This window comes from Martes martes (genome assembly GCF_963455335.1).
Source record: "Martes martes genome assembly, chromosome: 1".
Taxonomy (NCBI): Eukaryota; Metazoa; Chordata; class Mammalia; order Carnivora; family Mustelidae; genus Martes; species Martes martes.
This window is the reverse complement of record NC_137888.1, coordinates 211,971,809-212,111,177: the sequence shown is the minus strand read 5'-3', so window position 1 is coordinate 212,111,177 and position 139,369 is coordinate 211,971,809. Positions and strand designations below refer to the sequence as shown.

Below are 139,369 nucleotides of genomic sequence, written 5' to 3'. Positions count from 1 at the left end.
CCCCGACCCCCCCACCCCGGGGGGAGGGCCATCCCAGTCTCCAGAGCTGGCCCCAGGGCCACCAGTCCAGCCGCCCCCAGCCAAATCCCCAGCCATGGGGCACTGGGGGCGGCCCTCAGGGCCGGGCCTCGGCGAGCTATGTGGCCGGCGCGTGCCCGTTGGCCAGCCGCCCAGGCAGCCGGCTCCGAGGGCCGTCGGTCGGGGCCTCCACGGGCCTGGCAGCCGCGCCGTTCTTCAGCGGCCCGTGCTCCGGGCCCGCCTCCCCGTCGCTCGAATCGGACTCCTCCACGTCGCTGCGCACATCCTTCTCCATCTGGTGGGGGGGGGGGCGGGGCATGAGGCCTGGGCCGGGGGCTGCAGGGAGGCACCCACAAGCCGCTCCCGGCCCCCCGACCCTGCCCTACCCCGGCCCTACCCGGCCTTTCTTCATGAAGCTGTAGATCATGCGGAGGATGAGGCAGGACCAGAACACGTGCAGCAGCTGCAGCATGAGCAGGAGGCCGTTGAAGAAGTAGTAGCCGAAGAACGGGCCCCACTTGGCAATGGACTCGAAGTAGGTGGTATAGAGGATCCTACAGCAGGAGAGCGGGCGAGACGGGCTTCAGCCGCCACCGCGGCCCCCAGTCCTTGGGACCTCTAACTTGTGTGACCCTCCTTGCTCCACAACCTTCCATGGCTCCCTCTGCTGCCGCCCCACCCCCCACCCCCGCTCCGGCCCCCGAGAGATAGCGATGTTCTTTAGCTGCGCATTTAAGTGCCCATCTTGTCTGGTCATATTAAATTGTCAGAACGCACGTGAACCCCAAGGGGATGCTTAGTGGTCCAGCTGCTCCCCCCCACCCCGGTCCCCCAGGCAGTGAGCTTCTGCCCTGCCCTGCACCCTGGCTTGGCTGTGGGGTCACCATGAGCCAGCCTGGCTCAGGCAGCTGGCCCTCCCTTTCTGGCCTTCAGGGACCCGCGCTCCTCTGTTTCCTCCACAGGCTCCCCCGACCTGCAAATATCGGGGGCTCCAGGTCACCCAGTGACCTCCTCCAGTCTTGTGGCTACAAACTCTGGACATGTACATCTCTGTCCAGAACCCCAGGCTGGTGTGCTCATGCCTCCTCCATGACATTTCTAAGTCCCCCCACAGACCCTGCAAACCAGCACATTCAGAGCTGCGCACCTGTTCCTCAAGCAGCAACTCCGACCTCATACCCGTTTCATGAGCCTTGAGTGACTCTGACTGTACCTACTTCTGTCACCTGCACTGGTCCAGCCCCACCATGGCTCACCTGGGCCAGCACAATCCTCTCCACTGGACCTCCCTGGGCCCCCCCAGTTCCTGCTCAGGCCTCTCATCAGCTGTTCCCCAGCAGCCACCAGAGGGCGCCTGTGAGCCCGTGGGTATGTCCCTCCTCTGCCCACAAATCTCCAGGGCTCCCTCCTCATTGGGGTAAAAGCCTAAGTCCTCCCTGAGACCCCCAAAGCCCCAAATGACCTGCCCCATCCCCTCCTCCCTCTCTCCTCCTCACTCACTCTGCTCCACCCACAGGGGCCTCCTTGCCATACCTCCATACCAGGCCCAGTTCTGCCTCAGGGCCTTTGCACATGCTGTGCCTGCTGCTTGGACCACTCTTCCCATACGATCGGTCTTCAGTTCTCTCCCTCCGGTCTTTCCGTATGAATGCTGCCTCTTCCCTGACCAGCCTAATTCCAACTACCAACACACTCCCTGTGCCCTTCTCAACCTCATTTTCTCTTTAGCACGTCATTCTCTCATGCTTTAGATTCTACTTGTTTGCCTCATTTACTATAGTCCCCCCACCCCATCCCACCCCACCCCACATCAGCCCCACCTGAGCAGGTATCTTCACCTTGCTCCCTCATCAGCAAACAGACTGGGCAGACTTGAGTGAGTGGGTACCCAACCCTGCCTCCTCCTCCCTGTTCCAGGCACAGTGCGGAATGACTGAGTCCAGACTTCCGTCTCTCCTACCACGGGGTCTTTGCATATGCTGTGCCCAATTCCAGGAACACCTGTCCTTGCCTTCTCCTGGAAGCCACCCAGCCAACACCCCCAAGTCCATGGGTCAGGAAACCCAGAGGGAGGCAGGCCTGGATCTCAGACATGCCCTCCCTCCCTGCTCCCCCAACGGCGTGCTCACTGCGTAGGGAAGAGCACGAGGCGAGTATAGAAGAAGACCAAGGAGAAGATGATGAAGAGGGTGTCGCACACTTTCCGCCAGTGCGTGTAATTGAACATCTTGCCAGCCTGGGGAGGGCAACAGAGAGAACCGGCCTCAGGCCAATGGTGGGGACAGGGAAGTAGGTGAGAAGTAGGGCACTGGGAAAGGGCAGTGCCTCCTCTCCAGGAACTGTGTAGAAAGGTGTAGTGTGGCTCTCCAGGAGGGTGAGAACCTTCATTTCCACAGCCCACAAAGCCACAAGGGGGCGTGGCCTCATGGCCAGGGGTGTGGCCTCACGAAGGGCTAGGATGTCGGGGGGGGGGGGGGAGGGTGTTGGTGGGGGGAGGAGGGTCGGGCTGGGCCAGGCCCACCTCCAGGAGGTAGTCAGAGGCATCGTGCAGCAGCAGCACGAGAGAGCCGATACGTAGCAGGTTAGAACTGTAGGAGAACGAGATCAGCAGGATGGTCACGAAGTGGTGTGTCACCTGCTCCTTGAAATCCTGCGGGAGACAGTGGGTCACAGCAGGCATGAAGCTGGGTGGTGGTGGTGGGGGACACCCCACTAGGCTGGGTGTAGGCCCTCGCAGGGAGCTGGTTGGCTGGCGTCTGTACTTTTATTTATTTATTTGACAGAGAAAGGCACAGCGAGAGAGGGAGCACAAGCAGGGGGAGCGGGAGGGGGAGAAGCAAGCCTCCCGCCGAGCAGGAAGCCTGATGCAGGGCTCGATCTCAGGATCCTGGAATCATGACCTGAGCCACAGACAGACGTGTAAAGACTGAGCCACCCAGGCGCCCCTGCGTCTGTACCTTGTGGACTCTGGGTCTCCCACCTGAGGCACGAGGGGGTCTCCGGGGAGGCAGTGAGGCCATCCCACCCTATGCAAGACTGGGTCCATTTCCCTTCCCCGCATCACTTCCCAGCCAGGCCTCACCTTGCGTCTGACATCAAAGGGCAGCGTGATCAGCAGTGAGACGTAGAAACTCAGCTCCAGGAGGTACCAATAGTACAGGGCCGGTTGCAGGGGCTGCAGGGGTGTCGGCCAAGGTTAGCTGTCCCAGGGGGAGGCTCCCCAGGGGCAGGGAGGCTCCCCAGGGCCCTCCTCGATTGCTCAGAACCAGGACCCTTGAATCCCAATGAGTGAAGAAGGAGTAAGATCCCCGTCCCCAGAGGCAGGCAAGGGCAGTGGTTTTGCAGCAGCTCCTGCTCCCCGTTTCCCGGAGTCTGGCCCCTATCCATTCCACGGGGGAGGCAAAAATACAGAACAGAACCCAGAGGGGAGTCGTGTCATGTCTGGGTTTGGCTCTCCCGGCTGCGGCCGAAGGAACTCTGACCACCCCAAGCCCCCACCAACCTCCAGGCTCTCCCTGCCACTCACCTGATTTGGGTAATTGTCCCAGCACATGACCGGTGCCCACAGCCATGACTCCTGCAGGGACACGGAGGCTGAGGCTGCCCAGAGGTCAGAGGTTGCCCAGCCCTCTACCCCCCTCCCTGGGGTGGGTGGGGGGGGGGTTTCCCCAGGGCCGCTCTCATTCTGGACCCCCAGTTCCCGGGCAGGGCGTGTCCTCCCGGGCACGTGGATGTCCGCCACGCCCACTCCCAGTGCTCTCCCCTCCCTGTGCTTTGGCACGGGCTCCCCCCTCCGCCCGGGCCCAGCGCATCGGCGCACTCACGTGGTAGAGGACGGACAAGCCTCCGAAGAAGGAGCAGAAGTAGAAGCTAAACCTCCAGCTGCAGGTGGGGAGGGGGCCCGTGAGGCGGCCACCGGAGGCGCCCGCTCCCCCCCCCCCGCACCCCCGGCGGCCCCCCGCTTCCCCCCAGCCCCAGGCTCACCTGGCCTCGCAGAACTTCTTGGTCAGGCAGGGCCGGTCCTGGTTCCGGCGCCTCCGGAACCAGCGCTGGACCTGTGGCAGCGTGAGGCCACACTGGACCGCGAGGACGGCCATCTGGTGCTGGGGAGGGGTGGTTGGGGGAGGTCACAGAGGTGGCATCCTTCCTGTCCCTGTCCCAGGACAGATGAGACCCGGCTGTGTTCCCCCTTCCCCTGCGACCTTGCCTGTGGGATTGTCTGCCTGTAGACATGGAGGGGGCCCCCCAAACAGGCCGTATGCAAGCCAGCCCTGCTCACGGGAGGGACAGGTGGCTGACAGGGACCGGGACTAAGAAAGGGGGCGGCAGGTTTTCCTCTACTCTTCCAGAAAAGTCCTGTCTTACCCCCACCCCAGGCAGGCAGTTGAGACCTCGCCTCCCACCCCTACCTGCAGAGAGAGGGGTGACCAGGGAGGGAGGAAGGTCCTGCATAGAGACAGCCAGAGCACAGTACAGATGGGAATGGGGAGGTGTCACAGGCCTGCTGGGGTCTCCCCCCAACCCCATCAGTCAGGTCTTCCTCTCCTCACCAGCTCAGGAGAAACCGGCCCCCCCCACCGCCCCCAGCCCCCCAACCCCCCTGTCGCAGGATCTGCCCACTGAGACGGGGGTGCTGGCTGGTGGCCTGGGGGGGTTGGAGCACTGTGGGTGTGCAGAGGCCGCCCTGGACTTCCCTGTTCCTGGCAATAGGGCCACGTCCCATTCCCCAGGCCCCACCCACAAGGGGGCCTGTGCTGGCCAAAGGGGATGGAGGGGGGCAAAGGGGGGCTCTCACCTCCTTGGGTTTCCACCCTTCTGTGAGGAAGTACTTCTCCAGAGTGGCATTGGGCTTCGCTGGCCTCCTGGTCTGATCACGCACACCGAGCAGCCGGCCCAGGGGCAGGCCCACAAATCTGGGTGCAGGGGAGACAGAGCCTGTCAATCCAGGTGGGGAAACTGAGGCTCAGAGGGGCCGGGTCACATGCTGGGAGCCCGGAGGGATAGCCCGGCCTCTGCACTGGGACCAAACCTAAGAAAAGGCAGTTGGGTGGCCGGTCTTCAGGGTGGGGGTGTGAAGGTTAACTTGCGGGTCTCAGGTAGCTTCACACAGTCCCCATCAGGAAGAAGGGCCTCCTCACTGCCTGTCTCGTGATCTGGGTCCCTGTCTGTCCCCTGCCAGGCTCAGGGGTCCCCACAGGCAGGAATGGTGTAGACAGAGCGAGGGGCCTGGTCCCTGGCCCATCACCACACTTCCCACAAGCAGGGGTCCCCCCGGCACTTCATACCCACCAACCATCACCCTGCATTTGGGGAAACTGAGGCTCAGGGCAGCTCAGCAAGGAACTCCTTCCAGACGCAACCGTGACAGGACGTGGGGGGGGGGCTGTCATGCCTTGAGTCCGAGCACGGGTACAAATCTGCATCAGCTGCGGGTTCGTCTGACTCTACTGTCAGAGTCCCCACTGTCCTGATGGGCAAACGGGGGCTCAGACAGGTCAGAGCGATGCCCACGGCTACCCGGCGAGGGAGAAGCAGATGTGCCCAGCATTTACTTTAAAAATGGCGAAAACCTCTGCCTTCGACCTTGGAAAAGCTGATGAGGGGACAGAAGGCTGGCTGAGGACAGAGCAGAAGCTGTCACCCTGCGACCTCCCCCCACCCCCAGTCCTGGGTGGGACGAGTGTGTATCATTCTTCCAAGAATCTCCCAACTATCTTAACGTTAAAGCCTTGCTGGGGGGGGGGGGGGGAACGCCCTGAACCTGACAATGGCAAGGCCTCTGGTATCTCGAAGGTCCTCTTTAGCATAGGTAAGCTCTTTCAAAACCTGCCTGTTCCTTACCTCCCCAACCCCTGGTTCGGAATCCCTCACAACCCCAGTGCAGCCGCTTTCCACCCACGGCGCCTGTCCCTGGCACTTTAATAAACCACCATTTTGCACCAAAGAGGTCTCAAGAATTCTTTCTTGGTCGTCGGCTCCCGACCCCACCCCCACTGAACCTGCCCTATATTCCAAACTTCACCAAAGCTATCCCATCCCCATGGCCCTTTAAAAGGACACCTCTGGGATGTGAACACACCCCCCACCTGCGTCTGATGAGGCCAGCAGTTAAATACACAACCGCTCACTCCAGGCTCCAGTAGTGAATCGGGGCAGGTCTCCTGTCATCCCTGCCCTGCAGGAAAGGTGGGGAGCCCTGCTGACTTGACTTGAGACTCTTAGAACCCCTTAGGCGAAGCCTCAGTCCCAGATGACTCTCCCTCTGGGTGACCACAGGCTGGTCCCTCGACCTCTGTGCCTCCATTTCCTATTCTGTAAAATGGGGATAGCAATAGTGCCGCCTCACAGGACTGCGCTAAGGGCTCCCTTAGGATGCATAAGCTGCTCAGAGCAGTGGTGGGCACACAGTAGGCGCTCAGAGGGTACCCGTTACATAAATACAACCTCTGTGAGTATTCCCTGGGTCTCCCGGGGTCCAGCCTGTATCCAGGAAGCCTGGACTGGAGAGACAAGGCAAGAGGTAGAATGCTCCCGAGTCCCTATCATCAGGGGAGGGCAAAGCCAGGGACCCAAAGTGGCGGGGGGGGGGTTTGGGGGGTGGGATGGGGCTCAAGGGGGATAAGGGCTCTGGAGGGTGGGGGGAGGGATGGCGGAGGGGCCTGGTGGGCATTTCTGCAACCCAGCTTTGAAGGGACTGCAGAGGAGTGAGTGCAAAGGCCGGGTGGCCACATAGGAAGTGGTGTACCTGCAGAGGGCAGGGCATGGGGAGGGAGGCCAGAGAGGGCATCTTGGGGAGGCAGCTGATCATGGGGGGGGCGTTGGATCATGGGGGTGCCGGCAGCAAAGGGGCCTGGCAGAACAGGTCTGAAAACTGTGACTACAGAGTTGGTGGGAAGGGTGGGGCTACCTGGGACCCAGGAAAGGGACCCCAGAGAGATGCCCACACCCGGGAGACCAACAGCCAGGGAAAGAGGAAGAGACTCGGTTTGAAGCAGTGTCTGCGTCCATGAGAAATGACTGAAAATCCACAGAGTTTGCGAACCAGGTTGCTGGGAACCTGTGGGGTGGGGGTGGGGGGGTGGCAAACACTCAGGGGCGTGGGCACCAGCAGGCTGCAAGAGACTGGGGGTGGGGACGGATGGGGGTGGGGTGGGGTGGTTTAGGGCACAAAAAGGGAAGCCAGTGCTTTTTGCTCCTTCCTTTGCTACAAAGGGAGGAGGGAAGCCTTAGGAGCCAGGAGGGAGGGGTTGAGGGTCACCCTGCCCATAGGAGAGAGGCAGGAGGGAGTGGGCAAGAGGCAAGTCTGGGTGGCTCAGCTGGGTAAGCAGTTAAGCATCTGCCTTCAGCTCAGATCATGATCTCAGGGTCCTGGAATGGTGCTGCCCCCCTCCCCCAACTGCATCAGGCTTCCTGCTCAGTGGGGAGTCTCTGCTTCTCCCTCTACCCTACCCGCACCCCGGCTGCCCCCCTCCCCCGCCTTGTGCCCTCTTTCTCTCAAATAAATGAATAAAATCTTTAAAAAAAAAAAAGTTTCTTTGCTCACTGACTGGCCTCTGCAGACCCTTCCGTGGTCAGCAAAGCAAGAATGCGCCCCCCAGGTTTGCCAAAGATGCAGGCACGTGCAGCAGCAGCCATGGTGACAGGGAACCAGCCCTCAGAAGCTGGCAGAGTGTGGGTGGTAGCAGCTAGGGGCAAGGGGGGTGCCAGGAAAGGCACGCCAGCTCCAAGCCAGGCTCTACCCAGGACACATGAGGACGAAACAACACAGGACAGTTGGCCAGGGTGAGCACTGTGCACAGGGGAGGACAACAGGGACAGGCACCACCGTGAGGCATAAACTCACCTCTCGAAGGCCAAGCGCATGACCACCAGGGCCAGCGCCACGGGCAGGGCTGCCAGCAAGTCCCGGGCGTGAGGATAGACCAGGCCATCCCGGTCCTCTAGGACAGCCCACGTGTTGTTGGGTGGCAGCCACAGCCTCTCCTGCCAAAACCATTCGCTGAGGCTGGACAACATCCTGTGGGCACAGGGTCCCGTTAATGGGAGCTCAGCATGCGGGAGGGCCCACCGCCCCATCCTCACCCCCTCGCGCCCCAAAGCCCCGCAACCTTGACTTTATGACAGCCTGTGTGAGGGAGGGACTTGTGCTGTGTGCCCTCAGGCAAGTGCCCTGCCAGTTCTGAATCTCAAGTTCATTTGTCACACAGGGACAGCAGCCCACCCGGGAGCCCAGCTCGCTAACACAAAGGGTCTCCCCGCCTGCTGATCCCGGAAACACGCCTCATGAAAAGAGTTACTTCCCTGCACTTCACAGGTGCAAAAAAAAGGTGGCCAGAAGCCAAGGGCCTGGCTGACTGGGGTCATAAACTCGAGTTCTCCAATGTCAAGGGAGGTGTCCCGCCATTGTGGGAAGGAGCCTCCAAGGCAGCCCAAAGGTGACAAGCGGAGGAAATCCGCAATTCCCTTCCTGAGCATCCTTCCGGGTGTGAATGTGGGCAGCCCCGCTGGCTGTGAGGCTGGGCTGCAGCTGGGCAGGAGTACCCGGTGCGTGACGGTGCTTGCCTGATCACCGGAGCGGCAATTAAGTGAGCTTTCCTTCCACCGAGAAGGCTTTCCGACACCCATCTTGAGGCGCCCAAGCAGCTTTGCCCTTTCCCGAGATCTTAAGACAAGTGCCCGGACCCCCACACTGGTCCCCACTTGGGATGTTTGTTCATCCTCATGTCTGTCCATCCCATCCATCCATCCATCCAACCATCCACCTTACCTGCTGATCTACCTGTCTGTCCAATCACCTGTCCCTCCATCCATCTACCTACCAACCAACCCACCCACCATCCATCTATCCAACCATCCAGTTGTATGTTCATCCATCCACCTGCCTGCCCATCTGTCTATCTACCCATCTGTCCGTCTGTCCATCCATCCCTCTGCCTGCCCGACTGTCCATCTGTCTGTCCATCCACAAGGTGTTCTCTGATTGACTTGTTCATGCCAGCGTGCGGCTAGGTGTTAAGGACACATCAGGAAAAAAAACAGACATATTCCTGTCCCCATATGGGGGGCAGCCAACACACGAGTATACAGATTCATAGATGAGATAGGACCGTGTGATGAGGCCTGGTAGAAAATGAGCAGGGTACCATGATTTTAAACGAGGTGACCAATGAAAGTCTAAGGAGACGCCATCTAGGCAGAGACCCAGAGATGAGAAGGGCCTGGGTTTACGCAGAGGAGAGTAGTGGTGGTAGGGAGGGACTTTCAGAGAAAGCAGCAGCAGGTGCAAAGGCCCTGAGGCAGGACTGAGCTCAGAGTGTTAGGGAAGAGCAAGAGGCCCCTGGAGCGGAACGAGCAAGGGGGAAGAGGGACGGGGGGGGAATGGAGGGAAGGGGACAGGGGCAGGTCATTCAGGGCCTGTGGGCTTCAGGGAGGAGTTGGGATGACTTCCCCCAACATTCGTGGTGAAAAATTTCAAACCTACAGAAAAGTTGTTAGAATTTACAGGGAACTCCTACACCCCAGCACTAGATTCTGCCGCCCACAGTTTGCTCTATCTGCTCTATCGGATATCTGTGAGTGCATCCATCCCCCCTCCCCCCTCGTCCCCCCTTCCCCCGCCCCAGATCAGGCCATCTTATTTTTCTGGATGCATTTTAAAACAAGCAGCAGACATCAAGCTGCATCACCCCTAAATATTTCAGCACGCAGATCATTAGCTAGGCTTCAATATTTGTTAATGGGTTTTTTTCTTTCAAGGTAAAATCTGCTAGAGCGAAATGCATAAATCCTTCACCGTACAGTTGCCGAGTTCGAACAAATACAGGCAGCCGCGTGACGCAGCCTCCAACCACGGACATTCCCCTCCTCCCTCCACAAAGCTCTCGGTGCCCCTCTCTGGTCAACCTCCCTCTCCTCCGTCTAAAGGTACCCTCACTCCTGACTTTTGTTCCCACCATGCATTCATCCTGTCTGCGCGAGAACTTCCTATAAACGGAATCACACGCTTCATCTTCGCGTCTGGCTTCTTTCGCTCTGGGGAACCGTTTTGAGATTCGTGTGTCATAGTATCTACTGGTAGCTCCCCCCCCCCACCGCCCCCAAATCGTGGATATGTACCATCTGCTTGTTGATGGCAACTGGAATGCTTCCCATTTGGGGTGATTAGGAACCCAGCGATTTCGAGCAGACACATCTCCCCGGTCAGCCCGGAGGGCTGGGACGGCTGGATCGCAGGGAAGCCGCCCATCTGAATTCAAAAGCAGCGGCCAAACTGTTTTCTGGGGGGGCTGTACCATTTTCCACTCCCACCCGTGATGTCTGGGGGTTCTGTGGCCCTTCGTTTTATTTTCGATAAGGACACAAGCCATGGGGTGTTGGCAGCCTCATGGGAAGTGGCCTTTCCGAGGCCAGAAGGAGGTGCTGTCCACCGGAAGGGGGTGGAGAGGAGGGACGGGTTTCCAGAGACTTCTTTGTTTGTTTGTTTGTTTAGTTAAGATTTTACTTATTTATTTGACAGAGAGAGAGAGAGAGATCACCAGTAGGCAGAGAGGCAGGCAGAGAGAGAGGGGGAAGCAGGCTCCTGACTGAGCAGAGAGCCCGATGCGGGGCAGAGATGCACACACAGAATTCCATTTTTATCAAGTTCAAGAGCAGGCAAAACCACCCGAGGATGGCGGCGTCCATGTCCCGCGGCCACTGCCGCAGGTTACCACTAACGCAGTGGCAGATGTGTTCTCTCACGGTTCTGGGGCTCAGGAGTCTAAAATGGGGTCTTGCTGGGCTGAGCGCAAGGTTGGGCAGGGCTGGGCTCCTTTGGAGCTCCAGGGGAGAATCCGTTCCTGCCTTTTCTGGCTTCTAGAAGCCACTTGGACTCCCTGGATGGAGGTCCTGTCTTTGTCTTCCAAGCCAACAACTCTCTCTCTGACCCTCCTGCCTCCCTCTTATAAAGACGGCTGGGATGACACTGAGTCACCGGGGAATCCGAGGTCAGCCCCAACGCCAAGCTCAGCTCATCAGCCACCTCTAGCCCCCTTCGTCGCACGAGGCTCCAGGATCAGAATGTGGGCGTCTTTAGGGAGCATCATTCCGTGACCACACTGCTGGGCATCAGGACAGGCAGCTGCCCTGGGGACAGGCAGTGACCAGAGGGGCCCTGTGGGGTTGCCTAAGGCTGGCACGATCCGTCTCCTGATCTGAGCCAGCGCTCTTCTGGTTGAAGAAATTCACTGAGTCATCCATCTCCGATGCGGGCCCTTTTCTCCTGCTAATGGAAATGCCTGCATTTTAAAAGTCCACCATTCTGATTCCAATGCCAGTGTGCGGGCCTGTCCAGGGGACTCAACTCAGTTCTGACACTGGGCCTGGAGACGGTGTCAGATCCCACGGGGTAAGGGGCTCAGTCCTACAGAGACTGTCCCCCCACTTCAGCCGCCAAGCGTGTCTAAATGAAATCGTCACCTGTGCTTCTGGCCAACTGGCTGTAAACCAGAGAACCCCCGACCCCCTCCTGGGGGTTTTGAGGAACTCACTAGAGTGGCTCACAGAACTCGGAGAGACATTTTACTCACTAGGTCACCGGTTCATTAGACAAGGACACTACTCAGGAACAGCCCGATGGAAGAGACGCAGACAGCGAGGTGGAGGGGAGGGGCCCCCCACCTCCACGTGCATCACTCCCCAAATTTTCATGCACGCACCAACCAAGAAGCTCTCTGAACCTCGCCCTTTGGGTTTCTGGGGAGGCTTCATTGAATGCTCGATGAAATCATTGCTCCCTCCCGAATGAGTCAGCCCGCAGCCCCTCTCCCCTCCCCGGAGGTGGGGGGGGGGCCGCACTAAATTTCTACTCTCTCTTCACTGTCTGCCTCCCCTGCTCCAGGGGCTTTCCCAAAGTCGCCACGTCAACCTAACAGAGGACACCTAGATCACCCCCATCACTGGAAATTCCAAGGGTTTTAGGAGCTCAGTGTGAAAGCGGAGACAAAGACCAAATGTTTATTTCTTACTATAAATCATAACATCACAAGTCAAATGCAGAAAAAAAGAAAAATTCTGAGAGTCTGGGTCTCAGAACCAGCATGTGGCTGGCGTTCAAGTCCATGGGGAGGGATGGACCAGCCCAGGGAGGGATGGAGATGAAGGGGCAGTCTGCAGTCCCCATGGTGGGGGGGGGGACATCTGGCAGTCAGTGAGGTGATGAGCAGTGGCAGCAGCCTGACAAATGGTCAAGGGTAGGTGACAGTGGCTAGTCTAGACCCAGCAGGCTCAGATGGCCCAGACAGAAGGGACAGATGGGCACAGAGACTTCTGCCTGGGTGGTTGACTGCTCTACAAGAAACTAGCTTCACTGACAGGCAAGGTTGGCTTGATCTGGTGCACCGCCCCCCCCAACCCCCCACCCCACACCCCCTCCTGAGGGCGCATGCCCAGCCTGGCATTCCCACCTCCCAACTGGAGCCACATCCACCGCATGGCATCTCTAGCCTCCTCCCACTCTCTCAGCAGACCTCCCTCCCTCTGCTGCCCAGTGCAGATGCAAATAGGCAAGGAGTCCCAGGAAAGCCCCCAGTCAGCCAGAGCTGAAGCAGATACCCGGGAGTCCCGGCCCCCCACCCCATATTCTTCCCCCACTCGAGGATGCCTAGATGAAGACCCACCACCTCTGTGCCACCTGCAAGTCATGATGAGCTTCAGAGACAAGGGGGAACACACAAGACCAAGGGCTTCTTCCAATCTCAGGCCTCCACTGATGTCCTGGGCTTCTCAAGCCCCCCATTCACTGCCTGACACTTTCGGCTCCCACCACACCATAGGATTTCGCACAGCCCCTTTTACAAGTGCTGCCCTCTGCCTAGAATGCCCATGGAATATTTATTGCCCTATGCTGGGTGCTGAGAATACGAAACGGTCTCCACAGGGCTTATACACCTTCCCTGTCTGTCCGGCAAACTCCTAGGCATCCCTCAAAACCCAGTTCATTTGTTGCTTCCTCCTGGAGGTAGCTCCTGATTGGATTTAGTTGAAGCACACTCCCCCAGTCCCGCTTCACTCACTGTGAGGTTGGGAGCTCGTCACGGAGGCTCTCCGGAGACAGCACGGGGTGGAGAAGGAAGCAAGCGTGACCAGCTTGGAGTCCCAGTCCCCTCAGCTGAAGCAAGCCTGGCCCTTCCCGGCGTCCACGTCAGACTGACCCACCTTGACTGCAGAGGCCTCAGCCCTGGAAGCCCTACCCCTTCTCCAACCTGTCTGTCTGTCTGTCTGTCCCCTCCTAGCACACAGGAGGGACTCATGTGCGGCTGTTACTAAACATTCACAGCCAGCAAGGCCCAGACTTCTCTTCCTCCTCCACCCAACCCTCAACAGACCCCTCCTTCCCAGAGGACAGGAAGGAATGAGGCTCGGGGGTCACTCCTCCTCGATTTTCCTTTTTCTCCTTTGGGTCCCAGCTCCTCTGCTCATTTCCTGTGACTCTGCCACACTGGGACCAGCTGCCCCATCTGAAAAATGGGTACAGCCAGACTGCCTGTTTTCCAGGCTGTTGTGTGGGCCCAGGGGGCTGTACCACACCGAGGTGACTCCTGCCTCACCCATTCACCAGGCAAGCAACCTCAGGCAGGCAAGCAGGCTGTTCTGTGCCTCCGTTTCCTCATCTGTAAAGTGGGCTAATAAGAACCCTTTCCACATGGGGCAGTGGGGTGAGAGCTAAGTAGGACTGACCTGCATGTTATTAGCAGCAGAGAGGGGCGGTGGGATGAGGGGCAGTCTGGAGAGGTGGGGTGCTGGCCTGCAGCAGATTCTGGAAGGTTCTTCCCAGAACCTCCCCAACCTCTGCAGCTTTCCCTTAAAGCTGTAGCTCATGAACTCAGGCTGGGCTTAGCCAGGGCCACTGAGGGATCATCTGGAGACTCACCGAGTGAGGGAGTGGCTGGTCAGCCCAACCAGCCTGAGCCTACATCCCCCAACACCCCTGCCCTGCTCGCATCACCCCTGCCCTGCCCCCAGTCTCCCAGCAAGGCCGCTGTGTCTTGAAGCCTCTTTGGCCTCACTCCCAGCCCTGCCCCTGCCACCTGGGAGTCAGACTCTGATAATCCTTCTGAGTGGCTAAAAATATATCCTCAGACCCAGGGAAAGAGAAAGAGATTAGGGCTTTGAGCTGATACGGGGAGGGGAGGATGAGCGGAGGATCCCTGTCCCCTCTCAGGGGTCTGAGCGAGCCTTCATCCTTCTTGCTCCCCAAAGTCCCGAGCGCCACCCGGCATGGCCAGCAGAGCAGGGCTGTGCACAGAAGGTTTGTTTTATTTTAAACCTAGCTGGAAATGCACGACTTGCCCGGGGTTGTGAAAAAGGAAATCAATTCAGACTCCAGATGTCTGGGCTGCCCAGGGACGACGGACACACACACACACACACACACACACACACACACACGCCCCTCCGGGCTCCTGCAGCCTGGCCTGCTGCCGGGGGTCACCTGACTCCCGTGGCTGGAGGCCCAGGCAGGGAACACATGATGTGCAAAGTGGGGGTGGTGTGGAGACAGCCACAGCCTCCCCTGCCCTGGGCCCTGGCTGTCCCCTGTGGCTGGCCTTGGCTCCTCCACCGTGGACCTCTCTGAGCAGAATCCCTATGGGTGGTGCTCCCTGCCCAGCTCCAGGTCCAGGACTCTGCCTCCTACCCAACCCCTCAGATTTAGACACACTGTTGAGGGCACCTGGGTGGCTCAGTCAGTTGAGTGTCCGACTCTTGATTTCCACCCTGGTAATGATCTTAGGGTTGTGAGATCAAGCCCTGTATCAGGCTCTGTGCTGGGTGTGGGACCTGCTTAAGAGTCTCTCTTTCCGGGGCACCTGGGTGGCTCAGTGGGTTAAAGCCTCTGCCTTCAGCTCAGGTCATGATCCCAGGGTCCTGGGATCGAGCCCCACATCGGGCTCTCTGCTCAGCGGGGAGACTGCTTCTCCCCCTCTCTCTGCCTGCCTCTCTGCCTACTTGTGATCTCTGTCTGTCAAATAAATAAATAAAATTAAAAAAAAAGAGTCTCTCTTTCCCTCTTCTTTCTCTAAATATATTTTAAATAATTTTTAAAAATAAGAAAAAAAAAAGACACACTTCTGCCCTCCATAGTCTGGTTGTCTTGATACACCCTCCCACACCCCACCAACTCAACTGTTTGCAATGGCTGCTTGCTGGCCTTCTAATTCACCAAGCTCATTCCTACCCCAGGACCTTTACATATACATACCCAGCTCACCAAGCTCATTCCTGCCCCAGGACCTTTGCATGTGCTATGTTCAATTCACCAAGCTCATTCTTAACCATGGGCCTTTGCACATGCTGTTCCCCTACACATCCCTGTGTCTAGCGCTCATTATTCACATCTCAGCTCAGAGAAACCTTCTCAGATCACTACCAAAGAAGCCTGTGTATTATTCCATCTCCTCACCCTGTTTTGTTCCTTCAGCCCTCTTGTCCTACTTGATCTATTATTTGTTTTTCTGTCTCACCCCAAGATGTAAGACTCCTGAAGGCTAGAATGTTGTTTTAGGCACTGCAGTATCCTAAACTAGTGCCTCGCACAACATCGGGTGCCAACTAAGTGCTAAGTGGACGAATGAATGGGTAGTGCAGATACATGGACAGGTGGGTGGATGTGAGGACTTCAGTGCAGGTGGTGAGATCTTCTAGAAAAAAAAAAAAAAGTAAAAAAGAAAAACCACCCCACCAGGTCTCCTGGTTGGCTCAGGTGGTGGAGTGGGTGACTCTTGATCTCAGGGCTGTGAGTTCAAGCCCCACACTGGGTGTGGAGCCTACTTAACAAGAAACCACCTGTTTTAACAGGCAAGGTCAGCTCGATCCCAGTAAAAGAGATTCCCTGTTGCCCCATTTCAGAACTGGGAAGCCTGAGGCTTAAAGCAAGAAGCTACCGGCCATTCAGCCAGCAAGGGAGAGAGCTGGAACCGGAAGCTCACCAGGGTGGCGAGGGGGCTGCCCTGTACCACCAGTGGGCTCAGGGCTCATGGGACTCTGTGCAGCTGCCCCAGGCCTGCTTCTGCCTGTCAAGCTTTCTCCAGGATCAAGCCCCTCCCCCACCCTGTGTTTTCAGCGAACCAGTTGCTCAGCATATAATTTCTTTTTTCAAAGATTTTACTTATTTATTTACTTGAGAGAGATAGAGAGTGAGTGAGAGACAGCATGTAAGGGGAGAAAGTCAGAGGGTGAAGAGACTCCCCGCGGAGCTGGAAGCCTGATGTGGGACTTGATCCCGGATGACTTGAGCCAAAAGCAGTGGCTTAACCAACTGAGCCACCCAGGCGCCCCTCTTTTCTTTTCTTTCTTTCTTTCTTTTTTTTTTTTTTTTAAAGATTTTATTTATTTATTTGAGAGAGAGAGAGAACGAGCACATGTGGGGGAAAGATCAAGGGAGGAGGACAAGCAGACACCGTGCTGAGTGTGACGCGCCGTTTGATCCCACAACCCTGAGATCACAACCCGGCCCAAAATCAAGAGTCAGAGGCTTAACCCACTTCGCCACCCAGGCGCCCCTCAGCACATGATTTCTTAACTGCTACACCCCTTGGCAGGCCCAGGGGGCTTAGGTGAGCTGCACCCCTGCTGGCCACCCTCTTGGCAATGCCCCCATCCCCCAGAGAAGACAGCCACCAGCTGGGCATGAGGATCACTGCAGCTGCCTTGGGCTGGCTGTGGGCCACTCTGATGGCCTCAGCTCCCTCCTAGGGCCCCGCCCAGCAGCTGGGACACCCATGAGCTTCCCCCCAGCCGCCAGCGTCCAGGACCTAGCATCCGCCCTCGGCCTTCTGCCCTAAATGCCTGCCCCTGCTTCAGTGGGCCGGTTCCCACTAGCCTTTCAAGACCTGGGTCAGATTCTATTTCCTCCTTAAGAGGCCTGCTCTGCCTTCCCCACACTCAGCAGAGCCCCCTCTCTACAGCCTTGCCTGTCCCACTGCGCCCTATCCCTGGGCCTTTCTTCGGAGCTTTCTTTAGCCCTGGAGCTTAGAGAGCTTGCAGGCTCTGGGTGTCCCCCTGGGCAGTGAGAGCCCGGGAGAGACCTCTGGGGCCCACAGCATCACCTAGTGTATTGGGGGGTAGTCAGGGAGGTTTCAAGGACCAAGAAAGGAGAGAGGATCAGGTCTCTTGGAATTTGAGGGGGAAGGGAGCAGTCCTCAGCCCCAAAAGCAAGTGGGGATGGGGGGGTGGAATGGGTGGCAGGAGCTGACTGTTATCTGCACAGGGACTGATGAAGCTTACAGGTGGGGGATAAGGGTAGCCCACTTGGGCCATTACAACAAAAACAAAAATACAGCTTTTTTGAAGTATCCTTGACACACAAAAGTGCGCATTTAAAGTGCGTGATCTGATGTGTTCTGAACTATGTATGTACGTGTGAAATCGTCACCCTCAACCGAGATAACAAGCATATCCATCACTCCCTGAATTTCCCGGTGCCCTTATGGAGTCCATCCCTCTCTCCCCTCCAGGGAAAAATTGCAATCTGGATGTCTAACAGTTGGGGACTGGAAACCTCAGGGCTCCATGCGAAGAAATCTTACATTACAGTCCAAAAGGCAGAGGAAAATACATCATGGATGGACCTTGAGGACGTCCTTTGAGGAAGCTAGTCACAGCAAGATAGACACTGTAGGATTCCGCTCACAGGAGGTCCCTAAAGAGATCCATCTGTACAGACAGGAAGTGGATGGTGGGTGCCAGGGGTGGGGGGAAGGGATGGGGAGACAAAATCTCAGACTGGGGAGATGAGAAAGTTCTGGAGAGGGACGCACAACAATGTGAATATATCAATACTAAACTGTGCACTCAAAAATGGTCAAGATGGTAAGTTTTATGTCATGTGTATTTTACAACACTTAAATTTTTTTGAAAGGGGAAGAGGGAGAGAGAGAATCCTAGGTAGGCTCCATGCCCTGCACAAAACTCAACGGGGGGCTCAATCTCATGGCCCTGAGATTGTGACCTGAGCTGAAATCAAGAGTCAGATGCTTAACCAACTATGCCACTCAGGTGCCCCCAATTATTAATTTTAAAAAACGACCAAAGGAGGGGCACCCAGATAGTGCAGTTAAGCAACTGACTCTTGGTTTCAGGTCAGGTAATGCTCTTGATATCGTGAAATCCAGCCCCATGTACAGCTCCGTGCCTTGGAGTCCGCTTGGGATTCTCTCACCCTCTCCCCATCCTGCTCATGTCTTCTCTCTCTGAAATAAATAAATATATCTTTTTAAAAAATCACCAAAGGGGAAACAAGAGGAGGAACATTATGCTCATTGACTTGAGTGAGTGGGAGGGGGGGCTCAGGGAGTTAAAAAAATAAAATAAAAACAAAATGCGGGGAGCCACTAATGGCCCCATACGTCATTTAGGCAATGGAAAAGCACCAGGAGAGCTCGGATTCCACTTAAGTCAGAGTCAGCTGCTTCAGACCAGCCCCATTGGAGACAACCAGAAACCCTGGCCGACACACAAAAACAGACTACTTGAAAGCCCGGGTGCTGTGATGTCCCCACATGGTAGCTATCAGCAGCATGGGACTATTTGAATTGCAATGAACTGAAATGAAACACAATTTCAAACTCAATTCCTCAGTTGCACACAGCAAAATTTCTCTGCTCAAGAGCCACACGTGGCTTGTGGCCACCAGATTTGTGCAGGTATGGAACATTTCCATCCTTGTAGAAAGTTCTACCAGGCGGGACTGCTCTAGAGTGACCCCAAAGAGGTAGTAGTTGGAGGGGAGTCTATACCTGGCATATGGGAGGTGGGTTTCACATTTGTACTGCTCTTTGCTGGAAATAGAAACTGGCTTGAAAAATGAGAAGAGCCCAGAGAGATCACAATTGCTTAACAACAGGCTGGAACATGAAGAAAGGGAGCGAGTCCGAAAAAGGAAGTTCCAAATTCTACACAAAAGGTCTGTGCACGTCTCCTGCTAAGCCCTGAACCATGCGTGTGCAGGGCAGACTCCAACCAGGCCAGCTAAGGCTAAGAGAAAGGGAGAGAGATTTCACCTGCCACCCACCATGAGGACAACAGACTTTGGAGCCTGAGTCCAGACAGGTTAACTGCCTGATTAAAAAAAAAATATATATATATATTCAGTGCTCTCCAGAGGAACATAACAGAATCCAGAGTCTCCACGATAACATCTTGATGATGTCCAGAATACAACCCCAAATTACTTGATCTTTGGAGAAACAAGACAACACGAACCATACTCAAGACAGAAGGAAATTAACAGGGACTAATATCTGAGGCGACCAAGATGTTGGAAGGAGCAGATACAGATTTTGAAGCAGCTATTATAATCTATTCAAGGATGGGAAGGAAAAAAATAGCTCCTAATGAACGAACAAATAAGAAACTTCAGTGGAGGGGTGCCTGGGTGGCTCAGTGGGTTAAAGCCTCTGCCTTCGGCTCAGGTCGTGATCTCAGGGTCCTGGGATCGAGCCCCGCATCAGGCTCTCTGCTTAGCGAGAAGCCTGCTTCCTCCTCTCTCTCTCTGCCTGCCTCTCTGCCTACTTGTGATCTCTATCTGTCAAATAAATAAATAAAATCTTAAAAAAAAAAAAAGAAACCTCAGTGGAAAGGTAAAAAAAATGAACCAAATGTAAATTCTAAAACTGCAAAAATGCAATACTTGCAATTACAAAATCACACATGGGCTTGATAGCAATCAGAGATGATTGAAGAGTTAACAAATCTGGAGCTAGGTAATAGCAAACATTCAAACTGAAGAACAGAGAAGAAAAAACAAAGATGGAATAGAAATGTGTCATCTGGTGGGGCGCCTGGGTGGCTCAGTGGGTTAAGCCTCTGCCTTCGGCTCAGGTCATGATCTCAGGGTCCTGGGATCAAGCCCCACATTGGGCTTCCTGCTCGGAGGGGAGCCTGCTTCCCCCTCTCTCTCTCTGCCTGTCTCTCTGGCTACTTGTGATCTCTGTCAAGTAAATAAATAAAATCTTAAAAAAAAAAAAAAAGGAAGAAAAAAAAGAAATGTGTCATCTGGGAGATGCCAGGCTGGGCTGGCTCACAAATTAGAGCATGCAACTCTTGGTCTTGGGGTCGTTGAGTTTGAACCCCATGATAGATGCAGAGATTTTAAAAAGAAAATTAAATAAGTAAATCAACGTTGGGGTGTCTAGCTGGCTTTGCTGGTAGAGCCTGTGAGTCCTGATGTCAGGGTTGTAAATTTTAGCCCCAGGTTGGGTGTAGAGATTATTTAAAAGCAAAATCTTAAAAAAAAAACAAGCGCCATCTGGAAATAGGGGTGCCATCAGCACAATGCTGTGAAGGGACTTAGGGCTACTAAGTAGCACACTTAAAAATGAATAAAATGGTAAATTTTTTAAAATGGTAAATTTTATCTTTTGTATGTTTTACCACAATTGGGGAAAAAAAAAAAAGTACACAGTCTCAGTGACCTTTGGGACTATCAGAAGATCTAACAGGCCCAACAAGAGAAAGGAAGAAGAATGTGGGCAGGAAAAAATATTTAAAGCATTGAAGGCTCTGTATTTTTTCCCACAGCTACATATATGTACATGAACTCACGGAAATAGGCCATAAGGATGTAGTCTATGCTCAGAGTTATTGCGTCAGGAAGTCAGGGAAGGGAGGAGCTGGTCTGCTTGTTTTGTGATTCACTGATTTTTACAAGGAATGTCACAGCAACGTAAATTTTTATTGTTTTATTATTTTTTAAAATTGTATTTATTTGAGAGGTAAAGAGAGAGAGAGAGAGAGAACAAGTGAGAACACAAGACTGGGGGAGGGAGAAGCAGAGTCCCTGCTGAGCAGGGAGCCTGATGCGGGGCTCGATCCCAGGATGCAAGGATCATGTCCTGCGCCAAAGGCAACCGCTTAACCAACTGAGCCACCGGGTGTTCTAATTTTTAAATTGTGGTCAAATACAAATAACATAAAAATATACCATCTTAACTATTCCTATGTGTACAGATTGGTGGTCTTAAGTATGGTCATATCACTGGGCGACCATCACCACCATCCGTCTCCAGAACTCTTTGCATCTTGTAAAACTGATACTCTGTCACTAACCTCCCACTCCTCCACCCCTGACCCTTGGTCACCTCCACTCTGCTTTCTGTTTCTATGGATTTGACGACTCTAGGTGCCTCCTGTAAGCGGAATCATACAGTGTGTCCTTCTGTGTCTGGTGTCCCTCACTGAGCATAATGTCCTCAAGGTTCATTCATGTTGTAGCAGGTGTTTTTGTTTTTTTTTTTTAAAGATTTTATTTATTTATTTGACAGAGAGAGATCACAAGTAGGCAGAGAGGCAGGCAGAGAGAGAGGAGGAAGCAGGCTCCCCGCTGAGCAGAGAGCCCAATGCAGGGCTCTGGGATCATGAGATCATGATCCTGAGACCCTGAGATCGTGACCTGAGCCGAAGGCAGAGGCTTTAACCCACTGAGCCACCCAGGCGCCCCCCCCCTTTTTTTAAGATTTTATTCACTTGACAGAGAGAGAGAGAGAGATCACAAGTAGGCAAAGCAGCAGGTGGGGCGGGGGGCAGGTGGGGGATGCAGGCTCCCCGCTGAGCAGAGGGCCCGATTCGGGGCTCGATCCCAGGACCCTGAGACCATGACCTGAGCCAAAGGCAGAGGCTTAATCCACTGAGCCACCCAGGTGTCCCCGGAATGTCCTTCCTTTTAAGGTTGAATAAGAGTTTAGGGAGTGTAAACATTAAAGGTGACTTTTTAAACAGAAAATCGTATTAGTACAAAAGGAAAATAAAGGTTTCTGCTGAAGGGGTGGTTGGCGGAGGAGATATGGGCTCAGAGGTGACGTTTCTAGCTGTCAACCAGCTCCCCACCCCAGCTCGTCATTACGAAACCGATTCCCAATCACAATCATCCCCTCCAGCAATGCCACTACCCACCTTCCAGGGCGGAGACAACTGTGGGTTCCAGGTCGCACTCTGATGGCACCTTCTCCACCCAACCTGGTCTAACACCTGCCCTACTCTTTCCCACCAGCTGCCCACTGGGCCCCGCTGCCACTTCCTGGTGACGGCATAGAGGCAGGTTCAGGTAGGGCCAAGGAGCCCCAAAAGCCAGGCTGCTTTCTGGGACAGCAGCCCTTGCCCACACCTGTAGCAGGGATTGCCCAACGTACCTGGGGCGCTGGTACTATGCCAGGTGCCACCCAGAGAGGTTTACCCACGACAGGCCCTGTGCCAAGTGCCCTGCCTTCCTACCTCGGAAATGTTGTTAGACATGCCCTGAGGAAGATGCTGTCAGCATCCATATTTCCTTTTTCCTTTAGAGAGAGAGAATGCGTGTGCGGTGGGGAGGCGGGGGAGAAGAGGAGGGGCAGACGGAGAGGGAGAGCATCTTCACGAAGCGTCATGCCCAGCAGAGCCCCACGCTGGGCTTGATCTCATGACCCTGAGATCATGACTTGAGCTGAAATGAACAGACACTCAACCCACTGAGCCACCCAGGTGCCCCAGCGTCCCTATTTCATGGGTGAACGGAGTCTCAGGGACCCTGAGTCATCTACCCGGGTCACACAGCTGCATCTGAACTCCGCTCTACACCACTAGGCCTTCCCGGTGGACCCAGGCTCACGGAACCTCAGCTCCTCCGGCATTCTTGGAAAGCAGAGCCTGCCCGTAAGCCCGGGCTCCACTCCATCTCCACCTGTCTGCTTTGCACTCTGCCTAGTTCCCTGGGGACACACGCCCCCCGCCCTTCCATGACCAATCGCCGTGGCCAATTCTTTGTCTATGTATTCATGACCCCCTATCGCATATGGGACCCGTTGTCCACCACTCCTTCCAAGAACTGTAGCGTCCTGGTTCCCCTCTCTGCGGTTCTGTCTCTAGTCCACGCTGGTTTTCCTCCCCTTTGGCCCCCAATCCAGTCCTGGACCCCCACTGCCATCTGCTGTGCCTGGAAATCGCACGCGCCTGGGAGCTGCCATGGGCGCCCGTGCATGTGGGTTTCCGATTCCCGGAGCTCCCAGGTGTCCCCCCCCCCCAACAAACCTGCTAAGCCGGGAGCACCTGACTGCTCCTTGCCCAGACACACCACGATCAAGATCAAGTCACCCTGCACCAGAGTGTGCGCTCTTCCTCCCCGGGCTTCTTGGCCAAGATCCCACCTTCCACCCAGCCTTTGCGGACAGGAATCCGGGAGTTGTCCCGGAGTCCACTGCGCACAGCCAGGCCGCTCGGCCCCTCCTCGCCTGCTGCAACGGCGTCCGCCTGCCACGTGACCACCGAGCGGGTCCCTTCCCACTCATGGCCCACAGCGACCCCCTCCCCTCTCATGTCACTAACTGGGGCTTCCTCCCTGGGCTCCCAGCCTCTGGGTTTTGCCCGGGCTGCCCTTCTAACCTAACAATCACAGCCTTGGCTTGAAATCCTGCAAACGTTCCTGCCCCCCACAGCGCTGTGCCCGGGCTGTTCCCCTACCAGTCACGCCCTTTCTGCCTGCCAAATGCCTTCTGATTCTTCAAGACTCCGTTCTCACCCTTGTTGGCCAGGAAGCCCTGCTCAGTGTCCCCGGGCCGGATTAGGGGCCCTCCCCTCCATCCCTCCCCTCCAACTCTCCCACAGCCCGGTCACTCGTCGGCCCCAGCCTCTCCCATCTGTGCACTATGCACCCACCAATCTCCTCCAAAAGGCTCGCTTTGTTTTTAAGCATGTTTATTTTCAGAAGAAACTTTCCCTCCCTCTCCTAAAGAGAAAGTCAATGTCACTGCCCGACAGTGGCCGTAAGACAGATACAATGAAAACAAGATGACATTTAGTCCTGCCAGTCCAGTCGGTCAGAGTTCTCCTTGTTTGAGGGGGAGGGTGGCAAGTGCCTGTCACCTAGGCCTTAAGATACAGTGGGGGCGTGGGCGGCTCCGGCTGCGAGGTCACCAGAAGGGAGCCAATTCTGTGACTCCTCCTTGAGCGTGGGCTGTCCTTGGGTTTCAAAGGTGACGGAAATGTTGCCCCAAGAGCTCCTCAGTGGCTGAGACAGGGCTGGGTAGGGACAGCTTCAAGGGCAGGGGGGTCGAGGATGTTGGGGTGGGCAACTGATCTGGGAGCTCCCTGCCTGGACAGGAATTTGGGGACATGCAGCCTGGCGGTGGGTGGGGCCAAGAAGAGCCCTTGTGGGCGAATTCCAGATGTGGGACTCCGAGAAGGTGCCTTCTGAATGCAAAAAGGGGTGATGATGGGGAAGGGCAGGGCCTCGAGGGCTCTGGAGCCCCAGCACCCCCAGGCACTGCCTCCTTGCCCCCGCTGCCATGCTTCTGAACGTGGGCCCATGCCCTTGTCCAGGTTCCGGATCACACAGCTGCCAACCGTGAACTTCAGGTCCACACACCTGGGCAGATCTGCTCCTGGGGGGTGGTCTCTGGCCAGCAGCTCCTTCTGTGAAACTCTCACCATCCTGTCTGCCTGCCCAGAAAGGGGATGGAGCCTGTGCAGGGCGCCTGTGAGCGCTGGTTGCCCTCTGGAGGCCCAGGCTGGGGTCCCAAACCTCTTGGGGTGAGCAGAGAAGGGCACCCCCTGCCAGAATGCCAGGCTGTCCGTGGGCCCTTTAAGGACCAGAGGTGTTTGCGTAACTAGAGGCCAAGCTGCACTTCCTCTCCGATGATGACCATGATGACCATGACCGACCGTTGAGGGCAGCCCCTCCTCTCAGATGGGAAGCACACAGATGCGGCTGGGGGGGTGCAGGCAGGCTGAGCGCTCGTCCCCACCCTCAGCAGCACACAGCTCAAAGGACAAGCCTCCCTTCCCCACACCCCCACCCCCGACCTGGTCCCCCAGGGACCTCCTGCAGACACCACCCACCCACATCCATGGTTCTCAGCCAGGGTCCGTGGCCAGATTCCAGGGGTCCGGTCAGATTTCAGGAACATCACCCTAATGCAATCCCCGGATATCTCCTCGGCCTGAGTCACTATTCGCCATTTCTCCAACCCTTCAAAGTAAGTAGCCTGCCTGTTGCTGCTTCTAGGAAGCCTTCCGAGACTTCTGGGCTGCCCCATGGGCTCTCCATTCGGTCTGCTTTATTCTGCCTTGTAACGATGTATCTCTATCTATCTTCCCAAAGAACGGGGCGGGGGGCTCTGGGAGGGCAGTCAATGGGGTCTGATTCCTGGTTGTGTCCACTGTCAGCTCCAACTCAGGCCTCGGTTCCAGCAAGACCTCCTCAGAAGACAAGACCCGGGTTACATCAGCACAGGTAAGGCAATGAAGAATGCCTCCGCCGGCTACAAAGAAGATGCTACTGAAATGTACAAAGGGCAGTGCTTCCAGAATGTTTCAGGAATAATAGAGACATCCAGTCTGTGTGTCCCGGGCAAGAATGAGCTACTCCAGATGAAAACCAGTGGCTTCAAATGTCCACATAGTAATGGTTTCTAAATGTTCTCCACCCAATCTCTAGGCAGTATTTGAGCAACGCTGTGCAAGTGACTTATGTACCGGTTGGATTTCCCAAGGTCCCAAGGCACGACCTCTTCACCTATTTCCAGAAGTTTAATCGGTGTGTTCACTCAGTCCTACCTCTACCGCCCAAGGTTGAAACAGGTTGAAACAGGTAAGCAGCTCCTGCCCTCTGGCTTGGTCCTGTCTCAATCCAGAAGTTACTGCAAGCATCTTTGACATGTCATCAATGCCAAAGCCAAGGCTCTGAAGGGTACCCACGGCCCCACCCTCCCTGGAAAGTGCTCTGAAAATCTGCAGCCCCAACAGCCAGCTTCACCGAACGGGGGACCAACCACTCGGGCATGTAAGCGAGAGACCTCGTTCCCTGAGCCCGACCCACAGGCTCTTGGATTTAACGAGCAATCCCTATTCCCTGCATCGCAATATTTCTCGGGAGTTACATAAGTTTCAGGGCGTAAAAAAAGGCTACAAGCTTCAAAATTCACCACCAGCCCTTTGCCAGGAAGAACGACCCTAGAGGAAGCACGGGCATGGGTATAACCTGGCACCCACCCCCCCCCTCAGAACCGCCTCAGTCTGCAGACCCAAGGGACCTCTCAACTCTCAGTGGAGGAGAAACCGGATGTCGGTGTTAGAAATGAAGCACCCTAAAGGGTCATGGCATTCGCCCGGCGTTCATGGTCTATCAAAACAATTTCCTTCTTACTCAAAAGTGAAAGCTTTGAAATCTATGAAGAGGGGAAAACACAGGACCTCCTTAGAAAGGCTCTGCCCCCCTCCCCCCACTCTCGATACGTTTGTGGAAAATTCTAGGACTCTGTGGGGGAAAGTTCTAAGTGTCCTGCCTCGGGGTCTAAATTGCCACCAACTGCTTCTGTCATCCCCATGTTGCAGCTGTGTAAACTGAGGCACAGATTCACCCAAGGGCCCAAAGGAGGAGGCAGGGGGCTGGGATGCAAAGGTTACCCCACCTGTCTGCAAAGGCTGCCTCCTTGTCATTGCTGTACCCGGTGCGCCCGGAGCTGAGGTCCAGGACAGGGTGAGGGTTAGGGGTGGCAAATACTATACGTTTTATTAATTGATTTCATTATGCCCCGTAGTGGAAAGAAAAACAGGATAGGGAAAAGAGATCAGGAATTGGGCAGTGGGGGCTGTGATTTTAAATGGGAAGGTCAGGCTGGTCTCCTTAAGAAGGTGATGCTTGGGGCACCTGGGTGGCTCAGTGGGTTAAGGCCTCTGCCTTCGGCTCAGGTCATGATCCCAGGGTCCTGGGATCGAGCCCCGCATTGGGCTCTCTGCTCAGCAGGGAGCCTGCTTCTGCCTCTCTCTCTCTCTCTCTCTCTCTCTCTGCCTGCCTCTCTGCCTACTCTCTGCTTGGGGCACCTGGGTGGCTCAGTGGGTTAAGGCCTCTGCCTTCGGCTCAGGTCATGATCCCAGGGTCCTGGGATCGAGCCCCGCATTGGGCTCTCTGCTCAGCAGGGAGCCTGCTTCTGCCTCTCTCTCTCTCTCTCTCTCTCTGCCTGCCTCTCTGCCTACTTGTGATCTCTGTCAAATAAATAAATAAAATCTTTAAAAAAAATAAAAATTAAAAAAGAAGGTGATGCTTGAGGGGGCTCGGTCGGTAAAGCATCTGTCTTGGGCTCAGGTCATGATCCCTGGGTCCTGGGATAGAGCCCCCGCATCGGGCTCCCTGCTCAGTGGGGAGCCTGCTCTGCACCCCCAGCTGTTTCCCCAGCGTGTGCTCTCTGGCTCTCTCTCTGTCAGATAAATAATAAAATCTTAAAAAAAAAAAAAAAAAGGTGATGCTTGAGAAAAGAGATGAGGAAGCCATGGGCATAGACCACTCTAGCCAAAGGGAACAGGCTATACAAAGGCCCTCAGGCTGGGCCACGGGCAGTAGCTTCAAGTGATCCAGACGAAGCTCACAGGGCTGGAACAGAGGGGCATGTGGGAAGACGTGAGGGCAGGGAGGTGACAGCCGTATATTAAGGCCCACCCCAGTCAACATCACCGATGGAAAAATGAGATCCAGAGGCCGGAGTCTGGCCTACTCTCCCCTTCTGTCTCTGTCCTTGTCCCCTGAATCTAAGAGGGGAGTCAGTCTCCCTCCCTCCAGCTGTAGCTCCATGGTGCCTGCCAGGATCATTGTCATAGCTGAGCCGGGGCCAAAGGGAGCTGCCCTTAGGCGCACCCATCCCCAGTTTGGAGAGGGGTGGGGTGGGGAGGACAGGGGCAGCCACAGAGTCCTGGCTCAGCGGGACCACCGATCTCCGTTCCGGAGTCCAAGTGTCCGAATCCTCTCATTAAAGCATCTGAAGCTGCTAAGGTTTGGGGACACGCCTGGGTCAGTGGTGAGGGTGAGAAGGGGGACCAGACCCAGGCAACCAGGCCCTCGCCCACAGGCATGCAGGGAGTGGGGGGCTGGGTCCTTTCTCCTCCACCTGGAAAGGGAATGTTGGCAGGCTGATGGCGGGACCATCCTCGATATACAGTTGCATTGGTTTTTGCCACCTGCCATCTCCGTCCCCCTCCCTGAGAGCATCCTGTTCCATATTGAGCTCTGTGCCCTGCCTGGCCTGCCCACCGGGTCACTGTTGCTGCCCACCCCCTCGCCCCGCCGTCCCCTCCCTGCCTCCGTACCCTCTACCTGTGCCCTCTCCCTCTCCCTGGCTGCTTCACTTCCTCGGGGAAGTCTTCAAGGTCAGCGGAGCTCCCATCACGCGAAGGGGTAGACTTGCCCACCGGGAAAAGGGGTGGATTCTCTTTCTCCCTCCTACCAGCCTCCTGGGCCACCAGGGTTCCAGGAATGACCCCCACACTTAGGGGACAAAGCACCCCGCAAACTGCAAAGCAATGGGGCTCCACAACCTCTTACCCTTCAAGCCAGGACCCTCCCAGGGTCTGCTGTCATTGGACTGGGGCCCCCTGAGACCTTCGCTCTCTTCATCTGCCCCTCTGCCCACGTTCCCCCTTGCTCCCTCCGATCCAGCCACGCTGTCCTCCTTGTTATACCTCCAACATGCCAGACCAGGTCCTGCCTGAGGACCTTTGCACATGCCGGTGCCTCTGCTTGGACTGCCCTTCCTCCAGATGTCCACCTGGCTCTTCCTCATCCTTCAGGTTTCACACCCATAGGTGCGGCATGTATAAATGACAGACACGGGGGCAGACAGAGGTGGGGGCAGGGAAGGGGGGACAAGCACAGGCTAGAGGGGCTCTCTCCAGGGTGTGGATGGCAGGGGCTTGGCCCCTCCTCAGATTCACAGTCATGGGATCCTGGAGCAAAAGATGGGATTGGGAGCCCAAGATGGGGTAGGGAGAGAGTTAAGCTCCTGCCCATTCATTGTGGGGAACCGGTGGGACCGTCTCATATTAACAAAGGTATGAAGTCGAGATCGAAGGAGGAGAAAGACCTCCTCTATGCCACTCTGGTCTGAGCCCATTCAACGTGTGGCAAAGAAGGGCCCATTCTCAATGGCTTGGGGTGGGGTGGGCAAGACAGCCAAGTAAGGAAGACCCCTCTCACTGAATTACTCAAGCAGAGGATTCAGAAATGCAGCTGAGCTGACCATTTCCTCCTTTTTGAAGCCCTTGCTCCCTGGCTCCTGGCTTGCCACCTACTGTTTCCCTGCACCCTCTCTCTGCCCATTTCCCTCCAGGTGGGGATGTCTCCCAAGCTCCAAGCTTGCTTCTTCAAAGCCCACCTTGCACCTCGCATCCGCCTGGGTGTTTAGCAACATCACAATTTTCAGACGCACCTGAACCTGCTATAAACCACCTGCTCCCCAGTCAGCCGCTGCTCCACCACCCCCACTTCCGATCTCTCCAGGATCCCGGCACTTCTTCATCCCCGCCTCCATCTGGACCAGCGAGGTTGCTTCCAGGCTGGTCTCTTAGCTCCTCCACATCTCTGTACGCTGGTCTCTCCACCCTGTTCACTCTGAGTCATCCTTAGTAACCCACCAATGATCACCTCCTCCAAGAAGCCTACCCTGGGGAGGCTCACCCCGGGATGAACCAGCCACACTCCTCCGGGCTCCCTCCCCCCAGACATCCAGGCATCTGGATGCTTATTAGCATTCAGGTGCTTATTAGCAGCCTGGTGCTGTGCTCACCTCCGCGGTGATGACTGCTATTAGTCCCATTTTACAGAAGCAGCTGAAGCAAGAAGGAGGTGAAGTCACTAGCCTGCGGGCACCGAACTCAAGCGGGCAGGACAAGGTCAGAGGCAGCCTCCAGACAGCGGGAGAGAGGACAGCCTGTGGTGCCCAGATAAGAGGAGACTGTCCCCGGGCGCCTGCTTTCCTGTGGGCATCCCGAGGGTGGTGGGAGGCCCATTCCTGTTCCCCCCTCACCTCCTGGCCAACTAGCCCAGGGACTCCTGTGCCGAGTGATCACTCCAAGCCAGGCGCTGGGCCAGCCAAACACTTTACACGCCTGACTCACTCCATCTGCAGAAGGCCCTGGTCTGGAGGTGGGCACAGTTACACAGCGCCCCCATTTCTCAGAGCAGGAAATGGGGGCTCATTACGCTGCGAACTCCTGCTGGCTCTGGTGCCCTCCCCCAGTCCCTCGAGGCCAGAGGCCACCACTGGGATCAGCCAAGCCCTTTCCTAGCCAAGGTTTCCTTGGATCAGAACAACACTCCCAGGGATAGGTTCTACCGACCCATTTTACAGACTGGGCAAACTGAAAGCTTGGAAAACTTTCCCTGGGCTCACGAGGCCAGGTCCACCACCAAGTGTCCCAGCTCATTTCTACCGCCTCTTCGCTCCCCTCTCAAGACACCTCCACTGGGAGCAGGTGAGCTGGGAAGGCAGGCAAGGAAGGTCCCAGTGTGGCCTGTGGGCACTCAGGTGTGCTGAGTGAGTCTCCTGGCACCCGTGCCCCAGCCACGTTTCTTCACGGCAGCTGCTCTTGGAACGGGCCTGAGTAGAGCCTGGGGACCCTGGGACCTTCAAAGGCAACCCCACACTCCAGAATGTCTTTCTCGGGCAGCCTCCCTAAAAGAGATTCAGGTCACTAGACTGGAGCCGGCTTGACCCCTGCACTGGGCCTCCGGAGACCTTGCCTGGGTGTGGAGTCCGTCTCCAGGAGCCTCCCCGGTCAGGTGGCATTTCACAGGTTTTGCAAGTCAGACTCAGCCACGACGGCCCCACCCCACCTGCGTCTCCCTCAGTTTCCCCATCTCAGCAAGGAAAGGCCCGTGCATACTCCCAGCTGCCAGCTCCAGAAATCTCCGCTCGGGTTCCTTCACGCCCCACTTCTGAGCAGGCGGGGAACGCAGAGGGTGTTCTTCTGCCAAAACGCACCCCTCCTCCCCGCGTCACCCCCTTTCCACCACCCCTTCCGGTGGGGGCCAAACCAGCAGCCTCCTGCCGGGTTTCCTCCCATCCCTCCCGCCCACAGCAGGGGCTCTTCCTAAGACACAGCAGGACCGGGTTACTCACTTTGCTCTGCGCCGCCCCCCGTGACCCCCCCAGACTTGAGAATGGAATCCACTCACTCCCCGCCATCTTCGAGGCGCGGGCCAACCTCTTCCCACCTCCAAGCCTCCCTCCCGGAGCTCCAGCCAAGCTGGCCTCTTTTCTGCCCTGCAAACACACCACGCTGGGCCCTGCCTCAAAATCTTGCCGCTTCTGGGCCTCAAAAGCCCTCGCGGGCTGGTCCACTCAGGCCCGGATGACACCCTCTCGGAGAATCGCTCCCTGACCCTTACTCCCTCTCCCCGAGGGGTTGTCCTCCCCGCACTCGGCGCGGGCTGGAGTGATCGCAGCCTGTTTACACGGGGGCTAGCCGTCTACGCAGCCGGGCTGCGAGGTCAGGGCCCCGGCTGCATCCCCGGCGCGGGCACGTCGGTGGCGCCCAGCAGGTACTCCGCATGGTTTCCCCGGTGCCCGACCCACACTCGCGGCGCGCCGCTCGCATTCACACGCCCGGACTCCCCCGCGTCGCCGCGCCGGCTCGCCCCGATTCCCTCCGGCCCGTGTCGCAGCCTCGTCTCCGCGCTCGCGGCGCGCCGACCCTCGGGGAAGCGGGTCTCTCTAGGGGCGGCGGCCCGGGCCTGGGACCGGATGGGAAGCCCCGAGAGGCCGCCCCGGGCGGGGTGATGATGGGGGCCGGGGCCGCCATGGCCGCGGAGGCGGGGCCGGGGCTCGCCGCGAGGGTGGCGTTCCCGGCGGCGTTCGGGGCGCGGAGCGCTCGCTTACCTGGGGGCACGGCAGGGGCGGGCGGCGGACGCGGAGAGGAAGGAGCGCGCGCACCCCGCACGCGGCCGCCGGACTCTGCTCCCAGCGCGGCCTCTGCCGTGGGGCCCGGCGGTAGGCTGGGGTGGGGGGACCGGGGCGGGGCCTGGAGGGGCGGGGCCCGGAGGGGCGGGGCAGGGGCGGGCCCCGGCGGGACGCGGGGTCCTGGCGGGGCTCGGCCCTCTCCGCCAACGAGACCGCTTCCTGGACCCCCGCCCCGCGCCGCCGGCCGGGCCTAGCTCCGCCCCCCCGGCCCGCCCCCGCCCCACCCCCGGCCCGCCCCCGAGGCCCGCCGGGAGGCGCGCTTGGCGGAGATCCAGCCGCAGGTCTTTTTGCCGGCGCCTTATCTCTCGCCTTTGAACCCCGCGCGGCCCGCGCTCAGTCTGGCCCACGGTTCTGTTCCGTTCGCGGCACGTCCGCCCGACCCCCTCCCGGGTCCCCTCTTCTGGCCTGGCTCTGACCCGCCCATCCGCATACACACGACGCGCGCCCTGATCCGCGGGATCTCGCCGCGGGGCGTTGCTGGCGGACGCCCGCAGTCCGTCTCAGGCCTCAGAGGCCCCCGCGGGTTCCCCAAGCCTGGAGACGTCTCCCAGCTCGCAGGCCATGACGCCCCAGTTCGTGGTTGGGGAGGCCGAAGCGTGCGCGGGAGCCAACTGCCCGGTTGGGAGGTTGGGAGTAGAGGAGGTCAGCCAGGCAGACCCTGGTGGGGCGCGGGGGTCAGGAGGTAGAGCTGTGGACAGGGGCAGCGTGGGGGGTGGCGGAGCGTAGCCCGGGGCCCTCTCTTGTCAGGTGCAAGCGAAGTGGCCCAGGATCAGCAGCGCCCCGGAGCGGGGAGCCTGGGCCAGCCTCGAAGGGGAGACAATGCTGGACGAGGCGCAGGTGGTCTGTGAACCCCTGTGTCCCACCTGGGGGGCTCATGGTCCAGCTGCTCCGGGCTGAAGGGAAGGGGTTCCAGAGCGGCTAGGCCACCGTCTCCTCATCTGGAAAAGCGGCTTCACCTTTGGACAACAAGCTTCTCCTTGAAGCAGATCCAGGGCAGGTGGGGGAAGGCCCCGCCTTCTTGGCTGTGGGGCCCCAAGCAAGTTGCTTCACATCGCTGAGGTCTGATTTCTACACGTGGGAGAGTGAACCTGCGCCTCCCGACCCAGCTTCGCGTCTTTCGCACCTGCTGTTTCCTCCACCAGACTGTGATTTCCCTTTTCGAATGTGTGCAGCCTTCTCCCTCAGGCCCCAGGGCCCTCTGCAGAGCACCCCACGCTGCTACCCCCAAGAGCTCCTTTGTGCATCGGGGAGAGGAAGGGCCATAAAGCTGCTTTATGGCGTTGAAGGCGACAACGCCTTGCGACGGTGGGTGCTCGGAGCCCGGCAGCTGTTTCTATTCATAGTAAGGGGAGACATAGTGGAATGGGGGAGTCCAGGCCCCAGGAGAGAAGCAGCAGATCCCTGGAGAAGTGAAGGGGGAGGCCCCTGAGAGAGATGTGGGCTGAGGTCAGAGAGAGATTCAGGCGGGAGGTGGGGTGGCTGGAGGGTAGGGTCAGCTGGCAGGAAGAGATGCTGGCTGAGCTTTCTGCCTTTGGGCTGCTGCTTGGCTGCCTTATGCCCTCCTTCCCCTACCCCCACGCCATGGGTGAGCATGGAGTATTCAGGATGGGCTTCCTAGAGGAGGTGACCTCTGAACCTGCCCGGTGAATGGAGTGGGGCATTAAGCCCAGTTAGGGTCCGGAGGTGAGTGAAGAAGAGGGGACAGCCACCAAAGGCCCTCCAGGGCTCTCCCATGTGTGGCACAGTCAGACTTCATTTTTGACTCTGCGGTGGGTGCTTCTGGGGCCCGATGTGGTGGGGGGGGTGTGCAGACAGGAGAGAAAGGAGGGACTCCAGAGGGATGTAGTGGTAAACTGGCCAGGGCTCTGGGCATCAGGGGAGGCCGGGACCTGGTTGGCAGGAGCGGTGAGATGGCAAGGCCATTGTGGGGTGTCTGGGGAGGGGCAGCGGGGACCCTAGGGAGGCCCAAAGCTGGGACCTGAGGGAGAGAGGGGGAGCCCCTTGCCTCCTCCTCTCCTCCAGGTGTTCACACCTTTTGTGCTTGAATGGGGGACAGGAGGGTAGGACTGGGGCAGCAGAAGCCTGGATCCAGGTGGAAGAGGCTAGACTGTTGATTCAGACGATGCAGAAGGGGACCATGAGCCAAGCAAAGGGGGTGCCCCTAGAAGCCAGAAACGCGTTCTCCCCAAGAGCTTCTAGAAGGAACGTAGCCCTGCACACACCCTGACTTTAGCACAGGAGACCCTTTTGGACTTCTGAGCTCCAGAACTATGAGATAAATGTGTGTTGGTTGGTTTTTTGTTTTTAATGTGTGTTGTTTTAAGCCACCAAATGTGTCATCATTCATCACTGTTGAAGAGGAACCTCACACAGAACCCCATCCTCCCACCCAGAGACCTACCTGATTGCGCTCTCAGGAACCCCTCCCCCAACACACCCATCTGGACTCCCTTTCCAAATCAGCAGCCTGGGGCCCCACCCAGGTCAGACCCCCAACCCCCCCCCATGTGCCCCTGCATCACCCACCCCCTCCAGACCTCTGGTCCCCTCTGGTGGTCTCCTGGGCTGCGGCATCCTTGTCCCAGCAGGGTGAGGACTGAAATCCCAGCTGTCCGTTTGTCACTGCCTCTCTGTGCCCAGCTCACGCCAGGCCTGTTGCCCCAGGCCTGCGGCTGACTGTCCTCCCCGGCCCAGCCTTTGCCAACCAAGACTTCCGTTCACAATGGCGGGGGGGGGTGTGGGGGGGCGCATTTCCCACAGACCTGGGCCCATGTTTGCGCTGTGTGACCTCGGCTGGGTGATGCAGCCCCTCTGAGCCCTGTGGTGTCCTCATCTGTGGGATGGAGGATAACCAGACCATCCGGGGGGCAGATACCCGGAGGGACCTCTGTCTCCACGCTTCTCCATCCAAATGGCCTGAGCCAGGGCTGGGGAGGGTTGAGACAGGTGGGATGGGGCGTGGAGAAGACTTCGCGCTGGCTGTTCCTTCTGCCCGGAACAGCATTGCTGCGAGTCCTCCCTCCAACTCTTGGGTCTTTAGTGAAAGTTTCACCCTGCACGACCCATCCCACCGTCTCCTTGCCGTCCCCCTCCCCAGCTCTCTCCTCAGCCCTCCTCCCTCTTGGTTTTTTTTTTTTTTTTTTAAGATTTATTTATTTATTTATTTATTTGACAGACAGAGACTACAAGTAGGCAGAGAAGCAGGCAGAGAGAGAGGAGAAAGCAGGCTCCCTGCTGAGCAGAGAGCCTGATGCGGGGCTTGATCCCAGGACCCTGGGATCATGACCTGAGCCGAAGGCAGAGGCTTAACCCACTGAGCCACCCAGGTGCCCCTCCCTCTTGGTTTTTATATCCTGTGCCTGATGGCCTCCCCCCAGAAAATGTTCACCCCTCAAGGCTGGGGGGTTCCATTTTGATCCCCTGGTGACCGTAACACCAGGAAGGGGGCCTGGTACACAGTGTCTCACAGATGGTCTTGAAGGGCGGGGAGGGTGGGGAGAGGCAAGGTGAGAAATGAAGTCTGTCCAGGAAAGGCTCAGAAGGGCACCTGCTGGGCGTGTCTGTGAGTCTGTGTGTCCTTGTCCGTGCGCCTCCAGGTCTGGGTCTCTGTGTGCTTCTGTGTTTCTTTGTGTGTGTTCGTGTGCAAGCGTCTGAGCACAGACGCAAGCAGCCTTAACTTCTCTGGCTGCCTGCAGGGGTGGGGACACGGGAGGGAGGAAGATGCGCTTTTTTCCCTGGAGAAGCTCTGTCTTCTTCCAATTCTGCTGCTGCCTCTCCAAGGGCCCTCCCAGCTCCCCAGGGGCAGCAGGCTAATCCTCTCGAGTTGATGATGCAACGCCCCCCACCCCCCACCCCCGCTGGCCTGAGGTTCCCAGCAGCCAGGCAGGGAACAGCATGACTGGGCAGGGAACAGCATGACCGGGTTGACGCCAGGCACACACGCTGGGAGCTTTACGGAGGTGAACATCTCCAACCCTGTCTGTGAAGCAGGTGCATTTAAAATTCCCATTTCACAGAGGAGGACACAAGCCCAGAGTGGTGCAGTTAGCTGCCCAAGGCCACACAGCCAGAGAGGGGGCGGCTTTGAACTCAGCTCCTCCTGACCTCTTATCCTCCGCCAGCAACCCCCCTTTTCTTTCCCTTTGCGGGGCTGGAGGCACCCAGGTGGGCACACAGAGGATCCTCACCTTCCCTCAGCCCTGGCAGACTCACACCTCTCACTCCCTCACTCACTGTCCATGCTTCCCTATCCCCAGGGCTGGCCTGGCCCCCTGGGGGTGATGGGAAAGGGCCCCCCCACCTACCTTCCGGGCTCCTGGGTCATTGGTGCCTGCCATCCCCCCCTCCACCCCACCCCGACACTCCAAGGGCATCCAGGAAGCTCTCATTTCTCCCAATCCCCACCTGCATGCCCGCAAGGTCTGTACAATCCGGCAGATAAAACATCCTGGGCCTGGAGGTGCTGTGACCAGCCATCCAGTGTGGCCGGGACACGGGGCTTATGGGACTTCCAGTGCTGGCACCAGATGGTCCTGAGCAAACTGTGGTGCTTGGTCATCCTGGTGGGAGGTGAGGGGACTTGCCCTCGGTGACGCAGCAAGACTGGGAGCCTCCATGTCAACACCTGCAGATTCAAGACACCATCCCCTCTCCTGGATTTGATTAGGAGGAAATTGAGTACTATTTCATTGTATTTTAATTTTTTTTGAGATTTTATTTATTTATTTGAGAGAGAGAGAATGAACAAGAGAGAGCATGAAGGGTGGGGAGGGACAGAGGGAGAGGGAGAAGCAGGCTCCCCACAGAGCAGGGAGACCACTCACCCTCGGGGCTCCATCCCAGGATCCTGAGATCATGACCTGAGCTGAATGAAGGCAGAGGCTTTAACCCACTGAGCCACCCAGGCGCCCCTATAAGGCTTTTTAAGATAGGAGATGACAATCTCTGATTTGCATTGAAATGTTTTTGCTTTGGAACAGTTAGTACATAACATTCAAATGCTGGGCAAAGGTTTGCTAGGGCCAAGAGTCCTCCTACCCTGTCTGTCTCCCAGGTCCCCAGCTCTGCTCCTAGAGGCTCAATAAATTGGTTCAGCTTCCTGAAATTAGTTTTTGTGTATAAATGTATACCTTCTTTTTCTTCTTTTTTTTTTTTGCATTTTTAATTTTTTTAAAAGATTTTATTTTTTAAAGTAATCTATTCACCCAGCGTGGGGCTCGAACCCACAACCCCAAGATCAAGAGTCACGTGTTCTCTCGACAGAGCCAGCCAGGCACCCCCTCTACTGTAACATTTTTAAGTCCGCAGCCCGGGGGCATTAAGAAGGTTCACACACCATCCCCACCATCCATCTCCAGAACTTTCTCATCTTCCTGGACTGAACCTCTGTCCCCATGAGACACTGACTCCCCACCCCCAGGTTCAGCCCCTGGCTTCTACCATCTACTCTGTGTCTCTGTGAATGTACCCATTTGAGGTATCTTATATGAGTGGAATTAGCTGGTATTTGTCCTTTCGTGTCTGGCTTAGTTCACTTAACATAACGTTTTCAAGGTCCATCCATGTATCAGAATTTTATTCTTTTTCATGACTGAGGAATATTCTATTGTACGGATGGACCACATCCTCTTTATCCATTCATGTGTTGATGGACACTTGGGTCGTTTCACCAGCCGCCCACTGTGAATCGTGCTACAGGGAACATGGGGGTATGGGACCTCTTGGAGTCCTTGTTTTCCAGGGATACCCAGAGGAGGAGTTCCTGGCTCGTACGGTAAAACTAGGTTCAACTTTTTGAGAAAACAGAACCTTGTTTTTTTATTAATGTTCCTGGGTGTTCCTTGATACCAATAGATGAAGAGGTCTCTCTCTCTCTCTTTGAAAGGGAGGGCATTTTATTTACTTATTTATTTGACAGTAGCTTTAGAGATATAACTCATATGACATTTAATTCCCCAATTTACAGTGTTCTTCAAGTGGAGGGTTTTTAAGATAGTCAGAGTTGGGAAGCTATCACCACCTGGGTTTTTTTGTTTGTTTTTTGTTTTTAAGTAAGCTCTACACCCAATGTGGGGCTTGAACTCATGATCCCAAGATCAAGAGTTGCGTGCTCTAACAAGTGAGCCAGCCAGGTCCCCCTGGCATTGTTCTTTCTAAGGGAACAAGTCCCCTCCTTTGAGGAACGGTGTAATGAGGACCCTGGTGCAGAGGTGATTCAAGCCAGTGATGTCAAGGTGATGTCAAGCCGTACATCCCTAGAAGAAGTGCCGGTCAGAGGGTGTGCGAAAGTAGGTTTTTTTTTTTTTTCAAAGGTAGAATTTTGCCTCGTTTCCCTACTCTCCACAATAGCAGCTCTATCAAGTTTTGCTAATCTGAGAAATTAACAATAATGGAGTTTGCATTTTTAATTGCTTTAGGTGAGGCTGAGCATCTTCTCGGTTTTTTAAAAAATTATGGGAGGGAGCCTGCTTCCCTTCCTCTCTCTGCCTGCCTCTCTGCCTACTTGTGATCTCTGTCTATCAAATAAATAAATAATCTTAAAAAAAAAGAAAAATTATGGGAAAAATACACCTAGGAGCTTTTATTCTATTATTTTTAAAAGATTTTATTTATTTATTTGACAGAGATCACAAGTAGGCAGAGAGGCAGGCAGAGAGAGAGAGGGAAGCAGGCTCCCCGATGAGCAGAGAGCCCGATGTGGGGCTTGATCCCAGGATGCTGGGATCACGACCTGAGCCGAAGGCAGAGGCTTTAACCCACTGAGCCACCCAGGTACCCCATACACCTAGGAGTTTTTAAAAGAAAAATTATTTATTTAAGTAATCTCAACTCCTGATGTGGGGCTTGAGCTCACAATCCTGAGATCAGAGTTCGCACGGTCCCCCAACTGAGCCAGCCAGGTGCCCCAAAGCTCTTTTCAGTATTAAGGAAATGACTTCATATTCTCTGATACAAGCAGCAATATCGTTCCCTCCCCACCCCCACCCCCTGTTTGTTGTACTTTTACCTTGTTTATAATGTTCTCTCCCCGTGTGTCTATTTGGATTTTTAGGAAGCTGGACTCAGCTTTCTTTCGCAGCTTTTGTGTTTAATTATTTTTCTTAGAAAGACCTTACGTATTCTCAAATTACTATTTTTATGGGGTCCCCATGTGTTTTTTTCCCTCGTACTTTTATGATTTTATTTCTCACGTGTAAAACTTTGGCACCTCAGGAATTTATACTGAGGTAAGGTGTGAGGTAGGGATCCGACTTATTGCCCCGGTTGTCCCCACAGCATTCACTGCATCAGCCATCCTTTAGATGTGCGATTTGGGAGCTGGCTAGGGACGTCCCATCTGCAAGGAGGGTAGCTGTAGGGTGTGGAGGGAAGCTAGAGTTATCACAACGTGAAAGCTGTTTATTTCTAAATTGATGATTTAAGAAATCAGACCCCACTCAGTCTCTAGGATTATATCAGCACCAAGCCGCACCCACGGAACACGATTTTTTTTTTTTTTTTGTGGGGCGGAGGGGATCAGTTGTTCTCTAGTTGTGGGATGTTGTAAACATTCCCCCAAATGATGTTTGTTTGTCCCCCGCCCCCAAAACGACGCGAACACAATGCAAGTCTATTGCAAAATGATATGACCAGTCTGGCAACCTGGTGGGATTTCATGCGGCGAGAGAAAGTGGCTGTGGGCAGGGATCAAAACGCAGGTGAGTTTTCAACCGAGGAGGGATGGGTGGTGGGCCGGAGGAATAATTAAACACGGAGAAAGTGCCCATTGGTCGAGGCAGGACAGGCTGCTCCGGGGAGAGTGACTCAGACATTAGTTGGGTCAGATGCAGACCCCTGTCTGGTTTCCTGAGGCCGCCATAACAGAGTTCCATGTCCAATATCAAGGGGTCCACAGGGCCGTGCCCCCTCCGACAGCTCCAAGGAAGGCTCTTTCCTGTCTCTTCTAGCTTTCAGGGCTGCCTGAAATCCTTGGCATTGCTTGTCTTGTAGACACGTCATTCCGGTGCCTGCATGTGACCGTTTCCCTCCTCTGCATGTCTCTCTGTCCAAACTTCTCCTGTGAGGTCCTTGGATTAGGGGCCCACTCAATTCCAGGATGACCTCACCTTAATTTGATTGCATCTACAAAGATCCTATTTCCAAACAAAGGTCACATTCCCAGGGTGTCTGGGTGGCTCCATCATTAAGCATCTGCCTTTGGCTCAGGTGGTCAGGTCATGATCCCAGAATCCTGGGATCGACCCCTCCTCCACCCCCTGGCATCGCTCATCGGGAGCCTTCCTCTCCCTCTCCCACTCCCCCTGCTTGTGTTCTCTCTCTTTCGCTGTCTCTCTCTCTGTCAAATAAATAAATAAAATCTTAAAAAAAAAAAAAGTCACATTCCCAGATACTGGGAGTTAGGACTTCAACATATCTTTCTGGGGGACACAATTCAACCCACAATGCCCTCCAAGCATTTTTGTTGTGTTTTTATCTCTCTCTCTCTCTCTCTTTTCTCCTCCAATGACTCCAGAATCCTATTGCAATATTAAATGTAAATTATGAAATACAATTTGGTGTGTGTGTGGGGGGGGAATGCCCTTCCAAAAAACCCCCAATGAATTAATTTCTTTTTTTGTTTGAAGAATCAGCCTGTAGTTTCAACTGAAGCTCACATCTTGTTTACTCTAAAGTAGAATGAATTCCTTGTCATAATTTGTACTCTGTTTTCAAAAGACACAGTTCCTTCCAATCAACCCTTTTGTTTCTCGCTTTGGCCTTTTGGTGCCAGTGTTCACTGGAGGGGCTTTTCTCTGGGACCAGTGAGCCAAAGCTGTTGAAGAGGCCCGGTGGTAATTCCAGGTCAATGGGCTGGGTGTGTGATGGGGGACGTTGGGTGGGCACGAGATGTTCAGGACATGGGTAGGAGGTCACGGTGATCTTCCCAAAGACAGGATGTCCCTCAGCTGAGGGGACAGGTAGGCAGAGATGCAGGGGGCTGGGAAGCAGGGTGGGGGGAGGGGGGTCCCTTGAAACAAAAGTCCAATGTGACCTGAGAGGGGGCAGCCTGAGAGAGTCATGGGTAGGTCTAGACCGCGCCTCGCATGATATCCCTCTCTGGCTGGCTGGCCAGGTGGGGGACCCTGCGTTGGGGGCATGGGGCAACAGCAGACTTGGTGGGACAGTGCCCGGTCGCAGGAGAGAGGTCCTAATGTCCGCGAGAGGGATGCATCGGAAGCTGGCTGTGTCTCTCTGAGCTGGAGAGGTGTCCGCCGCAGGCAGAGCCGTGGGAGGGCAGGACACCCGTGGGTGACAGTCCCCGTGGGTGAGGGCAAGAGGGGGGGCTATGGAAAAAGGTTAAGCCTAACTGCAAGGGGCCACCGGCCGGGGCTTGTCCTGTCTGTCTCCCAGGGCTGGTGGAATGGGTTCCCCTCTGCACACAGGCAGGAGAGGCCGTGGGGCAGACTTGCTGGAACTTGGCCTCTAGACCCTCCTGGGTCAAGAACAGCACGGAGACAATCCGAGAGGAGGCGTGGGAGGGGAAACCATCATTTATTGACCATTTCCCGAAGGCAGGGCATGTCCTCGGCGTCTTGCCTATTTAAAGTAAAAACAGCCGCAAAAAACTGTCCCGGGATGCTTGAGTGCCAGACGTTCTTTTAAATGACTCATCGGACCCTTCCGTGGCCCTGTGAGGTGGGCACCCTTATCTTCTTTCACAGGCGAGGAAACCGAGGCACGGAGAACTTGGGTACCGGCCCCCGGGCTCCGTTCTGGGGAAGCGTGGGAGCCGGAGACCCGCTGGGCTCAATCTCCCAAGGCCCGCGGGAGTGCTGGGGGCGGGGTGACCTGACTCCACCTCCCCTGAACTTGCCCCGCCCCCCACCTCCCCTTCTGAACCTGCTACAGGCTTGTGCGGGGGCGGGGCAGCGCAGAGTCTGCGGCAAATGAGAGGAGGGGTGGGGAAATCGGGAGTAGGACAGGCAAAACCCTGGTAGGGGGCTGGAGACGGGGCGGCTGCAGGGAAAGAAGAGGGGCAGTGTCCATGCTCTGAAGCTTTGGGGTCACTGTCTTGTCCTTCCCCAAGGGTCGGGGCGGAGGGGGGCACAACCTTCTGGCGGAGATCTGGGCTTTCTCAGTTCTCCCCAGCCCCGTAATCCCTGGGTGGCTCAGAGGGTGTGGGGGCTTTCCCTGGAGGAAAGGACCTGGGGGGGGGGGCGGTGAGCCAGTAAGCTTTTGCATATTACCCAAAGCCTTCTCTTGTATTTTGCAAAACCCAGTGTGCTTTGGAGCCGAACCTCAGAGGGCAAGAGTGTGTCACGCCAGCCAAGCAATCCGGCAAAGAGGAAAGCAGGTGCCAAGGCCTGGAGGTTTGAAGCAGTGCATTTGGGGCTGAAGGTTAATTTGATGGTGCAAGGAGTAGCGAAGGTAGGTAGAGGTGAGAGGACAAAACAGGACCAGCGCCAAGAAAGTCTTTAAAGACTTGGATCTAACCTTGGGGGCCATAGGGAGCCATGGAAGGGTTTAGAGCAGGGAGGGACACAGTGTCACCTGAGTGCCCTAGAGACCCCCTAGCTGTTGTCTGGAGGTGGCTGGGGAGAGGGGAGAGGTCAGAGAAGTCACCCAGTGCAGAGCTGAACAGGGCAGAGGGGTCGAAGAGGAGGATTTTTAACTTTTAGAACCTTTTACTTAAATAAAGCACACATACAGAAAACGCACACAAGTCACAAATGTTGGGTTCATGTAGCCAGGACGCAGATCCACGACAGAATATCGCCAGCCCCTCAAAGCCCATGCTGCGTCTCCTTCCCTTCACACCCACCCAAGGTAACCGCTAACTTGACTTTGAATAACATACGATCCCTTTGCCTGCTCTTTGGACTTTGCATAAAGGGAAGCAGGCTGGGCATTCCCTTTATGCCCGGCAGTGTGAGGTTGGATTTGCCCACGTTGTTCCAGGTTGAGGTCTGTGTTCATTGTCATTGTATAGCAGAGCTTCTCAACCACCACTGACATCTGGGGCTGAATAATTCTTTGTTGTGCCACACACGGCAGGAAGTTGAACAGCATCTGGCTTCTACCCATGAGATGATGACAGCACACCTCTCCGAGCCACGACACCAGAAATGTCGCCAGACATGGCCAAATGTCAAAATCACCCCTGTAGAGAATCACTGTTTTTTTGTTTGTTTGTTTGAGAATCGCTGTTTTATAATATTCCATTTTGTCAAGTTACCACGATTGATTGACCTATCCTTTGGCTGGGCATAGAGGTGGTTTCCAGTGTGGGGTTATCATGAGCAGGAGTGTTATGAACTCAAGTTTGCATTTCTGTTGAGTTTATCCCTACCAATGACAGCACCAGTGTTTAATCAGTTTTGTGGAGTTTTCCAAAGCAGTGTAGAAACAGAGTGGGTGTTGTCTTTCTCACGATAGCCATTCTGGTAGGTGTGGCATGACATGGTGTTTTGGGTTTAATGTGCATCTCCCTGTTGACTCATGATTTCCAGCATATTTATAACCTATTGGCCATTTGGAGATTACCTTTTGTGAAGGGTCCATTTTTTTCCTTTGAACTTTCTGCCTTCTTCTTATTGGTTTGTAAGAGCTCTTTATATATGATGGACATATGCTGGCATAAGGGCCACCTTTATTTTTGTCCCTCTTGTCCCTCTGGCCCCCTCCATCACACTGATGCCCCCCAGCTGTGTTGGCCATCAGGTCACACTCCACTCTGATGACCCCACCGGCCCATCAGTTGGCAGCAACCTGATTTCTCTGGCCATTGCAGGGAGACACACACAAAAGACACAAGCACCCAGAACAAAATCACTGTACTCCCCATAGGGAAAGCCACTTCCATAATCTGTATCTACCTTCCTGGAAAGAGACAGAACCATAAACAACATATAGAGCTATTGTGTGTATTTTATATGATTTATATAAATAGTATATCACACTGAATTATCATTGCACAACTTTTTTTCACTCACCAGTATGTTTTTGAGATACATTTATGTCCAGATAGAGATGAGAGGGGAAACTATTTATTCCTTCTTCACTCCTATATGATATTCCATCACAGGACCATCCTCCTTTTCATTTCTCTATTCCTCCACGGATGCACATTCCAGCAGCTTCTAATTTTTCACTTTTCACAGCACTGCAATAAAGTCCTCATATCTGGTTCCTGGGCACCTCTCAGAAGTCATTTTTTTTTTTTTAATTCACTATCCACTTTTCCTGCTGCCTCTACAGTGAATGGTTCCATTTTGTTGGTCATTTGGAGATGACCTTTTGGGAAGGGTCCGTTTTTCCTTTGGGGTTTCTGCCTTTTTTCTTGTTGATTTGCAAGAGCTCTTTATATATGCTGGATACAAGTCCTTTGCCAGATGCTTTTACAGCAAGTTATTTTGGAAGAAGTTTTGGGAGGCATTCAGGAGGTAAAGTCAATAGACCTAGGTGGCTCAGTGGAGGAGAGGGAGAGGCAGGAACAGAGAATGCTGCCCCAATTTCTGGGGCCATTGCTGAGGTGGAATCCTAAAAGAAGCCACAGGTGAGGCAGGTGCTGGTGGATCGGCAGAGTCCACAGAATTTGTCCTGCAACTCTGCAGACAATATGGGGTATGATGAAGCAGGCCCTTCCCTATGAGGTCTGGGGTCCACCGCAGACCTTGGAAATCATGTGAGAGATAAACAGTCTTGTGTCTTTTTCTTTTTTTAAAAGTTTATTTATTTATTTATTTATTTATTTATTTAAGTATTCTCTACACCCAGTGTGGGGCTTGAACTCACCACCCCAAGATCAAGAGTCATAGCTCCTCTGAGCCTCCAACTTACAGAAGGCCCAGACATACCAACTCTTGATGCGGAGCATGAAACAGGAAAGGGTCTTATGGGCCAGCTGTGGATGGCTGAAGATCTGACATATGATTTTCTTTTTTTGCATTAAAAAATTTAAAGAATAGGGGCTCCTGGGTGGCTCAGTGGGTTAAAGCCTCTGCCTTCAGCTCAGGTCATGATCCCAGGGTCCTGGGATCGAGCCCCGCATCAGGCTCTCTGCTCAGTAGGGAGCCTGCTTCCCTTCCTCTCTGCCTGCCTCTCTGCCTACTTGTGATCTCTGTCTGTCAAATAAATAAATAAAATCTTTTAAAAATTTTAAAAAAATAAAAAAATTTAAAAAAAAATAAAGAATAGGGGCGCCTGGGTGGCTCAGTGGGTTAAGCCTCTGCCTTCAGCTCAGGTCATGATCTCAGGGTCCTGGGATCGAACCCCGCATCGGGCTCTCTGCTTGGCGGGGAGCCTGCTTCCCCCTCTCTCTCTGCCTGCCTCTGCCTACTTGTGATCTCTGTCTGTCAAATAAATAAATAAAATCTTTAAAAAAAATTTAAAGAATAATGATTATAAAGGAAACTTTACTTTCCCCCTTTGTTATGTAGCTCTGTGAATTTTAACCTGTGCAGAGATTTGTGTAATCACCGTGATCAGGACACAGAACATGTTCCATTGCCCCCAAATTCCCTCACTCTGCCCCTTTATAGTCTCCCCCAGCCGCTCCCCACAACCTCGGACCTGTTCTTGGTCCCAACAATTTGGGCTTTTCTAAGACTGTGGTGCAAATGAAAATGCACGGTTTGTAGCCTTTTGAGACCGGCTCCCTTCATTCAGCATAAGGCAAGTGGATTTTATATTTTTTTTAATAGACTTTATTTATTGGGTTCACGGCAAAACTGAGTGGAAGGTACAGGGAATTTCCACATGCCTCCTGCCCCCAGATGCGTGGACTGTCCCCCTAGCAACATGGCATAAGGGTACCTTTCTCACCGTCGTCGAAACTGCACATGCATCATTACCACCCAAAGTCCATGGTTGACATTGGGGTTCTTGGAGCTGAACATTCTGTGAGTTTGGACGGATGTCTGATGAATGTATCTGCCATTTTAATATCATACAGAATAGTTTCACAGCCCTAAAAATCCTCTGTGCTCCGTCTGCTCGTGACCCCCTCCTCCCAAGCCCCCGCCACCCCTGGTGTTTTTACTCCCTGTGCTTCTGCCTTTTCCAGAATGTCACTGAGTTGGAATTCTACAGCACATGGCCTTCTCGGACCGGCTTCTCTCACTTGATCGTGTGCATTTAAGGGTCCTCCATGTCTTTCTTTTTTTTTTTTAATTTATTTTTATTTTTTTATTTTAAAAGATTTTTATTTATTTATTTGAAAGAGGGACCGTGAGAGAGAGCATGAGAGGGGGGAAGGTCAAAGGGAGAAGCAGACTCCCCATGGCGCTGGGAGCCTGATGCGGGACTCGATCCTGGGACTCCGGGATCGTGACCTGAGCCGAGGGCAGTTGCCCAACCAACTGAGCCACCCAGGGGCCCCCTCCATGTCTGTCTGTGGCTGGATGGCTCTTTCCTTCTTAGCGCCGAGTAATTTTCCATTGTCTGCCCGTCCCACGGTTTATCTATCCAACCCCTCCTGATGGACATCTTGGTTGCTTCCGAGTTTTGGCACTTCTGAATAAGGCTGTTACTAACATTCGTGTGCAGGTTTCTCTGTGGACATAGCTGTCAACACCTTTGGGTAAATACTGAAGAATGCATTTGCTGGATCTTATGGTAAGGATATGTTTAGTTTTGGAACAAACTGCCAAAATGTCTTCCAAAGTGGTCGCACCATTTTGCAACAGTGAGTAAGACTCCTGCGGCTCCACAGACAACAGAGGTTTTTTTTTGTAAAGATTTTTTGTTTTTAAGTGATCTCCACACCCAACGTGGGGCTCGAACTTATGACCTTGAGATCAAGAATCATGGGCTCTTCTGACTGAGCCAGGCGGGCACCCCACCAACAGGATTTTTTTTTTTAAAGACTTATTTATTTATTTGACAGAGATTGAGAGAACACAAGCAAGGGGAGTGGCAGGCAGAGGGAGCGGGAGAAGCAGGCTCCCTGCTGAGCAAGGGGCCGGATGCGGGACTCGATCCCAGGACCCTGGGATCATGACCTGAGCCGAAGGCAGAGGCTTAACCGACTAAGCCACCCAGGCACCCTGCAACAGGATTTTTAGTCAGAGAGATCCCGGCCAAAATATTGGGTTCTAGCTACTTGCAACTTTTTCTTTAAATATTATGTGAAGGGGCACCTGGGTGGCTCAGTGGGTTAAGCCTCTTGCCTTCAGCTCGGGTCGTGATCTCAGGGTCCTGGGATCGAGCCCCACATCGGGCTCTCTGCTCAGTGGGGAGCCTGCTTCCGCCTCTCTCTCTGACTGTCTCTCTGCTTACTTGTGATCTCTGTCAAATAAATAAATAATAAAAAAATATTATGTGAAAACACTTTGTCTTGTTAAGAAAAATCTTTCCGTGTTGTTAGAAAAAGCTTCCCATGTTGTTCTTAATTGTTCAAAACATTTTTGATGACCGCATGATAGATTTCCTTGTGTTATTTTTTTCCTGTCCTTGTTATTATTTATTTACTTATGTCAAAAATATTTATTTTATTATTTTTTGCATGAATTTTTATTTTATTTTATTTATTTACTTGACAGAGAGACATCAAGAGAAGGAACACAAGCAGGGGGAGTGGGAGAGGGAGAAGCAGGGCTCGATCCCAGAACTCTGGGATCATGACCCAAGCCGAAGGCAGACGCTCAATGACTGAGCCACCCAGGCGCCCCAAAAATATTTATTTTAGAGAGAGAGGGAGTGCACGAGTGGGCAGAGGGGGAGAGGGAGAGAGAGAATCCCAAGCAGACTCTGCACTCGGGGTAGAGCTCTATGTGGGGCTCGATCTCACGACCCTGAGATCGTGCCTGGAACTGAAACCAAGCATTGGATGCTTAACTGACCGAGCCCCCCTACCCCCACCCCGGGTGCCCATTTATTTATTTATTTATTTATTCCCTTTATTTTTAAAGTAGGCTCCATGTCCAGCATGGAGCACAACACGGGGCTTGAACTCACAACCCTGAGATGGAGACCTGAGCTGAGATCGAATGTCAGAGGGTTAATGACTGAGCCACCCAGGCACCCCTGTATTTCTTAATGAAGATTTTATTTTAATTCCAGTCTGGCTACCCTTCAGTGTCATGCTGGTTTGAGGTGTGCACCGTCATGTTATCGTACTCTAGCTGGCTTAACTGTGTACCTCGGGCTTTGCGCTACCTGAGTCTTAAAGTAATACTACCACCAGTATTGTTGTGGGTAAATATTTGCCTGCTTCTCATATTTCTGCAGAGTGAATTCTCAGAAGTGGAAATACTGGCTTGAAAGAGGCAAACATTTGATGATTCTTGGTACACGTTGCCAAGTGCTCTCCAGAAGGCTGCAATTTATGCTGAAAACAGCAAGCCAAAAGCGAGATTCTGTAAATAAAAAAAAAAAGTCACTATTGAAATAGACAACGAGATGTCTCATTTCCTCCCAGCAACGAGTATCTGGGAGAATTCGGGCGTTGAATGTGTTTCGCTCATGTGTCCACACGGCTGGTCTGTTTCACTGTGGTATTTGTGATTTCTCTGTTCATGGTCTTTTCCATCTCCTGGCTGGAATATTAACATGAATCGATTCGGGTAAAGCTCTTTAAGTTTTAAAGAAAGACAGCCCAGTCCCTTCCTTTCCCATCTCTCCCACTGCTCGTAAGCTTAGAATGAGCTCCGAGATCTCAGAGTTACAAAACCCATTTACACTTATTCCCTTCTTTTTTCTTCTAGTTACACGGAAGTGTGTAGTTCGATTTTTAGGTATTTAATTCTTGAGACCACTTTGTGCTTATCGCTGATTGTTGCGTAACTAATGACCCCAAAACATAGCGGCTGAATATAGCAGCAAACATTTATTTCCTTCCCAATTTTCTGCAGATCGGAAATAGGGAGGATGTCAGAGCCAGATGTCACCCCGGACTGGACTCATTTTGAACGTGACATGTTCACAGGGGTGGCAAAGTTGGTGCCGATTGTTGGCGGGGAGGTCTCAGCCCCCCATAACCTGGGCCTTTCCACGGTGCTCCTTGAACGGATCAAGCAGTCCGAAAGACCAGAGGTGGTCAAAATACCACCTATGGGTCAAAACTGGTCCATTGCCTGTTTTTATAAACTTCTGTTGGCATAGCAGCACGCCCATATGTTTACATGTTGCCTGTGCTTTTTTTTTTTTTCAAGAACAATTTTAGCAGGTCGAATCGTTGTGACAAGGATCACATGGCTCATGACGCATAAAATATTTACTATCTAGCCCTTCACGGGAAAATTTGCCTAGCCCTGCTGATGACCAAGACAGAAACTGCAGCGACTTTTATGACCTAGCCCCGGAACTCACATACCGTCCTTCTAGAGAATCCTTTTGATCACACAGGGCACCCCACCTCTGATTTAATGTGGGAGGGACTCCAATATCAGAAGGTGACGTTCGATCCCAGGGGGCCATCTTGGGGGTTGACCACTCCATGCCTGGAATTCGTTTGAGGGTATTTTTTCAAAGATGCTTGGTTGCTTGCCTATTTATTTTCTCTTTTTCGTCACTCAAGAACATTGATTTTGTCCGGGACAGCAATCTGCTTAGTTTAAAACACGAGACCCCAGATTCCCTTATGGCTAGAGGGGGGCCTTGACCTGTTTATGGCCAGTGAGATGTACAGGGACATGGATGCTAGGACTTCAGGAAAGCTCTTGTTTTTTATTAGAAGGGAAAACCAACCTTCCTTTTTTCTTTCTTCCTTCCTTCCTTCCTTCCTTTCTTTCTTTCTTGGTCATGCATAGCCACATGCAATTCGAGTGGTTTTGATGTAGTATGAGACCAGGATTTTATTTATTTTTTGTCTCCCAAATACTTAACTGCAAAATCACACACACACACACACACACACACACACACACACACACACACCCCTGCGTGCATCATGCAAGATTTTGGTCCATGAATTTGGTCTCCAATCCTATTGCTAAAGTAACATTGTTTCCATGGTTCCCGCTTATGTTGTGTTTTCATATCTGGTAAGGCTTCCTTCCTCCTTTCCATTTTGCTTCGATTATCTTTACCTCTTTATCCTTCTTGGGACTTATTTATTTATTTATTAAAAGAATTTATTTATTTATTTGAGAGAGAGACAATGCACAAGCCAGGGGGGGAGGGGCTGAGGGAGAGAGAAAGGCAGACTCTCTCCATTGAGCAGAGAGCCCAATGCAGGGCTCAATCCCAGAACCCTGAGATCACTACCCGAGCCAAAGGCAGACGCCCAACTGACTGAGCCACTCAGGTGCCCTGGGAATTTTATTTTTTTTTTTAAGATTTTACTTTTAAGTAATTTTTAAGTAATTTTTAAAAAGTTTTTTAATTTTAAAATTTAATTTTTTAATTTTTAAGGTTTAAAATTTTAAGTAATTTAAAAATAATTTTTAAGTAATTTAGTTTTAAGTAATTTCTATACCCAAAGTTGGGGTTCGAACTCACAACCCTGAGATTAAGAGTTATGTGCTCTCCTGACTGAGCCAGCCAGGCGCCCCAACATGCGCCTGCTTGGGAACATTTGAGCTGATCTGTCAAGCCCCCACCAATTTCCCACAGTATTTTTTTTTAAAGATTTTATTTAATTTGACAGACAGAGATCACAGGTAGGCAGAGAGAGAGGAAGGGAAGCAGGTTCGCTGCTGAGCAGAGAGCCCGATGTGGGGCTCGATCCGAGGACCCTAGGACCATGACCTGAGCCGAAGGCAGACGCTTAACGACTGAGCCACTCAGGCGCCCCTCCCACAGTATTTTCATTCAGGGTCTGGTATTCAAGGACAGCTGCTCAGGTCTTGGAGCAGTTTGGCTGTCGCTTTGTCTCCCTGGTTTTATTTTCTAGACCATTTATGGGGTCCGCACTGGATCATGCCGGACGTGGTTCTAAGGGTCACCCACCACTATCTGGTTTAAATTACACAATTTCCGCGCTGGGAGTAGGTACAATTATTTCCTCCATTTCACAGCTGAGAACACAAAAGTCCCTAAGCTGCCCAGTGTCATGAGGCTAATAACTTAAACACCCAACTCTGAAGACTGTTGGAGCTCCTGCAGGGTCCTGCCTCTTTGTCGTGGCGCTGCTGTCCCCAGAGACGCACTCTTCTCACCTAGAGACCACTCAAGGGGTGGCAGACGTCTTGAGCCAGTCATGGGAGGCTGCTGAATGCCCAGAGAGAATAATTTCTGTGAACCCCCTGCCCGTGTGGTTCTGGCTTCCCGGAGGGAAATAGAGGCAGCTCTGGGAGGGGCCAACCCTCTCGGCTTAGCCACAGAACAAAATGCGGAATTTTTGTTCCCCTGGAACTTTTTCCAACAGCGTGTATGATGGAGGGCTCTCTGCCACCGCTATCCTCTCTCGAATTGGCTGAGTCTCCATCATTCCACCAGTCCATCCATCAGTGGGAGCTTCCAGCGGGACTTGGGATTCCCCAAGGATGAGACTGTTGGCAGGTTGGCTGACTGTCCGTCGGGTCCAGGTCTATGCCCACCTGTGGCACCATGTGGCTTTCAGTCACCTGGGCGGCTTTGCAGTACTGGCTCCTCCTTTAGGCACTGTGCCCAGGGCCCAGGATACTTTTAGGGGCTCATGAAAATGTTTTAAACTTTTTTTTTTTTAAATCAGAAGAAAAAAAGCGCATAGACAATAATGAATACACAATCATGAACCTGGCCTGGATTGCATTAATTTTTATACCCATGCAGTTCTCATTATAAATGAAGGAAGGGGCCCCTGAATAAAAGTGCTTATGACCCACAAAAGTCATTCTGAGACCCTGGTGCTCTCCTCCCAGGAAAGCCCCAGCCCCACCTGTCTCCTTACCCTGTTAGGGGTTGGGTCTCATCCCGCCCCTGCTCGAAACCATCATGCAGCTTCCCAGCGCACTCAGAGGGACCAGAGCCGACAAGGCCCCCATCACCTCCCTCTGCTATTCACCCCTTTGCTCTCTCTACTCCAACAGCACTGGCCGCCTTGTCATTCCTGACACCCAACGTCATTCCTACCTCCGGGCCTTTGCACTTGTTCTTCCCTCTGCCTGGAGCCCTGTTTCCGCTTTCTTATCATAGTTCACTCTTTCTCATCCATCAGGCCTCAGCTCAAATGTCACCTCCTCTAAGAGGTCCTCCCTGATGCCCCCATCTAAAACAGCCCACTCCGTCCCATCACTCTGCTTTCATGTCCCCATATCCCTGGCCAAAATTCACTTGCTTATCTGTTTGATAGCTGTCTCTCCTGGTTCTAGAGAATATGATAAAAAAAAAATTATCTCGCACAATTTAGGGGGTTGGGTGGGTCTAGCCGGATGGTTCTTGTCTACGGTTTCTGACAATTGGGCTGGGACTGGAGTAATTTCCAGGCTTCCTGGCTCACGTCAGTGGCTATGGGTGCTGGCCACCGGCTGGGAGCTCAGCGGGGGCTGTCGACAGCACCTATCCGTGGCCCCTCCCCATGCCTTGGGCTTCCTCACATCACGGCGGCTGGTTCTAAGAGGGAGCACCCCAAGAGGGACCCAGGTAGGAGCCGCATCACCATTTATGACCCAGTCATGGGGTACAATGTCATTTCCACCACACTCTACTGTCTAAGGTAGACACAGAGTTCTGCCCAGCTTCAAGAGGGGGAGACCTAGGGGTGCCTGGGTGGCTCAGTGGGTTAAAGTGACCCTGGCTTTGGCTCAGGTCATGATCTCAGGGTCCTGGAATCGAGCCCTGCATCGGGCTCTCTGCTCAGCGGGGAGCCTGCTTCCCCCTCTCTCTCTGCCTGCCTCTCTGCCTACTTGTGATCTCTCTCTGTGTGTGTGTCAAATAAATAAAATCTTAAAAAAAAAAAAAGAGGGGGAGACCTAGATCCCTGGCTCCTGTCCAGGGGTGTCAAGTTCATGCTGAAGGGGAGCAAGTTGCACAGTCAAGATTGTTACAGCTCTTTTTGGAGAATACAGTCTGCCCCATCCCCCACTGGAATGCCATGTGCAGGAGGGTTTGGATGGTTCACTGCGGTGTCCTCAGCACCTAGAAAGTGTCTCACTCGCAGTAGGTGCTTGGCACACCAGGTGCTTCTACTAAAACATCCTAACGCATTCCTGAAAAATCATGTGTTCTGAAAACTCACATTTCAAAACTAATGGGATATTATTTATATGTTTATATAATATATAAATAATACATTACTAATGTGAGAGCAGTATATTCATTACAATATACATTAAATATAAATTAAGTATTATATTTAATAATGATATTTGGGGGGAAATGGGGTTGAGGGGAGAACAATACAACTCATGGCACTTTGTACCCAGAGCACTAAGAAAACCAGCTGGTGTCCTGGCCAAACCCTTACTCCAGCTAACCCTCCCCTGGCATCCGTGCCAGTCCTTCTCCAGGCTCAAAACCCGGTGCCTGCCTGCCTCCTCCTTTGTGGTGATGGCATTTGCTTCTAAGGCCACTTTTAACCCAGTTTAAATCTGATCTGGCCTGTGGATGTCTTTATTCATTTATTGTTTCAAAGTAGGACAAAATGTCTTTGCAATGTCTTCACCTTGAAAGTTCCCCAGGCAAGAGAGCAGAAGGTGTCAAAGTTACTGAAGCCCTAAGTGAGCCATGGAACCAAGCCACAGAACACAGCTGTGAAATGCAGCCATGAACTCCACACAAAACCCAGCCATGTGGGGTGCCTGGGTGGCTCAGTGGGTTAAACCTCTGCCTTCGGCTCAGGTCAAGATCCCGGGGTCCTGGGACCCACGTCGGGCTCTCTGCTCAGCAGGGAGCCTGCTTCCCCCTCCCCCTCTGCCTGCTTCTCTGCCTATTTGTGGTCTCTCTTTCTCTCTGTCAAATAAATAAATAAAATCTTTTTTTTTTTTTAATTCAACAGACAGAGATCGCAAGCAGTCACAGAACCCAGCCATGGAACCCAACCATGAAACGCAGCACAAAGAACTCAACACAGTTTCAACCCCAGAATCCAGCCGTGGATTGCAGCCACAAGACCGAGCCACAGAACCCAACATGAAAGCCAGCCACAGAATCCAGCCTCTACTTGCCCGGTGGGAGGGCTTTTTTTTTTTTTTTATTTTAATAGCTCTTCAGATTTTTTTTCTTTTTAATAAAAATTCTTTTTAAATCATAATTTAATAATTCTTTTTAAATCAGATTTTTCATACGTTGTTCAGACTTCTCTTTAATTGTGAAAAAGTGCTAGAGGAAGAACACAGGTGAGCCAACACCTCTCGGTTATCTTCACCTCTACCCTCTCTCCACCCATCGATTCTAAGTGTCAGTTCAAATTTACAAAAACAAGGCGCACTGAAGGAGAACCAGCCGTTGGTGTTGAGCGGGCCGGCAGGGACTGGGTGCCCAGGTAGAACTGTAGGACCTGTAGGACCCCCTGCCCACCTCTCAGAGGCAGCCCAGGTGTGCACAGATGAGAGAGGTGTCGGCGGTGCTGCGGCTTCCTAGCGGGGGGCACTCAAGCACATTGTGCCCTGTTTCTATTAAAGGGGGCCCCAAGACCAGCTTCCCATGCGAGATCTGTGTGCCTGCTTAGAGAAAGCCCTGCCACCAGGAGGGCCCTGCGCTGGCTCCGATGCAGGTGTACAGAAGGTGTACAATGTGTCAATTTGATACGTTTCGAAATCTTTACCAGCATAACAACGTTCGCTACCACTCCCATTGTGACACAGACTTACAGACGGTTTCTTTTCTTGCGGTGTGTTAGCAACATTTCAAGTGTATGATACAGTGTTGCTAGCTGTAATCATAAGGCTGGACCTTAGATCCCCAAGCTTTTAAAATGATAACTAGAAGTTTCTATCCTTTGACCAATATCTCACCATTTCCCCCACCCCCAGTGTCTGGTTAACCACCACTCTTCCTCTGTTTTGTTTTTGTGTTTGTCCTGACTTTGTAAAGACTCCGTCTATAATGGAGATCATACAATCTATTTGTCTTTATCTGACTTTTTCCTCTGAGCTGATGCCTCCATCTGGAAATTCTTTTTTTTATTTTTTTTTAAGATGTATTTATTTGACAGAGAGAGACACAGCGAGAGAGGGAACACAAGCAGGGGGAGTGAGAGAGAGAAGCAGGCTTCCCGCTGAGCAGGGAGCCCGATGCAGGGCTCGATCCCAGGACCCTGGGATCATGACCCGAGCCGAAAGCAGACACTTAATGACTGAGCCCCCCAGGCGCCCCAAGAGAGAGAATCTTAAGCAGGCTCCACTCCCAGCATAGAGCCCAATGCAGGGCTGCATATCATAACCCTGAGATCATGACCTGAGTCAGAATCAGAGACCAGAAGGGGGATGTGGGGCCCCCAGGCTGGACCTTACCAGGGTCCGTGGGGGTTCAGACGTAGTAGTCGATGATCACCGTAAGACTGGTTGCGATGTGTCTAAGCTCCCCCAGGGGAAGGGGCGGGAAGCCCCCAGCTCTAACATGGGGTGCCTTTGGGGTGCCTGGCTGCCTCAGTCTGCAGAGCATGTGACTCTCGACCTTGTGGTTGGTGAGTTCGAGCCCCGCGTTGGGCGTGAAGATTACTTCATAAAAATAAGTAAATAACCCCGGATGGCTTTGTGTAGGCGGCAAAAAGCTGTACTTCCCGAAAGGCAGGAGCACACAGGGGTCACAGGTGTGGGCTGTGGGGTCTCTGTGCCAGGCGGGCTGCCTTGAGTGGGTTATTCAACCTCTTTGAGCCTCAAAGTTTGCTCTTGTGCAAAGTCGGGGTGACAGTGGTACCTGCACGTTGTGTGGGGGCTGCCTGGGAACTGGATAATGTATGTAAAGAGAAAGGCGGTGCCTGGCACAGGAAAACCATATTCTGACTCTTAACATCCCCCATGTGACCTCAAGTCCCTACGGGGACCCGGGGGCACGGATTATCATTTCCATTTTCCAGATGGGAGATCAGAGCCTAGAGAGCTTGAACCCAAGAGGCTAGACACTGATAGAGCAGAGTCATCCAGCCTGTGCACCTCTCCAGACACAGAGACCCTCTCTTCACCCCAGTTAAAGCCCCAGACACCAAAGGGAAACCAGGCATCCGGTCTATGAGTGGTGTAAGTGGAGTAGAGTTCACGGGAGAAGAGTCCCATCCGTGGCTGGGCCCCCTAATTCCAGCCAGAATTCCTTGCTCTTTTTCTGGGTTCTGGGAAGATGGTTCCTTGTGTCCCCCACTGACACATCGATGACGCCAGTAGGACTGTAGCTGCTTTCCAAATCCCAGCAGATCCCATCCTTCCTGCCTGGGGCCACACACAGTCTCCAGCAAAGTGCTGTGCTCCTGGCCAGTTTGTCTGCTGCTTGTAGATTGTTAATTTTTCTCCTCAGGATGGTATTTGACTTGTAAGGGGTTGCAGGGTTCACTCGCTGGAGCCCCGGCTTGGCCAGTTTGGGGCTGGCTGTTTCTGGAAGGCAACTGACAACACGTATCCAAAAGTTTAATAAATGGCCTTTCACCCAGAAATTCTACTTTTAGGTCTTGATTCTAGGACAAAAATTAAAGACTTAGAGTTTTAGCAACATATATAATATATAGAATATACAGTAATATATAACATATGTATATACTACCTACATATAACATATTTATGTTTATATATTCTATATATACATAAAATGTATATGTAATGTAGTTAAATAACTATATATAATTATATATAATAACATGTACACAATATAGTTATATATGTAAAATATAGTTTTATCTATTATAACAGTAGTAATAAATCAGAAAGCACCTAAGTGTCCGATAATAGAATATTGGTTAAGGATATAATGCTGTGGTCATGTGGTAGAGTACTATATGATCACTAAAAAAAAAGATGGCTACGTATGTATTTATTGACATGGGAAAAGGTCTATTATCATGAAACAAAAAATATAGTTAGAAAAGGAACCAGACATAGATAAGGCTAGTTAATGAGAGATGGGAACTACCGGAGGAAAAATTTTAAGGGACATGGAGGTTAAATCCAGGTATCCCAATAAAGAAGTTTCCAGAAGGAACTAGAATGGTCAGTAGAGAAGGTTCCAGAAGGAACCAGAATGGGCTGTGTTGCCAGTGCCTCCGATGGTGCTGGTCAGTGAGTAGGCGTCCAATGAAAGAGTATGGAGGAGAAGAACTAGGATTTGAAGAAATGGCAGGGAGGAAGTTCATTCTCTGGTGACATGACTTCCACCTGAGAGGTAACTGGGTGTGAGAAGGCAGGTAGCGGACGTGCCATGTTGAGAACAAGGGATGCGGGGGGCGGGGGTGTCTGGGTGGCTCCGTCACTTATGGGTCTGACTCTTAGTTTTGGCTCAGGTGATGATCTCAGGGTCACGAGATTGAGCCCCACATAGGGCTACACACTCAGCAGGAAGGCGGCTTGAGTTTCTCTCTCCCTCTGCCCCTCCCCCCACAAATAAATAAATAAATAAACATCTTTAAAACAACAACAACAACAAAACAAGGGATGGGGTGAAACTTCTGTATTGGAGATCTCTAGCCCCTTCCCTGCTGGGTCCCAAGAAAGTCAAGGGTGCTCCCTTTACCCCCTCACCCCAGGAGACTGCGAGTCCTCTCTGGAGAAACCTAATGGTCCCAGAGAAAATCTCTCTAGGGACTGACCCATAAAGAGGAGGGGCTCAGCTTCAGTGAAACCCCCCACCAATAGGAACCCCCGCTCCCATCGCTGTCAGCCCCTGTGCCTCGCATCCAAATACAAGATTTGGAGACACCGTCAAAACGAAAGGCAGAAACCAGCATAAACATCGGACAAACAAACAAACAAACAAAGGGAGAAAAAATGCAAAAAGTGAAAGAAAAAGCCACCGAACCCCACCATGATTATCTTCAGAGAAAGAGCAGAAGATGTGCTGATTAGCTCAAGAGCGTAAGAACAGAATGCTGGTTTTTAAAATAAAAAAGAGAAACAGTCAAGTTCATTGCATCGTTGTTTTTGCTTGCTGGGGGTTTGGCGCGGCTTGGGCTCCCTCGCTGGGGGAGGGGTGGCGACGGTGGGGTGGTACAGCCAGGGGTCCTGTGGGGAGCTGGAGGGAACAGACCAGACTCCCCAGGAGCCCTGTGAGAGGATCTTCCTAACCCAGGGCTTCATAACAGCTAAAACATGGAAACAAACCACATGCCCGTCAACCGATGAATGGATGATGCCGTCACCATCCTTCCACGTCGTGAATGTCATCCAGCCATAAGGGGTATATAAGTGCGGATTCATTTCAGTGGGGGTGAGTCTTGAGGACTGCAGTGAGAGAGGGCAGACGTGAGGGTCACCTACTGTAGGATGCCATGGATATCAAACGTCCACAACTGGCAAATCCATAGAGACAGAAAGCAGATGAGTGGTTCAGGAGTGATGGGACGAGGGAAATGAGTTTTGTTTTGTTTCGTTTTTTTTTCATTAGATGAGAACGTTCTGGAATTAACCTTGCGAATTGAGTAAAAACCACTGAATTGCACACTTCAAAAGATAGATTTTATGGTGTGTGAATTATATCTCAAGAAAATCCATAAATAAACGCATGCAGATTCTGAGTCAAACAAAAACCAAAATGCCCATTGAGATAGGAAGAAACAAGAGCTAGAGATAACCCAGAACCATGTGGGTCAGGCTAAGACTCGTGCACACAGGACGATATACATCTGGCAGAATCAGGAACAACGAAAAAGATACACCCAAATTCTCTACAAAGGGCGGGATTCTCCAATGGAAGAGATAAAGCGAATGAACAGCGGGAGAAAGCCATGATCCCTGCCCCCACACCCTGGCCACCCTCCCTTCCCCAAACCTGCCCTACAGTGTCTTGAATGACACAGGAAGTCAAGAGGGGAACTTGTGCACTATTTAGTAAACAGTAAAAGGAACTTTTTTCTCCCTAAAGATTTTATTTTTAGGTAATCGTTATACCCAATGTGGGGCTCAAACTCACAACCCAGAGGTCAAGAGTCACGTGCTCTTCCAACCGAACCAGGCTGGCGGGCCTGAAGAGAGCATTTTATATAGAAATCCCTGGGATACCTGGGTGGCTCAGTTGGTTAAGCAGCTGCTTTCCGCTCAGGTCATGATCCCAGGGTTCTGGGATCGGGTCCTGCATGGGGCTCCTTGCTCAGCGGGGAGCCTGCTTCTCCCTCTGCCTGCTGCTCCCCCTGCTTGTGCTCTCTCTCTCTCTGACCAATAAATAAATAAATCTTAAAAAGGAAAGAAAAGAAAGAAATCCCTGAAACTGATAAAACTAGTCTTGGAGAAATATCCAGAACCTTAATCACCCCATTATGAAAGAAAGTGACCACAAAGGAAACACAGACCTGGCTTCACGAGTCAGACAAAGAACAAAAACAAATGTAGGAAGGAAATGTAGGCAATGTAGTAAGAGGGAATGGATTAGAGATGAAAAAAAACCCAAATGAATCAGATAGAGAAAAAAAGGTGAACACATAACTAAGAAAGTAGATTCTTTGAGGAGACCCATGAACAGATAACCTCTTACCACCCTGGTTAATTTTAAAAACTCAGAGCAGAAAAGTAAACAAGATTAGGAGATAAGGTCTCAGTCTCCAAGTAAACGTGAAATAAGAGAGCTCTCCATGCAGGTCCAGGCAACATTCTGAAAAAGCTAGACGAAATGAACAATTTCTTCTTCTTTTTTAAGATTTTATTTATTTATTTGACAGACAGAGAGATCACAAGTAGGCAGAGAGGCAGGCAGAGAGAGAGGGGGAAGCAGGCTCCCCGCTGAGCAGAGAACCCGATGCGGGGCTTGATCCCAGGACCCTGGGATCATGACCTGAGCTGAAGGCAGAGACTTTAACCCACTGAGCCACCCCGGAAATGAACGATTTCTGAGACAAATGCACATTTTGATCACTGACCCAAGGGGAATATCTGATGAGGTCAGTTGTGCTATGGGAGAATACAGAAAACTCTTACGATGCATCTGTAACTTCATTTTATGAATTCCATTTCATGACCTCAATTCCAAAGCTTAACAATGACAGGACAGAAGAGTACAGAGCACTTTAGAACGTAGAAAAATTCTAGGGGTACCTGAGTGGCTCAGTTGGTTGAGCGTCTGCCTTCGGTCGAGTCACCAGGGTCTGGGGATCGAGCCCTGCGTAGGGGCCCTTCTCCTGGGGAGTCTGCTTCTCCTTCTCCCTCTGCCCCACCCCCCTGCTCATGCTCTCTTTCTCTCTCTCTCTCTCTCTCTCAAAATAAATAAATAAATAAATAAATAAATAAAATCTTTAGAAGAAAGAAGAAGAAAAAGGACATAAGTCCAGGAACATATCCCAGCATCTATGAAAATCTATATGTGAGAAAAGTGGTATTTTAATTCTCAGGGAATAGGGTGATTTATTTTATTTTATTTTATTTTATTCTATTTTTAGGGTGATTTATTTTAAAAATGGTGTTGGCCCAATTCTGAACATCCACCTGCAAAAAACAAGTAGACCCTTAGTAAAGCCTTTGTTTATTGTTGAAACAATAAGCAAAAATATAGGCCAGATAGGTCCTATACGCAAATACAAAAGGATACAAGTTCTTCTGGGAAATCTAAGTGACTATGCATACAATCTGAGGACAAAAGAGAGTTTCCTTAGGAGCAAAGAGAACTCTGGGTGGTAAAAGATACCACAAAATTTTGAAGCCAGTAAATCAGATGACAAAGAGTACAAAGAGTATAAATTGAAAAAAAGATGATTCAAAAAAAAAAAAGGACAAAACGTGAATAAGCAGTGTACAGAGAAATGAATCCAAGTCACTTAAAACATGAAGAAGTGCTCAGCGGGGCTGGGAGTCAGAAAATGCATGTTGAGATAACTGTGAGATACCGCTTTCTCAAACTGGAAAAAACTTTTAAAAGTGCAAACCCTCATTGCTGGTGAAGCTGTGGGGAAAAGTGTACTCATACATGGTTGGTGGAAATTTGAATTCTTTACCCTGACAATATTGATTTTGGATACTAATTCTTCCCATTTATGACTTGTCAAGGGCAACTTCTGCAGAGCAAATTGATTTTTCTTTTAGATTTTATTTTTAAGTAACCTCTACACCCTGTGTGGAGCTCAAACTCATGACCCGGAAATCAAGAGTTGTTTGTTCCAGGCACCTGGGTGGCACAGTCACTTAAGCAGCCAACTCTTAGTTTCAGCTCAGGTAGGAATCTCAGGGTCCTGATATCAGGGTGAGGGGATGGAGCCCCACATCGGGCCCCACATTGGGCTCCACACTGAGCACAGAGTCTGCTTATGTTTCTCTGTCCCTCTGCACCCCCCCCCACCCCAAGGTTGCTCTCTTACTCTCAAATAAATAAAAAAATCTTTTTTAAAAAAAAGGTTTTATTTATTTATTTAGACAGAGATCACAAGTAGGCAGAGAAGTAGGCAGAGAGAGAAGGGGAAGCAGGCTCCCCACTGAGCAGAGAGCCTGATGCAGGGCTCAATCCCAGGACCCTGGGATCACAACCTTAGCCAAAGGCAGAGGCTTTAACCCACTGAGCCACCCAGGTGCCCCAATAAATAAATCTTAAAAAAAAAAAAAAAAGAGTCATATGCTCTCCTGACTGAGCCAGCTGGCATCCCTCTCCCCCTGCAAAATTTCAATTTTATTAAAGTTCAACATTTTTTTAACTTTAATGGATTATTCTTTTAATGTTGTATCTAAAAACCTATTACCAAACCCAAGATCCCCTAGATTTTTTCCCCATGTTTCCTTCTAGAAGTTTTATAGATTTTCATTTTACATCTAAATTTATGATCCCTTTGTGTGTGTGTGCTTGTGTGTGTGTGATAAAATATACATAATAAACAACTTATCATTTTAGCTATTTGTAAGTGTATAACTCAGGGGCATCCATAACATTCACAAGGCTGGGCAACCACACCACTCTTTATTTCCAGAACTTTTCATCATCCCAAACAGCAACGGTGCTCATTAAATAATAACTCTCGGGGCACCTGGGTGGCTCAGTGGGTTAAGCCACTGCCTTCAGCTCAGGTCATGGTCTCAGGGTCCTAGGATTGAGCGCCATGTCAGGCTCTCTGCTCAGCGGAGAGTCTGCTTCCCCCTCTCTCTCTCTGCCTGCCTCTCTGCCTGCTTGTATTCTCTCTCTCTGTAAAAAATAATAATAATAATAATAATAATAATAATAATAATAACTCTCTACTCCCCTCCCCCTCAGCCCCTGGTAACCCAGATTCAACTTTCTGTCTCTGAACTTGCTAATTCAAGGTACCTCGTTATGATCCATTTTGGGTTCATTGTTGTGAATGGTGTAAGGTGTATGTCTAGACTCATTTTTGTGCCTATGGACATCCAATTCTCCCAGCACCCTCGGTTGAAAGGGCTGCTTCTGTGTCAAAGATCAGTTGACTTTATCTGTGCAGCTCTATTTCTGGGCTTTCTGTCGGCTTCATTGATCTATTTGTCTGTTCTTTTGCCAACACTATAGTCCTTATTACTGAAGCTTTTATAGAAAGTCTTGACATTAGTAGTGTCAATCCTCCGACTTTGTTCTTTAGTATTGTGTTGGCTAGTCTAGGTCTTTTTTTTTTTTTTAAGATTTTATTTATTTATTTGACAGAAAGAGAGAGCGAGAGAGGGAACACAAGGGGGGGGGGTGGAGAGGGAGAAGCAGGCTTCCCGTTGAGCGGGGAGCCTGATGTGGGGCTCGAACCCAGGACCCTGGGATCATGATCTGAGCAGATATGGCAGATGTTTAACAACTGAGCCACCCAGGCACCCCTAGTCTAGGGCTTTGCTTTTCTCTATAAACTTTGGAATCCATTTGTTGATACCTAGGACCTGACAAAGTTTATTCAAATTAAAAACACGCAAGCCCTTCATGTAACATCTCACTCCTTAGTGAGTGAGATTTTCTATTCTATTTCCCTTAGAAATAGAATCATTAAGTGCATATAGGCATAGGTATAAAAATATCTATTGCACTATTTTTTTAAAAAAGATTTTATTTACATATTTGACAGAGAGAGAGAGAGAGATCACAAGTAGGCAGAGAGGCAGGCAGAGAGAGAGGGGGAAGCAGGCTCCCCACTGAGCAGAGAACCCGATGCAGAGTTCGATCCCAGGACCCTGAGATCATGACCTGAGCCGAAGGCAGAGGCTTAACCCACTAAATCACCCAGGTGCACCTGCATTGGTTTTTTGTTTGTTTCTTTTTCTTTTTTATCGTGGAGAGAATAAAACCTATAAACTGAGTGGAGACCTGTCCATAAGGATGTGGCTAAATAAATTATTGGTTCATCTACACCATATGGGGAAGATCATTAAGAAATTAAAAGGAGTGAATTCGGACCTTAGCAGAGAGTCTGAGCAATTTCCATGGATATCTTGGGTGAAAAAGTGTATCCAGTATGATTACCTATTTATATGACCCCAACTCTACTTTTGGTCTATGAATATGGACTTCCGCTCAGTGAGCGAGGGGTAGAGCCTGGCCAGGAACACTGTAGATGGTTAACTTGAAGGATGACCAATATAAGAGGAAGTGAGAGAAAAAGAGGGTAATTTGCCCCCTTACAACAGCTGAAAATAGTAACTTCTCTCTAAAGCCGGCTCCATTTGGTAGAAACATAAACACAACCCGCGTGTACAGTCTTACAAGACATTAAAGGGGCGTCTGGCTGGCTCAGTCAGAAGGGCATGTGACTTTGATCTCGCGGTGGGGAGCTCAAGCCCCACGTCCGATGCAGAGATTACTAAAAGAATAAATAAATAAACTTAAAAAAATAAAAAGATCCCGATGAAACTTTAATAATGTAATTTACTTAGCCCAGTGTGCCCCAAAGATCATCCTCTCAACATGTCACCGGTATTTTTTAAAGGGCTTAGCGAAGCGTGTTACATTCTTTTTCCTCTTACGAAGTCTTCGGACTCTGGTGTGTATTTTTATACTTACATTTGGATTCGGACTGGCCACATTACAAGCGCTCACCCTATCTGCACAGAGCAGCTTTGAAGACCATCCATAGGAGGGCTCGAGTGCCCCCTAGCGGCAGATCCGATCAACACCACCCTTGGGGACAATCCTCCAACTTCGAGTGGCTCCTGCCTGAAACCATCCGTGGCTGCTTGCTGCCTTCAGGTTCTGACCTTGGGCTTTGCCTAGGATTATTGGGGGAACTCAATGTGATAATAAATGTATATCATCTGGCACACAGATGCCTAATAGGTGTTGGCCGAACTAATGGCATCCAGGAAGTTTGGGGGATGGGGCAGGAAGCGGTAAGGAGAGATGCTGAGAGCAGCTGGAGGTGAATGGGACCACTGGGAGACAGGCTGGCCAGATCCCAGAACCCCGGAGAGATGGGTGCAGATGGCAGGGCTAAGGGTGGGTGCCCAGGTCCCACCTCCCTAGAGGACTAACCCACACCTGGCCCAGTGGTCCCAGGTGTTGCAGAACCCACTTGTGATCACCTTCTACAAAAAGCCCTTGATGGCTCCCTGCTGACCTTGAAATAGCAAGGATGTCCCCCCGGTTCACCCCTCCCTCCTCTCTCCCTTGTTCCGTGTGCTCTAGCCCCACAAACTCACCCAGGGTCTATGCTGATGCTGTTCTCTCTGTTAGGATGCTCTACCCTCCTTCGCTCTCGGTTTAACTCCTTGTCTGGCCAGACTCAGAGCAAGGGTCACGGCCTTAGAAGCCTCTCCTGACGCCCTCCCCAGCCTAAGGGTGGGCACCGGGCACCTCCCTTCTGTGGCACTTAACTTGACTAGAATGTGAATTCCAGGAAAATGTGCTATATTTGATGCTGTACCCACCCCACCCCCAACCCACAGCACCTAGAACAGTGCCTGGTATGCAGTAGGCACTCAATGAACGTCAGCTGAATGAATGTTCCCCAGGCTCTACAGGAGGTCACCTGATTTTTGCAGGAAAATTACCAAAAGAGAGATTTTCTTTCCCATTTTGAAGAGGAGGAACCGAGGTCTGGGCGTCGAGAGGCAGGCCTTGGACACACAGCTCAGGTCCATGTCTTCCTCATTCCCAGGCGCTGGTGCTGAATGGGGAACTCACTGTGGTAGGCTAAGGAATGCACCCCCCACATCCTAACCCCTGGGACCCGTGAATAGGTTACCTAGGATGGAAACACACTTGCTGATGGGATTCAGTTAAGGATCTGGAGAAGGGCATACATCCTAGATTATCTGGGGCTCCAATGTCATCACAAGGGTCCTCAGAACCAGGAGGTTGGGAGATTGGAAGGTGCTACATTGCTGGCTTTGAAGAGGACAGAAGCAGCCACAATTCAAGGAGTGCAGACAGCTTCTGGAAGGTGCAAAATGCAAGGAAAGAGATTGTCCCTTGGAGCCTTCAGGATTGCGTCCCTAAGGACACTTGGTGCTAGGGAAACTGTGACCTCCACATTTTTTAAACATCATGATGGAATAGGTAGAAGCTAAAATTTACCATCTTACCCACTTTTTAAATTCTTACAATTCCCCTCAACTTTATTGAGAAAGAATTGGCAAATATAATTGTATTTATTTAAAGTGGGCTGTGTGATGACTTGATGTATGTATACATTGTGGAATGGCTACTCAACACTGGTGGGCAACCATCCCCACCATCTGTCTCCAGAACTTTCTCAGCTTCCCAAAATGAAGCTCTGTCCTCATGAAACACTGACCCCACCCCCGACCCTGCTCCCACCACCTACTTCCTGTCTTTATGGATCTAACTCCTCTAGGGACCTCATAGAAGTGGAACCCTACAGGAACTGTCCTTTTGTGTTTGGGTGCACTGAGTATAATGTCCTCTAAGTTCATCCATCTTATAACATGCGTCAAAATCTCCTTCCCTTTTCGTGAATCGTATTCCGTTGTGTGGATGGACCACGTTTTGTTTACCCATTCACCTGGCGATGGTCCCTGGGATTGCTTCAACTCCGGCTATGGTGAATCGGGATGCCAGGAACATGGGTGTCCCCATATACGTTCGAGTCCCTGCCCTCAGTTCTCTTGGTTATAGACCCAGACATGGGACTGCTGGATCACGAATGATGCTTCACTGTGAGGACCTGCCATGCCGTTTTCCACAGCTCCAACCTCTCATCCTTGCCAACACCAGTTTCCTCGGTTCTCATAACCACCCTCTGAGTGGGGTTAAGGTAGCATCTTATTGGCATCACCCCGGCTCATCGCTCAACAGTGTGGAGTGGTTGTCCGTTGCCTTCTCCCTTCTGGCACTTCCCGACGAGAACATTCTCCTGGGACTTCCTCTTCATCTTCCAAGTCATGACATTCCAAATGTGGCAGGTGCGTGTCTCTCCTCTGGGCTGCGTCATGGGGTGGGGAGCGTCTGAGAGTCAGGAGCTTTTCCCTCTGGAGACACAGGTCTGTCTTCAGCTCAGGAAATGTTTGCCCATTATTGCTCCGTGGCTCTGTCTGCTTTGTCTGTCACGGGGGTGTCGGGAAGTCCTTCCCAATTGGAGGTCCCTGCCTTGTACCTCCGAGTGTCTTTGCAGGGCGGCCTTTCTTCCACCAGTCCCCCTGGCCAGTGGTCTGGCACCAGCAGTGGCCATCCTTCCTTCCCCTGGGCTGAGTGATGGCTCGACCACCCGAAGGCTAAGCGCTGTCAGCAGCTCCGAGATGACTCCTAATTCTCTCTGCAGAGCTCCTCGTCATGCCCCGAGGATGTGCTGTTCCCGCCCTCCCCGTCACTCTGTCTTCATAGCAGGCCCCTGGGACAGCCTTCTGCTCCCCGGTGACTAATCCTGTTGGCAGCTGTCATCTCCCAGGCATCTCTACTCTGTCCATTGTCCCTTCAGCAGACAGGCTGGTTGGGTGGAAGGTGACGATGGTAATTATCGAAGCCGAACCATGAATCCACAGGGGCTCACCACGCTGTCTACATATTCTCTCTACTTTTGCATATGTTTGACATTTTCCATAACAAAAAGATTTCTAAAAAGCCCACGGGATAGCTAGTGTGAGATGACACCTGTACCAGGCTCTCTCCTGAAATGCTGTCCGAAACTTACAAAAGGTTCAACGCCGGCAGGTGCGTCAGTAGATGAGTAGCTAAATAAAGGACAGTTCAGCTCATCCATGGAGCCCCCCGTAGACATAAAGAAGGACGAGCAAGTTCTCTCCAAACTAACACAGAACTAGGACCAAGATGTCCTAAGAAGTGAAAAAGAGTAGGGGGCGCCCTGCTGGCTCAGTCGGTGGAGAATGAGACTCTTGATCTCGGGATCGTGAGTTCGAGCCCCATGTTGGGTGAACTGATGACTTAAAAATAAAATCTTAAAAAAAAAAAAAAAAGACATGAAAAGAGCAAGTACATTCGTTGTGGCACTAGTCGCCATTATCAAAAGGTGGAAACAACCGAGACATCTGTCAGCTGGTGAGCAGACTAGGATCCATCCCGACAACAGACTACTGTTCAACCATTAAGAGAAACAAAACACCCACATTTACTGCGATGCAGATGAACCTTGAAATCATTCTGTCTAGGAAAAGAAGCCTGATCAAAAGACAACATTTTATATGATTCCACTTATTTATTTATGTTTACGGTTTTTTTTTTTTGTTTTGTTTTGTTTTACGTAGGCTCCATGCCTAGTGTGGAGCTCAGTGCAGAGCTTGAACCCAAGACCCTAATATCAAGACCTGAGCTGAGACCGAGTCCAACCCTTAACCCAGTGAGCCACCCAGGCGCCTCTAGGATTTTATTTTTAAGTAATTGCTACACCCAATGTGGGGCTCGAACCCACAACCCCAAGATCAGGCTGGCCAGGCTAAAAAATTGACCATTTTTTAAAAGATTTTATTTATTTATTTGACAGACAGAGATCACAAGTAAGTAGAGAGGCAGGCAGAGAGAGAGAGAGAGAGGAGGAAGCAGGCTTCCTGCTGAGCAGAGAGCCTGATGCGGGGCTCGATCCCAGGACCCTGAGATCATGACCTGAGCCGAAGGCAGAGGCTTAACCCACTGAGCCACCCAGGCACCCCTAAAATGGCTAATTTTATGTTATGTGAATTTTATCTTAATTTTATAAAAACAGTAAAAAAAAGAGAGAAAGACAATCATCGAGAGGCACTTATTTAGTTTACGAGTAAAATAAGTTTTTCCAAAGAGGAAAAGAAAATCAAGGACGGAACAATGTACACAGGTGCTAACATTTGTGTTTACTGTTAAAGAAAAAAGAGTACATGCATATGTATCAGAAAGACACAGCGCTCTTCTACCCCCCCCTTGCCCAGAAGACTGAGGCTTGGAGCTTTGTGGCCTGGGTTCAAATCCGCCTGGGTTCTTTACTGGCTGGGGAGCTGGGGTGAGTGACTTGGGGACTCTGTGCCTCAGTTTCCCCACCGTGCAATGGGGAAGATAGCAGAGCCGCCTCGGGGGTCTGTGATGAGGGTCCGGCCCGGCACATAGGGAGCACTCCATGAACTGGGGGGTCTCGTCGTGTCCCGAGAACCAGATGGGGAAGCTCTCGGGGTCCGGCTGCTCTCTTCGCTCCTCCTGGCCTGCGTCTGACCTCCTCTGGGCCTTCCCCTGGCCCTCCAGGACCCTCCACCTCCCAGCCTCATTCCCAGGCATCTGGCCAAACTCCCCGCCCATGTGGTCCATCCTCCCGGCTCAGCTGCTTCCTGTGTTCAGACAAAGAGAGCTCTGTCCCCAGGCCACCCGGCACAGCACAGACTCCAGGCACCCCCTCCTGCCATGTGTGTTTGTCCCCTGTCCTGGCCCTGAACTCCTGGGCATGCTCCGCCCACCCTGTCTCCATCCCTTCCTCAAGCCCGGGTTAATGGACATCGGGGGGTCTCCTAGCCCAGGACACACACGGTGGTGTCATGTCTGCCCGAGGGGACTTGAGGACTGCACAGAAAATCATGAGGGTGGGAGGGGTACACGTGGGAAGAATGAGTGGAGCTGGAATGACTCAGACATTCCCTCGTGACCTCCACAGGGGACAGCAGTGTGGGGTGCTCAGGGTAACAGGGACAGGTGACAGTAGGAGCTGGGAGCGAAGGACAGACAGCGTGACAGCAACAGGTGACAATGAGGACACAGCGTGACAGCAACAGGTGGCAAAGAGGAGACAGGCTGACAGCGACAGATGACATAGTAATAGAAGAGCTTCCCCTCCCCCGGGACTGGTGTACCGTTGGTGGGGAGGCTGGAATCCGGTGGTAAAGGACAATGAGACAGTGTGTGAACATGACAGGCGGCAGTGGAGAAGCAGTACGGCGATGAGAGATGACAACGTTAAGACAGTTTCTGATGGTGATGGACAGAAGGAAGATGTCGGAAGGTGTGACGGGAACAGGGTTGATGACAAGCTGGGAGCAGCACAGCCGATAGGACCTTTGCCATCGACTTTGTCATCAGGTGACTCAAGGGACCTTTCCTTGGGTCTGGGAAATGCACCCTTTATGAGACAGATCCGATGACAGGACTTCTAGACACCCATTTGCCTGGATCCCACTTTCCTGGCGCCCTCACAGCAAGGTGGGGATATGCCCCCCCTACGTCCCTCCAGCCAGGCACCCCCTGCCCCCATATTTGACAGATGCTGGCATTGGAAGAGGTGGGAACCCCCCGGGCACCGTTTTGCTGAGGGTGGCACTGATTTCAGGCGTCTGGGACCATTAAGCTTCATCTGAGCCCCGGGGAGTAGAGAGGGACAGAAGGTGTCTTTGTGGGACCAGATCTGTGGGCAACTGGGGAGTCACCCTGCTGGCTGCTTTTCTCCCCTGTGGAGGGATCTGTGTGCAACCAAGAGCCTTTTCTGTAGAGGGTGATTTCTGTCGCTTGCAGTCTAAAAACTGTGGCACTCTGGGGGCCGGTACAACCATTAACAGGTGACAAAGTCACAGCAACAAGGGGAAGGTGTAAAGACGGCAACACAAACGTGACAGGCAGCAGAGTAACCAGAATACAGCAAGGTGTTCCATCGATGGGTGACAGTGAGAGGGTGACTGCAGTGAGTGACAGGTGACCTTGTAATGGGGACTTGGGGATGCGGCACTAGTGAAAGGGAAACTGTGACATGCTCTGCCCTTACAACAGTCTCTGGGTGGCACTGGGATGCTGGGGGGAGTGTGGGTGAGAGCCTAAATGCCCCCTCAGGACAGTGCGATGTGACGGAGTGACAGCATAGGTTACAGAAAGATCCAGGTGGGGGATGGTGTGGCGGGAGAGGTGGCACAATGACCAGGTACACTTGCTCCTCGCTGTCATTGAGAACTTCTGCTCAGCTCCCCACCTCCTCCGGTTCACCAAACCCTGTGGATTCCCTGTCCTCTGCTTCCAGAGAGCAGATGGGGAGAATTCTAGAACTGAAACTGTCTGATCCACCAGGCTTCCTGGGCTCCTCCCAGCTTCCGCACAAGCGCTGGGCTGCTTCTGGGGCCCGCGGTGCCTATCCCCGTGCCCACGTGAGACACACCTGTTAGGTGAAGCATAGACCAGGGTGGGCCCCGGCAAAGGAGCCTGGGTATTGGTGACAGAAGTGTCCCCAGAAGCTGGCTCACCCATGACAGCCCCTGGGTCCTGCCACACTAGAATCCCACCTATCACTGCTGTTCTGGTTGATCCTGGGGTTCCTTCCCGGGCTTACCAACTCCCCCGGGAACACCAATCCAGCTGCTCCCAGACCAGACCCCGTTCTAACCCCCACAGTGCAGCTTCTAGAGTGATTCTCCTTCCTGGGAGCCCGGCCATGTGAGGGGAGCCTCCTGAGGGCTCCTGGCATCCGCTTACCTGGCCAGACTCTCTCTTCCCCTCTCTCCCTTTCTCTGCTCCCCCAAAGCTCTAGCCTCATTCAGTTCCCGCAATTTCCACGCCCTCTTGTCTCCTGGCCTTTGTCTGAGCTGTTTCCCCTGTGTGTCCTTCCCTCCCTGTCTCTGATCTGCTCCTTTCTACTGAACCCTCAAGCCTCCCATCCCCAAAGAGAATGCTCCTTTCCTCCGCTCCTCCAACCCAGGAGTCCCTCTCTCCATCCCAGGAGTGCCGGGGTCCAGGTCTGTCCCCTGACACCCACACTGGGCGATTATGAGCCTCTCCCTCGTAGGGTTTTTAGTTATTCAATGAGATAATGTGTATGACACCCTCAGCACCAAGACGGGCATATCAGCATGGAATAAATATGAGCTCAAATTATTTTTACTATTTATTTATTACCTTCCTGAAGTGCTGTGATGGAGGTATGATCAGCACAATCAGCTTGCGGAATTCAATAGGATAAACCAACAATTTGGGAGTGGGGCACCCAGGGGAGGGGCTTTTAGAACCGGGTTTTGCCAGGAGCATAGGAGTTTGCTGAGTGGAGTAACTAAGTTTCAGGTCCAATGAACAGCTCAAACTTGATCGCCACCCTAACTGGTGGTGTCTGTTCTCAAAGGCGATGAAGTGGTGGTTGGAACCCAGAAATTTTCACTCAGCGTGTCCAGTACAAACTGGCAGCTAAAATTCTGGCCCGTGAGAAAAACTGGGGTTCAGAAAGTCTAGACCTTCTGGATTCTCAAACTCTTCATTTTAAGAATCAGATGAAAAATGTGGACTTTCTCCCCAGGAAAGGCATCTTTGCCCCATGTTTCCAGTACATTCTTAGGGGCCTCCGGATCTTACTCTAGTGAAGAATCCGGGCTCCAGGAGCCGCCAGGTGAGTTCCCAGCGTCACTCCTGGAATTCTCTCGGCTCGAGGGAAGGGGAGGTGGCTTGGGAGGACGAAGGAGGACCTCCTAGGTGAGTCCCGGGACCTCCCGGCCCCGGCTTTCTTCCCGGCCGCCCCCAAATTAGAGTTCCACCTCAGGGCTACCTCCAGATCAATTCCTACCCGAAAACGCGGTCCCCGCAGCCCACCCGCTCCCTCCGCCAAGCGCCCCGAGCCCCCCCATCCAGCGGCTCAGCCCCGGCCACAGCTCTGCGTCCCCCTCCCGTTTCTCCAGCCCCTCCGAGCCTCACCCGCAGCCCCGGGCCCTCCCCCGGCTCCAGCCCCTCCCCCAGTCCAGATCGGAGCCCCCCGGCCCCCGCCCCGGGAGCTTCGAGGTGCAAACGCGCCCTCCCCCGACTCCTCCCGCCCCCAACTCCCCCCCGAGCGGCGGCTCCGGGCTGCGATCGCGGCGGGGTCGGCCTCTCGGTTCGCGTTCCCGCCCCCGGCGCCCCGCGCGGCGCGAGCCACCCCTGGAGCGCGGAGCCCCGCGTCCGCTCGCCGTGCCGGCCTCCACGCGCGCCGGCTCGCAGGTCGGGGGAGCGCGGGGCCCGCGGCGGGGCGCGAACGGGGACGGCGGGGCCGGGGAGGCCGGGGCGAGGGAGGGGGAGGGGATTCCTTTGTTCGCGGCGGCAGCCCCGGGCCCACCCGCTCCCCTCCCCGCGCGGGGCCGGGGCGCCCCACCCGCAGGTGAGGGCGGAGCCGAGCGTGGTCGCAGCTCGGGGGGCCTCGGTCCTCTGGCCCTGCCGGGTGGAGAGCGTGGCCCGCGGGCCCCTCCTCGTCCGCGGAGCCCGGGACCGCTCGCTTCCCGCCCGCGCCGCGCGCGCCGTCCCCGCTCATTCATTCGAGCACCTCCCGGGCGCGGGGCGCGGAGGCGGGGCGGGGGTGGGGGGGGTGCCGGGTCAGGCCGGGCCAGGGCCCCCGGAGCCTGGCGGAGGCGGGGAGGGAGGCTGCGCGGGCCCTGAGGCTGCCTGGAGAAGGCGTCCTCGGGGCGCAGACTGGCGTGGAATGGCTTGGAAGCGGGAAGGGGGTGTCCCTCCCCAGCCAGGTCGGCTCCTCTCTGCCTCTCCGCCAAAGCTGACAAGGGTCTCTTCCTTCCCCAAGGACCTTGGGACCAGGTCAGGCTCTCTCTGCCCAAGGCCCAGAGAGGGGCAGCCAGCTGCCCAATGGCACACCGCATAGTCCTTGCCTGTTCCCTACCTAGGCCCAGTTCTTCTCCCTGGTCTGGAAAGGAGGGCCTGAAAGGGCTCCCCAGAAGGCCATTTATTCTACCATCTGTCCCTCCAAATATTCAGCTTTCTTCCTCCTACCCTCAGCTGGTCATCTCCTAACCAGGAGTGGTCCTGTCCTCATGCCCTCCCTCCCCTCCTTCAGGTCCTGGAGAGAACAAGCCACCTCCTGGAGGGGGTGGGACACCGGCCCCCACCTCTTCCCCTCCCTCCCTTCTGCCTAGGCTCCAGCACTCACCCACAGCCAGCCCCTCACTAACTGTGTGATGGCCTTAGTTTGCTTGTCCGCAAAGTGGGCACAAAAGCTATTCCTTCCCTGCTGGGTGGAGGGAGTGCCCTACGGAGAAGGTGCACCTGTGACCTATCTCCTCACCCACCCCGTCCCCCTCTGCCCTCCCAGCCAGGTTTCTGGGAGTCTCCTCAGTGCCTACTGCCTGCTTTGGAACCAGTCTCCACCTCATGGTGACTCCACCTCCTCATTTTCCCTGGAATTCTGTCCTCTCCTCTCTCATCTGGACCCCTGCCCCAGCCTCCTCCACTGCATGCTTCCTCCCAGGTTCCTGCGAGCTTTCCCACACTCCAAACACCCGTTCTACTGTGTTCCTCTACTTCAAGCCCTTTAAGGGCTCTCCATCACCCTGGATCTACAGGTAGAAGCTCCACGACACAGTGCGCTCCTGCGACACCAGCCCATCTGTCCCTCTCTCCCTCTGCTCTCACTGTGCACTTGGCCCCAGCACCTTCCTCTTGGCTAACTCCATCTCTGAGACATCACACCTCCTCCAAGAAGCCTGCCCTGACTGATTGTTCCTCTGCTTCTGGGTCAGGGCTGGATGCCTCCCTGGGCTCTAGTAGTTCCCCCACCTCCCACCCCCCACCCCCCATTTCCCCTAGCCCTGCAGTCATCCCAGTGCTCCTGGTTCTGTGTAGTCTGTGGCCAAGGGCTTCTGCCGGGGTTGACTCTCTTTCCTCTCGGCAGCCTCTAAGAGACGACACATCGTGGTTCTGAAGGGTCTGGCAAGGAGAGGGGCTGGTGCTTTCACCATGGCCTGGGGCCCCCTGGCTCGACTCCTGCTGGCCTGGACGGCCCTGTTGTGCTTGGTGGGAGTCCAGGGCCGTTGGGACAAGGCCTTGGAGTCTGCAGGTCCTGGACACGTGCGGAGGAGAGGCGGCCCAGGCATCTTGCAGGGGTGCGTGGTACCGGGCGTGCTGAGAGGGTGTGGGCTGGGCTGGGTTGTCCTGTTGTGTGGGGGGAGCAAGGCCCGGGGAACATCCCACAGGGCCGGGGCTCACCAGCTGCGCCACGCTCTCCCGAAGGCCCAACGTGTGCGGCTCCCGTTTCCACACCTACTGCTGCCCCGGCTGGAGGACGTTGCCAGGCGGGAACCAGTGTGTTGTTCGTGAGTGCCACTGCCATCTGGAGGTGGGGGGCTGGTGCTCAGGCTGGGACGCTGGGGCAGCTCTCTGACCTGCTGGCAAGCCGAACCCCACTTCCAAGCGGACTTGGCTAGGGGCGTCAGGCTGAACCATGGGATTGGCCCTTGCCTGTCCTCAGGCTCCCAGGCCACCTGCCATGTTCCTGTCCTTTGCCTTACTACTTCCCTGTCTCTGCCCGCCTGCCTCCCCCTCTCATTCTCTGTCTCTCCCCCATCTCTGTCTCTACCTCTCTGTTGGTCTGCACCTGCCACCTCGGGATTCCAGAATCTGATCCCACTCCCAGGAGAGCCCTCGGGCCCAACACCACGGTCACCGACCCAGCATGTTCAGTTTCTGTCCTCGCCGCTCAGCACTTCTGGCCCAAAGAGCCCAGCTCCCGATGGCTCCAGTAGACATGCAGAACCTTGCCTGGGCACTGATGGGGTGGGGAGGGCACAAGAGTCAGGTCCTGGTCCTGACTGTCATCTGCTGTGCCCCTTCCAGCCGTCTGTAGGCATGCCTGCGGCGAGGGCTTCTGCTCCCGACCCAGCCTGTGTGCCTGTGCTGATGGGAAGCTGGCCCCCAGCTGCGGGGTGACCCGAGGTGAGCGGGGGAGAGGGGAAATGGCCCCCAGGGGACCCGAGGAGAAGGGTAGAGGCTTCCAGATGTCACTGGGGCGGGGGGGTGGTGCACAGGTTGGTTTTGCCGCAGCACCGAGAGGACCAGAGCTGGGCCAGGCAAGCCTAGTGCTGCGGCTGTTCACGGGCCTCGTGGGGCTCGTCGCTTTACTGTGTGTCCCTCCTCTCCGTCCTTAGGGTCAGGGTGCAGCGTGAGCTGCATGAACGGGGGCAGCTGCCGAGGGGAGTCCTGCCTCTGCCAGAGGGGGTACACTGGCACTGTGTGTGGGCAGCGTGAGTACCCGCCAGGAACACCTTGGCCTGGGATCCCGGTGGGCGGTCTCTGATGTCACCTGCCCACCGCCCATGGGTCCTTTTCCTGTGACCAGGGTTTGGAGGGAGGTGCTCACCGTCACAGTCTTATTATTGGGTCTGGGCCCACTGGTGGGGACTCCTAGATGAAAATGGGCTTTTCTGGGCCCCAGCTCCCTCTGCTGCTAGGGGACATCAGGCTACCGTCCCCTCTTCTTCCGCAGCTGTCTGTGACCATGGTTGCCACAACGGGGGCCGTTGCATCGGACCGAACCACTGCGCCTGTGTGTATGGCTTCATGGGGCCTCAGTGTGAGAGAGGTACCAAGCTGGGCATGGAGGGAGGGGTTTGGGTGGATGGAGGGGGCTTCCTGGCAGCCTCTGAGATGTAGCCAGGCCCTGGGAAGCTCCAGCTGGCCTCCTTTCTGTTGTCTCTGGTGCTGTGAAGGGCAGAGAAACTGTTGCTCCGGAGAAGGGCGTCAAGGAGGGCTTCCTGGAGGGAGTGATAAGTCAGAGTTCATGAGAGGGGCCAGCCCCCTTTTATTGCAAACCCCCTCCCCACCCACTGTCAAAATCCTCAACGGTGTTTTGTGGAAAGTTGGTGCTGGGGAGGTGGAAACAGCTGGACGCCAATCCCGGGCTGGGCCGGGGCCCAAAGCTAAGTGGGTGGTTGAGGTTCTTGCGGAAGATCCGGGAGGGTGACTCAGGGTGCAGAGAACTCACGGAGCCCATGGGAAGCTGGGAAGGAGAAAGCCAACAAGAGCAGGCAGCATGGGACATGCCCAGGCTGGGAGGCTGGTGGGGTCTCGGCTGTGAGGGCAGTCAGACCGCCCCGTGCAGGGCCCAGGCCCCGGGGATGTGGGCAGGGCCTGGGACTGACCCCGGCGTTGGAAGGTGCTCCTGGGAGAGGACGCACATCGGTGACCGAAGCCCGGGCGGAGAGGGTGTAGCCATGAGTCAAAAGCCGGGGCTGGGAGGGTCACCTCGGCACAAGGGGTGGGGTGCTTTTTGAAACTGGAATTTGGGCTGACTGAGGGGGAGGGAGGATCAGTGGGGAGGGTGAGAGAGGGGAGGCCCAAGTGGGTGGTGGATGGTGAGGGCCCCCAGAGAGGCCAGAGCAAGGGGGAGTCCTGAATTCTGGGTGAATTAGGTGAGATTCTAGAACTGTTTTGGCTTCGGGGAGTCAGGACCACCGTGGATTTCTATGCAGCTCCTCCTCCCCCTGGGTCTAGGGGGCTGGCTTTGGCTTCTCCTTCTGGGAGGGGCTTCCCTTGGTCCATTGCCAGTCCCTTGATTGGAACCATCTGGAGGTTGGAGCCAGGAAGCCACATCTGAGCCCGTGTCCCGAGGCGGGGACACCGATGAGACCCCTTTGGCTGGGTTCAGTGTTCAGGGGTGTGGTGTTGTGGGCCCAGAGCCTTCGGGTAGATGCTGGGTCCTTCCTTGGGTCTGGGAGATTTGGCAGGGCAAGATACAAGATTGTGGATGAGACAGGCTCTCCTGCTGGGTGTCTGTGGTCTCTGCCCAGACCAGAAGGGAGTGGGGGGCTGGGGGAGTGGTCACATTCTCCCGATGTGCCCTGGGCTTTGCGAGCTTGGAGGTCCTGGCCTCCTTTTTGGAGGTTGGTTGGAGAAGGCTTTGGAGAGGAGGGGATTTGAAGGGTGAATGAATGGCTGCAGGGATGGAGAGGCTCTGGGGTGCGAGGCAGCTGGAGGCCAGCTCCCCAAATCCATCCGTCTCGCAGACTACCGCACGGGCCCCTGCTTCGGTCAAGTGGGCCCCGAGGGCTGCCAGTACCGGCTCGCAGGTCTCGTGTGCACCAAGGCGCTCTGCTGTGCTACCGTGGGCCGTGCCTGGGGCATCCCCTGCGAGCTCTGCCCTGCGCAGCCGCACCCCTGTCGCCGGGGCTTCATCCCCAATATCCACACAGGGGCCTGCCAAGGTAAGCGAGTCCGCGAGGACGGACGAAGGCGCGGGCAGCCGGGGCTGAGTGGGAGCCCTCGCGGCCTTGCTTCTTCCCTCCGACGGGCCCCTCATTCCCTTGCAGATGTGGACGAGTGCCAGGCTGTCCCGGGCCTGTGCCAGGGCGGCAGCTGCCTCAACACCGTGGGCTCCTTTGAGTGCCGCTGCCCGCAGGGACACCGGCTCAGTGAGAACAGTGCCAAGTGTGAAGGTGGGCCATGGGGAGGGGGATGGGAGGGGGTGAGTAGTAACCTCCCCTGTGCTCAGGCTCCCCGGCAAGGAGTAGGAGAGGGGCGGGAGGGCTGCTGGTGGACCCTCTTCTGACGGGCGTCCGTCTACACAGATGTGGATGAGTGTCTCAGCGTGCCGGGCCTCTGCTCTGGGGGCGACTGCACCAACACCGGTGGGAGCTTCGTGTGCACCTGTCCCCGTGGGTTTGCCAGCAGCCTGGATGGCTCCCGCTGCCTGGGTGAGCGGGGGCCTGAGGGGCCTGGAGGGACAGAGGGCAGAGAGGAGAGGGGTCCTTTGCTCATCCGTCTTTGCAACCCTCTGGCCTGGGGGCTCCTCCAGCCCTCGGTTTCCATCCTGTCTGGCATTCTGGCGCCCTACCCATCAGCCTTTGTGCTCTCTGGACCCCAGTCTGGCTCTCCGTCTTTGTGCACACTGTAGCTCTCTGGTCCCCTGTCTTGATCTCTTGGACCCGCCAGCCCACTGTCCCTGGCTTCCGCCCTTGCCACGCCCACCTCCCCTCTGCCCCGCCCTCCGCCACTTGGTCCCTCTGTGGCTCTGACTCTAGGGCCCTCCTGCCTCCCGCCCTCCTGACCCTCCAGCCTCCCCCCATCTCTGTCCTTCTTCTGCCCATTGGTTTTTCTGGCTCCCTGCCTATACTCCTCTTTTCACTCCCAGACGCTTTTTAAAAAAAGATTTATTTATTTGAGATTATTTATTTGAGAGAGAGCACATGCTAGCCCGGGCTGGGGGGCACCCCAGAGAGGGAGAGAAGCGGACTCCCCGCTGAGTGTGAGCCCAAGGGGGGGCTCCATCTAACACTCTTGAGATCACGACCTGAGCTGAAATCAAGAGTCTGACACTTAACCGACTGAGCCACCCAGGCGCCCCTTCCAGACACTTCCTATCTTCCCCCACACCCTCTGTTTGAGGTAGGGAAAATGAGGCCCAGAGAGGGTAGGTTCGATTGAGCGAACTCAATAAGTTTAGAACAGATACATGCCTCTACCCATGTCCTACCCAGACACCCCCTCACCCCAGGATGAGGTCCTCTGGGCCATGCCTCCCCCTGGATGCTCACCCTCCTGTAATCCCCCACACCCCGCCCCAGTGGCAGGGGACCCTGGGCTCTCACTCCCTGTCCTGCTGTTTGGATGAACTCATCAGTAGACTTTAGCCATCATCAGTGGCTAATGGGCCAAGCCAGGATTATGGACCCCTGGTGGGGGATGGGCAGAGTTTAGAGAGGAGGGAAGGGGCTTGGCTGTTCCCCAGCATCACCAGGGCCCCTGGCTGGGCCTCCACCAGGCAGGGCCGGGAATATTGTGTTTGGAGTTCTGCCCGTGTGCTGTGGCCAACGTTAGACCTTCTATCCCTCCCCCCTTGGCGGCCGTCATCTCCAGCATCGAAGATACCCCCGGGCAAGTCCCCTGGAATAAGGGGTCCTCTCCCAGCTACTGAACAGTGGAGCTTAGACTTGAACCAAGGTCAGGATGCCTCTGAACACGGGCTTGGGATTCAGTCCTGGGTTCCAAACTGCTACCTGAGCTGCTCACAAGCTCTGTGACCTCGGGCAAGTGTCTTAACCTCTCTGTGCCCCAACTTCCTCATCTGTAAGATGGGGATCACGGCAGTACCTACTGTTGTGGAGTTGTGGAGGGGATTAAATATAATTTTGGAATGATTTGCCGGGTCTGGATATAGTCGACACTCAACACACGTTCACATAGACAAAAGAACAGTGCTGCTGGGGTGCTCAGTGCGGCCTAGATCACAGCGGGTGCTTTAGAAGCTAAAGCAGCATCATTTTTGTTAAAATTCTTATGTTCTGTCTCTGTCTCCCCTACTTGAGAGGCAGCTGCTTGGTTAGATCCCCTGGGGTTCTGGTATCTGATTTCCTGTCCCCTCTCCCTCTCCAGTAGCAGTGTGACCTTGAATGAATCTGTTGACCTCCCCCAACCTGGGCAGGCCTTGTCCCGTGGGGTGGTGCTGGGAGTGCAAAGCCCCAACTCCTCCAGGTGCGCCTGGGGGTCCCCGTGGGTTGGGGCAGGGGAGGCAGAAATATTTGTGTGTTGGTGCGCCCGTGTGGCTTGGGTGGTTGAGCGTCCTACTCTTGAGTTCTACTTGAGTGGTGGCCTCAGGGTCTTGAGATCAAACCCTGAGTGGGCTCCATGCTGAGTGTGTAGCCTACTTGGGATTCTTCCTCTCCCTCGGCCCCTCACCCTGCTTGTGCACGTGCTGGTGTGCTCGCACTCTCTCTCTATCTCTCTCTCTCTCTCTCTCTCTCTCAAAAAAAAGAAATGTTTGCATGTTTTCTCAGCCTGGGGCAGGGCAGGGCATGGGGCTGCTGTCAGGGGCCCTCCCAGCTGGTGGAAGAGGTTTCACTGTGGGCCACTGGCCAAGATTTGTGCATTTTTAAGCTAAAAATACACTCTTTGAGCCTGAGAAATCTGATCACGGCATAATGCTGTTAGACTCCAGAGCAGAATGGGATGGGGAAGGGTGTCCATGGTTCTCCAGTCCAGGAAGCCTTTGCCTCCGTCCCCATGAGGCTTCAGTCGTCAATCCAGCAGTCTGCACCTGGGCCCCTCCTCAAATTCATAGCCTCTTAGGTTTCCCCCAATGCCCAGGGCTATCAGGTGGGGGCACATAGCCACAGATCCCGGTGTCCTCGATGGAGCATCCAGCCTGACCTCCCGCCAGGGCAGCCCCCCAAACCCAGGGGTCTTTCTCATTGTGGTTGAATGCCCGGGGTGACAGGGAGCTTATTACCAATGCCTGCTGTAGGTGTTGGAAGGCTTTTGCTTGGAATGAGCCCAAATCCATCTCCCGGGATAATTTGGAAATCTTCGTAATAAGGTTCTCATTCAGTGAGAATCGGCCACGTGCCAGATATGGGTGCTTCACTTTTTTATCTTGGCAACACTCTTCCAAGGGGAGGTGAATGCTCTGAGCACCCCTGTGCCAGGGATGGGGAAACCGAGGCACAGAGCTGCAAGGAGTCCTGTCCTGCTGGCTGTGCTGGAGCTGAGGTTTGAACCCAGGTCTGGTGACCGATCCTTCCCATCCCCATCGCAGACCACCGGGCTGGCACCTGCTTCTCCACGCTGATTGGAGGCCGCTGTGCTGGAGACCTTGCTGGCCATTACACTCAGAGGCAGTGCTGCTGTGACAGGGGCAGGTGCTGGGCAGCTGGCCCAGCCCCTGAGCCATGTCCCCTGCGGGGCTCTGGTGAGTGGCCTGGGGTTGCCCCTGCCCTCCTCTGCCCCCAGACCTCCCTGCAGAAGAGGGGCCCTGGGGCACAACAGAGGGCCTGACCTTAAACCCTGCTTCTTTGCAGATGAGTTCCAGCGACTGTGTGTGCAGGGACTCCCACTGCTGCCCTCCTACCCTGGCCCCTTCCCCGGTCTCCCTGGCTTTGGGTCCAACGGTGTGGGTCCTGGCCTTGGGCCGGGTCGCCACAGCCCCCATGGCTCCAGTGGGCGTGGTGTTCCCAGCCTGGGCCTTGGCAATGCCCACATTGGTGAGGCCTGGGACTTGGGAAGAGGGATCCAAGACCTGGGCGAGTGGGTCCAGGCTTCAGAGGGTGGGTCAGCGCTTTGGGGGTTGGGGGTCCTGACCTGGGCAGTAGAGGTGAAAGTACTGACAGCGGTCTGGGGTGGGTCTCAAAGTCAGGGTCTGGGCCTTGTGTGAGGGTCTGAAGTTAGGGCACCACGCCGATGTGGGCAGGGTTCCAGCCTCGGAGTGGGCGTCCTAACCCAGAGGCAAGCCCTCAACTCAGGTGCACCTGTTGTTCTCGCTCTCAGGCACAGCCACCTTGAACCGGACCATTGACATCTGTCGACACTTCACCAATCTGTGTCTCAACGGCCGCTGCCTGCCCACCCCTTCTAGCTACCGCTGCGAGTGTAACGCGGGCTACACGCAGGACGTTCGAGGGGAGTGCATCGGTGAGTCCCGGCTGGGTGGGCGGGGCCGCGCCGGCCGGGTGGGCGGGGCCGCGCCTGCCGGGTGGGCGGGGCCGCGCCTGCCGGGTGGGCGGGGGCTCAGGGTCTTCTGCCCGCAGACGTGGACGAATGCGCCAGCAACGCCTGCCACCGCGGGGACTGCGTCAACACCCCCGGCTCCTACCACTGCCGGTGCCACGAGGGCTTCCAGGCGACGCCCGCCAAGCAGGCGTGCGTGGGTATGGCTGTCCACCGGAGAGCGGGGCCGCCGGGACTGCCGGGCGCAGATCTGCGGCCTGAGTCCGGGGCTCACCGCCTGCCGCCTTCCCCCCACCGCAGACGTGGACGAGTGCCTGGTGGGCAGCAGCCTCTGCCGCCACGGCCGCTGCGTCAACACCGACGGCAGCTTCCGGTGTGTCTGCGATGCCGGCTTCGAGCTCGGCCCTGGCGGCAAGAGCTGTGTGGGTGAGTTGGGGATGGGCGGGCGGGTAGGGAGCCTGGGGGCCCCGGTGGCTCCTGTGAGGGCCACTCCCGAGTTCGTGCGGTGAATCCCAGCAAGGGCTGTCTGACCCGGGACCGAAGCGCGTCCTCCGACCTGCTGCGTGGCAGCGAGTCTGGCTGACAGTATGGGATCAGGACCTTGGGGGGGGGGGGGGAGGGCGGGGTGCCTGGGTCAGGCTCCCCGCGGGGCTCGCGGTCTTACACGGGGCAGCGTTCGTTGTGTCGGCGCCTCGCCCCTGTTGGTGGCCAAGTGACGTGGCCGTGTGTGTGGGTGGAGGGCCACGTCTCGCTTCTTCACTCCTCAGCTCATGGACATCGGGGCTGCTTCTACTTTTCGCAATTACGGAGAATTGCGTAGAATTACGGAGAATTTTCGTGGCATCTTTCATTCATATCTTTTCCTTTTCTGGTGCAGTCTTTTTTGTGCAACACTGATACTTTGATATTTGTTCCTGCAGCTACCTCTTCCTTCCAACTAGACCATGTTCTTGTCAGCTATTTTCCCCTTTTGTTTGTTTTAAATTGAGGTGAGATAAATGTCATCATTTAGAAGTGAACATTTCAGTGGCATTTAGTACATGCCCAGAGCCCTGCGACCGCCCCCTCATTTATTTAGCTCTGAACAGATATTTATGGAGCACCTACCTGGGCCAGGAGGGAGATGCAGACTGAGGAGGCAGCCCTGTCGTGCCCCGGGGGGAGCTTGCATTCCAGCAGACAGACTGATATCCAGGCAGACAGAATCACAGACAAGCCACAGGCCGCCCGGTCAGGCCCCCAGCCTCCCTGGGTGGGGTCCTGGGGGCTCAGCGCTCGCTCTGCTGGGCCACCTAGAAGTGAGTGGGAGGTGCTGGTCTGCAGGCAGGGCTGGCCCAGCGAGGGGCCGGGGTGGGATTCAGCCTCCCGGGTGTCCCTAGATCACAACGAGTGTGCCACCACCACCACGTGCACCAATGGAGTGTGCATCAATGAGGATGGCAGCTTCACGTGTCTCTGCAAATCTGGCTTCCTGCTGGCGCCCAGCGGCCGCTCCTGTGTGGGTGAGGCCAGGGGCTGGGTAGGATGGGATAGGATGGAAGTGACGGTGATGGACAGGGAGGGGAGAGATTAGGGGAGGACGTGATGCAGAGCCCCCGTGCCTCCCCCACCCCCACAGACATCGATGAGTGCCAGACTCCAGGCATCTGCGTGAACGGCCACTGCACCAACACCGAGGGCTCCTTTCGCTGCCACTGCCTGGGGGGACTGGCCGTGGGCGCGGACGGCCGCGTGTGCGTGGACACGCATGTGCGCAGCACCTGCTATGGAACCCTGGAGCAGGGCGCCTGTGCCCGCCCCTTCCCGGGTGCAGTCACCAAATCTGAGTGCTGCTGTTCTAGCCCAGACCACGGATTTGGGGAGCCCTGCCAGCCGTGTCCTGCCAAGAACTCTGGTGAGTGTCCTGCTGCCTGACCCTACCTGCCTTTTTCGTCCCTGTACACCTTCAAGTTCATCACCCTGGGGGTGGGAAGGGACAGAGGTCTTGCATGGGTTTTTGGAGGAGGACATCTCTCCACGGGTGACTCTCCCCAAGTAGAGACTGCAGAAAATCACTCTCTCCGTGGGGGGAGGCATCTTGGTCCCAGACTCTTGTGCGATACGTCCTTGGGAGTGGCTGCGGCTCAGCACTGACCACTGGCCCCTCTTCTCCCTGTCCCTGTCACTCCAGCCGAGTTCCAGGTTCTGTGCAGCGGCAGTCTGGGCATCACCACTGATGGTAGAGGTGTGTGGCAGCGGGTGTTGGGAGAGGGCTGGGGGGCACCGTGTCAGTGGGTCTACCCTAGCCAAGTACCACAGGCTGGGGGCTTCAGCAACAGACACGTACTCTCCTGCAGCTCTAGAGGCTCAAAATCTGAGATCAAGGTATAGGCCGCATCGGTTCCTTGTAAGACTGTGAAGGAGGAGCCCTTCCTTGCTTCTCTTCTAGCTTCTGGTGGTCAATGACAACCTCTGGTGTTCCTTGCCTTGTAGAAGTATCCCTCCGTTTTCTGCCTCCATCTGTACGTGGGGCTCTCCCTGCGTGTGTGTCTGTGCAAATTTCTCCCTTTTGTAAGTAGACAATCATACTGGCGTGGATTGGGAATCTACTCTCATGACCTTGTTTTAATAGGATTACCTCTGTCGAGACCTGCTCTCCATGTGAGGCCCAGGGCTGAGGTCCTGGGGGTTAGGACTTTAACGTATGAATTTGGGGAGGACACGATTCAGCCCACAGAGCTGGGGATGGTGGATGTGTAAAGCTGTGCTTTCCCCCACGCCTCCTTTCCCTCCTGAGCTGTGTTTTCTGGCCCACTCACTCTGCAACCTCTGTGATTCTTTCGGTTGCCCCCACACCCGGACAGTCCCTACTCTGGGATGCCTGGCTGATCTCCTGGGGCCGGCAGGTCTCAGCCCAAAGTGCCTGATCTGTAGAGTTGAAACTTGCAAGGAAAGGAGATTCCCCAGGTGTGTGTCTCCGTGTTTGTTGGCTGAACACACACACACACACACACACACAGAAACAAAAGGACTTAGGATACAGTTGATTTCTCACTGACTGTTGGGCCATCAGGGGAGGACAGATGTCTGGACCACCACACCCTCATCCAGTGAAAGGCATAGGTCCGGAGCCAGATGCCTGGGCTCGAATCCTGGCCCTGCTGTTGACGGATTGAATAATAGGGGGGAAGTTACTTACCCTCTCTGCTTCGGTTTCCTTGTCTGCAAAGTGGGGATAGTAATAGAACCTGTTTCAGGGATGTTATGAAGGTCCGGTGAGTTAATATGCACAAAATAATACACACTCTGTAATATCAGCAATTACGATTGTTTTTATTTTTATCATGTTGCTGCTGTACAAATTTTTGTTCCATGGGTTCCAAACCGAGGACAATCCTCCCTCCCTGCCCCCCCCCCCACGCTGCGCAGGTGCATTTGACAAGGTCTGGAGAAATATCGGGAAGGGTACTGTTGGCATGGGATGGGTAGAGGCCAAAGCATTCTCCAATGCACAGGACAGACCCCACAGCAAAGAATGGCCCCAAAGGTCCACAGTGTCGGGAAACCGGGTTTAGAGGGAAACCGGGCGGTGGGGTGGGGGTGGGGGGGCGCTTCTGGAGACTCCCGTGAGTCCGGCAGCTGCTCGGCCCTCTTCCTGCCGCAGACATCAACGAGTGCACCCTGGACCCCGACATCTGCGCCCACGGCGTGTGTGAGAACCTGCGGGGCAGCTACCGCTGCGTGTGCGGCCGGGGCTACGAGGCGGCTGCCGCCGGCAAGGAGTGCGTGGGTGAGCGCGCCCAGCGGAACGCGGGCAGGTGCGCGGGCCGCCCCCGCTGCACAGCCCTCACCCCGCTCTCCCACCCCGACCCCGCAGACGTGGACGAGTGCGCTCGCAACAGCCTCCTGTGTGACAACGGCTGGTGCCGGAACAGCCCCGGCAGCTACAGCTGCTCCTGCCCCCGGGGCTTCAGCTTCAGACGCGACACGGAGACGTGCGAAGGTATCGGGTCCCAGCAAGCTGCCTGCGGCGGGTGCGCACACACGGGCGTGCACACGGACACCTGAGTGTGGTGTGTGCACACAGACACGTGCTGGAAGATGCATGCATGCTCATTCACCCACACTCACGGGCAAATAGTCCCACTTGGTCTCACACAGTTATACACACGCATGGGTGTCATGCACTCGAACACTCAGACCCACATTCACACACCCACTTACTCTCACACTTGACTCACTTGTACTCACAGCCACACACAGTCGCACGCTTATGCATGCATCCACACCTTCACATGTTCACATGTGTGTGCGTGCAACCAGGCACTCGTACTGGTACTGACTCAGAACACAGATACACCCCCACATTCACGCTCATAGACATTCCCACCCGGTCACGCACATTCTCAAAGAAATGTGTGTGCCCACATTCTCACGCTTTCACATTAGGCTCATGCTTAGGTGTGTGTTCACACACCTGTGCCCTTGTGCACACACACACATGTATACACACACGTGTCCAACCGTGCACACACTTTGCAGCAAGGTCCTTGTTGCCCAGCATGTCCCCCGTGTGTCCCTCCTCAGACCCCGTTCCGTTCAGCCCTTGGAGCTGCCGCTTCCCAGCCACATCCTGGCTTTGTCCTCTCTGGGCTTTCCTCCTGCCTCTCCCTCTCATCCTCTTGTGTCCTGTGATCCCCTTGAAGGTCACTGAGCCCCACTGTGTCTGTCCCTCCCCATCGGTTGCGTGTGTGTGCTCACAGGACCCTGCGTGTCAGCGTGCCTGCATGGGTGTCCCGCACAGCTCAGTGCAAGCACTCGTGTGGGTATCTGCGCGTTCCATCCCTGGGCACCCTGCCTGTGTGTGCACACCGTGTCTGGTCAGGTGCACACATGGACGTGCACGTGGTGGCCCCTGGGGAGGAGGGGGCCCTGGTCAGCTGGGGCTCCCCCTCCAACAGCTCAGGACCCAGTGGGGGGCTGTCCTTGTAGACATCAACGAGTGCCTGTCCAACCCGTGTGTCAATGGTGCGTGCCGGAACCTGGCCGGTTCCTATGCCTGCGAATGCGCCCCCGGCAGCCGGCTGGGGCCCTCCGGCACCGTGTGCCTAGGTGAGAGGGCCCCGAGCCCCATGGAGTAGCAGGGACCCTGCTGCCCAGCCCTGCATCCCATCCCGGGGGAGGGTGGGTCTCTGTGGGTCAGCGTGCAGGTGCGGGCGGGCAGGTGAACTGAGTCACCGCCTGCTCCGCAGACATCACCAGGGGCACCTGCTGGCTCAAGGTCCAGGAGGGCCGCTGTGAAGCGAACCTGCGCGGAGCCTCCCTCCGGTCTGAGTGCTGTGCCACCCTCGGCGCTGCCTGGGGGAGCCCCTGCGAACGCTGCGAGCCTGGTAATGCCCTGGGAGCCCCCCGCGTGAGCTCTGGGGGACCACCCAGGCATGGCCACTGCGGTTGCCTGGGTGCCCGTTCAGAGCACGGGGCTCTTGATAGAGAGAGTGACTCCTGTGCCCACTCTGGTTCTCCCAACCACAGACCCTGCGTGTGCCCATGGCTTTGCCCGTACAGTGGGGCTCACCTGTGAAGGTAACTCCCAGCCCTTCCGTAGTTCACTGCCCCCCCCCGCCCCAGGCAAGCGACACATAGACAGGTGCAGGTCATGGGGGGTGCCTGGGGTCCTGAAGTCTTGAGATCGAGACAGAATTTCCCCCTCCTCGGTACCCAGGTCTGCCCCTGAGACTCCCGAGCCCCCGAGGCTGGCCCTGTTCCTTCCCACCTCCCCAGGGACGACCTGGCTGTCCCGAGCCCCAGGGGAGCAGCTCCAGCCCTTGCCCTCCTCCTGTTCTGTCCCCGCCCAGATGTAAATGAGTGCGAGGTCTTCCCCGGGGTCTGTCCCAACGGGCACTGCCTCAACACCGCTGGCTCCTTCCGCTGCGAGTGCCCCTACGGCTTGACGCTGGATGCCACGGGCCGCCTGTGCGTGGGTGAGTCCATGCGGGGCCACCTGTCCCCACCCCTGTGCTTGGAGACCCCTCCTGGGGTCAGAAGGGATTTGGGGATACCTCTGGGACCCTCTGCTCCCTGCTCATTTCTTGCTGACATGTCTCAAAAGAGGGTCTTGTGTGTTTGGGGGGGCTCACCCTTTCGCTTCACTGCCCTTTAGCAAGGCCCGCGGCACCTGCTAAGGTCTGATGATGTAGCATCTGCAAATTTATTCGTTCTTTCTTGCCACCGAAGGGTGTTGGCTCAGGGTGGGTCTGCTCGCTCACCGGGCACCCCTAGCATGCCTGGAATCTCCCTCAGCATCCGGGGCTCCAACATTCCTTCTGAATGGCTCCCCCTCAGGCGCAGAGATCGGAGCTGTTTCCCCCCCGGGTGAGGGTTTCTTGGCCAACATCTTGAGGCGGGCATGTCTTGGCCAAAAACACATCGCAGGCAGCAGACAGGCTCTCTGCCTGCTGTCCGGTTTCCTCCTGCCGTTGGCTAGGAGCCTTCTCGTAGATGCCTTCTCAACTTTGCTTGCCTTCTGAGCTGAGTTTTAGGCAGGCAGTGGGTCTCCCACTGGCCCCAAAATGTAACCAAGGAAAGGGAATAACTGAGTAAAGAGGAAAAAGCCGCTGCATTTCAGGCCCCGTGGGCTGAGTTCAGGACCAGGTGAGCGGGGAGGCTGCGACTCCGGCCCTGTCTGCTCGGATGTGACCATTAGCCCCGGACCCAGGCACTGGGTATAGGGGAGGATCCCTGTGCATGTCACAGGGTTCCCAGAAGTTCTCAAGGTTCTAGAACAGGGTCTCAACTTCAAATCGACCTTCCTAAAATCAGTGTTCCTTTTGTAAAGAAAGAGAAATTGTCCTAGACCAGGGGTCAGCAAACTTTTTTCTGGAAAGGGCCAGGGGTAACTATTTTTGGCATTGTGGGCCACGCGGTCTCTGCCAGAGCCGCTGAGCTCTGTCACATCAGGCAAAAGCAGCCCCAGGCAATACGGAAGCAAAGCGATGTGGCTGTGTGTCAATAAAGCTTTATTTATAAAAACAGGTGGCTGACCTAGGGATGTAGTTAGTGGCCCCTGGCTTAGTCCCTTGTGTCTGGTCTCCAGGGAGGCTTATCTGCTGTCAGGTTGGGAGGGAGTCTTCCAGACCAAGCACACACTCTGGGGCCAGATGGCCTGGTGTGAACGCGGCTCTGCCTTTGCTCACTGTGTGGCCTCAGGGAGGCCCCCTAACCCTTCTGTGCCTCAGTTTTCGTGCTTGTAAAATGGCCGTGACAATTATAGGTTCATCTTGATGCTATTTTGAAGATTATGTGGGTTGGGGAGCTTAGGACAGCACCCAGCACATAGCAAGCCCCTTAGCAGGACAAGTTATTACCATTACGATGCCCCTGTAGGATGACACCATCAGGATAGTGTCACTGCTGGAGGAAGTCACTCCCCTTGCACGTTTCCTACTGGGGAGAGCGTGTTAGACAGACTCTGCAGAGGGGACCGCATGGGCCACGTGGTGGCAGGTATGGTGCGGTGGCGGGGGAGAGGGGACCCGGTGACTGTCCCCCCTCTGTGTAGACATGCGCCTGGAGTCGTGTTTCCTGCGCTGGGACGAGGACGAGTGTGGGGCTGCCCTGCCTGGCAAACACCGGATGGACGTCTGCTGCTGCTCCGTGGGGGCTGCCTGGGGGGCTGCGTGCGAGGCGTGCCCAGAGCCCGAGTCCCCAGCGTTTGCCAGCCTGTGTCCCCGGGGCCTGGGCTTCGCCAGCCAGGACTTCCTGTCAGGCCAGCCCTTTTATAAAGGTGTGTGCAGCACCAGGAGCCCTGAGGACAGGGAGAGGGCACAGCCCAGGCGTAGACCTGGAGGTGGGAAGTGTGTTGGGAGGAGCGCAGAGTGTCTGCGGGGAGAGCCCCCGCTGCAAAGCCTTGGGAGCAAAGCCAGGGAGGTGTTTGACCGACCACGCGTTCTGCTCCCGACCGCAGACGTGAACGAGTGCAAGGCGTTCCCCAGCCTCTGCGTGCACGGCACCTGCAGGAACACCGTGGGCAGCTTCCGGTGCTCCTGTGCCGGGGGCTTCGCCCTTGATGCTCAGGGAAGGAACTGCACAGGTATGGGCCCCCCTTGGCCTCCATGGGTAACGCCGGCCGGAATGGGGGCTTCAAAGCAGACATGGAGTCGGGACTCCCTTCCGTGGGCACCTCTAGTCCTGCCTGCCTGCCGGCAGCGTGACCCAGGGCAGGTTGCTGCCCCCTCTGGCCCTTAGGGACCCCGACTGTGAAAGGAGGGGCTGACAGAGGGGACCTCCAGGGAGGAAACTGCCTGCTGTTGGCCGGTGGGCGCACCCCGGGGCTCCGTTCGGCAGCTCAGGCTCCCACGCAGCGCCTGGTGTCTACAGATGTGGAGGCCGACCCCTGCCCCTCTCTCCGCAGACATTGACGAGTGCCACATCTCCCCTGACCTCTGCGGCCGGGGCACCTGTGTCAACACCCCGGGCAGCTTTGAGTGCGAGTGTTTCCGTGGCTACGAGAGTGGCTTGGTGCTGACGAAGAACTGCGTGGGTAGGTGGCCGCGGGGCTGTTGCGCGGGGTGGCCCCGGGCAGGGCGGTGTCTGATGATGGGTGCTGGGGCTGAGGGGAGGGGGTGGGGACGCTGCCGTGATGGACGAGGTGGGGGGTTGTGGGGAGAAGCTCAACCCAACAGAGACCCGGCGAATCTGGGTGCCACGCGGTGGCATCCCGAAGGCTGCTGGACCTTGGGTCTGTCATGCAGAATTGAGGCCTAGGGACGGAGGTCTGGGTGAGTTCCCCCAGGGCAGGGGTCGTGTGAGAAGAGAAGGCCCTGGAGAGAGGTGCTCCTCTTTCCTTTTTTCCCTCCCTCCTGCCCTCCCTCCCTCCTTTCCTTCCTTCCCTTTTTTATGTATTCCGTGAACATTCCATGTGCCTCTATTGAGAAGAACCACTAAGCGCTCAGCAGCAGGCAGCCCGTCTCTCGGAGCGCATGACCTGATTGGGAGACCGATGTTCCTAAAACGAATCCCCAGACACATGCAAAATGGCCACTGTGAGAAGCACCCGAGGGGGCCACGTGGTGGGGTGGGGTGTGGTCCCCAGAGATGACCCATTCTGGGGGGCCTGAGGTTGTGGCTGAGAGAGTGGGACTAAATGTGGCGAACAGGGGCTGGAAGATCGGCCTGAAGGGAGAACAGCAGGTGCCAAGGCCCTGGGGTCGGCCTGAGGGGTGGAAGGAGGAACACAAGACTGGAGCTTGAGGAGGGTGGTGCCACAGTGCGCTCCCCACGCTGATGCCTGGAGACTGTGTGCTACAGGGTGGCTTCTCAGGGTCTCCTTCGGTGACTCCAGGAATATCAGCCTCATGGCCCTGACTCTCCTGCAGATTCCAGCTTCCATCTTGGGCTGACTTGCCCCTGCCCCTTTCAGCTTAAACTCTGTTCTGCTGGGTCACCTGAGCGCCAAGCATCCAGGCTCTCCTGGGCAGGGCTAGGGTGTGTGTGTGGGGGGGCAGCTTCCATGAGCCCCGCCCCGCCCCCGTCCAGGCCTTCACAGCTGCTCTCCCTTCCGCATGCCCAGACGTGGACGAGTGTGTGCGGGACCCGCTGCTGTGCCGGGGCGGGAGCTGTGTCAACACGGACGGGAGCTTCATGTGTCAGTGCCCCCCCGGACACGCGCTGACGGCGCAGGGCCCCGCCTGCGAGGGTGAGCGTGCCCCCGGTGTGCGGGCGTCGGTGGGGTGAGTGTCGTAGTGGGAATGCATGTTTGTGCGCGTCTGACGACGTACCCGTGTGTGAATGTGCACGTGTGAGTCCGTGTACATCGGTCAGCGTGAGTGGTTGCACGTGTGAGATGGGAGAGCCTGTGTGTGTCCGTGTGGAGGTGTGTATTGGTGTTTACACAAGAGCGAGTGTGTGATTTGTGTTTATTTGTGGGTCTGCGTGAACTTGCGAGAGTGTGTGTCTAAGTGTGGATATGTGTTTGCTCCTGGGTGAGGGTGTTTGCAGGTGAAGGGGTCCGAGGGTGTGTTTGTGTGGGGGTCTGAGCGTGCAGCTGGGTGTGCATTGACACAAAGGCAGGTGTGGGTGACAGGTGTTTGTGAGTCCGTGGGAGTGCACATGGTGTGAATGTGTGTGTGTCTGTGATTGTGTTTGCATGTGAGTGTGTGTGTGTGTGTGTGTGTACGTCTGTGAACCAGCACGTGGATGCAGATGTGCGTCTACAGAGGGCGAGTGTGTGCATATAGGGAGCGTGTGTGAGCCTTGTGAGTGGGCAGAGGGATGTGTGTATTTGAGTGTGGGCATGTGTTTGTTCAGGAAGAGTGTGTTCCGTGTGGGGGGGTTTGCGCGTGTGTGAGAGCACTGGTGCACACGCGTGTCCGAGTGTCTCAGGGGCCTGTAGATGGCAGAAGGGTCCATGTCGGCCATCCGCTCACGCCTGGCCCCATGAGCCACGCGCTCTCCCCCACAGATGTCGACGAGTGTTCCCTGAGGGACGGCCTGTGTCCCCACGGCCACTGTGTCAACGTCATTGGGGCCTTCCAGTGCTCCTGCCACGCTGGCTTCCGGAGCACACCCGACGGCCAGGGCTGCTCGGGTGAGGCCACGCCCACCTGCCGGACACAGTGGGGCGGGGCGGGGGTGGAAGTAGCCCGCCAGCCCCAAGCCTGGCCCCGCCCCGGCCCCGCCCCCTGGCCCCGCCCCTCCACCTCTGCCCTGCCTCCCGCAGACATAGACGAATGTCTCGCTGGGAACGGTGGCTGTGAGGCGCACTGCACCAACACGGAGGGCAGCTACCGCTGTGGCTGCGGACGTGGCTACTCACTGATGCCCGACGGAAAGACGTGCGCAGGTATGTGGGAAGGGGGGATCCAACCAAGCCGTCCCAGGTGAAACCAGCCAGACCCAGGACAGGGCACTGACCCTGTGGCAGGGTCCCTTGGGCTCCCCCTCCGTTCCTGCCCAACTACAGCCCAGCCGCCCTCCCTGCTCCCCTAGACGTGGATGAGTGTGCGGAGACCCCGGACATCTGCGATGGGGGCCAGTGCACCAATGTGCCTGGGGGTCACCGCTGCCTGTGCTATGAAGGATTTGTGGCGACACTGGACGCAAGGACATGCGTTGGTGAGGAGCTGGGACTGGGGGTGCAGAAGACAGCGTCTGAACTCACATGCCAGGTCTTCCACGGGGAAGCACACAGCCGAGGCAGATGTCGGGCCCCTTCCCTGTCGAATGCGGGCAAGGGGGATGGGCCAGAGCCTGTGGGATCAGATTCAGAGCAGCAGAGCCCCGAACCCTGTGCTCTGAACACGTCCGCCAGCCCCTCCCCGGGTACCTGATACACGCAAAGCTTCATACCCCGCTTTCTGGGCTGCATTTTAAGATCACTGCACCCTAAAGCGTCTTAGGTGTAACAGTGAGCAAGATGGGAAGGACACTCAGAACTGCTCCCCGAGCCCAGCTTGGGGACCCCAGGCTGCTCAGACCGTGGTCATTGTCCTGTCCTGGCTGCCAGGCGCTGGGGAACAGATGTCTGCCCTGTGAGGGCAGGGCTGGGGCCAGAGTGAGGACGTTCCAGGAAGGAAGAGTGTAACTCCCTCCCCAGGAGACGAGTCCAGCCGGGCGCAGCTGGGCAGGAGTCTTAGGGAGCACTTCTGTGCCTCGGATCAAATCAAACAGGGAATTCTTTTACGGCTCCGTGCCCTTCTTGCAGACCCACGTTGGCATAAAGGCTCAGACAAGGCCTGTAGCAGGAAAACCCGGCTCGCTTCATTTAGCTCCATGTGCTCTAAATGTATTCAGCCACAAAATCCTTTTGAGAACACGTGCCGGATACGTGCCACAGAATACACTGTGTCACGTGTTGACAGGACATTCCTAGTCACCCGGTGGTGGAACCGGAAGGAGCTCCCCAGTCCTGGAGGTGGATGGGGACAGCCTCAACATGGGGGGGGGGCCCATGTGGCAGGCCACGCAGCCACGCTCACGCACCCCCTCCACCCTACCTGCTTCCTCTCCTGTCATCCCACAGACGTGAACGAGTGTGACCTGAACCCTCACATTTGCCTCCACGGGGACTGTGAGAACACAGAAGGTTCCTTTGTCTGCCACTGCCAGCCCGGTTATGTCATCAGGAAGGGGGCCACAGGCTGCTCCGGTGAGCAGGCGGCCAGGGGTCCTGGGGTCTGCCCCTCCCCCCGGGGCTGAGTACAGCCAGACCTCATTCTTCTAGATTTGCACGGGTGGGGTCTTGTGTTAAAGCAGAAAGGCCAGGCAGGTTCCCCCGGGGCTCCCCTTAGCACATACCTCTGCAGTCCCAAGTGTCCCCGGCAGTGTCCCCAAAGCATGCCAGCCTGATGACTTTAAGTGACACGGGGGCGAACATTCCAACATTTAAGCAGTCCTTGGTTCGGGCGCCTCGCGCTGCTGTCACAGTTTTGTCCCAGCCTGGTGGCTCACAAGCACGGAAGTGTATTCTCCCTCGAGAACGGTCCCAGGGGCCAGAAATCTGCAATCAGTGTGTGCGCAGGGTCGGTTCCTTCCTGGGGGTCTGAGGGGAGGATCTATCCTGTGCCTCTGCAGCCTTCTGGTGGTGGCCACCAGTCCTCGATGTTTCTTGGCTCATAAATATGTCACTCCACTCTGCCTTCACCTGGGCTCTGTCTGGGTCTGGGTCCAAATTTCCCTCTTACAAGGATGCCAGTCATTGGATAAGGGTCCCCACGGTCCAGGAGGACCCCATCCTAACTTGTTACATTTCCGAATAAGGGTCCAGTTCATTGGTTCCAGGAGTCAGGACTTGAATGTACCTTTTTGGAGGACACAAATACACAGTTACACAATTATCTGAACGCGTGTTAGAGTCCCACGTTACGAAACGGTATCAAGCCCGTGACTTTGTAGAGACTGTGATTGATGTAAAATTAGCTTTTAAAATCCATTCGCCCAAGTTACAGTGCAGGGAGTGTAAAGAAATGACCAGTACCCAGTAGCTCACGTAGGTGGTGGGGGAACGCTGCAGAGGGTAGAAGGGAGAGGCAGACTGCAGACTTGGCTGCGGATCGGAGACTGGTTTAGAAGGAATGGTGCTTTAGAACAAGGACATATGCGTTAGGATGGTTACTCTTAAGGTCTAGGCTAAGTCTCTCTTGCTGCTATTTCAAACCACTGCAGGGCTGCTGGGAGTCATGCTTTTTAGGCTTTGGGGGTTTTCTTCTGGGCTCTGGGTGAAGGTGGAAGCTACTGGAGTGGGGGTGGGGCAGGGCTTTCTGGGCCAGCCCTCCCCCGGGAGGGTCCTTGCTTTTCCCCTGCCGCTGCACTGTCTTCCCACTCTGCACCTGAGGCCCTGTCCCTAGGCCCCGGGCCTTGTGGGGGTGCTCTGTCCTGCTCCCCTGCTCCTGCTCCTGACCCTCCCGCGACCCGTTTCCTCTCCTCGCAGATGTGGACGAGTGTGAGCTTGGGGGACACAGCTGTGACAGCCACGCTTCCTGCTTCAACGTCCCTGGGAGTTTCAGCTGCAGGTGTCAGCCAGGCTGGGTGGGGGATGGCTTCGCATGTCACGGTGAGTGCCTGGGGGCAGGCGGTCCGGGCAGAGCAGCAGAGGTAGGTCGGGGGCAGGTGGGGGAAGGGTGCAGGGCAGGGGCGGCTGGGCCAGGGGGTGTCTGTGGGGGCTGGTCGGGGCCGAGATTGGAGGGTCTGCCTCCCTGCAGCCCCCCAATGCACACGCTTCGGGGCTCCGGGCTCTGGGCTCCATGTCGTGCAGACCTGGATGAGTGTTCCTTCCGGGAGCACCGGTGCAGCCCGAGAGCCGACTGTCTGAACGCTCCCGGCTCCTACCGCTGCCTCTGCCGCCATGGCTTCAGCGGGGACGGCTTCTCCTGTGAAGGTGAGAGCGGGACGGGGCCCGAGAGGGACAGCCATGAGGGCTGGATTCCGAGGGGGTCACGGTGATCCGTGGGCTTCCCGACCCTCCCCGATCCACCGCCCACACCACACGCTGGGGTGCTAGAGAGGATGCGCATTCAGCCCATGGGGCCACACACCCGGCCCAGCATCACGGGGCGCTGTCTTCTCCCCTGGACTCCGGACGCACGGAGCCTTCGGGATGCGGGGACAGGAACACTCGCTTCCTTCCCCAGACCCCTCCACCCGGGTCCTGCGTCGCCAAGTCCCCTGTCTCCCTGAGCCGGCGTCCGAGTTCCCAGAATGGCTTGCCTGCTCCCCGGAGCCCTGGGTGACACAGAGGGTTTGACTGGGGCCATCTGCCCACCCCGTGCGGGTCCCGGCCAGCTGGCCCCCAGCCCTCTGCCTCTCGGGGTCCCGCAGACAGGGACGAGTGTGCTGAGGACGTGGACCTCTGCGAGAACGGGCAGTGCCTCAATGCCCCGGGCGGGTACCGCTGCGAGTGCGAGATGGGCTTCAGCCCCACGGAGGACCACCGCGCCTGCAGGGGTTAGGCCTGGGGCTGCCGGGCTGGGGGACGCAGCAGGCGGGTCCCGGCGGGCAGGGCGGCAGGAACAGGCTGCCGGGAGAGGCGGGCTGACCTGCGGTCCCCACAGATGTGGACGAGTGCGTTCTCGGGAACCTCTGCATGTTCGGGAGCTGCGAGAACCTGCCTGGAATGTTCCGCTGTGCCTGCAGTGGGGGCTATGAGCTGGACCGCAGTGGGGGCAACTGCACAGGTGTGGGGTCAACCGGGCTGCGGGTGTGGGAGGGCGCTGGGCTCACCGACCCCTGCCCTCAGACCTTCTCGAATGTCCTGTTCTGCGGGGGGCTTGTCTGACTGCCCCCACTGATCCCCGTTCCCATCGACCTGTCATCTCTCATCTCCTGAATGAATGCAGTGAAGGAACAAAGGTGCGCTCCCTCCACTGCAGTCGTCGGAATGGTCTCTTACTGTTGCGCTTAAAACGGGGCTCAGCAAACTCTTCCAGTAAAGGACTAGCTAGGAAATACATGGCTTTCCAGCCATACAGTCCTTGTCACAGCTCCTCAGAGGCCTTGTAGCCTGGAAGCAGATACAGGCAGTATGTAAATGAGTGGGCATGAATGTGTGCCAATAAAACTTTATTTACATGAACAGGCAGGGGGCCGGATCTGGCCCCCAGATAAGAGTCTGCCAACCCCTGGTTTGAAAACATGTTCTAAATGTTGGGTTTGTACGATAGCTGCATGGAAGCCAGGGCACAGGGAACTTTCTAGGGGCAAACCTCTATGCCAAGTGGAACAGAGCCAGGAGGAGATGGGGTTGGACAGGGCAGAGCAGCCCCTGCAGGCTGCTGTCCCCTCGGGCTTTCTTCCCAGGGGAGGACACGGCCTCGCCCCACAGCCCCACATCCGACACGGAGGGTTTCAGCTTCCCAGGAGGAAGGCGGGAGGGACGGGGGTCAAGGGAGGGCTCCCCGCCGACGGTGCCCCCCCCGCTCCACAGATGTCAATGAGTGCGCAGACCCCGTGAACTGCATCAATGGCCTGTGTGTCAACACCCCTGGAAGCTACCTCTGCCGCTGCCCCCAGGATTTTGAGCTGAACCCCAGCGGGGTGGGCTGTGTGGGTGAGTAAGCCTCCGCTCCGCCTGGGGCTCTCACGGCAGGTGAGCTGGGCGTCCCACTCGCCAACTGCCCCTTTCTGCCTGTTCAGACACCCGGGTCGGGAACTGCTTCCTGGACACGCACGACCGGGGTGACGGCGGCATCTCCTGCACTGTGGAGGTCGGGGCTGGCGTCAGCCGTGCGTCCTGCTGCTGCTCCCTGGGATGGGCCTGGGGCAACCCCTGTGAGCTGTGCCCGATGGCCAATACCAGTGAGTCCCTGGGTGGGGGGGACGCAGGCGAGCACACCTCAGGACTCGGCGGGTCACCTTTGCTACGGGAGGGACCCTGAGAACCAGAGAGGGAGAGGGGCTGCCCTGGGTCACACAGCACGTTCTTGACAGTTCATTGGCTGCCTCTCTCGAGGTCTCTCGATGCCACCCCTCCCTGCAAATTCTCTGTGTGTTTCTATTCACTTGTTTCCTCGATCCAGAAGCAAACAATGGGAATTCCTCTCTGTCCTGTGCAAGGGGCTGGGACCCAGGGAAGGATGAGCCACAGCCCTGCACACTGCCCCACACCCATAAACCAGTGGTCCCTGGGCTGCGGGAGTAGAGCGATTCTAAGGGTTTGTTTGAGACTCAGTGATGGCCGTGGAGAGGAAGAGGGTAAGGGAAGCCTTCCCAGGACAAGGGGCTTAAATGAGGTTTTGAAGGATGAGTAGGAGTTTTCCAGGCAGGGGGGGGGGGAGGGTGTGTGATGCAGTGGGAATAACACGTGCAAAGACCTCAGGTTCACACACCTGTCCACCTGTTCAGGTGTGTGTGCATGTCTCTGTGTGTGTGTCTGTGTGTCCGTGATGTCCATGGTCTTTCTTTCAATGCGGAAATTTGCAGTCACACTGCTTTGCTTTTGGGTCAAAAAAATTTACTCTCTCCACGACTAGCACACAGTTCATCGGTTCGCATGTTAGATGTGAACATGTTTACACACACACACACACACACACACACACACACTGCCCATCCTCCCAGATTGGCCAGGGTCTCTCAGCTGCAAAAGGCTGAGGAGGTAAGGGGATATAGTTGGCGTAGAGGCGGGGTGTAGGACCCTCCAGGACCCCAGTCCCCTGCCCTCTCTGGGCTCTGCCCCTCAGAAGCGCCTGTTTCCCTTGCAGCCGAGTACAGAACCTTGTGCCCGGGGGGTGAGGGCTTCCGGCCCAACCCCATCACTGTCATCCTGGAAGGTGAGTTCCTGGCAGACCATCTACCCACATACCCTCTGATCGACTTTCGATCGATCTCACCCCAGCTTCACCAAAGCGCAGTGATAGGGACCCCACCCCTTCCTGCCTGAAGGCCAGGCTGTGATACTAAACTGTTCTAGTTTGTGGTGATTTTTTTTAATCCCCCCCTTTTTCCATCTGTTGGTTTGTGGGCCCACCCTCCCGTCCACCGTCCATCCACCATCCCTCCGTCCATCCATTCATCTTGTCATCGACCTACTTGCTTCTTCAGGCACTACTTTTTCTATGCATCCATCCGTCTCCCTATCCAGTGGTCCCCTCCCCATCTCTCCATGCATGCAACCATTCTTTTTTTAAAGTAAGCTTGACGTCCAAAGTGGGGCTTGAACTCATGTCCCTTAGATCAGGAGTCAATGCTCTACCAACCAGCCAGCCAGGCACCCCTCATACCTCCATCCTTTTATGTACAGGGGGTGATAAGATTGGAGAGGAGGAACCAGGTGATGGATGGATAGATGGTTGGATGGGTGGATGGATGGATGGTTGGTTGGATGGTTGGTTTGGATGGATGGGAGGATGGGTGGATGGATGGATGGTTGGATGGTTGGATGGTTGGTTTGGATGGATGGGAGGATGGATGGATGGTTGGTTTGGATGGATGGGAGGATGGATGGATGAATGGATGGTTTGGATGGATGGGAGGATGGATGGATGGATGGATGGTTTGGATGGATGGGAGGATGGATGGATGGGAGGATGGTTTGGATGGATGGGAGGATGGATGGATGGATGGATGGATGGTTGGCTTGGATGGATGGGAGGATGGATGGATGGATGGATGGTTGGTTTGGATGGATGGGAGGATGGATGGATGGGAGGATGGATGGATGGATGGATGGTTTGGATGGATGGGAGGATGGATGGTTGGATGGATGGTTGGTTGGTTTGGATGGATGGGAGGATGGATGGATGGGTGGATGGATGGATGGATGGATGGGAGGATGGATGGATGGATGGATGATTTGGATGGATGGGAGGATGGATGAATGGATGGATGGATGGTTGGTTGGTTTGGATGGATGGGAGGATGGATGGGAGGATGGATGGATGGATGGATGGGAGGATGGATGGGAGGATGGTTGGATGGATGGATGGGAGGATGGATGGGTGGGTGGATGGGTGGTTGGTTGGTTTGGATGGATGGGAGAATGGACTAGGAAATGAAGAGAAAGGGTATGAATTCAGGGTGACACTGGCCCAAAACAGTCGAGGTGAAGCCTCCAAGATCAGCCCTGGCCTGAACCCTCCAGAGAGCCAATGGCTCTCAGTATTCTCAAAGAAGCAGGTTGGCTCTCCTTGGGGGCCCCAGAAAGCCCAGGGCAGGGTGTCGGTGTCCCCAGAGGCCTCTGCTTGGGCTTAGCTTCCAAGCACGGCTCCCTCGCTTCCCGACAGACATTGACGAGTGCCAGGAGCTGCCTGGGCTGTGCCAGGGGGGCGACTGTGGCAACACGTTTGGCAGCTTTGGGTGCACATGCCCCCCCGGCTACCACCTCAATGGGGTCACCCGCACCTGTGAGGGTGAGTATGCACCGCCACCCCCCAGCCTTCCTTCCTTGCTGCACGTCTGTCTTCAGGTGCTGGGGCTTGAAATGCCCCTAGGGGCCAGCTCACCTGCCTTGCTGCTGGTGGCAGGGGTGGTGGTGGGGGCATTGGAAGGGCAGGGAAGGCTTCCTGGGATCCTTCTAGCTGCCCTCTGCTCTGCTGCCTCCCTCTGACTTCCTACTCACTCAGAAATGGCCTGGTTTTGCTATAGCAGCAATGCCCTCCCTCCTTGGGGCAAAAGCTGACAGAGGCCCAGCGCTGGGAGTGGGAAGGAACAGACACAGAGGGAGTAGCCACACTGTTCCTTCAAGCAGAGCTTCACCTGCCTCCTTCCTGCTCTGCTAAGTGCATCCTAGTAACAGCCAGCAGGTACCCGGAGTCTGTGCATGTCACCCCCGCACCGAGCATCTGCTGTTGTCATCTGTTCATTCACCACAACAGCCCCATGAGGGCATGTTCCTTTATGATCCCATCTTTCAGATGCAGAAATTAAGGCTCAGGGAGATTAAGTGACTTGTCCAGACGCACCAGCTAGTAAGTGAGGGAAACCCAGACATTCTGGTCCTTGAGTCTGAGCTCTTCTAATACAGTATACCAGGTCTGTCTATCCGTCCACCCATCCATCCATCCACCCACCCATCCCTCTCTTTATCTATCCATCCATCCACCCATCCATCCTCCATCCATGCACCCATCCATCCATCCGTCCATCCATCCCTCTATCTATCCATCCACCCACCCATCCATCCATCATCCATCCATCCATCCCTCTATCCATCCATCCATCCGTCCTTCCGCCCATCTACCTATTCATCCATCCTTCCCTCTGTGTGTCCACCCATCCGTCCACCCATCCATACCTTCCATCTACCCATTCACCAACTCATTCTTTCTCTCCCTTTCAACAATATCGATTGAACACCTACAGGCAGCCAGACACCGACACCAGCACACAAGGACAGGATATGTATCTTCTTTCTCAGAGCAGTGCTGTTTAGAAACTCAAGGAAATGGGGAAGGAAGGGAGAAATCTAAGATCAATGCACCGATTTCCATTGTACATGGAGGTAGAAGCTGTCACACCTTCAAGAATCATAACCCAGATACTTGAAATACACTTCATTCCTCTCTACCTCCCCCGTCCCTTAGGATATCAAGGGAGAAAGAGAAATGCCCCAGGTAGCTTGCCTGGGTCGCTCAGTCAGTTAAACGTCTGCCTTCGGCTCAAGTTATGATCTCAGGGTCCTGGCATGGAGTCCTGCATCAGGCTTCCTGCTCAGCAGGAAGTTTGCTTCTCCCTCTCCCTCTTCCTCTGCCCCTCCCCCTGCTCATACTCTCTCTCTCTCTCTCTCAAATAAATAAATAAAATATATTTTTTAAAAAGGTCCTATCAAAAAATAAAGATCACAGGGCTAGCAGACTTGAACCTGAATGTTGACCTTGGATGTGCAGCCTTGCAGGATTAGCAGTATGCTTGAGGGCTGCACTCCTCTCAGCCCTTCCCAGCAGTCAGACTCAAGGGATGGGACTTGTGCAGTAGCACAGGACGCTGTTCCCCGAAGGGCCCATACTTGGCTCAATGCTTTGCTGTTGCCATCTTGAAATTCTTCATGAGAATTTCATGAGAATTCTTCATTCTATCTCGAACAAGGAAGCCCTGGTCTTCATTTTTCCATGGGCATGTTCTGTAGCTGTAGCTGGTCCTTGTCAAATGTAGGTCTCACTCCTGGAATTGCTGGGTTGTATGGTGCTTCTGTTGACTCTTCTGTTTTGGGTGAGGAATTGCCAAACTGTTTTCTGCAGTAGCTAAGCGTTTTACGTGCTCACCAGCAATGTGCAAGGGTCCCAGTTTCTTCACATCCTCATCAACACTGGTATTTTCCATTGCTCAGAGTTATACTGTCTAGGGGGTGTGAAGTGGCATCTCATTGTGGTTTTGATCTGCAGTCCCCTGATGACCAATGACTAATGAGCATCTTTTCATGTGCTTGTTAGTCATTCATATATCTTTGGAGTAGTATCTGTTCATGTCTTCTGCCCATTTTTACATAGGGTTGTTTGTCTTTTTGTTGTTGAATTGTGAGAGCTCTTTATATATTCTGGAGCCTTGGGTGGCTCTATTTTCAGCTCAGGTCATGATCCCAAACTGGAGGCTGGGCTCAAGTCCTGCCTCCTGCTTCTCCCTCTCCCTTTGGTCTTCCCCCCTGCTCATGTGCGCCCGCTCTCTCCCTCAAATGAGTAAAATCTTAAAAAAAAAAAAAAAGATCCTTATCAGACTTCTGACTTGCAAATAGTTTCTCCCATTCTGTAGTTGTCTTTTCACTTTCTTGATGGTGTCCTTTGATGTGCAACAGGCTGAGGCCCTATTTATCTGGGTTTTTTCTTTCTTCCACAGCTTTGCGTTCGGTGTCATCTAGAATCTATTGCCAAATACAGGCAACGCCTTGCAGTTATGCCTTTTTCTAAGAGTTTTATCATTTTAGCTCTTACATTTAGGACCCCTACTTCTTGGGAGTTAACTTTTGCATATGGTGTCAGGGAGGGATCCAACTTCCTTCTTTTGCATGTGGATTTCCAACGGTCCCCACACGGCATGTGAAAGAGACTCATCTTTCCCCCATTGAATGGTCTTGGCTCCCCCGTTGAAAATCACATGACATATGGTTAATTTCTGGACTCAATTCTATTCCATGGATTTATATGTCTACCCTTCTGCCAGCGCCCCACTGTCCTGATTACGGGAGCACTGTAAGTTTCAAAATTGGGACGTGTGAGCCCTCCCAGCTTTGCTTTTCCTTCTCCAAGATGGTTTTGGGTATCCCCTGCAATTCCGTATGAATTTAGGATCAGCTTTTCCATTTCGACAAAATGAAGTCATTGGGATTTCAAGGGGCTTGCATTGAAACTGGAGATTGCTTCGGCAACTGCTGCCCTTTCAACAGTGTTAAACCTTCTGTCCCATGGACACAGAGCATCTTTCCATTCCTGTAGGTCTTTTAAAAATTTTTTTTAATTATTTTTGTTTATTTATTTATTTATTTTTTGCGGTGATCTTTTGTAGTTTTTAGTGTTCAATTCGTGCACCTCTCTGGTGAAACTTATTCCTAGGTATTTAATTTTTTGGATGCGATTCGAAGCAGAATTTTCCAGAGTTTCCTTTTCGATTGCTCACTGACATGATACAGGAATAAGGCTGACACTTGTGTGTTGGTCTTATCTTCCGCATTTATATTGACCTCACTTGTTAATTAGCTCTAACAGGGTTTGTTCTGTGGATTCTTTTTTTTTTTTTTTAAGACTTTGTTGTTTTTAAGTCATCTCTACACCCCATCGAACTCACAACCCCAAGATCAGGCATCACCCGCTTTACCCACGGACCCAGCCAGGCGCCCCTTTGTCTTGTGCATCCTTTAGGCTATCTTACACATCAGATTCCATGGTTGTGAGTTTTCACCTGGATTCCAGAGTTCTGCAAAAGTTGATTTCATCAGGTTTTGCCAGCTCAGTAGATTTTGTGGAGGAACGGGGGCTGGCGTTCCTCACTCTGCCCTCTTTAAGGATGCCGTTCCTAGCGTGCTGATATCTCCACCACCTGTTTTTGCACAGCCTACTAGCTAAGAATGCTTTTTACATTTTTTAGATGGTTGGAGAAAATCAAGAGAAGAGTAGTATTTTGCGGTATGTGAAAAGTACACGAAATTCACATTTCAAGTTTCATAAATCAAGTGTTATTGGAACGCGGGCAGGCTGATTTCCCTCCCTCCCTCCCTTTCTTTCCTTTTTTCTTTTGATTTTATTTCTTTATTTGAGAGAGCACTAGCAGGGGGTCCGGGGGGAAAGCAGGCTCCTCGGTGAACAGAGAGCCCGATGCGGGGCTCGATCCCAGGACCCTGGATCAGGACCTGAGCAGGAGGCAGACATTCTGAGCCACCCAGGCACCCCCGTCATGCTGATTTCTTTACCTATTATCTGTGGCTCTTCTCATACCGCAGGCACAGAGTGAATGGGTGTCAGAGACCGCTGTTTGGCTTGCAAAACAAAAAAATTTACTCTCTGCTTTTTGGAAAAATCTGCTGCTCCTGGATTAGAAAACTGATCAGACTGAGAGTCCTTTTTTTTCCAAAAATACTTGATGTATACATGGGGTGCCTGCTTCCTGTCACCTCTCATTAGGAAGCACACGACTGAACCCTTTAAACTAATCTTGAAACCAAGTTCAAGCCCATGATGAAGTGGCTCCATCAGATCCAGATCCAGGGTGGAGTTATCTAAGCAACTCCCGGATGCTCCCCCTCCCTCCCCTGCAGACATCGACGAATGCTCTGCACACTCGGACATCTGTGGCCCTGGTACCTGCTACAACACCCTGGGGAACTACACCTGTGTCTGCCCCGCGGAGTACCTGCAAGTCAATGGAGGCAACAACTGCATGGGTATAAAATGTGATGACTGGGGAGACAAGACAGTTGTGGGAAAAGCACTTGGGTGTGGGAGGGACTTCTTGGAGTCTCCATGCTTTGAAAGAGTGTGCAGAGGTGTGTTTAGGGGAATAGGGAGATGGAGGGTGAGTGTATGAGTGGCTGGTCAGCAGCAGAGAACAAGATGTAGGACTTGGGGGGCCAGGGCTGCCATGTATGGTTGTTCAGGTTGTGCACTGCCCCAAAAAACTTAGAATATAAATGACACCTCATGTGTCTTGGGGGAGAGACATCAAGCCAGTTATTTTCAAATGGATCCAGGAATGAGTTGGCCCTCTGGCTCTCTCTTTCTCTGGCTCGGTTATCTGTCATCCACACCCCTCTTCCTAACCCGACTGCAGACATGAGGAAGAGCGTCTGCTTCCGGCACTATAATGCCACATGTGGAAATGAGCTGGCCTTTAACGTTACCCGGAAGATGTGCTGCTGCTCGTACAACATTGGCCAGGCCTGGAACAGACCCTGTGAGGCCTGCCCCACTCCTGCCAGCTGTGAGTGCCCTCCCCCACCTTCTTTCCAGCTTGGTCCTTTTTAGTGCAGTATTTAAGGGGGCACACCCTGCTTAGGGCACCCAGATTAGCCCTCATCCTAACATTGCTCTGATGAAGGCTGAACAGTTTCAGTTATGTCCTAGTTGGTGTATGGAACGCATCACTCTTGGGGTGAGCAAAGCATCCTTCCTTCTGTTTTGCACATTTGGGGAATTCAGAATGGATCACTGAAGCCTATATTTGTGGTAAAGATCTTTGAGCAGGGGAAGGGCAGACTCAGGGAAGCTCTGGCCAGGACTGCTAAAATGTTGGTTGGAATGAAGAAGGGGGTTCTGGGCAGGGAACAGCATGAGCAAAGGCCTGGAGGCAGCACTGAGCCCCCGACCACACTAGGAGCTGAGACAAGAGCTAACGGAATGATCTCGCAGCTGGCCCAGGTATCAGAGAGAGCTGAAAGAGGAGAGCAGGGAAAGTGGGCAATGAGGAGGCTAAAGTATTAGTGCTGGGGGCTGAATGTGTCCCCCAAATTCATATGTTCGAGCCCGGATCTCCAGTGCGGCGGTGTTAGGAGGTGAGGCCTGGGGGAGGGGATTAGGTCGTGCAGGGGGAGTCCTCCTGAACGGGATGAGCGGACAGGTAAAGCAGATGATCTCCACCACATGAGGACAGAGCGGGAAAACAGCCGGTGTGAACCAGGGGGCGGCTCTCACCGGACTCCGAATTCTTGGACTCCCAGCCTCCACAACTGTCCAAAATACACGTCTGCTGCTTTGGCAAACCTCCCCACCAACCGCCACCACCACCACCACGCAGCCCAAGCTGGCTAAGACAGGTGGTTTCCTAGGGCTGCAGCAACAAATGACCACAGACTTTGTGACTTAAAAAACCCAGAAATTAACTTTCTCCCAGTTCTGAAGACTGGAAGTCAGAAGCCAAGGTGTCAGGTGTCAGAGGGGGCCATGCCCCCTCCAGAGGCCCTAGGTTCGAATCTGTCTTTGCTTCTTCCAGCTTCTGGGGGGGCTCTGGGCATCCTTTGTGTCTGTCCCCAATCTCCGCCTTCACCCTCACGTGGCTTCTTAGCCCCGAGGCTCTGCGTGTCTCTCCTTTTCTTAGAAGGCCACCAGGCTTTGCATTCTGGGTCCACTGTGATCCAGGATGACGACATCTTTTAAAATTTAATTTAATTTTATTTATTTATTTGACAGAGAGAGAGAGATCATAAGCAGGCAGAGAGGCAGGCAGAGGGAGAAAGGGGGAAGTAGACTCCCCACTGAGCAGAGAGCCCGATGCGGGCCTCGATCCCAGGACCCTGAGATCATGACCTGAGCCGAAGGCAGAGGCTTAACCCACTGAGCCACCTGCAGGATGGCCTCATCTTATCTTGATTCCATCTGCAAGGACCCTATTTCCCCAAACGGTCACACTCAGGGGTTCTGGGTGGACACGAACTTGGGGGGCAGTGAGTGTCGGTCCAGAGCAAGGCGATGGAGAGGAGATGGTTACTGGGCACTGCTGGGAAGGTGCACATGTTCCGGGTTCTAGGAAACAAGATTGGGCAGACCCAAGCTTGTGCAGGCTGCAGGGGAAGCTGCAAACCGCCAACTCTGGTCAGGAGATTGTCAAGACAGATCAAACGTCACCCTTAGGTTGGATGCTAGGACTTGGGTATCTACCTGGATCTCATGCACCTGAAACTGAGCTGCAGGTAGATTTTGACAAGGCAGGAGTCCACGCCAGCCAGGGGTCCATTCTCATCACGATGCAGTTGGGAGAGTGAGTGGGAGCCAGGGCAGGCCCCCGGGGAAAGGTGGCAAGGGGACACTGCCCCGGTGGGGGCGGGGGGAAGGGAGCCCAAGCACGGTGCCATCAGCTGTCTGGTGCCAGCATGGTGGGAGAGCAGGGAGCCCCAGCAAGCCTTCCCTGTGGGCTGCCCTGAGTCCTCAAGGCTGAAGTGGGCTTTGCTAGGGAACAGCAAAGGGAACAGCATGTGCGAAGTTCTGATGGCACGGCAGAGTAGGGCATCTCCTGGTGTGTAATGAAATCAGTGTGATGGGAGGGCAGGAGTTACTGCTGGAGTCGTAGGGCCAGAGGGGAAGATCTTGAGGTCCAAACTGAAGAGTCTACCTATTCTGGCGAGGACAGCGGGGCGTGGGTGGTGGCACTCATGCAGGGAAGAGATGAGCGGGGCCACATTCTCTGCGTCTCTGTGTTGGAAGATCACACTGCCAGGTGGATGGCTGCCCATTGCCCTTTCAGTGCCGGTCAAAGCACAGGGAGGGAGAGGGACTAGTTATCAGGAGGCCAGATGTGGGCTGGGCTGTAGGGGTTGGAGGAGGCAATGGGGGGGGATCAGGAAGAGGAGGTGTCCTCCCTGGGAGCCTGCAGATCCGGCATCCTCTGCCCCGTTCTCCTCTGCCCAGCGGACTACCAGCTCCTGTGCGGACACCAGGCCCCCGGCTTCGTCATTGACATCCACACAGGGAAGCCCCTCGGTGAGTGACTGTGGCCCCCCGCCCAGAGCCCCAGGTCCCTCTGTCCCCAGACCCTGACCTCTCCCTTCCACGCACGCTCACCCCATGCTCCCGTACTTTCAACTCCCCAGACCAGGCCAGGAGTCCTGTTGCCAAACACTGCCCTTTATTTGAGAGGGGGAAAAAAAGTATTTTTATCAAGTTGTTACTCATTTTTAAAAATTCTGATAAAACATACATAACACGATATTTACCGTCTTAACCATTGTTTAGTGCACAGCTCAGGGACGTGAAGCACACATTGTCATGCAACCATCCCCACTCTGTGTCTCCAGAACTTTCCATCTCCCCAAACAGAGACTCTGTCCCCATGAAGCACGGACTCCCCAGCCCCTGCCCCAGTCCCGGCTCCCACCATCTCCTCTCTGTCTCTGGGGACAGGATGACTCTGGGGACTTCCTGGGAGTGGGGTCCTACGGGATGCGTCCTTCTGGGTCTGGCTTCTGTCCCTGAGCACAATGTCCCTAAGGTTCATCCATGTCGTAGCAGGGTTAGAACACTTCCGTTCTGACTACACAAGGTTCTGCGGTACAGTCTAGTCCCCACGTGCCACATTTCAGCCGTGCAGAGTCGAACTGACAAACCCATGTCCAACCATTCTCACCCCATGGAGGTGTCCTCCTTATCTGAAACAATCAGAACATGGCAGGTGTGGTGACCGTTGTCAAACCAAAGTCCCCTTCACACTCCCACAGTTCCCATGCCGTATGGCCCCCCGGGGGGGGGTTCTAGGTCCTTCTTCATGCTTTTCAGTATGCGTAGTGGTCCCCACTGAAAATGCATGGCAATGTTTTCTGGGGAGTGTGAGATGTTATAATTCTAGAATGCCCTACATAGTGGTCAGCCACTCACATTTTGTCAGCCAGCCATGAGTAGTGGAGCCCTGGGCAGGTTACTGTCTGCCGTGCGGCTCCTCTGGACCTGCTTTGTGGCATTCCGTGGGTGGACCCGTCCCCCTTCACGAGCCCGTCCCCCCTGGATGGGCACTGGGTTCCCTTTTCCTACAGTTGACCCTTGAGCAGCATGAGGGTAAGGGGCACCAAAGCCCGTGCAGGCAAAACTCCATATGTAACACTTGACCCCCCCATCACTCAGCTAATAGTCCGCCTGACCGGAAGCCTTACTGATGGGGTAAATAGCAGATTAATGCTTATTTCGCACGTTGTGTCTATAATACGCTGCATTTCTACAATAAAGTAAGCTGGGGTCCAGAAAACCTTATTAAGGAAAGCAGGAGGAAAGTACTGCGTTTCTATAAAAACTAAACACTCCTGCATCAGTGGCCCTTTGTGGTTTGAACCTGCACTGTTTAAGCAACAACTGTATACCTAACAGCCTCAGTGGGATTTAACTCACATATCTCACACTTGGCCCAGCTCAAGTACAGTTCTGGGGTTCTCCGTGTCTTCACAGAGGGGGGCAGCCAGCACCAGGATCTAAGTTCAAATATCTTCATCACACCAAACCAAACAAAACAAAACAAAACCCCACCCTCCCTGTAAGCAGTCACTCCCCGTTCTGTCCTCCCCCAGCCCCCGGCATCTGTGGTTCTCCTCTCTGTGCTTGTGGATTCGCTCTTGTGGGCATTTCACACCCCTGGGGTTGTATGGTACAGGTTCTCCCATCCGGCTTCCCTCACTGAGCCGCGTGCCTTCGAGGCTGGTCCATGCGGTGACCCCACGAGGCACAGGCAGCCTTGCTCGGCCGCAGTGGGTGGGTTTTCAGTCGGAAGACGCGCACACCCCCTGCTCTTGGTCCCGCATCCTCCTCTCTCTCTGGTGGCAGAGGGATTCTGGCCACCGCAGAATCCTTGGTTCTGGGCTGCATGGGTGGGAGGAGGTGGCCAGACTGTGCGGGGTAGTGGGTGGGGGGCGCGAGCGGGGAGGGGCCTGACTCAGGGCCCCTCCGGGTGCTCCCTGGGGCTGGGCTGCCCCTGACAGCCAACGCCCTCTCCCAGACATCGACGAGTGTGGGGAGATCCCCGCCCTCTGCGCCGGTGGCATCTGCATCAACCAGATCGGGAGCTTCCGGTGCGAGTGCCCCGCCGGCTTCCGCTATGACGGCGTGCTGCTGGTCTGCGAAGGTGCCACCTGCCAGACCTCCCCAGCCCTGGGTGGGAGGCTGCTCCCCCACCGGGTGCGCTCCGGACGCGTCATTTAAGCGCCATAAGCCTCAGTTTCCCTTTCTGTACAATGGGGCTCATGCCGGTCCAGGGGCCTCCATCCCACATCACCGCTCTCCTTCGGGTTCCTGCCACTCCCAGAGGGAGTCCCCGCTCTGAAGCCTGGGGCAGGGTGCGGGTCTGGATTCCAGCAGGCAGGCCTCCTCCTGCACTCCTCCCCCTTGGCTGTGTTCGCAGACAGGAATGAGTGTGCGGCCGGGGCGGGCCCCTGCCAGCAGAACGCCGACTGCGTCAATATCCCCGGCAGCTATCGCTGCGTGTGTGCCCGAGGGTACAGGCTGTCACCTGGCGGGGCTTGCGTGGGTGAGCGGGGACCCCAGCAGGGGGCAGGGTGGGGGCTGAGGGTGTGGGGTATGGGACAGAGTGACCTGAGTAGGGCATGGTTCTACGGGCTGAGCCACAGGGTGGCAGGGATGCCGAGCACCTGTTAAGGGGGTGGGGGGTGGGGGTTGAAACAGGAGCCTGGTGCTGGCAGCAGCTTGAATGGGGGGCTTCCGGGCAGGTTCTGGCTTCCCCGTCATGGTGCATGAGGGCTCAGCAAACTGTGTGTGTGTGTGTGTGTGTGTGTGTGTACACATGCATGCATGCAGAGGAGGGGTTCTGGGGACACCACACTGCCTGCCCTCCCCCAGGACGGAACGAGTGTCAGGAGATCCCAGACATCTGTAGCCATGGTGACTGCATAGACACAGAGGGCAGCTACATGTGCCTCTGTCACCGTGGCTTCCGGGCCTCGGCGGACCAGACCCTGTGCACAGGTGAGAGTCCTTTCCCACTTCCTCCTGGAGAGCGAGGCTGCCAAGTGAGGCTGGGGTGGCGGCCACAAGTCTGCACCTCCCCTGGGGTGAGGACAGTGCTTTCATGCACCTGGTTCACAGAAAGACCCAGCTTCGAGTCCCAGCACTTGAGAGGTTGGGTAAACGACTTATTCATGCCCCTGGGCCTCAGTTTGCAAAACGAGAGTGATAAATAGTTCCAGGGGCACTTTCGGCCATCACCCCACAGGTGTCCCTTCCTGTCCCCCTGGACAGGACTGGGTGCAGGGGAGGCGGGCTGGGTCCGGCCAGGCCCTCCCTCCCTGCATTGCCCGATGCCATGGGTGAGCTGGATGGGGCTTGGGGGCTTTGCTCCGGCAGACGTAGACGAGTGTGACCGGCAGCCGTGTGGAAACGGGACCTGCAAGAACATCGTCGGCTCCTACAACTGCCTCTGTTTCCCTGGCTTTGTGGCAATACACAGTGGAGATTGTGTGGGTGAGTCACCTGGGCTGGGGGGCGGGCCTCATTGCTCCCCCCCGAAAAGTGGGTCCTTGGCTTCAGGGTCCCCCTCTGAAATAAAGGATCTGGCCAACACTCCTCCTTCAGGAAGAGGGGGGGACAAGGAAAAAATCAGTAAGGTTAGAGAAGACCTGAACAACAATGTCAATCACCTAGACCTGCTCAGTATTTATAGAACATTCCAGAACACACATCCTTCTAAGTGCACATGGACATTTACCATGAGAGCCCATATTCTGGGCCATAAAACAAACCTTAACAAATTTAAAAGAATTAGGGTGCCTGAGTGGCTCAGTTGGTTAAGTGTTGGACTCTTGGTTTTGGCTCAGGTCATAATCTCAGAGTCTCGAGATCGAGCCCTACATTAGGCTCCCCACTCCACGGGAAGTCTGCTTCTCTCCCTCTGCCCCTCCCCCAAACTCGTGTTCTATGTCTATCTCTCTCTCTCAGAATTAATAAATAAATATTTTTTAAAAACACCCAAATTTAAAAGAATTGAAGTTATACAAAGTAGGTCTTCAGAATATAAGCGAATTAAAGTAGAAATCAGTCACAGAAAGACATCCAGAAAAATCCCCAGCTATTTGGAAATGAAACAGTATACCGCTAAAGGATCCCGAGATCAAGGGAGAAAGCGTAAGGGAAATAAAAAAATATTTTGAATTAAATGAAAATGGAAACAAACAAAATGCGTGGGGTTCAGCTACTGGAGTACCCAGAGGCAAATTCATAGCATAGTGCTACGATACTGGTATCTGCCTCATGGGCTAGTGGGAGGTTAATATACAGAGCCTCGCATGTAAGTACATGATAAACTAAAGTCACTACCCTCCACGTAACTTCCATGTGGACAAAAGCACAAGGGAGGCTCAGGGCCCCCAGACTGTGGGTGACCCTGCCTGCCCATACCCCTTCTGCAGACATGGATGAGTGCACCACTCTGGTGGGGCAGGTGTGCCGATCTGGCCAGTGCATTAACACACCCGGCTCCTTCCACTGCCTCTGCCAGGATGGCTTTGAGCTCACAGCCGACGGGAGGAATTGCATGGGTGAGTCTCTGTCAGCCCCCTGCTCCCAGCTTACCTGTGGTTGGTACTTCCAAGCGATCATGGTTCCATTTCATAATCAGGCATTTATCTTAAGGTATAAGAAGAAGAGGGGCGCCTGGGTGGCTCAGTTGGTTAGGTGACTGCCTTTGGCTCAGGTCATGATCCCGGGGTTCTGGGATCGAACCCCACATGGGGCTCTCTGCTCGGTTTACAGTGAGGCTGTCTTAAACAAGGTTCTAGATGGGCGCCACAGAAATCACAAAAGGGTCTGTATGTGGCTTAAGATCAAGAACCTTGCTTCTCCTTTCCCTGGATGCCACGCAGCTTCACCGGTGTATAACCCTCAATTGAGGGCCAGGAAGGTCCTTCGCTGGCTGTGCCTGTCTTCCTGAGTCTTAGCCCTTCCCCTGGATCCAGGAGAACTTGTTCTGGGGCCCTTGGCCATCATGCAGTGACTGTAGGAGCTGCTCCCTGTCCCCTGTCATGGGCTGGTGCTGGGACCCCCTCCTCTTCCTCTCCACAGACACCAATGAGTGTTTCAGCCTCTCGGGAACCTGCCTGCCAGGCACTTGCCAGAACCTTCAGGGCTCGTTCCGCTGCATCTGTCCGCCTGGCTTCCAGGTGCAGAGTGACCGCTGTGTCGGTGAGTCTAGCCCCACCTCCAGCTCTGGGGCCAAGGAGGCATGTCCAGGCCTCTGTTTTGCCATCTGTAAAATGGGAATGCCAGGTGGGGTCATGGTGAGGGTGGAGGTGTACTTAGCACAGCACCCAACACAGCTCCATACACAATTGCTGTTACTAGGATCATTTTGGCCGCTTGGCCCAGGTTCTCTATCTGGGGCCCACAGGCTTCCTCATGAATCCTATCAAATAGGCAATAGGCATAGGTGTGGGGTCATGCCGCACATAGAACTCCTTACTCGATGAGTGATGGTCGGTCTGGCCTGTCTGACCTGAGCTCCCCTGGTGTAACTGGCCAACTGGGTGACTTTGTGCCGCATTGGCTAATCTGGACCGGTCTGGCCTAAGCAGATGGGCTAGCCTGGCACAGGGTGGGCTAACCTCGATTGCGCTACTCTAGCAGTTACCCTGAGCGACCTTCCTCCAGTGTAAGGTAAGTTTATCCAATCTCGGTTAGCTTTGTACAAAGTTAGTCTCTAAAGACGAACTTCTCCTGACTGTGACCCCTATCCTGGAGACACCTTCTAGGAAAGACACCCACCCCCACCCCAAAACAGCCCATCTGGTGTTCTGGCTCATGCTGAGTCCCAAGGGTCCCTGGCCCGCGTTGGTCCCTGGACCCTCCCCGACTGGGCCCCCACTCTGTCTGCCCCTTCTGGCAGCCACGGCTGTCCCACGCTGGTGGAAGGCCTGCCTGCCGCCACTCAGCTCATGTCCCGCCCCTCTAGACATTGATGAGTGCTTGGAGGAGCCCAACCTCTGCCTCTTTGGCACCTGTACCAACAGCCCCGGGAGCTTCCAGTGCCTCTGCCCACCTGGCTTTGTCCTCTCCGACAAGGGGCACCGTTGCTTTGGTGAGTCCGCGGCCTGAGAAGCGTACGGGGCTTGGAGAAGAGCTGGAAGCGAGGGAGAGAGGGGCCGGTCACCCAGAAAAGGGGGCTGCAGCTTCTGCGTGGCTCTCCGGGAGCCCTACCTGGACAGAGGTGTTCTCTGCCTGAGCGGGGTTATTCGAGTCCAGACAACCTGTTGGCCAGACAAGGCGCTTCTGCAAAGGGCTATCCTGGTCCAGGCTGGGCTAACCTGGTCTCCTGGGCTTTGGTCGTCCGGTGGTGGCTGCGGTTGCCCTACCTGGGCGGGCTTCATCTCAGCTAGGCCAGCCTTGTCCCGTGGGGGCTAGCCTCAGCCAGTCCCACCCAGCCTCTTCTTCTCTCCCAGGTTAGGGGCAACAAGGGGGTGGGCCGGGCAACTCGACCCGTATTTGTTGCTCAGATCCCAACCTGGCCTGGAGGAGTCTCAGGTTGAGGAGAACCTGGGGCTGAAAACTGGGGGGAGGGGCGGTCCACGACAAGGATTTGGGGTCTCGAGTCCCAGGTCCTCTGGCTCGCTGGAATCACTTTCCCTCCAGGAAGGGGCTTCTGAGCCAAGAATAAGTGTGGCTGAGTTTGCTCTCCTTGGCAAGGGGGCACCCCTACAGCTGTGGAGGTGGGGTGTGCCTGGAAGGAATCCCCCGTGGTCCAGGGGCCGGCCCTCATTGGCCCAGGGTGGGTCACGTGTCCGTCTCAGAGCCAATCACCACGGTCAGGGGCCTGTGGGGTCCTGATTGGCCGCTGGCAGGGTCGGGTGGGCGGTTCTCTGGACCCGGCTCCGAGCCGGGCACCGCGGATGATCCTTCCAATGCTTGCCTGGGCGTCACCCCACAGACACGCGGCGGAGCTTCTGCTTCACCCATTTTGAGGCCGGGACGTGTTCTGTGGCCAAACCTTTCAACACCACCAAGGCCCGGTGCTGTTGCAGCCAGAGGCCCGGCGAGGGCTGGGACGACCCCTGCGAGCTGTGTCCTCAGGAGGGCAGCGGTGAGCGCCCCGCCCAGTCCAGTGTCCCCGCGGCTCCGCCTGCCTGCCCGCCCGCAGCCGCTCAGGGGGCTCCCGGGGGCGGCACCGGCCCCCGACCCTCACCCCCTTCCCCTCTCGGTGTCCAGCTGCCTTTCAGGAGCTCTGCCCCTTTGGCCACGGGGCGGTCCCAGGCCCGGATGACTCTCGGGAAGGTGAGACCCTCGCCCACGTGCTAAGGGCCCCTCCTCCGCCGCCCGCCTCTGTCTGGGCTCTGCCCCCTGTTTCCAAGTCTCGGGTTCCCTCCTCGACCAGTGGGTGGCCCTGGACCACACGGGCGCCGGGGGCAAGGGAGAGCGCCTGGGTGTGGCTGGGACGTGACGGACGCCGTGCGGGCACCCCCTGCCGCCCGCAGACGTGAACGAGTGTGCGGAGAGCCCCGGCGTCTGCACCAACGGCGTCTGCGTCAACACCGACGGCTCGTTCCGCTGCGAGTGCCCCTTTGGCTACAGCCTGGACTTCACCGGCATCCGCTGTGTGGGTGCGTGACCAGCCCGCGACCCCTGGGAGGAAGGAGTGGGGCGGGCAGGGCAGGCGCCACCGAAGGCAGGATCCTGTCCCTCGGCCCCTGTCACTCTCTCCGCCCGCTGGACCCTCCTCCCTGTGGTTCACTCATTCACTCGCGCGTTCAGGCCAGCACCCTGCGCGTGCCTGACCTGCATCCGGCCCAGAGACTGGACCTGGCCCTGTGTAGCCTGCGGCGTTCAGTTGCGGGGCGGATGGGCCCTGACCGCCCCCTTCCTCGCCCCCAGACACGGACGAGTGCTCCGTCGGGCACCCCTGCGGCGAAGGCACCTGCACTAACGTCATCGGAGGCTTCGAATGTGCCTGCGCCGAGGGCTTCGAGCCTGGCCCCATGATGACCTGCGAGGGTATGACCCTGCCGGTCCAGGAGCTGGGCGGTGTGATGGGGGGCGCCCCTGGGGGCGGGGGCGTGGACTCCACAAGCCTACCCTGCCCAGCCGGCACCTGCACTGGCCTCCACAGACGTGGACGAGTGCTCCCTGAACCCCCTGCTCTGTGCCTTCCGCTGCCGCAACACCGAGGGCTCCTACGTGTGCACCTGCCCAGCCGGCTACGCCCTGCGGGAGGACGGAGCCATGTGCCGAGGTGGGACCGGCTGGGGTGGCAGGGGGGGCTCGCTGGGTGGCGGTCCTGGAGAAGACAGGGAGTTGAGAGCCTAGGCCTCCCCAGGGTGAGATGAAGAGAGGGGAGCCCTGGGGCACGTGGGGTGCAGCGGGGGCTCTTCTGTGAGTGGCGCCTCTGTTGTGGAAATGGGGTCCTGAGTCCCACAGGTCAGTGGCTCTGGTGGTCTGTCTAGAGCTGAGTAGGACAGTGAGGACAGCAACTGTGGCCCCCAGGGAAGGTGTGGCAATGTCTGGAGACAGTTTCTTTTGTCCCAGTTGGGTGTTGGGCGACAGACATGGAGTGGCCAGGGACGCTGGTCAGTAGACCACAGAGCTGGGAATGGCTGTCCATCACAAGGGGCTCTCCTGTCCCCAGTGTCCTCAGTGTCAGAGCCAAGAAGCTCTGGGCTGGGACTTGGGGCCTCCAGGCCTCCTTCAGGGTTAGCGCTCCACGGACTGTGGTGAAGGCCGGAGAGACTCCCAGACCCAGATGTGGGCGCAGGGTGCGGGCGTGGGTCCGCTCTTGACCCCTCAACTTCTCCAGAGGCCTGGGCACAGGGCAGCGCTGCACGAACCTCACTCTTGCCCTGCCCGGGGCTCCCAGAGGGAGGTGGGATCCAGACCCCCACAGCGTGGGGCGCCAGGCCGTGGTGCGCCTGACCTTGGCCGCTCTCTGTCCCTGGTCACCGGCAGATGTGGACGAGTGTGCGGATGGCCAGCAGGCCTGCCACGAGCGGGGCATGCTGTGTAAGAACGTCATCGGCACCTTCGCTTGCGTCTGCCCCCCAGGCCTGCGGCCTCAGCCCAGCTCCGGGGAGGGCTGCACAGGTATGAGGGTGCTTTGGGGGTGCAGGGACACCCCTGGGGGGAGAGAAGTCAAAGCAAGAGAATGCGGCAGGAGGAGACTCTCCAGGGTGAGGGGAGGCTGGCCTGGGGGGCTCCGGCCTCCCCGGCGGCCTGCCTCATCCTCCCCACCGCAGATGAGGACGAATGTCGTGCTCAGCCCAGCCTGTGCGCCAACGGCCGCTGTGTCAACACCGAGGGCAGCTTCCGGTGTGACTGTGACCAGGGTTTCCGCCTCAGCCCCGCCGGCACCGCGTGTCATGGTGAGTGTGGTCTGGCACGACGGACACGGCCACCCCCACATGGCGCTGCTGCCTGGGATCTCCCCAGGCCGGTGCCCTCGACACAGATCACCCCAGAGCCAGCTCAGCCTCTTGCCTGCCAGACTCTGACTCAGAGATGCCCTGGCACCGGGCTGGGCCGCAGGCCAGCTCCCTGCAGTCGCCAGCAGCCTCCTCTTCCTCACCCACTCCAGTCCCCAGGCTGTCCCCTCCACGTCATTCACCTGCTCTGTCCCCACTATCTGTCCCGCATACTTCTGCGTGCCTCCTCCCCAGTGTACCCTGGCCTCCGTGCTGCGCTTGACCATCCATGTTCTCTGTGGCTGGGAGATGCCACCCTCTGACCTTGGGAAGCTGCGCGCTCTGCAGCCGCAGGCATCTCTCTGGCCCTTAGGGTCTGCTGCTTCTGCTGTGGTCCTGGCCCACAGAGGGCGTCTAATGGGGCTGGGAGACAGTGGTTTGAAGGGTTTCACCCCGTACCCACACACAGCATGTCAGACACATCTGGGATCCTTGCTAGACTCTCAGGGCTGCCGGAAGCCCCAGGAAAGGGGCCCCCCGGATGGCACGGTTCTCCCGCCCACCACCCCCACCCGTTTTCCGCAGATGTCCGGCAGGGGCCCTGCTTCTCCGAGGTGCTGCAGGCCGCATGCCAGGCTCCATCAAGCAGCGGTGAGGCCGTCACGAGGGCCCAGTGCTGCTGCGGGGGCGGCCGGGGCTGGGGGCCCCGCTGTGAGCTCTGCCCCCTGCCGGGCACCTCTGCCCACAGGACCCTGTGTCCCCACGGCTCAGGCTATACCGCTGAAGGCCAAGGTGGGTGGCGAGTTTGTTCATGGTCAGGTCTGTGTCCTAGAGGGAGTGGGGGTGTGCAAGCCAGTGTGAATTGGGGCCCATTCTCACTGTGTGCCTCTCTGTGCTGGCTGGTGTGTGAGCCAGTGTGCACTGGGGCCCGTTCTCACTGTGTGCATCTCTGTGCTGTCTGGCGTGCAAGCCAGTGTGCACTGGGGCTTGTTCGTTGCTGTGTGCATGTGTGAACTGAGGTGAAAGGGTGAGCAGGTATGTGAGCAGGTGTGTGTTCTTTGTTCGCTGTGGACTCGTGAATGAGCCTGCAAAAGTGTGAGCTGGTGTGCCTTCCCCGTGTGAGCAAGCTCGGTTATGAGGGTGTCTCTGTGTGTTCTTGAGTGTGTGAGTGTGTTAGTGAGCGAGTGTGTGTGCCAGTGAGGGAGGGGAGGAGCTGGTGTGTGTCTTGTGTGTGCTGGCTGCATGAGCAGAATGCACCAGAAGGTAGCCGAGTGGGACCGAGCCCATCCGTGTGGTTTGGAGTCTAGCAAGCGTCCGCAAGGGTAGGTGCGTGTGTGAGTGAGTGTGAGTGTGTTTGCACGAGTGTGTCCCTTCCAGTGTGTCAGTGAGGGTGAGACTGGTCATCCCAAGGGTGCAGCAGTGACACCAGGGGCTGAGGAGGGAGTGTCTTTGTGAGGGTGTGTCTGGGGGGACAGAGGAGCCCGAGTGTGTAGCCGTGTGATTCCACAGGAACGTCAGCATGTGGCTGGCGTGCAGTGCGTGTGCGTCTCTGTGCTTCCGTGTTCGCGTGTGGGTGCCCTGGTGAGGCGGTGGGGAGAGTGTGCCCCCACCAGGTGTTCTCAGTGTGTGGAAGGAGCTTCATGAGTGTGTCCTGCTGGCAGAGGTATGACTCACAGCCCGAGGGTGGGGTCTCCGGGGTCAGGGAGGGGACATAGAGGCTGGCATGGCCCCAGGGAGAGGGCTGGCAGACACGAGGGCGGAGCTGTGCCCCAGTGACCCCAGACGGCCAGTGCAGCGGAGCCCTGCGTGTCCCCCAGATGTGGACGAGTGCCGCATGCTTGCTCACCTGTGCCCCCACGGCGAGTGCATCAACAGCCTTGGCTCCTTCCGCTGTCGCTGCCAGGCTGGGTATACGCCGGATGCTGCCGCCACGGCCTGTCTGGGTGAGCCTCCCCACCCCCACCCCGGCCCCGCCCCTTTTGCGCAGCACGTAGCCCGGGCTTCTGGCCTGAACCAGAAGCAGCCCCCTGCCCTGATCACTTTCCTTCTGGTGGTTTGTGCATCCTGAGATTTTAGCAGATGTTCACCTAAGTCAGGGATCAGCAAACTCCAGCTCAAGGGACCAGTCTGGCCCTCCATTTGTTTTTGTTAATAAAGTTTTATTGGTACACAGCCATGCCTATTTGTTTTCCTTCGCTCTGTGGCTGCTTTCCCACCATAAGGGCCGAGTTGAGTAGTTGGAACTGAAACCATGTGGCCTGCAAAGCCAAGCATGTCTATTCTCTGGCTTTTTGTGAAGAAAGGGCCAATTCCTTATGTAAGCCCATAGAGTGTGGTTGGTTAAAGCCTGAGTAGAGACCCCGGGGCCCTGAGCCTCTGGGAACATCTGTCTGACCCCCTGCCGACCCTCTAGATATAGATGAGTGTGGCCAGGCCCCCACACCGTGTGCCTTCCTCTGCAAAAACACCGAGGGCAGCTTCCTGTGCGCCTGCCCCCGAGGCTACCAGCTGGAGGACGACGGCAGGACCTGCAAAGGTGACGTCCCCCCCCAGGCCCTGTGGAGCTCCATCCCCAGTCCCCCAGGGATGCCCCGGGGGGTGTCCCCGGCCACTCATCCCCTCCCCACTGCGTGGCATTGGACACCGACCCTGGGGTCTTTCCCCTGGGAAGCCCCCAGCCCCAGGGGGCCCTGCTCTGAGCCCGCGGGGACCGTCTGTGCCGCAGACCTGGACGAGTGCTCCTCCAGGCAACACAACTGCCAGTTCTTCTGCGCCAACACTGTCGGCTCCTTCACCTGCCGCTGTCCCCCCGGCTTCACCCGGCACCACCAGGCCTGCCTTGGTGAGTCCCCTCCCCCTCCCCCCGGCTGGTGCAAGGCACCAACTTTGCCCATTTCCCAAATACATAGCGAGCGCTGAGTGTGTGCCAGACATCGCGGACACAGGTGATCGGAACAAAGTCCGTGCTCTGTGGGTGCTCAGACCCCGGTGGCAGTCTCCTTCCTCACCCTAGGGACGTGGGAGGCCCGCTCTGAGGAATCCCTCTGACTTCGACCCAGCACACTTACCTTTGCCCCGACCAGTCCCTGCTGCGTCTCTCTCCTAGAGCTCCCCAGGGTGCTCCCAAAACCCCAGGGGCTCAAAGGGTCCAGAGGGGAAGTTGGTTCACAGCTTTGGCTGCCGGGGCATCAGCCACTCCCATCACTTTTGAGTGTCTTGTGGCCTGAAAGAATAAGATCCCCTCTGAGGGCCAAGGTCAGCCGTGGGTGGCCCCATTCAGGCTCCCACTAACACATCAGCCAGCACCTACTGAGACCTCCCGTGTACCAGGCAGTGCTCTAGGCCAGAGGGATGCCCACTCCAATCCCCTCCGTCAGGCCCAGCCCCCTACTTGCTTTTGTTAACAAAGTTTTATTGGCACACAGCCACACCCTGCCATTTACATATGGCTGCTTTGGAGGTACAACAGCGGAGCCCAAGCCAAGTGGTTGCAACCAAGTCACACAGATTTTTCCCAGCTGTCCCTTTGCAGAAGTGATTTGCCTAGCCCTGTCCTAAACCCTGAGGGCACAGCAGTGAACCCAAGAGGCCAGCCTGCTGTTGTCGCCGACTGTCCCAGTGGCAGGGAATCCAGATAGCAGCAAACAGTGAGGTAACACCGTGTGGCATGAGAGAGAGAAAACATAAAAGCAGAGGAATGAGATCGGGAAGGCTGCAGTATTTCCCACGTAGGGATCAGAAGCCCCTTCAAAAGGGACATTTGTACAGGGGGCTGAAGGAGGTACAAGAGCGAGTCGTGCACCCATCTGGGGCCGAGCCTTCTGAGCCTGGAAACAAGATGCGTTTCTCGTTCTCTGCATGGTTATTTCCCCCGTATCCGAAGAGGAGCACGTCCAACGTGGCGTTTGTACGTGGGGAGCTCTAGGCAGGTCCACACGCGGGGGCCCCTGTGCCAACACACACGCCCATACACCGGGCAAGCTCATGTGGGACTCCTCTCCCACGGATCGAGGGCTCCAGAACATTCCTCTCCCACGCCTGTGTAGCCTGCACTCCTCGTGGGAGGTCTTAGGCTAGCTAGGTCAGGGATCGCCACACTTTTTCTTTTTTCTTTTTTTTTAAATTTTATTTATTTATTTGACAGACAGAGATCACAAGTAGGCAGAGAGGCAGGCAGAGAGAGAGGGGGAAGCAGACTCCCTGCTGAGCAGAGAGCCCAATGCGGGGCTCCATCCCAGGACCCTGAGACCATGACCTGAGCCCAAGGCAGAGGCTTTAACCCACTGAGTCACCCAGGCGCCCCATGCCACACTTTTTCTATCAAAGGCTCGATAGGAGATGTTTTCAGCTCTGTGTTCTATAGGGCCTTGGTCGAAAACACTCAGCCTTGCCCTTGTAGATCAAAAGCAGCCACAGACAGTGCATCACAAATGAATGGGCGTGGCCATGTGCGGGTGAAATTCATTTATAAAAACCATGTGGGGGGCCAGCCTCTGTTTGCTGATGCCTGAACTAGAGGGTCAAACTTACATGACCACGTAGGGTCCCCGGCCCTTGGTTTGCTTTGCTGGTTGCAAGGGAGAGAAACCGCCCTAGGGCTGGATGCTTCTCTCTGGTGGGTCCTGGCAGGAATCCTGGGCAGGTCTCTGTGGCCCCTCAAGGGACAGCTCAGGTAGGGGTGTGTCCACGAGCAGATACAGGAGTCCCCCGGCTTAGAAGTGCCATGTCCCCTGTGTCCCTTGCACCCAAGAGAGATTCCACGCCCCCAGCAGGAAGTGTCTAGGGCCAAGGACCTTCATACTCTAGGAAGCCAAAACCAGGGTTCCCCGCCAGAAATGTGTTATTCCCCAAACCCCAGCGTGGGCCATTACCACCATTACCAGCCTTGTCTCGGCTGCGCAGCTGTCACAAAAACCCCCTAGACCGCAATGAGGGGTGGAGCTTTAACAGTAGACCCGCGCTGCTCACAGTTCTGGAGTCTGGAAGTCCAAGGTCAGGGTGCCGGGTTAGAAGGTTGGTTTCTGGTAAGGGCTCTCCTCTCGGCTTGCAGACAGCTGCCTTCTCTCCATGTGCTCACAAGGCAGAAGAGAGCAAGCTCTCCGGTGTCTCTTCTCACCCCATCCTCGGGGTCCTCTCCATGAGCCCACGGAGGGCAAGTCTGCCACCCCAGGTCGCATAGCTTTGGAGGCAATGCTGATGAGGGTGGAGTGAAGTCCTATATGTGCATGATCTCGAATATTCAGGGCACTTCTGGGAAGTGGGGACGGATCCAGATCTCTTCACAGAATGAGAAACGGAGGCACAGAGAGGGTCAGTGACTCACCCTGAAGCCACACCGTCGATCAGGCGGTGGGCCCGGCATGGTGGTCTCTGACCCGAATCCCCTAACCCCTAGGCCTCCCCCGCCACCCCATTCTTTGTCCCCTGCAGACAATGACGAGTGCTTGGCTCGGCCTGGCCCGTGTGGCACCCGTGGGCACTGTCACAACACGCCTGGCAGCTTTCGCTGTGAGTGCCACCAAGGCTTCGCCCTGGACAGCTCGGGCCGCGGCTGTGAAGGTAGAGCTGGGCTTTGGGTGGGGTGCGGGCCCAGGCTGCGGTCCAGGGGGCCTCCAGGCAGACCATCTGGCTCTGGCCATGTCTCGCAGATGTGAACGAGTGTGCCGGGCCCCACCGCTGCCAGCACGGCTGTCAGAACGAGCTGGGGGGCTACCGCTGCGCCTGCCCTCGGGGCTTCACCCCGCACTCCCAGTGGAGCCAGTGTGTGGGTGAGTGTCCAGGGCTGGGAGGAAGCCGGGGCCCCCCATCACGATCCGTCCAGAGCAGACAACCAGGAGCCACCCCCACCAAGGATGCTGGGACAAGCACAATAAGCCACCCGTACCCAGGACGCTGGGACAATCCTAAAGGACAGATGGGCCAGCCTGGGAGGTCGGGTACTGCCCCCACCTCCACTGCTGGGGAGGCTGGGGAGGCTGGGGAGTCAGGGGGCCGCAGAGCAAGCTTGGCAAAGCTCAAGTCCACTTCTTAGGGAGTAGTGGCCTGGGGGGGACTCAGTGGAGGAGGATTCTGAGTCAGTGCCTGTGATCCCTGGGAAAGAGTGCTGGGATTGATTAGTGATGCCTGCCATGGGTGTGGCAATAGGGAATAGGAGCGCGTGTGCTACATCTTCTCCGTAGCTGTTGCAGAGGCCCTCTGTCTGGGGGAGTAGCCTTTGGCACCCCGACCTTCTCCATCACATGCTTTTCTTTGTGCTCAAGGCCCTCCTCATGACAGCCTCGTCCTTATCACCTCTCTCCACTCCTCCCCTACAGTCTGGCTTTTACTCTCTACCCTCATTGGCCTGCTCTCTGGAGACCCCTCCAGCTCCCCTGCTCTGGGCACCGCTGTCTGCGGACACTCTTGTCCCTGCCCTCCCGCCACCTCTGTGACACTGCCTTCTCTCTGGTTCTCCTCCTGCCCCCGATGGTGGGTTCTCGGCTATGTTCTCCCTCTTTGTCCTGCCCCGTAGTGGTTGGCCCCTGGGGACTAGGCAGACCTTCCCCTCCGCTGCCAGTCCCTCCCGGTCGGCCCCCTCCCCTTCTGCACACGCATTCCCTCACTCCTCCCGCTGTGGTTTGCTGGGGACCCACCTTGCCTCAGGCCCTGGGATACAGAAGTGGGCCAAGTGGTAGACTCCATCCCTGCTCTCTGGCTGTCTCCTCTAGTGGAGGGGACCGGGAGTAATTAGGCCAGTGGTTCCCAACTGGGAATGGTTCTGTGCCCTTGGGGACATTTGGAAATGTCTTAGAGACCTTCCGCTCATCACGACTGAGAGGTGGGCCCCCCGGCATCTCGTGCGTGGAGGCCATGGATGCTGCTCACTGTCATGTGGTGCACGGGACAGCCCCCACCATAGGGAATGATCCGGTCCCCAGTGTCAGGAGTGCCACGTATGAAACCTCATTCTAAATTGTTCCACAATTTGGGATTTCTGGGAAATTTTGAGAAATGCTTTGAAGGAGGACTACAGGGCTGGGGGAGCTGAGGAGTGTAGAGGTGGGGCAGACCTAGTCCAGGGCCTACGCAGAGCCTGATGAAGGGTGATGCTGACCCAGGGCTCTGAGGGGCCAGAATTAACTGCACGGGGACCGGGAGTGCTGCGGGCAGGGGCTCTGGGGGTGCAAAGCCCCCCCCCCCGCCCCCCATGTTCTCTCTCTTGGTTTCCCCACTCACAGACGAAAATGAGTGCGTGCTGTCCCCTGCGGCCTGCGGCAGTGCCTCCTGCCACAACACACTGGGCGGCTTCCGCTGCGTCTGCCCCTCTGGCTTTGACTTTGACCAGGCCCTGGGGGGCTGCCAGGACATAGATGAGTGTGCCGCCCGGGGCGGGCCCTGTAGCTACAGCTGCACCAACACCCCTGGTGGCTTCCTGTGCGGCTGTCCCCAAGGCTACTTCCGGGCTGGGCAAGGGTGAGGGGCTGGAGGGGGGTGGGCCGAGTTTCCCCAACCCCACAAGAGCATCCGTGCGCACATGTGCATGCACACGCAAGCTCACACCCCACTCTGATGCAGTTGCCTGTGCACACGTGAGCTCATACCCCACTCTGGTGCAGTTGCCTGCGTGGTGCACCTGCACATTTGCACATATACAGCTGTAGGTGCACACTTCTCTGTAGTGCTCTTGAGCATTTGCATGACTCACGCCTATGCTAGCACCCTGATCACCCTTATGCATTTGTAGATCTTAGCGTGCACACGTGCGCACATAATACACACCAGCGCTATGGGGTGCCTGCAGGTCCACACCTCTGCCCGCGGGGAGCCAAGGGATGCATGCACTCATGCGCACATCCTCTGTGTAGGCAACACACACGAGGCACTCCTGCACATTGACACACCAGCACCCGTCCCCACAGGCAACGTGGCTCCGAATGGAGAGTGGGAGCTGGAGGGGGTGGGGGGCAGAACTCCGCAGCCTGCCCCTGAAGACCCATCACCCCCTTGTCCTGGCCCAGGCACTGTGTCTCTGGCCTGGGCTTCAGCCCCGGACCCCAGGAATCCCCAGACGAGGAGGAGCTGCTCTCATCCGAAGCCTGCTATGAGTGCAAGGTCAATGGCCTCCCTCCTCATGACCGGCCACGGCGCAGCACCTACAGGGGCCACCAGGTGGGGAGAAGGAAGACAGAAGTGAGATAGGAATGTTGGGTCTGAGGGGCTTTCAGTATTAGATTTAACCAAAATGTAGTACTTTGCCCTATTTCCCCCTCGTTTTTTTCCCTTTCCTTTTGTTACCATTGTTTTCCATAAGCTTCACAAGGGTAGGGCCCTGCGTCTGTAAGAGTGCAGGTTGTTGGGGCTTCTGGGATGGGCACCCACGGATCTGGATAGAGCGGGGCTGCCCCCCACCTCTTGCCCTGCCTGCCAGGCTCCCCTCCGTAGGCTTTGCCTGCAATACCCAAGACTGCCAGCAGGTGTCAGCAAGAGCACATGTCTGAGCAACGCTGGGGGTGGGGGCGGGTGCTGAAGTGTGCAGACCAGAAGGGCGGGGAAACAGGACTAGCATTAACACAACCACAAAGCACCCCTCAACATGTAAATGAGGCGGAACAAACACAGCAGTGCCCCGAGCCAAGAGGAAGAAAACCAAGATCACCTCCTCTAGGCCTGGCTGCGTCACCCAGCCCGGGGTTAGCCTGCCAGTGAGGCCGCTGGCTGATTCAGGGCCCTGTCTGGCTGCCAGGACCAGGAGCGCACTCAGAGCAGCTCACATAAAGAGGGGTTTGTCATCTGCACACAGGGGGCTCTCAAAGAGCCCAGATGCAGGAAGCGTACCAACCACCCCCACCCCGGGGGACCGGAAAGCTCTCAGGCAGCTCCTCTCCACGGCTCCTACCCACTGCATTCCGATTCTCCCCGCCTCTGATGGGCACCTGCCTGGTCTTTGTCCACAGGTGAGCCTGGCCAGCCTCGACTCGGAGGCCCCGCTGACCTTGGGCCTGAACCTCTCCCGCCTGGGCCCGGCTGAGCACATCCTGGAGCTGCGGCCAGCCCTGGAGAGCCTGGAGGGACGGGTCCGCTATGTCATTGCCCGTGGCAACGGGCCAGGTTTCTTCCGCATGCATCACCTCCGGGGCCTCAGCTCCCTGCAGCTGGGACGTCGGAGGCCTGGGCCTGGAACCTACCAGCTGGAGGTGGTGAGCGTGGCAGGGCCCTGGAGCCCCCAGCCGGAGGGGCTGCTGACTCCGGGGGGCGGGGCCTTGCGGCTGAAGGTGCACCTGCGGCTGCTGTAGCCCGAAGGAGCCCGCCTCGCCTGCCTGACCCCAGGCCCCTCCTGCAGCCCCCATCTCTGGGCTCCCTGCGTGGGCACTGCCCCGTCCTTGCCTCTTCCGGCAGGATTTGGGGGAAACCGATGTCACTCAGCTCACCACACACCGCAGAGAGACCCTGGTGACCCCGGTGAAGCCTTGGCCTTGGGGGTTACTGATCCCACCAGCAATGGGATCACTGACCAAGTGGAACCCCAAAACTCAGGAAGAGTAAAATGCGATTCTCTGACCTCAGGCGAACCCAGCCTCTGCCCAGGGGGACCCCAACAGTCTGTCCTCCTCGGAAGCCAGCTGGAAGCCATGGCATGCACCGTCCTCCTCCAACAACCAGGGTCAAGGAGGGGCCTGTGATTCCCTGTAGCTGGTGAATCTCAGGCTTACACTGCTGCACTGCACCGTGGCTCACCCCGGGAGGTGGTGGGACATGGGAACAGACGGTTGGTGTGGGCCTGGGGCTTGACCGTCTGAGCCAAAGAGCCTGTGGGGCCGCAGCCAGAGTTGGTGACACACAGCCATGCTCAGGCCCCTGGTGGGGTGGGCTAGGGTTCCAGGTTGCTTTTATAGCAGAAGCGGAGACGACAATAAAGTTATTTTGGGTTAAGGCTGCCTCTCTTGCGTGTTCTGGAAGTCAGGAGATGCCGCCCTCAGCAAGGCCAGATCAGGCTCACAGGTCAGGGAGCAGGAGGCCCCAGAGGGCAGGATGGACTTCAGCCCGGGGCTTGGAGGAGAAAGCGTGCAGGTGAGACACGGGTGAAAGGCACCTTCCACCCCGGGGTCGGGGGACATGGTCCCAGGGTGAACTTCAGAACCATGACTGACACAAAGCCAGGCTGCCAGTGGCCACCACTGGGAGCCCTGGTGGGGTTCACTGGTCCCGATGACACCGGCTCACGCTTCCTGACCACTCGCGACGTGCCGGGCCCCATTCCAAGTAATTTCCATCGTTGACCCATGTCGTTGTCCTTGGAAGTGCCTGGAACAGAGGCTGTTGTGCTCATCCCCGGTTCACAGATTGGAAAACAGGCTACCAGAGCAGAAGGTGACTCCCAAGTGGCAGGTAGCAGAGCCAGGGTTCAAAATGGGGTGTCTGGGCCCGCATCTCTGCCGTCACCAACCGGGCCATCCTGCTTGGTTCCCGGGTGGGCCACGTCTACACACCATGATGGTCTCCATACCAGGAGACCGTGGACGCGCGGTGAGTGTATGCCATGCCTGTCGCAGACAGTACGTTGTTTTTTTTTTAAGTTTACTTATTTATTTTTTTAGCTATTGCTATACCCAATGTGGGGCTGGAGCTCATGACCCCAAGGTCCTGACCGCCAGGCAGGCACCCCCCGAGAGTAGTGCATTTAGTCCCCGTTGACTTGTCTGAGAAAAGCAGTGATCTCACCCATTCTACGGGGCAAGGGGGGACCAAGGCTCACCGAGTTTGTAAAATCTGCCCGAGTTGCCTCCATAGCCTAGTGGGGCCTGGGTGCGACCCACTGGCCCACAAACTGCCTCTTGTTCTCTAGAGAGGGAGCATTTGGTTTTCATCTGGAATGTTCTCTGTCATGCCGGAAACAGGCTGCCCGAGGACAGGGCAGTTGGATGGCTTGAGTCTGGCCGAGTGACCGGAGTATGGCCCTGCCTCTCCCTGCAGGATGGTCACTGATGCCTGGGCTGTATTCTTGGCCCGGTTCTGGTACCCTTGGTCTACCAGGAGCTTCTCTGGACCCCTGTCAGAGCTTGCAGAGGACTCCTCCGCATTAGCTGGGGATCTGAGCCCAGGGATCTGAGCAGAACAAGCACAGCGAGCCCCGTTTTAGAGGCGAGGAAAGAGGTGCCAAGAGAACGAGTGGTTTGCTCAAGGTCACCAGCTGGACTCGCACCCGGGCCTGCAGCCAGCATGTCCCCCAGGAGCCGTCCGCTGTGAGGACTGCCAGCACAGATCTGGGGGTGGGACAGTCACGTGGGATTCAACACAGGCGGGGGCAGCGATGCACAGCCTATAATGAAACGTGACCGACAGGAACAGCATTCCATCGAAGGTTTATTTAAAAACTGTAGAAAAGCACGGCCTGGGAGAAGCATCCAGCAAGGACACGGAGGGACCCAGGCGGGCGTGGCCCGGGACGGGTGGCAAGAGGCTCAGGTAGGCGAGGTATTCCAACCCTCCTCTACAAACCCACTGCTTAGCGCTGACTCTGGCTCCTGGAGCAGGCAAGGGGGCTCGAAGTAAGGTCAGCCCTCTCCTTCCAGCTGCCTGAGGGACAGGATGGGGCAGGGGCGATAGGAGGTAGCCAGCCGCAGGCTCAGGCACAGGCACAGAGATTCGGCCCAAATGACAGGGAGGCTGGGGCACCCGGAGCCGCAGGGGGCCGTTGTGGTGAAGAAAGGTCCAGCCCATCTCGTGCTGGGCTAATCCTGGAGATGCCCGGGCTCATGGTCCTGCAGGGGGGGGGGTTGGAGAGGCCAGCAGGTGACTGGGACTGGAGTGGAGCTGGGGGCCCTGCCGCTCTTGGTCATTTCCTTGCAGTACTGGCTGAAGCCCCCTAGGCTGGGTTAGGGCAGTAAACGGCCACCTGAGTGTCAGCCTGCAGGGCTGACACAGGGCCAGCCTCCTTGGTCCCGAAGGGAGTCCCCTCACCCAGTCTGCTGCTCAGGAGCTCTCATCCCATGGCAGCGGTGATGGGTGGAGAGACAGCCACATGATCAGAATCCTTACCTGCATTAGTTTTTGTCCGGAAGGAAGTTTCCCTCTTATTGATTCTGCTGGGCCTCCTAAACTTGGGTGGTGGGAGCTTGGAGTTTCCAGGGCCTGCCTTCCTACATCTAAAGGGGGAGTCTGTACCAGAGAGAAAGGAATAGATAAGAGTTCCGCCAGTGCCCTCTGAGCACCTGGATCCAGCCATGCCTGAAGCCGTTGGCTAGTCACTTAAGCTGATGAGCTTCCCATTTGCTTGAGTTTGCCATCTCTAGTGATGGAAAAAGTCTGGGCTAAAAGAGTTGTTCATTCACTCAGTCTCCACTCACCAGCAATCTGCCCTCTTTGGGGTGGTGACGGCTGTCAGCATGCTGGACTTCAATCCCCTCCTTTGAGGGTTGAGAAGCCCAGGGGCCCACAGCAGGGAGGGGGAGGCCCCAGATGCTGGGCTTGGGTTTCACGCACCGTGAAAGTGTCTCCAGAGGTGTTTTGAGAAGGTCTTGTTCCCAGCATCCAGGAAGTCTGTCATCTTCTGCACCCAGCTGTCCCTTGGGTTCGCACACAGCACCTTGTTTTTCGGGAAGGAGAATCTGTGGGGGGTGGGGAAGCGGGTCCCCAGGTTAGGGTGGGAGCAGGGAGCAAAATTGTGTATGAGCCCCCCTCCCCGCCCCAGCCTCCCGTGAGCCCACGCACATCACGGCAGGCAGGTTGCAGCTCCCGCTCACTTCCTGGCGCCGGTAGCCCTGGACAAGCCGGAGCAGGCGGGGCGGCACGCAGCGGTGGTAGTCCAGGCAGCAGTCCTCCGAGACACCTGCAAACACGGCTAGAGGCTCAGGTCGCTGTGCGCACGCGCACTCGGCTAGCACTGCCCCAGACGCACGCACCCCGAAACAGACCGCAGCCCTCCCAGCCCCGGTGATAAGGAGGCTAGCTCGGCTCACCTTTGAGCCGGGGAGTTGGCAGGAGTTGGAGGGGGTCCACAGTCCAGGGCTGGGACAGGCCCAGGACCACACAATGGGTGAGGGATCAAAGCTGCTTCTACTCCTGCTCTGGGGTAGAGGGCAAGGGGCGCAGGTAGTATGCCCTGAGGGGGGGGCCAGGGGCCCCCATGCCCAGCCCAGTCCCTTCTAAAACGAAGGGTCTGGACAGCCTCTCCTGATGTCCCAGCTCCTGCTCCAAGCTGGCCCTTCCCCGCCTAGAGCTATCTCAAATGCCTCTGCCTCTGTCCCCATCAGTGACCACTCAGTCAGCGGGCCAGAAACCAGGAGGTCTCTGTTCGTTTACTGGTGGGTTGAAAAAAAGGCATTTCGAGTTCCTACTAGGTGCCGGATGTGTATAGAGCGGAATTGGACACGGGGATCTCCCAGCCTCGGGGGGAGGCCCAGAGGTCGGTCGTGCTGGGAGGCGGAAGAACAGGGACCTGGAGCAGGGTGGGCTTGGAAGAGGAGGTGCTGGTGCCGGCAGGGCCTGGGAGGATGAGCAGGGGAACTGATGAGATGGACAGGGAGAGGCCTTCAAGGCCCTGTGGGATCCATCCCTCTGCTGACCCCCGCCTCCAGGTGCCACACCTGGGTTCTGGCCAAGTGCGGTAGGAAGGATGGGGGAGGAGGACTTGAGTGGTCTCCCGAGTCCCCAAACCTTGGCCCCAGAGGGCAACGGGCAGGGGTGCTGGAAGGACCCTGGGTTGCAGTACCAGGCAAGCCAGGGGCCATTCTGCCCCTAGGATCAAAGGGCCCCAGGATGGGCCTCTGATAGCAGGAGAAGGGGAAGGAAGCCCAGCCCCATCCTGGGCAAAGGTAAGGTCTCCTGGAAGCAGGGCTAGGGCCTCTCAGGCCCAGTGAGGGGCAGGCGGGCAGGGAGGGCAGGGGGGGTGAGGGTGGCTCTGGGGCTTTGACCAAGCCAGGGACCCTGCTCAGCCAGTTGCTGGGACTCAGCTGCCTCCCCTGGGGCCCTGTCCTATGTCCTAGGGACGCAGGACACAGTGGCCCGGCTCTTGGTGGACACTGTATGCACCAAATCCTCAGATGCCTAACAGACGGAGAAGTGGGAAGGGACTCCCCATTAATAACAGTAATGGTTAGCTTTGTTGCCGTCGGGCACTGAAGAGTTTTGCAAATATCAACCCATTGGATTCCAGTGTCCCGTCTCTGCAGCGGGAATTCAGAGCCCCACTTTGCAGATGAGGAAACTGAGGCTCATGAAGACTGAGTAGTAACTCTCAGCCAGATTGCAAAGGTAGCCTGTGGGGGAAGGGGGACACTCAGTCCTGTTGGGTCCCATCCCTGCAGTGTGTCCCCCGCTATGCCACCCCTGCTCCCCACAGTCCCTCTGCTCCTCACAGTCCCTGGGCTAGCTAGAGTCCTGAAGGGAGGCCTTGGGTCACGAACCATGGTGGAAGCATCACAGGGGCTCTGGAAGGAGGGGCTGGGGGGCCTGCACGCCCTGGGGAGGTTCACAAATGCCAGGAGTTCCTACATTCCTGGGGGCGGGAGTTGTCCGGCAGAATTCAGGGTAGAGACGGAAGAGGGAGGCTTCTGGAGGAGGGGAGGGGCAAAGGGGGGAGGGCAGGAAGGATGGGTGGGGAGAGGAGGGCTCCCAGGAGGCAGGATGGGTATGGTCTAAGGCATTACCTTGAGCGTGGATGGTAGACCAGGCACCCACCAAACTGGCCACGACGCAGAGCAGGACCCGCAGGTTCATGGTGCAGGCTGGCCTTTCTCCTCGGCTGTCTTGAGGAGTAAGGGGACAGGTAGGGGTAATGAGGGCCCCAAATGGACAGCAGCGGGCCCTGGGAGCACCCCCATCTCAAGTCCGACCCCCAGGGCCCTCTGCACAGGGGAGGGGCCAGGGGTGCTGGTAGGGCCCGCGCTGGTTGTCAGCCAAGATCGGGGTCCCCGGGGCGCGGAGAGGGGGCGGGACTCACCAACACCTACAGGGACCCAGGAGCTGTGCCTGCAGGGGTGTCTCCACGCTCTCCTGCCCGGCAGACCAACAGGTGTCACAGCCTTTATAGACGGAGCCCCACCCTGCGGCCACGGGCCCTCCCCCCGCCCCCCTCCTTTCTCACTCGGCCTCCGCCTCCACCTTGGGTTTCTCCCAGTTTCTCTTTCTAGCTCCTCTCTCCCATGTCAAGGTGCACCTGGAGGGAGTTGGCTGTAGGCACCTGGGGACACGAGGACCTACTTCAAAGAGCGGGCAGGAAACACTGAGTTTCTCAACTAGGAGGATGGGAGACAGACAAGGGTTGGCTCCCTTGGGGGCTGGAGGCGGGACCACACAGATGGACAGACACAGACTGCCCAGGCCCCTTGAAGGCTGGCTGCCTCAGAAGCCCCCTTGACTTCCTCCCCTATCTCGGTCAGCCCCTGCTTTCTCCCCCAAGGGACCCTTTCTCCTCCCCACATTCCCTCTCCTGCTGGACCCCAGGGCGTGCCTAGGCTTCCCACAGACAGGCCTCAGGCCGCCCAGAGCCTCGGCCTTGTTGCTGCTCCCAGGTCACCTGCTCCCATGGGGCCCTGACTTCACCCCACTTCTCTCTCCTTCCCCACAGTGGGGAGCCTTACAGTTCTGCAGAAATGCCCTGGTTTTGAGAACAGGCAAATTCATAGAAGCAGAAAATAAAATCCGTCATTGCCATGTGCTGGGAGGGGAGAACAGGGGTTTGGTACTAGGAGTATAGGAAGCACGTGAACCTTCCGCTTTCTTTTTTTAAAAGATTTTATTTTATCTGTTTTAAAGTTTTATTTATCTGAGAGAGAGAGAGAGAGCAGACACACGCTCAGCAGGGACAGGGGCAGAGAGAGAGGGAGAAAGACTGCTCCAGCAGATTCCCGGCTGAACCCAGAGCCCCCAGTTGGAGCTGATTCCGAGACCCTGAGATGGTGACCTGAGCTGAAATCAAGAGTCAGACGCTTAGCTGACGGAGCCAGCCAGGCGCCCCTGCGACCTCCCCTTCCAGTGGTATGTGAATTTTCTCGAATATTATCTGGGGAAAATGTTATTAACAACCACCAGAACAAAGACATGCTCTAGTTTGGGAAGAAATGCCCGGATCTCCAGGTAACCACGGCGGCACGAAGCAAAGCAAAACCCACGTGGAAGGCATCTTTTGCCTTCCCCTGGCTCGGCGTGGCTCACCCGGTCAGAGGTGCCCCCGGTGGGAGTGGGCGGTTGCCGCGGGAAGGGGCCTCTGCAGAGACCTCGCAGCTGATCGCTTTGAACTTTTAAGTTTTTATCCCCCGCATCCTTAACTAGAGACCTCCCCAGGTATTTATCACACTCGTACCCATTTCTCCTCTCCCCGTCCCCCACCCCCGGCCCACGGGAGCCCCTTGGCAGGGACCCTTCGCGGGGGCTCCCCTGGATGGAAGCGGATTGCTTTGGGGCCGGGGCTTTGGCGCGGGGCGGGGCCTAGGCGCGGGGCGGAGCTTACGAGCCATGCCCCGCCCCGCTCTGGCGGGTGAGCCACAGTGGGCCCCCGCCCCCCCGCGCCTAGCAGTCCCACGGCAGTGGCTGTGGCCGTCCCCAGGGTCCGCGTGCGACTGCAGTTCCTCGACCTCCTGCTCTGGGTGGGGGAGGGGGGCAGGACGCGGCTCCGCGTGGCTGGGGGCGTGGGGACGCGGCGTGGCGGGCCCGGCCAGCCTCTCCGCTCCAGTCTACTGCATCTGCCCGTCCTGCCAGTGGCAGCCGCCAAGACGTGGTGTGACCCCGACTTGGCCGAGATCCCCCGCGAGCGAGCCCATCCCCCTCCCTCCCCCACACGGTTTGTCCCACCCGCAGCCTTAACAGGGAGGAGACTGTCTGAGGTACGCGGGCGCAGGCGCTCCCTTTGGAGTGAGTTCCTCTGGGGGCCCGGCTAGCTCTCATTTCTCTGCTGGAGAACCCTCCCAGGTGATCAGTGTTGGACAACTTTGCAGAGGAAGAGACAGAGGGTCAGGAAGGCTCTGGGAGTCATCAGAAAGGCACAGGGGCCCTGGGGAAGTACCACCAGCTGAAATGGGGGTCCTTCTGAAGTTGCTGCTGCATATTAGATCCCCCCCCAGTGCTGTAGATGCTCCCCTGAACCCCTGGTGTCCCCAGGTCCCTGCTCAGGTGGGCTGGGAAAGCAGCAGCTAGGGGCCCTCCCCCCACGCCTCGTTGTTGCGCATGTCAGGAGGAGCACACCAACCCATCTGCGGGGCCTGGACTCCTGTTGTGCCTAGCTGCCTCCTGCTCTGGCCCAGATGCACAGTGGTTACCAGGCAACTGGAGGAAGGGAGAAAAAAAGGTTTTTCTAGGATGCCTTGCAAGCCTCTGGCCTGACTTTCAGGGACTTAATTTATAGACTGTCCCTGTGTGACCCCTTTCACTGTGCTCCTGATGTGGTTGTCCTTGTTGCCTCCTGGAAAGCCAGCTTTGGGGGCTTCCCTCCCCAGGCTGACCAGTGGTCTCTGTGTTCCATGGGGTAGCTGCGGTGACTGTCTGGGTTGGGGGCCAGGCCGTCCAGAGGGACTTGGGCCACCGGCCCTGGTTGTATGCAGCCTTGGCCTCAGTCCTGGTGCTTCCCCTGCTCTCACAGGACGTGTGGGGGACAGGCCAGCTGTACTGCCCCAGCTAGGAAGGGGGCCTACTGCCAGGCCTGCCAGGCTGGGGCAGAGGCAGGGCTGTTGTGGGGAGGAAGGGCAGTGGGCTCTGAGGTGACGGGCCCATGGGGCCCTCTAGGAGACCCTGTGTGAAGTTGCTGAGCTCCAGTCACCCCTTCTACACAGGTTCCCTGGGCGCCTCTCCCATACCAGCCATTTGCTAGGCCCCGGGATGATGGCAGTGAGTAAGCAGATGTGTCCCAGCCACGGAAGATGACAGTGATGTCACCGATCCTTACCGAACATCTGTTGGGGGCGATTTGTTACCTTGTTCATTCAGCAAACACTTAGCCAGTGCCTACTGTATGCCAGGCACTGGGCTGGGTGCCAGGGGAAAGCAGTGAAGGAGACAGATGGTCCCAGGGTAGAGCACACAAGACACGCGGCAAATGTGAAGCAAGATGCTTCGAGATTAGGATCACGGCTACAATCCTGGTGTGACAGGAAGACACTGGGGATGGCCTGGGCTCCTCCAAAGAGACTGGCCTGAGAGGATCACAACTCTGTAGGATTAATAGTCATCCCCATTTCACCGGGAAAAACGCAGTCAACTAAAGCACAAGAGGTTACATTGTCTGCCCAAGTAAGCGGCGGCGGGTTCGAAGCTCAGCTCTGAGCCGGTCAGTTAAGCGGCTGCCTTCAGCTGGGGTCACGATCCCAGAGCCCTGGGATCGAGTCCCACATTGGGCTCCCTGCTCACCTGGGAGCCCTCTTCTCCCTCTCCCTCTGCCACTCCCCGCCTTGCTCGTGCTCTCTAAAAATAAATAAATAAAATCTTTTTTTTTTTTTTAAAGAAAAGCATGTCTTCAAAAAAATTTTAATACTGTATTTTCTTTAATCCTATCTATAAAAATATTATCATTTCCACATGTAATCAAATAAGAACGACTCATGAGATATGCGCCCCTTTTTTTGGCATAATAGAACTTGGCTATAGGTTCGCAGCACGTTTCAAGAGCCGAACAGCCCCGTGGGGTGGCTAGCGGCTACCTCAGTAGGCAGGGCGGCTCTAGCCACAGATAATTGTCATTCATAATTTCATACTGATTCTTTTTTCATTTCTGTTCTTTATTAAGACTTTTTTTAAAAGAGCAGCTGAATTTTCACTGTGATACCGAGGGGAAGGTGCAGAGATTTCCCACATACCCTTTGCCCCACGCATGGATAGTCTTCGTTATCAACATCCCGCCCTGGAGCCCCGGACAGCACGTCGCTATCATCCAAAGTCCATAGTTTATATCAGGGTCCACTCCTGGGGCCCTATGTTCCATGCATTTGTACAAACGTAAAATGATACGCATCCATCTTTATGGCATCAGGGTACTTCACTGCCCTAAAAATCCTCCGTGTTCCAAGCATGTCTTTTTTATGATGTTTTGAAAGCCGGGACCTCCCTGATCATGGAAGGACTGCCCGTCCCAAGGTGAGCAGATACCTAGAGATCATAAATGCCTCCCAAGCGAACCTCCCATCTGCAAACGAGCCGATCCAGAGCCCACACCAGAGCCCCCTCCTTTCTGGCTCTCACACTCAGGGACACTGTCCCCTGCCCTGATCACCCCAGAGCCAGGTGCCAGGCAACTAAGACACAGCCCCTATGCCCCAGAGCCCGCTGGAATCATGCAAACCAGCCAGTCCCGAGCCTGCAGGGGCTGCCTCGCCCATTGCCTCCCACGGAAACCAGAGCACAGGCTCTTCCCCACGTTCTCCCTCACTCCCTCTGCCTCCTGACCAACGCTCATGCTTCCCCCTGAGGCCCCGTGTGGCAGGGTATGCCCCCTCCTCTTAAGATCTGTGAGTAGCAACTTTTTCCTTTTTAATGATTTTATTTATTTTGAGAGAGAGGGAGAGAGAGAGAGAGCGTGTGTGCGTGAGCAGGGAGAGGGGCAAAGGGAGAGAGAGAGAATCTCAAGCAGATTCTACATTGAGCAGGGAGCCCGATGCGGGACTTGATCCCTCGACCCTGAGATCATGACCTGAGCCAAAATCAAAAGTCGGACACCTAACCCACTGAGCCGCCCAGATGTCCCAGCAATCTGTCTTTTTAATGGCCATCGCCTCCTGATATGTTGGCCTCACCACATCTGAAAAAGAACAAAACCTATCTTTGAAAGCGGGTGCCAAGTAATGTGCAGAAAGCTGGAGACAGAGGGCAGATAACAACATACCACTCCCCGCGTAAGGCCCCCAGCCAGTGCGGGACCGTAGTCCACATTCTGGAGGACCGTCCGCACGCAGGCTGTGGGGATGCAGAGGGCAGCCCACCAGGTCCCCAGAGAGAACAGCTACTGAATGGAGACCTGCAGGGGAAGCAGGTGTCAGAGGTCAGAGCAGAGCAGGACACCTGAGGGACCTGCCAAGTGCAGGACAGCTGGGGCAGGAGATGGGGTGGGTAGTGGAAGATGAGGTGGGAGGGCACAGTCTACTCAGGGCCTCCCATACTGAGCCAAGAAGGGTAACCTTCATCGAAAGGGCACTGGGGAGCTGCTGAGGGATTTAACCGGGGGAGGGTTGTGGTCAGCCCCGTGTCTGAGCTCTGCCAAGGTCACGGAGAAGATACAGTGTGGGGACATCAGCCCAGGCAAGAGGAGACTCAAGAGTAGCAGCCTGTCTTTTGTTAGGGCTTGAGCAAGGCCCTTTCTAGTCCCTTCCGTGCTCTACACCAACAAGAAATAATTCAGGAAATATTTACCGAGAATATTTACATGCTGAGTTTGGTAGTTACAACATGGTGACAAGACAGGTTTAGTCCCTACTGTCGCAAAGATTTTTTAGTTTTACTTTTATAACAATGGATTTACAATAGCATCTGAGGAATGCTGACATGACATAAAACAGGGAACCAGAAAAGAGAAAAACAAACAAACAAACAAATAACTAAAATCACAAATGAAAATGGGGCAGGGGCACCCGGCTGGCTCAGTCGGTAGAGTATGCAACTCTTGACCTCAGCATCATGAGTTCAAGTCCCACATGGGGCTAGAGAGCACTAATAAATAAACAAATAAATAACTTTTTAATGGGGGGCATGAACTACTGCCCTTACAAAAATTTTTTAAAAGGATTAGAAGAGAATATTATGAACAGTTGTACACCAACTAATTAGGTAATCTAAATGAAACTCGCAAATTGCTGGAAACAAGGTACCCAAACTGACTCAGGAAGAAACAGAAAACCCGGAAAGGGTTACTACAGGTGAGGTGACTGTATGTGCAATCGAAACCCCCCAACAAAGAAAATGCAGGCCCAGATGGCTTCCTTGGTGAATCCTACCAAACATCAAAAGAAGAATTAACACCAATCCTACTCAAACTCTTCCCCAAAAACAGAAGAGGAGGGAACACCTCCTACCTTATTTTATTTTATGAGGTCAGCATTACCCTGATACCACAGCCTGGAAAAGCCATTGCAAGAGAACTACAGACCCATGTCCCTGATGAAGACAGATGCAAATTCCTCCGCACGTATCCCCGAAACTAATAATACAGTATATGTTAATTGAGTTTAAATAAAAAAATTTTTCAAAATCCTCAACACCAGGGGCTCTTGGGTGTTCAGTCGGTTAAGTGTCAGCCTTTGGCTCATGTCATGATCCCAGGGTCCCGGGATTGAGCCCTGTGTTGGGCTCCCTGCTCAGCGGGGAGCCTGCTTCTCCCTCTTCCTCTGCAACTCTCCCTGCTCATGCTGACGTTCTCTCTCTCAAATAAAAAAAAAAAAGTACTCAACACCAGAGTAGCAAACTAAATCCAGGAGCATATTAAAAGGATCATGAACCATGAGCAAGTAGATTTAGCTTGGGAATGCAAGGATAGTTCAACACTTGAAAATCAACTTAATATAGCACATTAATAGAATGAAGGAAAAACTACACAATCATCTCAACAGATGCAGGGAAAAGCATTTGATAAAATCCAACACTTTTTCACAATAAAAGCACTCACCAAACTAGGAATGGAAAGAAACTTCCTCAACATCAAATGATAAAGGGCATTTACAAAAGACCAGCCGTGAACATTATACTCAGCGGTTGAGAGATTGAAAGCTGTCCCCCTTAGATCAGAAACAAGAAAATGATGCCCACTTTCATCACTTCCAATCAACAGTGTGCTCAGTGCTGGAGTTGGAGCAGTTAGGCAAGAAAAGGAAATTAAAAAGGCAATCAAACTGGGAAGAAATAGACTATCTTCACCAACGACATGATCACATAGAGAGAAAAATCCTAAAGAACACACACACACACACACACACACACACACACACACACAATTAGAGCTAATAAAGCCAGCAGAGTTGCAGAACACAAGCTCAACACATAAAAAAGTCAGTTACATTTCTATACAATAGCAATGAGCAATTGACTAGGAAATTTAAAAAACAATTACATTTACAATAGCATCAACAAAGAATAAAATATGTAAGAATAAATTTAACTAAGGAAGCACAAGACTTATGACTGAAAACTGCCTTAACCATGCTTAAAGAAATTAAAGAAAACCTAAGTACATGGAAAGACATCTCCATGTTTGTGGAAGGCTTGACATGGTTATGACGACAGTACTCCCCAATGTAGCCTATACATTCAGTGCAATCCCTATCAGAATACCAATGACCATTTTTGCAGAAATGGAAAAAGGGAGTCTAAAATTCATAAGGAATTGCAGGGGACACTGAACAGCCAATCAAACAGGAGACAAGGGCTACCATGATGGGAGCAGGACCAGCCAGGCAGGACTCGTCAGAACGTGCAATTCCCTTGGGCTGCTATAGCTGTACACGTCCTCCCTCTGAGCAGCCCCAGCCCGGCACTGCCCCTTGCTTGGCTACTGAGCCCTGACACGTCCACCTGGCCAGATTTTCTTCTTCACAGGGTTCGCTAGGTCAAATCCACAGGGCCTGACTCTTTAAGAAATGCTCTGCAGAGCCCTTCACCCAGCAAGAACAGAACAGATGAAAATAGAGCTGTGTGGTTCAACCAGGGGTTGCGGTGCCTAAGAGCACTCCCATTCCCATTCACCCTAGGTATGTGGGAACCCTTAGGCCTCTGAAAAGAGTTTGAAAAACCACTGACTTAGCGGGGTTGGGAGGAGTCAAATCCTTTGGGTAGCACATTGAACTGGTCAAATTTTCTATTTCTTCTTGTGTCAGTTTTAGTAGTGTGTTTCTGTGAATTTGTTCATTGCTCTCAGGCTATCTAATTTGTTGGCATTTAATTGTTCATAGCATTGTCTTACAAACTTTTACTTCTCTGAGGTCCAGAGTTTTGTCCCCACTTTCATTTCTGATTTTAGTTATTTCCTCTTTTTTCTTTAGTCTAGGTAGTTTGTCAGTTTATCATAAAACCAACTGTTGGTTTTGTTGACGTTCTCTGTTGGTTTTGTATTCTCTATTCCACTTATCTCCCCTATAATCTTTATTAT

The 139,369-nt window shown here is 55.4% G+C and overlaps 3 protein-coding genes across 3 annotated transcripts in view; 1 reads left to right on the top strand and 2 right to left on the bottom strand.

The window, feature by feature from the left end:
• The window catches only part of CERS4 (ceramide synthase 4), a 31,939-nt gene extending 157 nt beyond the window's left edge, over positions 1-31,782 (bottom strand). Inside the window, exons 1-11 of the mRNA XM_080810171.1 lie at positions 31,671-31,782; positions 7,862-8,035; positions 4,814-4,931; positions 4,003-4,121; positions 3,843-3,900; positions 3,545-3,595; positions 3,101-3,193; positions 2,540-2,668; positions 2,148-2,254; positions 416-572; positions 1-313 (exon numbers count right to left, since the gene is read on the bottom strand). The exon at positions 1-313 is cut by the window's left edge and continues 157 nt beyond it. Coding sequence (XP_080666297.1) covers positions 137-313; positions 416-572; positions 2,148-2,254; positions 2,540-2,668; positions 3,101-3,193; positions 3,545-3,595; positions 3,843-3,900; positions 4,003-4,121; positions 4,814-4,931; positions 7,862-8,034 — 1,182 coding nt within the window. The 5' untranslated portion in view covers position 8,035; positions 31,671-31,782 and the 3' untranslated portion in view covers positions 1-136. The remainder of the gene's footprint in view (positions 314-415; positions 573-2,147; positions 2,255-2,539; positions 2,669-3,100; positions 3,194-3,544; positions 3,596-3,842; positions 3,901-4,002; positions 4,122-4,813; positions 4,932-7,861; positions 8,036-31,670) is intronic.
• Positions 31,783-73,643: 41,861 nt separating this feature from the next.
• Positions 73,644-126,245, top strand: FBN3 (fibrillin 3). The gene is made up of 64 exons (XM_080803117.1): positions 73,644-73,813; positions 73,941-74,023; positions 74,544-74,642; positions 74,855-74,950; positions 75,193-75,288; positions 76,712-76,909; positions 77,015-77,140; positions 77,273-77,398; positions 80,236-80,388; positions 80,498-80,680; positions 80,964-81,107; positions 81,224-81,343; positions 81,444-81,569; positions 82,523-82,645; positions 82,762-83,037; positions 83,314-83,367; positions 84,787-84,912; positions 85,000-85,125; positions 86,115-86,234; positions 86,375-86,512; positions 86,655-86,705; positions 86,978-87,103; positions 88,681-88,905; positions 89,086-89,211; positions 89,533-89,661; positions 90,691-90,816; positions 91,582-91,707; positions 91,840-91,962; positions 92,109-92,234; positions 93,142-93,267; positions 94,549-94,671; positions 94,873-94,995; positions 95,436-95,561; positions 95,669-95,791; positions 96,541-96,663; positions 96,750-96,911; positions 97,817-97,885; positions 99,338-99,463; positions 103,795-103,920; positions 104,307-104,456; positions 106,877-106,948; positions 108,945-109,070; positions 109,347-109,472; positions 109,802-109,927; positions 110,306-110,422; positions 111,367-111,495; positions 112,019-112,138; positions 112,905-113,030; positions 113,877-114,029; positions 114,155-114,220; positions 114,421-114,546; positions 114,818-114,937; positions 115,053-115,175; positions 115,886-116,020; positions 116,173-116,298; positions 116,923-117,129; positions 118,155-118,280; positions 118,751-118,873; positions 119,063-119,179; positions 121,768-121,896; positions 121,986-122,105; positions 123,555-123,789; positions 124,335-124,485; positions 125,271-126,245. Exons 1-64 carry the CDS (start codon positions 73,668-73,670, stop codon positions 125,607-125,609), a joined length of 8,532 nt encoding a protein of 2,843 aa, XP_080659243.1. The 5' UTR covers positions 73,644-73,667; the 3' UTR covers positions 125,610-126,245.
• A 1,413-nt stretch (positions 126,246-127,658) lies between these two features.
• On the bottom strand, positions 127,659-131,308 carry CCL25 (C-C motif chemokine ligand 25). The gene is made up of 6 exons (XM_080810961.1): positions 131,255-131,308; positions 130,962-131,060; positions 129,025-129,142; positions 128,797-128,921; positions 128,353-128,472; positions 127,659-128,075 (listed from the first exon to the last, which is right to left on the bottom strand). Exons 2-6 carry the CDS (start codon positions 131,029-131,031, stop codon positions 128,068-128,070), a joined length of 441 nt encoding a protein of 146 aa, XP_080667087.1. The 5' UTR covers positions 131,032-131,060; positions 131,255-131,308; the 3' UTR covers positions 127,659-128,067.
• Positions 131,309-139,369: the final 8,061 nt, after the last annotated feature.

Bases quoted from the DNA above. Each gene is read 5' to 3' on its own strand.
- FBN3 (XM_080803117.1), top strand. From the start codon at position 73,668: ATGGCCTGGGGCCCCCTGGCTCGACTCCTGCTGGCCTGGACGGCCCTG. The intron at 87,104-88,680 runs GTGAGTCCATGC...CCCTCTGTGTAG, and splicing joins CACGGGCCGCCTGTGCGTGG to ACATGCGCCTGGAGTCGTGT. The intron at 104,457-106,876 runs GTGAGTGCCCTC...TCCTCTGCCCAG, and splicing joins CTGCCCCACTCCTGCCAGCT to CGGACTACCAGCTCCTGTGC.
- CCL25 (XM_080810961.1), bottom strand. From the start codon at position 131,031: ATGAACCTGCGGGTCCTGCTCTGCGTCGTGGCCAGTTTGGTGGGTGCC. The intron at 129,143-130,961 runs GTAATGCCTTAG...CCGTGTTTGCAG, and splicing joins GTCTACCATCCACGCTCAAG to GTGTCTCGGAGGACTGCTGC. The intron at 128,922-129,024 runs GTGCGTGGGCTC...CACCCCCCACAG, and splicing joins TGCAACCTGCCTGCCGTGAT to ATTCTCCTTCCCGAAAAACA.